Source organism: Aotus nancymaae, unplaced genomic scaffold (genome assembly GCF_030222135.1).
Source record: "Aotus nancymaae isolate 86718 unplaced genomic scaffold, 86718_ANA_hifiasm-v0.15.2.pri h1tg000041l, whole genome shotgun sequence".
NCBI classification, from domain to species: domain Eukaryota; kingdom Metazoa; phylum Chordata; class Mammalia; order Primates; family Aotidae; genus Aotus; species Aotus nancymaae.
This window is the reverse complement of record NW_026988455.1, coordinates 17568306-17712104: the sequence shown is the minus strand read 5'-3', so window position 1 is coordinate 17712104 and position 143799 is coordinate 17568306. Positions and strand designations below refer to the sequence as shown.

The 143799-nt window shown below is 47.0% G+C and overlaps 1 protein-coding gene and 1 pseudogene across 2 annotated transcripts; both read left to right on the top strand.

Annotated features, from left to right (window-relative positions):
- Positions 1-64290: 64290 nt before the first annotated feature.
- Positions 64291-131926, top strand: PTCH1 (patched 1). Of its 2 annotated transcripts, XM_012461940.3 has the most exons (24): positions 72968-73177; positions 74726-74918; positions 93701-93890; positions 97120-97189; positions 97283-97374; positions 98767-98965; positions 99267-99388; positions 100207-100354; positions 101164-101295; positions 101651-101806; positions 102481-102579; positions 103173-103298; positions 109046-109164; positions 109820-110222; positions 111234-111543; positions 116622-116764; positions 118815-118998; positions 120315-120595; positions 122179-122316; positions 124947-125089; positions 128308-128407; positions 128920-129174; positions 130805-131354; positions 131842-131926. In XM_012461940.3, exons 1-23 carry the CDS (start codon positions 72968-72970, stop codon positions 131351-131353), a joined length of 4362 nt encoding a protein of 1453 aa, XP_012317363.3. In that variant the 3' UTR covers position 131354; positions 131842-131926. The 2 variants fall into 2 exon arrangements, with proteins under 2 accessions (XP_064217601.1, XP_012317363.3); XM_064361531.1 differs by lacking the exons at positions 72968-73177; positions 98767-98965; positions 99267-99388; ... (15 more) ...; positions 130805-131354; positions 131842-131926 and adding an exon at positions 64291-64799 and having other exon boundaries at positions 97283-97378.
- Positions 131927-135368: 3442 nt separating this feature from the next.
- Positions 135369-139326, top strand: LOC105723735 (torsin-2A-like; annotated as a pseudogene).
- Positions 139327-143799: the final 4473 nt, after the last annotated feature.

Genomic DNA, 143799 nt, shown 5'->3' with positions numbered 1-143799 from the left:
TGCAGTCGTCTGTGGGGCGCGGAGGACGGCCTGGGGGCGGTGCAGTCGTCTGTGGGGGGCGGTGCAGTCGTCTGTGGGGCGCGGAGGACGGCCTGGGGGCGGTGCCGTCTGCGGGGGCGCGGAGAACAGTCTGGGGCGGTGCACTCAACTGTGGGGTGCGGAGAACGGCCTGGGGGAGGTACGGTTGTCTGTGGGGCGCAGAGCACAGCCTGGGGGCAGTGCCCTAAAATGCGGGGCGCGGAGGACGGCCTGGGGGCAGTGCCCTAAAATGCGGGGCGCGGAGGACAGCCTGGGGGGCTGTGCACTCAACTGTGGGGCGCGGCGGACGGCCTGGGCGGGTACCGTCCCGTCGTCTGTGGGGCGCCGAGGAGAGTCTGGGGGCGGTGCCCTAAAATGCGGGGTGCGGAGGACGGCCTGGGGGCAGTGCCGTCTGCGGGGCTAGGAGGACGGCCTGGGGGCGGTGCCGTGGTCTGCGGGGCGCGGAGGACGGCCTGGGGGCGGTGCCGTCGTCTGTGGGGCGCGGAAGACATCCTGGGGACTGTGCAGTCGTCTGTGGGGCGCGGAGAACGACCTGGGGGCGGTGCCCTCAAATGCGGGGCGCGGAGGACAGCCTGGGGACAGTGTACTCAACTGTGTGGCGCGGAGGACGGCCTGGAGGCGGTGCTGTCGTCCGCGGGGCGCGGAGAATGGCTTGGGGCGGTGCCGTCGTCCGCGGGGCGCGCAGGACTGCCTAGGGCGGTGCCGCGGTCTGCGGGGCGCTGAGGGCAGCCTGGGGGCGGCGCCGTGGTCTGCGATGTGCGGAGGACAGCCTGGGGACGGTGCCCTTAACTGTGGGGCGCGGAGGCAGCCTGGGGGCGATGCCGTCGTCTGCGGGGCGCGGAGGACGGCCTGGGGGCGGTGCCGTCGTCTGCGGGGCGCAGAGGCCGGCCTGCGGGTGGTGCCGTGGTCTGTGGTGTGCGGAGTACAGCGTGGGGGCAGTGTCCTCAACTGTGGGGCACGGAGGCAGCCTAGGGGCGGTGCCGTGGCTTTTGGGGCGCGGAGGACGGCGTGGGGGCGGTGCCGTTGTCTGGGGGGATGAGAAGAGATAGAACCTGAGGGCAGGAGATGGACAGAGAAAGAGAAGCGGAAAGGTATCAAAACCCAGCTTCCCTACATGAGAATCTGGTTACAGCAGGTCTCTCCACTCCTTCCTTCCTTGAGAGAGATGAAGAAATCATGGTTAACTTTGGAGTGAGGCACAACGTCAGAACTAGGCAGTAAAGAATTATGTGGGACTCCACCAGTGCTTTGAGCCTGCATTAGGTATTTCTATGAGGAAATCTTCAAAGTCTCTGAAAACAGAGACATTACTCCTCAAAACAGGAAAACACCCATTTGGAAATGTTTGCGGGAAGCAGCTGGGTTGGAAAAGTTCAATGACTTATCCAAATAAAACCAGAAAAATCTGACCCTTTTAGACTGGGTTCAGAGTAGAGTATGCAGATAATTTCTCATTTCAACCTGGACACTTGAGAGTGAGATGGGTGCTGGGGTGTTCCGGCTTTGGCCAGGATGTCCCTGGCAGCGATGTAGGAGTTCAGGAGCCCGGGGTCACTCTGCTTCCCCTGCGGGAAGGTGTGTCTGGCTGGCAAATGGAGGTCTGACAGCTGAACCTAAACAACACTGGGAATTGTCACATTCCTCCTTGGTAGATGTGGAATAACGGGAAATGCCCTAGGCTCAGAACTTCAAGATCTGGATGGAGTCCAGCCCTACCCCTTCCTGACTGAGAGACCTTGAGCAGATCTCACCTCAATCCGCCCATTTCCTCTTCTGTAAAATGTGGGTGATTCACCCCATTCACGAGTTGTCTGTGTGAAAGAACCTTGTAGACTCTTGTTCAACAAATGCACAGTTATCGTTATTATTTGTCCATTCAGTGGGAAATTCGGACAATCTCAATGCATAAAAAGCTTAGACCCAATACAGGAGTTCTTAAAAAGCTCTGAAAAGAATTGCACCTGTTTGCATTCTGGCCTCAGCATGCATAGATTCTGTGTCTTTCTTCTGGAAGCAGGTCCTAGGACAGCCCTCTGGGCCCTTGAGTTTTCAGCTCCTTTCTCATTGGAGAGGAAGAGCAGCTCAACCTCTAAGGGAAGAGGCGTGTATACCCCCAACTGCCTGACATCAGGCAGTGTCACCAAAACAGACCAGACAGCAGGAGCAGCTTGCGTCCAGCACCGGGATGCCTCTGTGGCCAGCTTGTGGGTAACATGGAAAAGCTTACGGGATGTGAGAAGAAGACAGGGGTTTTCCTCTGTAAGGGAAGACCACACACATGGTCCCATGAGGACTGTGCCCTGGACTGTCTTCAAAAACATGGAAGCCGCGTTCTCTCCAGCCATGCGTAGGCCTGGTTTAATTAAATGTAGGCCACAAACGGGCTGGCAAAAGGCGACGCTGAGACGCTGTCCGTGTCTGTGTGAGAAATATCCCACAGCTCCGGGTCCCTGATAAGACGGTCCATGTGGAGAACAACCTGAACGCCCAGCAGATGGTTCCATCTGTTTTTCCATCATTTTGAATTTAGCAGGAAACCCCCAAGATGTGTTTTGACACAAGGGTGCTGTTTTCCTTCCCCACGTTTGGAAATGGCCGTGTTTGGAGTCTAATTAAATCCAGATGCTTGTGATTCATTTACACTTAACTCATCACAATGTTTTGTAATCGCCATTTGAAGTCCAAGGCGCCTCTCTTGAGCCCTTTTTTCTGAAAACCAGGAAGCTTTGCTTTGGCAGCCAACAGCAGTGTTCATGTAGCAAAAGGTTCAAATGTGGTTCAAGACAAGATCCTAGACCAAAGAGACTGTCACGGCTGGAAGCAGCCTAAAGCATCACTGTCGAATGTGGGGTGTGACCAGGGGCGGTGTCTCACGCCTGTAATCCCAGCACTTTGGGAGGCTGAGGCAGGCGGATCACTTGAGGTCAGGAGTTCAAGACCAACCTGGCCAACATGGTGAAACGCCATCTCTACTAAAAATACAGAAATTAGCCGGGCATGGTGGCACATGCCTGTAATCCCAGCTACTCAGGAGGCTGAGGCAGGAGAATCGCTTGAACCGGGGAGGCAGAGGTTGCAGTGAGCCAAGATGGCACCATTGCACTCCAGCCTGGGCACAGAGCGTGACTCCATCCGCCACACAAAAAAAAAGTGGAGTGTGACTGAATCTTCTGTTACTATCCAAAGACATTCACTGTTCAGAATGGCAGGAAACATATAGAAATATATAAGAGAAAAAAGTAAGCCAAGATCTCTGGGTCCAACAGGAAAATTTGGTTTAGAAAACACGTGATTGGGTAAATCTTCCATTTTTAGAGAAGAGTTCTCATGAGGCATAACCAGGATTTCTAACTTCACGCCAACCCACCCAGAACACAGCGGTCTCGATGCCACCTATTTTTGCTATCAGTTCTTATTTATGCTTTAAAAAAAGTATCCCTCCTTCTCTCCCTTCCTTTTTTTTTTTAAAAAAATAGTCTTACTTTAATATAATGCTGTTATCTTAAGAAATGAAAGTTATCCATAAGTTGGCCTTAAAACAAAATTCTTTCAATGTCTTGCTAGAGCATTGCCTGAGAAACCCACCTGAGAGTCACCTGACTCTCCGGAGTTATAATCTTTGTTTGACCTACTATTTACTACTTCTTATGGCCTCAACTTCATAAAATATTAAATGGTAGAAGCTGAAATGATTTTTATCCACTAGAAAAGTGAATTATTTCTATCCCGGAGAAAAGATAACTCTGAAGGTTTAGTTTTGTTGCGCTGTTGGACGTTCACCAGTTTTGTGTCTAACTTAGCAGGATTATTTCAGCATTCTTTCTTTAACTGTGTATACCGATCTCTCCGGTCCTCCTTAAATTAGCTTTACTGTCTCTTTAGTTCCGTTGTCAGCACATTAAATGAATCCTTATAAACTAATACGCTCTATAAGTATGTGTTTGAGAATCTTTCTTAAAGACTTTTTGACAATTACACTTTGAAATTACACAAGCCTCAAGCCTGGTTTACCCAATGTATCTCTCCTCCTACTGCTGCCCATTTCTGTTTTCTTGTTTGTTTGTTTGTTTGTTTGTTTGTTTGTTTAGACAAGGCCTCTGTCCCCCAGGCTGGAGTGCGGTGGTGCCGTCATAGCTCACTGCAACCTCAACCTCCCGGACTCAAGCAATCCTCCCACCTCAGCCTCCTGAGTAGCTGGGACTACAGACACACACCACCATGCCTAATTTTTTATTTTTGGTAGAGACGGGGTCTCACCATGTTGCCCAGGCTGGTCTCAAACTCCTGGACTCAAGAGATCTTCCCACCTCCTAAAGTGCTGGGACTGCAGGCGTGAGCCACCATGCCCTGTCTTTGTGGGCCACCATTTGGGTTTTTAACTATGTAAAGTAAAAATTAAAAGACCTAAAAATAAAGTAGATGTAGCACTAGAAAAGGCCTAAAAATTCAGCCAAGGAAAGCGAAAAGGGAAGGTTTTGAGAGCTGAATGAGTTTACTTACTTGACCGCCTTTCATCCACATCAGCTCTGGGAGAGAGACACCACCCCACTCCCCAGGTGAGAAGAGTGAGCTGGGAGTGTTTCTCTAACTGCCCAGAGTCACAGCTTGGAAGTGCAGATCCTCGATTTGGACAGGGAGCTGTCAATTCACACTTTCTTCTCACCTTACCACCCCACCACTGTACAGTTAAAAGCTTCCAGGGATGAGGCGGAGAAAACCATATATATGAAGAGAAAATGACCCAGCAGGGCCAGGGTGGTGAGTGAGACAGGCGGGTCTGGCATCCCAGAGGAGAAAGCCAACTCCTGCTCACACCGACGTGTACTGTGCAGAAACTTCCCCGTAACAGAGCAGCGGCTCAGCACAAATGCTTTAAAAGTGTCTTATATCCCAGCACTTTGGGAGGCCGAGGCAGGTGCATCACGAATGAGGTCAGAGATCAGGACCATCCCAGCCAACATGGTGAAACCCCATCTCTACTAAAAATACAAAACTTAGTTGGGTGTGGTGGTGCATGCCTGTAGTCCCAGCTACTCAGGAGGCTGAGGCAGGAGAATCACTTGAACCTGGGAGGCGGAGGTTGCCACTGCACTCCAGCCTGGCAACAGAGTGAGACTCCATCTCAAAAATAAATAAATAAATAAATAGGTCTTATAAACTTCAACGCCAACCTAAATTACTTTCATTGTATTATGTAAATAAATATAGTCATGTGTTGCTTAACGACAGTGAAAGTTTCTGAGAAATGTGTTGTTAGGCAATTTGGTTACTGCGGGACATCACGGAATGTACTCACACTAGCCAGGATGGTGTAGCCTGTGCGACACACCCATGCAGTCTGCGACTGTACTCCACACTGCAGGCAATGGGAACAAAATGCTAATAGAAAATGTACAATAAAAAATCTGGTGTAAAAGATGTTTTACTTTGGGCAGATCACGAGGTCAGGAGTTCTAGGCAAGCCTGGCCAACACGGTGAAACCCCGTTTCTACTGAAAATACAAAAATTAGCTGGGTGTGGTGGCGGGCACCTGTAAGCACAGCTACATGGGAGGCTGAGGCAAAAGAATCCTTTGAACCCAGGAGACGGAGGTTGCAGTGAGCCGAGATCACACCACGGAACTCCAGTCTGGGCGACAGTGTGAGACTCCGTCTCAAAAAAAAGAAAAGAAAAAAGATTTGTAAATAATACACCTATCTAGGACACTTACCATGAATGGAGCTTACAGAACCAGAAGTTTCTCTGGTGAGTCAGAAAGAGTGGTAAGTGAATGTGAAGGCCTGGGACGTTGCTGTCCACTTCTGTAGACCGTATCAACACTAGACACTCAAGCTACACTAAATTTATAAAAAGTATTTTTTTTAACTTTTGGACTCTTGAAATAACACAACCTAAAACATAAACACATATACAACTGTAAAAACTGGTTTTTTTCTTCATATTCTTATTCTGTAAGCTTTTTTCTATTCAATTTTTGTTTTTTTACTTTTTAAACTTTTTCATTAAAAACTGAGACCCAGACACACACATTAGGTCAGATCACCAATGTCGCCTTCTAACGCCTCCACATCTGGTCCCACTAGAAGGTCTTCAGGGCGATAACGCGCATGGAGCGGTCATCTCCTGTGATAACCACGCCCTCTTCTAAACGACCTGTGTGAGGCTGTTTACAGTTCACTTTTTTTTTTTTGTAAGTAGAAGGAGTACGCTCTAAGAGAACAATAAAAAACACAGTATTTGCAAATACATACGCCAGTAACAGTAGTTTCTTCTCATCATCAAGTGTTACGTACTGTACGTAATTGTACATGCTATGCTTGCGTAGGGCTGGCAGCGCGGCAGGTGTGTTTACACCCACATCCCCACAAACATGTGAGTCATGCATTGTGCTACCATGTCACTCTGCGATAGGAATTTTTCAGCTCGATTATAATCTTATGGGGCCACTGTGGTATAGCGGTCGGCCGCTGAGGAAATTCATCATGCAGTGCACCATCGCACAAGCAGAAAACCAGGAGTTGGGAGGGGAACGCATTCTTCTTCTCTCCCCATGATTCCACATGGGGAGAGTGGTGGGGGTGGCGGCTTTTGCGGCCTGGTCCTCCCCCAGCCCCCCTGCGCCCCCTCCCCCCCGCAAGGAGAAGCACTTATCTGGTTGGAGGGCTGGGAGGGTGGAACTGGGCCTGCGCCGTTCAGCCACTCTGCTGACCCAGGTAGTCCCCGGAGGCCTGCGTGGTGCTCTGCTCTCTGCCCTGGAGATCTGAAGCTGTCCAGCTCCGTCTGAAGCCAGGGGGCCAAGTTTAATTCTGGGGTGACCCATAACACAGCCAAGCCTTGACCTCCAATCTACCTTTTCTCAGTTACAGAGCTGACATTTCTATCTTCACCTGTGTGATTCGTGCATCTCTGCCAATGGTTCCAAACTCAGCCACAGAAGAGAGGTGTGATTTATTAGCACCACTCTAATAAATATAAGGAAGTATAAAGAAACTCTAACAAGTATAAAGAAGCTTTATGCTATAGAAGGCCAACGCAAATTAACAGATTAGATTATGTGTAAACAAAACTGCAAAAGTAATGGAATTCGAGGAAACAACCCTCGTGATCGTGATGTGACAGACGGATTCTGCTGTTTCCTGAAACTGACTCATCGGCGCTGTTGTGATGGGACCCCAGCAGGCCTCACATCCCCGTTCCCACTGCCCCGTCCTGCTCTTGCACACTGACTGAGCATCTTCACAAGGCGTACCTTGCTGCCATGTCACCTTCACTCAGTATAAGTTCAGCATCACTTACTTCTTCCTCTATTAACTCAAGACAATTAAAATGTTTCCACTTGGCGCTAATATGATTCTAAACACAAATGCAGACCCAGGCTTATACACATGTATAGTTGTTGCGTTCTATGATGTACATCTAGATCAGCGCGTCTCCTCTTTTTCATTATTATCCACTTAAAGAGCGATATTTAGACTTTTGTTCCCTAATCCCTCCTACCAGGAAATTTTAATACCATAGATATACTGCATATCTCTTTATATACTGTATGTGTATTTGTTCTTTATATATAAAAGATTACAATTTTTGTCCCTTAAGGAGCAATATAGTCCCTTTTGAGAATATGTGATTATATCAATGCTGTCCAGTAAAACGTAATGTGAGCCATATATACAATTTTAAATTATGCAGCATGTCACATCGGACACCTTAAATGTAGATCATTTTTATTTGTCAATTGCACCTCAGTAAAGCTGGGGGAAGATTTCTAGCAGCCACATTAACAAGGTAAAAAGAGACAGGTGAAATTAATTTTAATAATAGATTTTATTTAACCTAATATATCTGAAATACCATTTCAGCAGGTAATGTGTATAAAAATTACAAAAGAGACAGTTTATATATTTTTTTCTTACTAAGTCTTTAAAACTCAGTGCGTATTTTACACTTGAAGCATACCTCAGTTTCTGCTGGTCACATTTTGGGTTCTTAATCGCCACAAGTGGCCAGCGGCTACAGTATTGGACAGTGTAACTGTAAATGATCCGGAAAGTGACGATCTGCATCATTTTAGCTCACCTGAAAGCCAAGTGTGTTCTCAGAAAACACCAACTGCAGAAAAAAATGTCTGTGGGCCTCCAGAGATCGATAGACTCCAGCTGGAGAAGTACTGACGGGTATTTCACACGTAATCAGATCTCTTCCTCTGCTGGGCATTGGCTGCGAGGGTAAGTGGGGAAGGAAGGAAGAGCAGGAACCAGTTCAGCAAACCTCACTGAGACACAGAGGCCCATTCCTCACCTGTCAGCCTTCACAGCAGCTTCGGAGTCAAGGGGCCGCTCCTAGCTGCTCAAGCCAGGAGTCTTAAGCTCCTGGGTCCTGGCTTCCGTGGCCACTCCCCACCCCCTGTATCCACACCTCAGGGCTTCTGCTGTCTCTCCGTTTCCACCTCGAAATAAGAGAAATTCCAACAGGGTGGCTCCCGTGGCTTCATATGCTGTGCGTGGCACCCTCCCTCCACGTGTGGATGCACCAAGCTCTGTGTTTAGGGTAACACCGTAAGCAGCAGCTGCAATCCTTTAGGCCAGTGGTTTTCAACCTGAAGTGGTTTGCACCGCCTGCTCAGGGACATTTACAACCTCTGGAGACTGCTGGTTGTCAAAGCTGGGGCTAAGCCAGGTATCTAGTAGAGTCAGGCATGCCGCCAGGTACCCTATGACACAGGGACAGTCTCCTCACATGCAACGAGGATTATCCAGCCGCAAATGTCAATGGCACAGAGGTCAAGAAGACCTGAGCTTCAGGGAAAGGCTTTTCATGGTGGCAGGAGGGGGAGGCCTGAAGGCAGGAGGGAGAGTGTGCAAAGATGAGCAGTCTCGGGGCATGTTGGCAGTGGGAGAAAGCAGCCTGCTCCTGAAAACATCATCTGCACGTGCAGGCTGCAGAGGGCTTCTTTTTTGATATTGCCATGGAGTAAGCCACAGATTGCCTTGATGGCATTAAGAGGGAGTAAAATTGCAGCCTCTGAATGTCTGTGTGGCAAACCCAGACCGGCATCCATGACATGTTAAAAGATGAAAGCCTGACTGGGTGCGGTGGTTCCCACCTGTAATCCCAGCACTTTGGGAGGCTGAGGCAGGCAGATCACCTGAGGTCAGCAGTTCAAGACCAGCCTGGCCAACATGGTGAAACCCCATCTCTACTAAAAATACAGAAAATTAGTTGGGCCTGGTCACAGGCGCCTGTAATCCCAGCTACTCGGGAGCCTGAGGCAGGAGAATTGCTTGAACCCGGGAGGCGGAGTTTGCAGTAAGCTGAGATCGCCCCACAGCACTCCAGCCTGGTCAACAAGAGTGAAACTCCAGCCCAAAAAAAAAAAAGCGAAACTCCAGCTCAAAAAAAAAGATGAAAGCTTGTCCAAAATGCTCTGATGTGCTACTGAAGAAAAGTAAAAAATATTGGGGCTAAGGGGCAGCAGGGCATAAAATAATAAAATAGCCTTTGTCAAATTTCTGAAGCAGTCACCCATGAAAACCTCCTCCCCAATTCCCTGTCTTCCTCCTCGCCCCTCCTTCTCTTCTTACCTCTCCTCCTCCTCCCCCTGTTCTCCTCCTCCTCCCTCTCCCTCTCTTCCCTCTCCTCCCTCTCATCCTCCCTCTCCTCCCTCTCCTCCTCCCTCTCCTCCCTCTCCTCCTCCCTCTCCTCCCTCTCCTCCCCCTCCTCCCACCTCTCCTCCCTCTCCTCCTTCCCTCTCTTCCTCCCTCTCCTCCCTCTCCTCCTCCCTCTCCCCCTCCTCCTGGGATGGATTTACACAAAGTGCGCCTGCAGACCTTGCGGAGCACACTAATTCCGGGCGGTTCCCCATTTGTTCTTCTGTGAACCAGGCCCCGTTTTAAGCCCTTTGCAGAACACGATTCCGAAGGCATGACTGTCTTCTCATTTGCAGGCGGGAAATCTAAGGCACAGAGAGGTTAAGTAGCCCGAGGCTTCCCAGCATGGGGGGTTGTAGAGGCCACTTGGAAACCAGGCCGTTGGTCTGATTGGAACTGGAGAAGCTCCCCGCTTGACCATTAGGCCGCGACGCTGCTGGGCATGGAGACCTGGGTGGGCAGAGGCAGGCACCGCAGCTTGTGGAAGCCAAGACACGCAGATGTTCCACCCACTAAGCCTCTCCCGCAGCCGCAGCGTCGACCCTTCCTTGGCCGGGAAAGCCCGTAGGCTGGCTCCTTCGCTCCTTCCTTGTCCTCTCTTGGTCGGGTGAGTGGTTTGGAAAACCCTGCACCACACTTTACTAGAGCGTGGCAACGAGAGCGCCACGAGGCAGCTCGTTCCCAGGACTTCGAGGAGCAGCTGAGAACGCGCAGGTGATCCCAGCATCTTCGAAACGCTCTTCCAGGAGGGAGGTGAGCTCAGTTCCTGAGGAAGTGGCTGCAGGGGTGTCTGCAGGGTCCGCTAGGCCTGGCTTGAAAGCATCTGAAACGGCCCTCGGGGTGATGGGCCACGAGTGGGGGTCAAACACGCGATGCGCATGGTCCACGTGGTTCTCAGTTACTCAGGTGCCGGTCTTTAGCCTGGGAACTGCCGTGGGGCTTTCGGCCCTTGGATGCCGCGAAAACCAGTTGCTTTGAAATATCTGGTGGCCAAAGAGAACTCCAAGTCATTAAGGAAAATTATAACCAAAATGACAGCAAAATTCTCTCATCTGGAAGAGCTTTGAGTCCAGGTCGTCAGTCAGACATTGCCCCTATTCCTTGGGCTTTTATGAGACAGTGGAAGGCGAATGTGGGCGGTTCCAGAGCATTCTAGCAATTATCGCTTTAACAAACAGGGCTCTCTTCTAATATTCACATTCCTTTCGCATGGCCTCACGAAAACACAAACATTCACTCCATGCGCAAAAAATGCAGGCGCTCTGGGAGGAAAGAGCCCGCCACTCAGCCCCCTCGCGGGGCTGCGGCCACGGGAGACTGAACCTGCTCCCGCTTTCCCGTGCGGACTGTGTCTGGCTCTGCTGAGAAAAGATACCACACCCCTGGGTGGGCCCTGGCACGGCCAGGCCGAGAGGTCCGGAGGGCTGGGGACCCTGGCGCAGAAGGCCGGGCTACGGTGGTCAGGGTCGCCCCTCAGATGGGGCCTTTCCCCCCAACATCTTCATTTTGCAGAGGAAGGAGAGGGCTCCCTGCGCCCTGTTTTGAGGACTAAACTGACACAGGTCTTTCATTTCATCCGATTTCTTGGGTCTGATCTCACTGTTACCAACCTCAAAGGGAAACAGAGTAAGATTTTGGGCTCAACCGCTGAAATTAGCCTCAGAACCTACCCACACCCTGGGAACCCCCGACGTGTTATGAATGTATATGTTAAACATGGATTCACCTCTACGGGGCCATTTTAGCAGGGGGGAGTGTCAGGTAAAATCAGTTGGTAATGTATATTGATGAGCTATTTTCAAACATTATTATCTGAGAAAAATGAAAGTCAGATCTAAGAACAATATGCTAGTCTCTGAAAGCAACAGCAGGGATTTTCACTTTCTATAGTAGGGGTTTCTACAATCTTCCTAAAACAATCAGGTGAATCATTTATGTGATTTTAACATGTTTTTAAAGAAGGGGAAAAAGCAATACCTAAAACTGTGAGAGACACTCTCCCCACAAGGAGAGTGCTGTGCAGAGTTGCTGGGTGCTCCCAGTCCTTGCTGCAGTGCTCTGCACCGAGGGGAAACCGCGTTCACTCAGCTCGCTGTGCACGCTCAACTCACAACCACTGCTCCAGGAGCAGGGAGACTCAGTGAGTCCAGGAGGAATGTCTCTCACCGTCACACTCCCGGGGTGGCCTCCCCATTCCCAAGAGAGGGCCAGTGCCAGGAGCAGTGATATCCACACACACCCCACACCACACCACACACACCCAACACAACACCACACAGCACCACATGCCCCCCACACCACATAGACCACACATACTACACACCACACACCCTGCACTCACTGCACATACACACACCACACAACAGACACGCACCAAACAACACACACCACCACATGCCCCCACCACACCTCATAGACCACACATACTACACACATCACACACCAGACACACTACACATACAATACACACATATCACATAGACCACACATACTACACACATTGGACACACACCACCCAACAGCCCACACACACTTCATATCACACTTATACACATACCACCACACACCAAACCACACATATACACCACACACTATCCCGTACCATGTGCATACCACATATATCACACATACACATACACCGCACATACACATCACCCACCACCCTATACACAGCACATATACCACACGTACACAACATACCATGTATGCACATTGCACACACTACACATACACACTACACACATTACACACACAGCACCCAACACACCATACAAACGCACCACGCATACACATAACACACCCACACCATACATACACACTACACACACACCCATAGATGCTACACACACACCACACAAATGCACAAACACACCTGTGAGCACCGACTTCCCAGGTAGCGAGCCCACCGTGCTGATCTGTGGTCGATATCTGAAGGGCTTAGCCAGCACCGGGCCTGATTTCAGAGGCCATGATGCAACTGTGTAACCAAGTGTAACAGCATCCTGCGCTGCTGCCAAGAGCACAATGGACGGGCCCCCTCTGAGGCGGGGGGACCAGGAGGTGGGCAGACACTGTGAGGTACTAATTTTACCAAAACAAAGTGGAGGCATTCCATATTCTAGAAAGTGTGATCGGCGCCGATTGTGTGAGTGTGAAAAGGAGCGTACGCCTCAGCACTAAATAAACGCTCTTATCGTTTGGGGCATTTTTTAAAGCAAGTAATTTTTTTTTTAAATTAAACTGTGATTTATAATTTTTCTGAGAACAACCCACATTTCTATTACTAAGGAAAGTATTAAAGAGTGGTGTATACTAGAAAGCTCTTAAGTAGGATGAGGCTGATCTGTGATTTGGCCATGGAAACAATCACTACGATGTTGGGTCCAGTGGGGAGAAAGACTGTGTCCCAAAACAATGCACAGAGCATGTCATTTACGTGAAAGAGAACGTTATTCCATGGCTATAAACACGTGTGTGAATGCAGAGAAGAAAGACTCAGGGATCCACGCCAAACCTGAGGATGTTGTCCATCTCCTGGGAAGAAAGAATGTCCTTCAGAGAGAAGCCAGCCGCAAAGAGGCTTTCCCATTCCACTCTGTGTGCTTCCAATTTGTTTCAGTCTCTGAAAATGGAAAATACATTTGGGTATTAATTGTGTAACTTTAAAAAGCAACAACAACAAAAAAAAAACAGAAAGGGATGTGCTGGCTTTGGCAGCACATATACTAAAAAACAAACAAAAACCAGAAAGGTGGGAAGGAAGTTGGATTCATACCCATGAATAAGAAAGATAATTTGTTTAAAAAGCCGGGCACGGCGACTCACACCTATAATTTCAGCACTTTGGGAGGCCGAGGTGGGCAGATCACTTGAGGTCAGGAGTTTGAGACCATCCTGGCCAACATGGTGAAACTCCATCCTACTAAAAATACAAAAATTAGCAGGGCATGGTGGTGGCCACCTGTAATCCCAGCTACTTAGGAGGCTGAGACAGGAGAATCACTGGAACCTGGGAGGCAGAGGTTGCAGTGAGTCAAGATTGTGCCATTGCACTTCAGCAAGAACCTGTCTCAAAAAAAACAAAGTATAATTTGTTTAAATGCATGCCTCAATTGGCAAGACACCCTGGGTTTGGTGGCTATTTTTAAGCTGAAGACACTTGCAAGATTACTAGTAGACACAAAGCGACTCATAAAACACCAAAGAGGCTTATAAAACATCTTCAGTGTGCCGTGGGCCCTTAACCCATGCAGAGCTGAGGAGCCCTAGGGACTTGCAGGCAGCAGGTGTCACCACAGGCAGAGAGGTCACCAGTGTGAGTTTGGGACCAAAGAGTCCAGTTTCCAACTCTGCATCGGCCACGGCCATGCTGTATGGTCTGGGCCATTCACTTCACCTCTTTAATGGAATTAAAAATACCTACCTCATTCATTGAAGAGTGACTGAAGCTGGGCGCAGAGGCTCACCCCTGTAATACCAGCACTGTGGGAGGGAGGCAGATCACTGGAGCCTACAAGTTCAAGAACAGCCTGGGCAGCATAGTGAGACCTCATATCTACAAAATAATAAAAATAATAATACAAAAATTAGCGTGGTGTGGTGGCATGCACCCATAGTCCCAACTACTCACGAGGCTGAGATGAGAGGATCACTTGAGCCCAGGGGGTTGAGTGTGCAGTGAGCTGAGATCACTCCACTGCACTCCAGCCTGGGTAACAGAGCCGGACCCTATCTCAAAAAAAAAAAAAAAAAAAAAAAACTGAGATAAAAACATGGATGTGCTTAAGCACTTCATGGGGCAGTTTCTAATTGTTCTAATAATATTGGCTATTATTACTTAAGTAACCCTAGGGATTCCCACCAGAATGCTTAGCATCGCCCCAAATCCAGAATGCAGGAGAAGCTTCCACTAGCCAGAGTCAGGTTTCAAGGCCCTACACTCTGCACCGGGCGAGTATTTGTTAAGAACTGTCACTGTGTCCGCCTTGGAGGGCGCTTCAGAAGAGTGGAGCCGGAGCCTCTCCAGGACCCTCACTCAGGGACATCAGCAGTCAGAAACAAAAAGAGCTAAGGACGCACCGCCCAGGCCCAGCATTGGCTGCCCTGGACGCACATGGATGTGGGGTGCAGGGCGTATGGATGTGGGGTGTAGGGTACATGGATGTGGGGTGCAAGGTGTATGGATGTGGGGTGCAAGGTGTATGGATGTGGGGTGCAGGGCGTATGGATGTGGGGTGCAGGCCGTGTGGATGTGGGGTGCAGGGCGTATGGATGTGGGGTATAGGGCACATGGATGTGGGGTGCAGGGCGTATGGATGTGGGGTGCAGGGTGTATGGATGTGGGGTGCAGGGTGTATGGATGTGGGGTGTAGGGCACATGGATGTGGGGTGCAATGTGTATGGATGTGGGGTGCAAGGCATATGGATGTGAGGTGCAAGGCATATGGATGTGGGGTGCAGGCCGTGTGGATGTGGGGTGCAGGGCGTATGGATGTGGGGTGCAGGCCGTGTGGATGTGGGGTGCAGGGTGTATGGATGTGGGGTGCAGGGCATCCAGTCCCGTCCCGGGGAGAGGGCAATCAGGTCAAGCTTCTCAGTAGAAGCAACATCTAAGAAGGCAAGAGGAGTGAGAATGTGTCCCAGATGGACCTCTGGAGCAAAAGCTTGGCGGTGAGAGGGACAGTGGTGCTCATCCAGCCACGCAGGAGCTGCAGGTGGACGTGGAGATAGGAGTGTGGGCAGACAGGCCCACAAGATGACAAATAAAAGACGGTTCACACCTAATAAATTCTCTGGCACATCACACACCCTGTAATAGCAGAGCTCCCTGCTGGGCTGAACATGGGGCCTGGATAGCTGCACCCTCAATGGAAAAAGTATGCACAAACTCTGGGAGTCTTTCCCAGCGTCAGCAAAAGGGCGCTCCTGGGCTGGGAGACACCGAGGAAAGTCCATGCCCACAAACCCCGGGAAAATCCCCTCAACAGCTAATCAGCCTTGTTGCACAATCGTCAGACAAGCGAGAGGTAACTAAAACCTCAGTGATGTAGAGCTCCCATCAGGCACTGGCAGCTCAAGGTTTCCCAAAGCCTGACCTCAGGGTCCTTCTCATGCAGTGTCCTTAGCTGTCTGCTGCAATGGGAGAGCTGGTGACGTAAAGCAGGGGACAGGCCCCAGTTCCTTTCAACAGTGAATTCGCACGGCACAGCCCAGGTAGCTCATCGAGGGGGAGGAAATAGACCTGAATGTCCAGCGTGGCTGGGTGAGCACAGGGAGGGTGAATTCCTGCCCTTGAATAAAACCCAGTGAAGTAGAGAGGCTGGCTCCCAGATAGAACTCATCCCCAACTCTCTTGGAAGAAAGAATAAGACAAGCAAGACTTATACCTGACCACTTGTTTCCTGTTCGGCCATGTGGGCAAATCATTGCTCACTGTCCCAGTTTTCCTTTCTGTCCATGGTTTGTTCTGGATTCACCTCAAAAGAAACACTAGCCTGAGGAATCCCAGAGCCCAGCTCCCCACCGGCCCCGCTGTCTTCGAAGACCCAGCAGCCATGTGTCATCACAGGACCCCAACCCACCTCTGCCCAGGGGACTAGATCTAGTGTGGCCAAAAGGAGCTGGGCCAGTGGACTTCCCAGCTGGGGATTTTACTCAAGAAAAGAGAGACTCGCACTGTGGGAACCCAAGCTGATAGGAAGAGTCGAGCTGAAAAGCCGCATCCTGCAGAAGGAGCCAATGGGTGCAGGAGGGAAAGGAGCCCCCTAATAATAAAAAGAGAAGACACAGACACAGAGGCAGAGGCTGAGAGAGCAGACACACTGGGCCCGGAGTGGAACACTCCAGGGAAGGTGCCAGTGCTCCAAGGAACTGTGCTGTGTCAGCGAGGGAGCCCCAGGGAGGCCCAGGTCCTGCTCCCCAGGGATGCGGTGGCCTCATGATTCGCCTCCCCACAGCCCACCTGCGAGCGTGTCTGTTCCTTGGGATCCAAGTCTCCTGGAGGATTCAGATGAAAGACCGTGAGATGCCTGGTGAAAAAATGTAGCCCCTGGGGGCTGGAAGAACGTGGCTGTTGTTTTTCACCAAATCTCCACTACTGATTTTTGAAGAACTGTGAATCACAGGAGGGGTACAAAATATATGTACATGGGAACATTTTGTCCAGATTGTGTAAAGATGAGCAGGTGGTAGACACCACGACCTGTGAACGCTCACTCTAGATTGTGCAGGGACTATGAAGGAAAAATCAGAGCAAAGGAGGCGACCCGGAGACCCAGGAGCGTTTTGGGAAGAATCATTTATGGCGGATGAAGCTCATTGACTTTTAAAAAGCGGCATGGAAAGTCAGAGTTCCTAGTAAATATTTTTAAGAGAGTTGACTTTCTTTACCTTTGCCCCAGTGTGAAAGCCATTCTTTAAAATACAGACTTCAAAATCAAACATGTCATAAAAGGTGGCGAATTGGGCACTATGAAATCAACCTTCTCCTCAGCTTTTGAGCCTTCCCTCCTTGGAGCTTAACTTTCAGGACCGGGACTACCAAGAGAGGCCTCTCTTTCTGTCTTAGGAGCTTGAGTCTTCACGGGCTTCCTTTCTGCAAGACCACACCCTTCTCAATTAGACCCAGGACGTCCCCCGCCAGCCACAGGTCCAGTCCTAGAGCCATGAGATGAGCCAATACAAACTAAAGCATATTCCTGGTCCGCAAAGACTTGAAGTGATTAATTAGACATCCTTCCTTCTTCCCACCTACCTCAGTGAAATGCAATTTCTGGTGCGGTGTTGTGGTACGTGGGGAGACGTCAAGCTAGACGTCAGACACATTCCCGAAGAAGCCACGAAGTACTCGCTTTACTTGGGTGCCTCTGTTCACAGCGATGTTTAGTTTCACTGAACTGAAAGAGGAAGTGCTCAAGGAAAGCACTTGGTAAATGTTTCTCCTGAACGGAATCGGTGCTGGGAGCAGAACGGTGATTTGGGAAGATCACGTCTTTTGGTGGTTTTGTTCTCTGTCTGTGGCAGATTATGCAAATTACTTCTAACATTGCCTCCAGCATTCACATACACAGTCTATTTCCCTGCTCTGTGGACAGTAGGAAGGGAAAAGCCATGCCTCCCAGACTCCCTTACAGCTGGCACGTGTTGAACTTGGGCTGGAACTGATCGTGGTCTGTGCTGTGGGAGTAGGCAGGAGTTCTGGGTTATACCAAACAGATGCAGCCACGAGGATGGAAGGTGGCACGAGAGGGGGAAATGGGCTCTTCTGGCAAGCATAGAGAAGGTGTTCGTTCTGTGGCAGCCATGGCCAAAGCCCTTTCCTTCTGGTCCCAGCAGCATACAATCTGAGTGCTAGTCGGTGGTGGGGGCAGTGAGGTTTTTGCTAGAAATATCTCACTGTGCGGTTGCTGTTTCTTCTGGTTGCTTATTCCCGACTATGTAGTATCCAAGCTTCATTCTCTGGTCTTCCTGAAATTCTGTACGAACTGCTTAAACTAGCAGGGTGGATTCTGTGGTCTGCAACTAAGGAAGACTGCCTCTTTATGATTTCCAGGAGATGGAGTGGCATCCGGACAGCTACACCACCACCTCACAGCTTTCTTCTCCAGCGCTCCCAGATGATCAGGGGAGACTCCAGGGCAATGAAAAATGACTCTGGTGGGTCAGCTAGGAGACCTAAAACTAATGTTTTAATGCATTACATTGAGCGATCTGAAAGGCTAGGAATTTCCTCACAAACTTTGTGCTGAAAATACTTCTGGTATCTTCATGTTTGAAGGAATATATTTAGAAGAAATGGATCACATTTTATGTTTTTATACAATAAGTCCACTCCAAATGGCATCAAAACAGTTTAAATTGGCTGGGCACAGTGGCTGACGCCTGTAACCCCAGCAATTTAGGAGGCTGAGGCAGGAGGATCACTTGAGGCCAGAAGTTGAAGACCAGCCAGGGCAACATACACCTTGTCTCTACGAAAAATAAAAACTTAGCTGGTCATGGTGGTGCACGCCTGTAGCCCCAGGGACTCGAGAGGCTGAGGTGGGAGGATCTCCCGAGCCGAGGAAGTCGAGGTTGCAGTGAGCCAGCCTGTGTTCTTGCCACTGCACTCCAGCTTGGGCAAAAGAGCAAGACATTACCTCAAGAAAAAAAAATAAGAATAGTTAAAATTATTTTAAGAAAAATTTGAAAGGAAAATATTATATAATCCAGTTCATTAGTGAAAATAAATAGCTGAAGTAGGTTTTTACTTCCTGTCACTTCCTTTACATTTCTGAATTCAGAATTCTTAGTAGGTTTTTTTTTTTTCTTTTTTTTGAGACGGAGTTTCGCTCTTGTTACCCAGGCTGGAGTGCAATGGCGCAATCTCAGCTCACCGCAACCTCCGCCTCCTGGGTTCAGGTAATTCTCCTGCCTCAGCCTCCTGAGTAGCTGGGATTACAGGCACACGGCACTGTGCCCAGCTAATTTTTTGTATTTTTAGTAGAGACGGGGTTTCACCATGTTGACCAGGATGGTCTCGATCTCATGACCTCGTGATCCACCTGCTTCGGCCTCCCAAAGTGCTGGGATTACAGGCGTGAGCCACCGCGCCTGGCCTCTTAGTAGGTTTTGACTTAATATTTCAATGTTTCAAACTGTTCTCCTCGAAAGATCATTTTATAGCAATTGCATTTGATCTGAGAGCCACATCATCTGCTAGCTGGATCTGTAGGTTTACAGAGTAACAAGAACTTTCACTAATTTACACATTAAAACTATGACCCAGATGCTCTTATTAAAACTATAAGCCTACAGATGGTCACTCAGTGAATAAGTAATAACGGTGGAAGAGGGCACAAGAAAGTTTGTTAACAAAAACCAGGAAGTGACTTTTATTTTGAGGTTGACTGTAGAGAGATACTGGGACCACCGGAGAATGAGGTAGAGTAGACTTCAAGTGCTGTAAGAGGGATCCGGCATCCAGAGAAGAGGTTTCCCGTCTTTGTCAGTGACAACTCCCTTCACCCAGTTACTCAAGCCAGAAGCCTGGGAGCACTCTTCACACCTGTCCCTCCCTCACGCCTCATATCTGATCCACAGCCAGGTTTGTCTGTTCCAGCTCCAACATGTTCATTCTCCGAATCCATCTCTGTCCTTCCAAGTCTACGGGCAGCATCCAGTCCCGCTGAACACAGTCTCCTGCCTGAGGACTGCAGCGGCTTCTCATCAGCCCCTGTTTCCTCACTTGGCCTCGTACAACTCTTCCTGCTTACAGCAGCCAGAGCTATCCTTCAGCCCTGTGCAGCAAACCACACCCACCACTCCATGGCCTCCCCACGGCCAACCAGACCCCATGCCAGGTCCCACTTGCCTTGCCGGCCTCACCTCCCCCATGCTCCTCCCAGTTCACCCATGTACCCAGCTCCTCTGTACCTTGGAGGCTCAACAAGAGAATATCTAGCTGCCAGGAACATCCTTCGCCCAGCTCCTCACAGGAGGCACTCAGGTCTGAGCTTAGCTGTCACTTTTCAAACTAGGCTTTCTTCCACTGCCACCACATCTTTGGATCTAAACGGTGCCATCTCTCTCCACAGCCCCTCGTCCTCTTTTCCTACACAGAACGTCTCACCATTTATAATTACATATTTGGTCTTGTTTATGTGCCTGTCTCCCACCAGACTGAAAGCGTCACACAGGCCAAGCTCTTCCCCGTCTTGTTGGCTGTTGTGTTGCCAGCACCTCGCACTGGGCCTGGCACGTAGTGGCTTCCTAGGCATATCCATTTTATTTTCTGGACAGATCAAGAGAAACTGTTGCCCAGTTAGCAGCCTGGGCAACATAGGGAGACCCTGTCTTGACAAAAAAATTAAATATTAGCCAAGCATGGTGACACGTGCCTGTAGTTCTCTCTACACAGGAGGCTGAGGCAAGAGGATCGCTTGAGTCTGGGAGTTTGAGGCTGCAGTGAGCTATGATCGCTCCACTGCACTCCAGTCTGGGTGACAGAGCAAGACTCTGTCTCAAAAAACAAAAAAAAGAGTCACTGAGGATATTAATTCAGGAGGATTTAGCAATAACCAACAAAGCGGGGATTAAATTGATCAACAGAACTCCAGGTGAAAACAAATCTGGCCAGTAACTTCCAAATTAGGGGGGATGGGGGATGACACGAATTACATATACAGCTGATGGTTTGTTTCCACCTACCAGTCTGCAGAGATGTAGACAAAGATCCTTAAAATTGTACTTCCAGTGGTCAGTTTGTAAAGCAGTTTGCATTCTCTACAGACGTTGAAGAGAAGCTCACCCAGCAGTCTCACCCTTAGGTGTGACCAAGAGAAATGTGATCTGAAGAAATGTCAAGGGCAGCATCATTCACAACAGCCCCAAATGGAAAGGAGAACCCAACGTCCATCAACGAAATAGACCAATAAACTGTGGCTTACTCATACGATGTAATACAACTACAACTACAGGAAGAAACATGAATGGATTTCACAAACCTAACGGTAAGGAAGCAAAAAAACGCAACAAAAGCCCAATGCCAAGCTTCATGCTGCATAACTCAATTTATATAGAACTCAAAAAAGCAGACAAAACCCTACTATGATGTCGAGGGATACATGTTTAAATGAATCACTAAATTTTAACACATCCCCTCTCAGGAAAGGCATTGAAGCAACTATGCAAACTCAAGATGATAGTTACCCTTGGGGAGGCCGGGCACGAAGGGATCTCTGCCATTGATAAAGTTCTGTTTCTTGACAAGGGTCATAGCTACATGCATGTTCATTTTCTGGTAAATAGCTGTTTTTAATAAACTGAATATGTATAAGAGTCACATGTTGAAAATACCAGTTCTTAGGCCCATGCCCAGGATAGTCTGATCCAATGGGCCTAGGAAGCTACCCTTTAACAATGAACTTGAGAGCTTCAGATGGAGTGGGTGAGGCTTGCAGAAATAAAAACTGACAACCTCATGGCTGGAAAGAGTTTTAAGGGACAGCCAAAACGTTTGCCCTCATTTGGAATTTATTGCCCTGGACTGATCAGCTCAGACCGTTTGATCCAGGCAAGGCCCCCATTGATAGAAGCAGATGCAAAGAGCGGCAAGATGTTAGGACCATCTCACAACCCAGCAGGGGTTTAAATCAACTCTCAGACAAAGCGAGGGTGAAGCTGGGAATTGCACCACAGTGTCTCTAAGGTCAGAGCTGTGTGTCTCATAGGAAAACTGACCCTGGCGTATTTTCACAACTCCATTCGATCACTTTCCTTAGCTTTGGAAAGAGCAGCTGTATGTCCACCATTGGGTTCATTGTCGGTAATATGTCATGTGCCAAAGGCCGTTATTTTGCAATATAGAAAACCAAGCCTCGTCCTGATGTGGGCATTCAATCTGTGAGCACTCATGTCCAGCACAACTGAGCTGCTGCTGAACAGGCTCCGGTTTTCTGGGGTAATATATCTTCAAAATGCAAGAGAATGGGACACACAGACCCAACAGTTCCTTGCATTTCCGACAGTCTATTTTGCTGAGCTTTTTCTCTGGACAGCTCCTGAGCTCCAAACTTCAAGGAGCCCTTCCCCCATGGGGCTCTGGGCTTGGCTGACCGGGACTAATGCAGCTGCGACGCCAGGAACTACAGCTCAGCTCCGCAGCACTCCAGGCTGAAGTTGCCATTGAAAACCGCTCGGCCAGAACTAGCCAAATACACCCATTCATCAGAAGGCCTTTCCTCCTAAAGACAGGCCCTAATCCCTAACTACTAGCCAGAGAAGCCTGGGTTGTGTTACACTATGTGGTGTTGTGTGGTTGTGTTGTGCTGTGTGATGTTGTGTGATTGTGTTGTGTTGCATTGTGTTGTGTTTAACACCCCTTGGAGACCTCTGAGATTTGCATACAGCAGAGTTTTCTCTTTGATTCCAGTCTGTGCTCCTCCTCAGATGTTCTGGATTTTTGAGAACCTATGCTAAGGATTTCTACAATATTGACTAAAACCAGACATGTTTCAGGAACATCTGGAATCCCTGTGTTTTTCTTTTCCTGGACCCAACAGGCAGCTTTCCCTGAAAACCCCCTAGTCTGATGATCCCACCTGCCACCTGGTATTCCCCACGCGCCAATCCCCGGCCCCACACTTCCCAAGTCCTATTGTTTCCAACAAGCGCCTTCTGTGTTTTGACATCCACCTCCCGCCAGCAGCCCTCCAGCACAGGCAGGCCGAGCAGGGAGCAGGCTGGCACAGGCGTGCTCCTAATCCCTAGCATTAAATCCAGGGTGAGCTCGGAGGAAAGCGATGAGGGGGACTTTGCTTCCATCAGCTTATTGAATGTGGAAAGTCTGTGGGGGAAAAAAAATTACACATATGCAGACATAACCTCTTAACACACTTTCCAAGGATCTCAAATGAAAAAGTTCAATACACAAAGTGGGAAGAACTGCAGCGTTGTGGGTGGTATCATGGAAAAAGCTGGGAGGAGAGAGAAAAAGATTTTCATCCCATTGTCTCTGCCAATAAGTAGTTGTGGGCCTTAGGCAATGTGCTTGGTCTTCAGTTTTCATTTCTGTAAGGAAGTATTTGGATGTACCAACAATTTCTTTCAGCTCAAAAATTCTGTAAGCCTATGGATGCATGTTCTTATCCATACTACCTTTTACATAAGACTACATGAGCAAAAACTTGACCTCAGCACTTGACTGAACTACGTGTACTCAACCATCTTTTTAAAATCTGTCCCAGGCAATGTTAAATTTCCAACTGTGCCTACTGGGTCAAAAGTCCTAGCAGCTTGTCCCAGAAATATAGGCAATCAAGGACTGTTGCCTTCTCCATCCAATCTGAAGAGCTCCTAAGCTCTGCAAATGAGCAGCATTGCCTTAGGTTTTCATACACATGCCTTGCCCTCATCCCGGCTGCCTTAATCCATTTGGGCTGCTGTAACAAAATGCCACACACTCCGTGATTTATAAAGAACAAAAATGTATTGCTCACAGTCTGGAGGCTGGAAGTCCAAGATGAAGGCACCAGCAGAGCAGGTGTCTGTGACGGCAGTTCCTGCCTCCAAGATGGTGCCTTGTTACTGGGTCCTCCTACAACAGGAGACAGAAGAACAAAAGACCTTGCTAGCTCCCTGCAGCCCTGTCACAAGGCACTAACCCCAACCCTGAGGGCAGCCCTCATGGCCTGACCACCTCCTAAAGACTCCACCTCTTAATACTGTTGCTTTGGGCATTGTTTCAACATGAATTTTGGAGATGACATGAACATTCAAACCATAGCATTGACCTTGGTTGCCAAGGCCAGAGCCCCAGGAGGGCTAAGATAGTGATTTTCAACTTGTCTTTGTTCCTTGTAGCTTGTGGGTTTCTTGGAGAGATTGTAGGAGGAATCGTCAGCGGGTTCCAAGCATTCCACCCATGGCTGCTTCAACAAGCCCAGTTCTGTTTCCACCTGTGTCAGAGCTTACGTTTCTTGTATGTCTGAGTCCATCGTCACTTGGAAATCATCCTCCTAGAGAAAGGATTAGAAGGATGTTCACCAGAGTGTCGGTCATCAGCAGTTACCATGGGCATAGGAAGTGGGATGGAAGAAGCAGGGGGTGAAGGCAGAGCTTATTCTTCTAGATTGTTTAAATTACCTACAAGTCATTGTGCAAGGCATACATTTTGCTCGTTTTTAAAAAATGATAGGAAAAAATTAAAACCTGCAAAATTATTTTTCAACTCTAGGATGTGAGCCTTCTGAGGTGTTTTTGTTGGGTGCTGTTGAGTCTGGATAGAGAAGAGAAGGCTGGAAGGGAGGGGAAAAGAGGGAGGCTTTGCTCTAGAGGATGGCTCCAAATGCTCTAAATATAAGAAGAAAAGGCTAGCTTTGGTGACTTCCTTAAGTGAATCCAAAGGAATTGTGTTGCACTGAATGGCTTTCAGCCCTAGATACAACCAAGCAGAAAACAGCAGATTGACAGGGTGTCTCTACTAGTTTCCTACGGCGCCACAACCAATGACCACAGACCACCAGTGACCACAGACCACCAATGACCACAGACCAGAGGGACTAAACAACAGAAATGGACCCTCTCACAGCTCGGGAGGCTGGAAGTCCAAGATCAAGGTGTCAGCAGGGCCACACTTCCCCAGAAGGCTCTAGAAGAGAACCCCTCCTGACCACCCCCCACACCCCCCACCCCGCCCAGCTGTGGGTAGCTCCGGGCATTGCTTGGAATTTCTGCCTGCCTCTCTGCACATGGCCTTCTCCTCTCCACGCCCCCGGTACCCCGCCCCCGTGTCTCTTACAGAGATACTTGTCATTGGATCTAGGGCTCAGCCTTAGCTCTCCTCTCGAATGATCTCCTCTCAAAAACCTTTACCTAATTTAATCCTCAAAACCCCTCTTTACAAATCAGGTTCCGGGACATGGACGTGTCTTTTGGAGAGCCGCCGCTCAACCCACTACAGCCCCCCAAATGACACCTCCAGAGACCGTCACTGCCCGCGATAGGCGGTGGGGGGTGGGGAGGCCGCGGGGAAGCATGGCCGGAGCCCGGAGATCACCCGGGAACTTTAAACCATCTACGTTCGCCCTCAGCCCCTCCTCAGATGCTGGTTTCACGGCGCTGGGTTGGTGCCAGGGCATTCGCAGTATTTCAAAGGCCCCAGGGGTTCTGATGCGCAGCGAAGGCAGAGAAACCCTGGCAGCTGCAAGAGGGGTGCGGGCAGGACTCAGAGGCTCCCGCAGGGCAAGGACATTCCCATCTGCGGGGAGGGCAGGCGTGAGGTCAGACGGGAGAGCCGAGGCTTCCTGCGGCGCGTGGACACCGCCCTGGTGGCTCCGCTCTGCCGGGGCCGTGGGGAGCCGTCCGCGGAGGTGCGCCGCTCCAGCCCTGCGGGCCATCGGGTTCCACCCGGCCCCAGCGCGCTGTGCCCGCAGCTCGGCCGTGCAGAGTCGTTCACATCCTTACAAGGTCTTAACAATGTGAGCAAGTCGTCTTGGGTCCTCCGCAGAGCCCCGGATCCATTTGATGTTCATCTGGGAGGAGATTTTCATCCTTTCAGGGCAGTCCCCAAATATCGGCCACAGTTACGCTAAGAATCCCCGACTCTGTCAACAGCTGGGTGCGATGGTTCTCTATTTTATCCGTCTGCTCCAAACGCTCTTCTCTGGGGCCTGAACTCTGCAGCAGTGAGCGAAACTCATTCTCTTCTAGTTTTCTGAAAGAAAGACACACACTCAACAGGGCTTATTGTGTTGCAATAGTTACCCAGACATGGGCCTCGGGTTTTATTACGTACCTAAATGTGTTCTGAATGGGTGACTGTGTAATACATTGAGATACTAAGTTGCGTGCATTTTTTTTTTTTTTTTTGAGACGGAGTTTTGCTCTTGTTACCCAGGCTGGAGTGCAATGGCGCGATCTCGGCTCACCGCAACCTCCGCCTCCTAGGTTCAGGCAATTCTCCTGCCTCAGCCTCCTGAGTAGCTGGGATTACAGGCACGCGCCACCATGCCCAGCTAATTTTTTTGTATTTTTAGTAGAGACGGGGTTTCACCATGTTGACCAGGATGGTCTGGATCTCTTGACCTCGTGATCCACCCGCCTCGGCCTCCCAAAGTGCTGGGATTACAGGCGTGAGCCACCGTGCCCGGTCCTGCGTGCATTTTTAATCCTCTATTTTACCCTTTTCTTTCCCCCACCCCATTCAAGCAGGAAGCCTCTTCAGTGCCCATTTGCAGGAGCTTGCCCGGGTGTGCTCGTGGGCAAGGAATGGACAGAGCATGGGAGCTGTGGAACCAGAGCCCTTGACCAAGAGCAGCCTTGTGTGGGGCTCCGGGGAGGGCAGCTCAGGCAGGGCACAGCCTCCAGGGTGCCTGGTGCCCTGCAGAAAGCAAGCACAGCCTCCCCTTCTCCTGGGGACCCTCCAGCTTGGCTGAGGAGGTCTTCTGTTGAGAAGTGACCCTGCCTCCTTGAGTAAACACTCTAACCACCAAACCTTCAGTAGAACTACTGAGTTACTTCGAAAATTAGGTAAATAATCTGTTGGGGATGGAGAACAGACTGAAGACAAAAAACGAAGAATAAATGAACTATTCTTGCGATAGAGAAGTGGTAAAGGCAGGGATTTCCTGAGACTAAATTGGCCTAAGTTTGGGGAGGCGTTTTAAAAAATATTCTGACCACCTACAGTGAATGCTCCAGGTTTAAAAATGATGCTAAATGCTTTGAGGGAATGCAAACTACAGAGACATAAGACAAACTAATTTCATAAGTTACCATGATGTGCAGGTAAGCATTGAACTAAGAATTGGGATGCCCGGCTTTCAGGGCTGACCTCAGCATTACCTAGTTATACAGCCTGGGAGAAGACACTAACATTTCCAGAGCCCAAGTTTTCTCACCTTCAAGCGAAGAAGCCGGTTTACAAGGTTACTAGGATGCCTTTCGACAAAAATCATCACTTATATCCATGGGAGTGAGCTGGAAATTAGAAAGGAACTATAGTATGTATTCCTGGCATTGAGCTGGGTGTTAAATGAGATATGTTACAGCAATAAAATTTTACAACATAGAATGACACATAGGAAATTCCTCCACTCCCTCTACTCTGTCTACAGTTGAGAAAACTGTCTTCTCAATAATTTTGCCCAGTCACACAGCTAGTAAAAGGTGCACTCACCTACGTTTATTTGACTCCACAATTTATTAAAACATGATTCCTCTGTTTGAAATTGTACTGATGAATTTTCATCAGCAGTTGGAACTTGGCACAATTCATGAAAATAACTGGATGCTCAAAACATGCTTTTTTTGGATGAGTCAGTGTTGAATCTAAACTGTACTATCTAAGGTAACTCTATGAGATGATATGATGGTAATTTGCCTAACTGTAGTAATCACTTCACTGTGTATATGTGTAATAAGTATATCAAAATATCATGTACACCTTAAATACATACAATTTTTTAAAATACAATTTATTAAAATAAAATTTATTATCAAACCAGATCACAAATCCACAGCACCTAGAATACACTCTGGCACACAGTAGGTGCACAACAAGTGTTTGTCATAGCAGACTACTCCCTGAACCTATTAGTCCAGCATGCTGTTACAGCTAAGAGGACCAGAGACAAAGGTTTTATTGGCAAGGATATTGGGAACCAAAGCATAGATAGCAAATTCCTGTCCTAGCAGGAGTCTGTGTGCTGCTCACCATGATATGTGGCTGCCTCTTCAAAGCTCTCCTTGCCTCTGCTCTCTGTACCTACACCAAGAGGTGAAGAAGCTGGAGACAATTCCAAGGGGGAAGGATTTTGGCGTGTGAATAATCTCCAATGCTCTTCTGTCACCAGCACTCTGCTCTCAGTCCCCATCTTCTTAGGCGTTCAGCAGAGTGGATGGCCCCCCTCAATCCACGGCCTCCTGCTCAGAAGGTGACCAGATGATCTCCAAGGCAATGTTTGTCTTCAAACATGCCAAAAATCTAATACGAGTAAGACAATTGTACTTGACATGACACTTAAACTCATTCAAAAATACACTGAATTACTTCAACACAATCTAATTTTAGAGCATTTTCAATGTCCCCCAAAGCAACCCTCTGCATGCCTGGGCAAGGTAGTCAGATCTTGTCTCTAAAAAAATGTTTTTAATTAGCTGGATGTGGTAGCATGCACCTGGGAGGCTGAGGTGGGAGGATCTCCAGAGTTAGAGGCTACAGTAAGCCATGATCATGCCACTACACTCCAGCCTGGGCGACAGAGCAAGACCCTGTCTCTATTGAAAAAGGTGGTGGGAAGTGGGGAAGAAACCCTGTGCTATAGCAGTCTTCCTGATTCCTGCTTACCCATCTCCTACTCCATCTTCGGACAACCTCTATGGATTGGCCTATTCTGACATTTCACATAAGTCATCTGTTGCTTAATGACAGAGTCGCATTCTGAGAAATGTGTCATTAGGCAATTTTCATCATGTGTACACATCAAAGAGTGTCCTTACACAAACCCAAATGGGACAACCTACTGCCCACCTGGGCTGTGTGGTAGAACCTATTGGTCCGAGGCTACACACCTGTACAGACGTGACTGTACTCAACACTGTAAGAGACTGGAAGACAATGGTAAGTATTTACGCATCTAAACTTACCTAAATACAGAAAAGGTATGATAAGAAAATGGCGTAAAAGATAGAAAATATTATAACTGTATAGGACACGTACCATGAATAGAGCTTGCAGGACTGGAAGTTGCTCTGGGTGAGCAGTGAGTGAGGGGAGAGTGAATGGGAAGGCCTAAGGCATGACTGGGCAGCCCTGTAGACTTTATGAACACTGTACACTTAGGCTATGCTCTTTATGGAATTTTCTTTCTGAAATGATAAATTAACCTGAACTTACTGTAACCTTTTTACTTTATAATCTTCTTAATTTTTGTTGACTTTTGGACTCCTTTGTAATAATGGTTAGCTTAAAACACAAACACATTGTACAACTGTACAAAAATATTCTTTCCCTGTATCCTTATTGTACAATTTTCTATTTTTAATTTTTTTTTATTTTGTGAACATTTTTGCTAAAAAATAAGACACAGGGCTGGGCATGGTGGTTCATGCTTATAACCCCAGCACTTTGGGAGGTCGAGACAGGTGGATCACTTGAGGTCAGGAGTTCAAGACCACCCTGGCCAACATGGAGAAACCCCATCTCTACTAAAAATACAAAATTAGCCGGGTATGGTGGTGCATGCCTGTAATCCCAGCTTCTCAGGAGGCTGAGGCAGGAGAATCACTTGAATTTGGGAGGCAGAGGTTGTGGCCGAGATCGCACCACTGCACTCCAGCCTGGGCAACAAGAACAAGACTACGTCTCAAAAATTTAAAAAAGACACAAACATGACATTAGCCTGTGTCTACACAGAGTCAGGGTCATCAATGTCGCCATCTTCTACCTCCATCTTGTCCCACTGAAAGGTCTTCAGGGGCTGTAACACACATGGAGCTGACATCTCCTGTGACAGCAATGCCTTCTTCTGAAGGACCTGCTGGAGACTGTCTTACAGTTACATTTTTATAGTAAGTAGAAGTATACTCTAAAATAAGAGTAAAAAGTATAGTATAGTACATACATAAACCGTAACACAGTCATTTCTTATCATTAGCAAGCATTATATACTATACATAATTGTATGTGCTCAACTTTTATATGACTGCCAGCACACTAGGCTTGTTTATCCCAGCATCACCACAAACTCGTGAGTAATGTGTTGTGTTATGACATTACCAGGGCTCCCTTGTCGGAAATACGATTTGCAAATATCTTCTCCCATTTTGTGGGTTGTCTTTCTTCCTTTACTGGTGGTATTCTCTGATGAACAAATGTTTTAATTTTAATGAAATCCAATTTAACTCTTTTTTTCTTTTCTTGCCTATGCTTTTGGAGTCATTTTTAAGAAGGTATCTTCTCAGATCGGGTGCGGTGGCTCACGCCTGTAATCCCAGCACTTTGGGAGGCCAAGGCGGGTGGATCATGAGGTCAAGAGATTGAGACTATCCTGGTCAACATGGTGAAACCCCGTCTCTACTAAAAATACAAAAAATTAGCTGGGCATGGTGGCGCGTGCCTGTAATCTCAGCTACTCAGGAGGCTGAGGCAGGAGAATTGCCTGAACCCAGGAGGCGGAGGTTGTGGTGAGCCGAGATCGCGCCATTGCACTCCAGCCTGAGTAACAAGAGCAAAACTCCATCTCAAAATAAAAATTAAAAAAAAAAGATATCTTCTCACCCAAAGTCACAAACTCATATTTTCTTTGATGAGTTTTATAGTCCTAGACCTTATGTTGAGGACTATGATTCTGATATCACTAGGCAATAGGAATTTTCAGTTCCATTATAATATTTTTTTCTTTTCTTTCTTTTTTTTTTTTGGAAACCGAGTCTGGCTTTGTCACCCAGGCTGGAGTGCAGTGGCACGAACTCCGCTCACTTCAGCCTGCACCTCCCAGATCCAAGCGATTCTCCTGCCTCAGCCTCCCGAGCAGCTGGGACTACAGGCGTGCACCACCATGTCCGGCTAATTTTTGTATTTTTAGTAGAGACGGGGTTTCACCATGTTGGCCATGCTGGTCTTGAACTCCTGACCTCAAGTGATCCACCCACCTCAGCCTCCCAAAGTGCTGGGATTGCAGGTGTGAAATCCTTTTCCAGTAGGTTGTCTTTTTATTACCAAGTTGTGTTTTCTAGATATCCTGAATTTAAATCCCTTGTCAGAAATGATGTGCAAATATCTTCTCCTGTTTTGAGCGTTGTCTTTCTCCCTTTACTGGTGGTATCCTCTGATGAACAAATGTGTTAATTTTAATGAAATCCAAGTTAACTTTTTTCTTTTCTTGTTTATGCTTTTGGTGTCATTTTTAAGAAAATATCTTCTCACCCAAAGTCACAAACTCCTATTTTCTATGATGAGTTTTATAGTCCTAGCCGTTATGTTGAGGACTACGATTTGTTTGTGTTTTATTTTTATGGATGGTATAACAGCAGGTCCAAATTATTCAGATGTCCTTGGGTTCCGGTACTATCTATTGAAAAGACCAGTTGTAGTGGTTAATATTACGGGTCGATTTGACCCATCCAGCAGGTGCTCAGGTATTTGGTTAAACATTAATCTGGGTGTATCTGTGAGGCTGTTTCTGAATGAAACAACATTTGTATTATAAACTGAGTAAAGCAAACTGCCCCCCACTATGTGAGCTAGCCTCATCCAGTCTGTTGGAGAACTGGTTGAAACAAAAGGCAGAGTAAGGGGAAATTCGCTGTCTCTGCTTGTTTTCAAACCCGAACACTGATTTTCTCCTGCCCTTGGATTAGGAATCGGACTGGAGCTTACCCCATTGGCTGTCCTGGTTTTGGGCCAGAGACTCCGCCTGGAACTACACACCGACTCCCCAGGGCCTCCATCTTGCTGACAGCAGACTGTGGTACTTCTCAGCCTCCACCATCATGGGAGCCAGTCCTTATTTCATAAATATCCATCCTATCAGTGCTGTTGGTTCTGTTTCTCTGAAGAGTCCTGACTCACACAGCAGTCTTTCCCCTGGACTTATTCATCGTTGAATTCCTATGTCTCAGGTTGGATTGCCTGGAGAGCCGCTGGGTGTTTGAGCACGTGGGTGAGGGTGTCTGGGGAGTGCTCACAGCAGCAGAACCCAAGGGAACGAGGCAGAGAAAGGAGGGTTGCGGGGAGTCCCGGAGCGGGGATGGCCCTTCAGAGTAGCCCCAACTTCCCACTCACAGTGGGCCCTGGCGAGGGCATGCCTGTGTCAGGTGGTTTCCACAGCTGAGGGCAGTTCTCCAGGAGGGCCTCAGCTAAGCTTCCAGCAGCCAACGCTCCTGGCAGCCCGGAGCTGCGGTGCCCGGCGTCACTTTGGGACCTGGGCCCCACTCTGCAGCATCCACTCCAGTGTTTACCCAAATCAACGGGAAATTGGGGGGATTTTAACTAAACCAATCAAGAGACAAAAATCATCCTTTCTGGTGTGTGGGAGGTCTTCCTTAACTGTTTAAGAGCTTTAGCAGGAAAAGCTGCAAAAGAAACAAAAAAGAAAAATCGCCCTCACTAAGTGATGAAAGAATTTTACAGCCGTTGGCAAGAACACTGAGAAGCGAGTGTTTAGATACAAAAACAAAACCTCCAAGGCGCTTCCACAAAACACCGGCATTCACAACGGAGCCCCTCACACACGTGGGCAGGCAGGTTGACAGACGGCCGGGAAGACCAGCGGCTCTCAGGGCTCACAGCTTTGGTTACAGCAGCCGGGGCTTATTTATCCTCTCCATTAGATGCTGCATTCAAAGGACCTGCATGGGGCTCACTGAAGATCAAAGCACATTTTTTCAAAGTAGAAAAGAAAAAAAGAAAGAAAGAACTCTTCCAAATATACATATGTTCTGAGTTGTGAATATTTTCCATCCTTTATTGTAGGAAAATAAGTGGAAAAAACTGGGAGACAGAATACATTGTGTACCTGTCATTGTCAAGACGGAGATGCCCAGTTCAACACCATGTTAGTCCGTCCATGAGACCAAATTTTAGAATTTAAAATCATCAGCGACCACCTTGCTTAGGATATTTTTTTGCTGTGATTACATTTGAGATATTTGTAAAAGATGATTTCCTTTAAAGAGTTTTCCAACATATTGAATTGACTTCGAGATACCAAAGTATTTTCATAGTGAGTCTCACATCTCATATATCATAATTTTTTTCCTGCAGATAATAGCCTCTCTCCACAGAAAGCCATATGTAAAGAAAAATTACCCACTACGTTAGTAAAATGTCCCCAACAGAAAAGTATTTCTAAATAGTACACATTCAGCATACGTCCTAAACACGTATTAACGCCTGCCTTCTTTGTGCCAGATATTAGCATTAAGGATACACATAACTAAGTCACAGTTCCTACATTCTTTTTTTTTTTCTTTCAAGAGAGAAGGTCTGGCTCTGTTGCCCAGGCTGGAGTACAAGTGGTTTGATCACAGCACACTGCAGCTTTGACCTCCCAGGAGATCCTCCTACCTCAGCCTCCCAAGTAGCTGGGACTGCATTCACGTGCCACCACACCCAGCTTTTTTTTTTTCTTTTTCTTTTTTTTTTTTTTTTGTAAAGTTAGGTTTTTGACTCTGTTGCAGGGCTTGTCTCAAACTCTTGGGTTCAAGCAACCCTCTCACCTTGGCCTCCCAGAGTGCTGGGATTATAAGCGTGAGCCACTGCACCCTGGAAGACAGGCAATTCCAACGTTAAGGAGGAAATTCAAAGGCAGCATGTAAAAAGGATGATGCTTTGGAAACCACCTGCTTACTCCTGCGGGAGGAGGTGGAGGATGAGGAAACGTTTCGTGGAACAAACGGCACATGAACATAGTCTTATAGGATAAGCGGGAGTTGGATGGGGGAAGAGTCCCAGGAAGGACAATCCAGTCTTGAGGAATGGTAACTATAGGACACTCTCTTGCTGTGTATGAAAGGAAGCGCAGTGGGGAGGAGAAGAACGGGACAGGTAGGTAGAAAACAATCTCGGGAGCTCTGAATGGCATGCTAAGGAGCTTGGGGTCACTGAAGAGTCACATGACCGGATACGCATTTTAGAACGGCTGTTTAGCAACCCCATAGAGGAGGGATTTAAAGTAGACAGTATAGACCTGGGTTTCAATAAAGGTAGTTCTTAGAGCAGTCCAGGTGGGAAACAGTGAGGGCCAACCTCATTCTGCAGGGCATGTGGGACCTAGATGAGGGGACAAATGTGAGAACTGTTTCAGAAGCAGTAAGAAACTGGGTACTGCTCAGATTCAGGAGTGAGGGGAGAGGGAGAAACTACGTAACGTTCCAGGGTCTCTAGATTGGACAACTGGCTGGATGCATGACTGGGCAGACAGAGACTCCAGTGGAGCAGGTCTAGAACGAAAAGGTAAGGAGTTTGATGTTAGATATCTGGAGTTGGAGGAAGCCGAGGAAGAAGTGAATGTGGGTGTGTGAATCTCTGAAGAGAGGCCTGAGCTGAGCATGGACTTGGGTGTCATTTTCATGCTCAAGCATGAGAAATGCATGGATTTGCATTTGTTTGTATGTGTTTTATGCACTACTCTAGACCCTGCACTTAGAACTCTCCCCTGCCTTCTCTGTGCCCAGCAGCACTTTGGATCCTCAGGCGTGTTGTACTGCTGTTCCCTCCACCTGGAACCGTTTTCTCCTCGGCCTCCCCAGTCCAGCACAACCCATTTGTCTTAGATAGCTCCACTCATCCTTCACCTCTCAGCTCAAACAGCCCTTCCTCAGCCTCAGTTCGATTCCACCAGTGGGTGATTTCATGAAATTCCACTGCTATCTCTCAGAGCGCATGATCTCACTTTATAGTTACACCCGTTCTTCACTGTATAATCATACATTCTTATGTGTAATCAAACAATATCTGTTTGCTTTCCATTGAACCCTAGCCCCCTGATTTTTGATCACTGTGGTATCCCAGCACCCAGCTCTGTGCCAGGCACATGTATAATAGGTATTCAGTAACGAATTGTTGGAGTGATGAGTAAATACGTGTGGGCATGTCTCACTATCATGTCCATTTCCAAAGATTATTAACCAAAAAAATCTCCCCAAATAGAAGTACTGCATGGTTGTTTTTGCTCCTATCTCTCAGTTATTACACAAGATTAAACAGCATGTGCCCGTACATGCTCCTTGACAAAGTGTCTGGCTATTGCAGATTCAACTGACTTAACTTTTCAAGTTGAACTAAGAAAACTAGAGCCCCCCTGGGCACAGTGGCTCATGCCTGTAATCCCAGCACTTTGGGAGGCCAAGGCAAGTGTATCACTTGAGGCCAGGAGTTCGAGACCATCCTGGCCAACATGGTGAAACCCTGTCTCTACTAAAATGCAAAAACTAGCCAGGAGTGGTGGTGGGCACCTGTAGTCCCAGCTACTTGGGAGGCTGAGGCAGGAGAATCGCTTGAACCCAGGAGGTGGAGGTTGCAGTGAGCTGAGATCAAACCATTGCACTCTAGTCTGTGTAACAGAGTGAGACTCCCTTTCAAAAAACAAAAACTTGAGCAATACGATTTCACTGAGTCTCTTTCCTTAGATGTACCTCCATTACAAACAAGAAATCAAATAGAAATGGCAAATCAAATGCTATTTTATTCTACCCTTTACCATAACATATAATATGAACTCTTTCTATTTTTTAAAATTATTTTTATTTTTATGTTTTTGGAGATGGAGTTTTGCTCTTGTTGCCCAGGCTGGAGTACAATGGCTGGATCTCCACTCACCATAACCTCCATCTCTGGGGTTCAAGCGATTCTCCTGCCTCAGCCTCCCGAGTAGCTGGGATGACAGGCTTGCGCCACCATGCCCAGCTAATTTTGTATTTTCAGTAGAGACGGCATTTTTCCATGTTGGTGACGCTGGTCTCAAACTCCTGACCTCAGGTGATCTGCCCTCCTCAGCTTCCCAAAATTCTGGGATTACAGGCATGAGCCACCCCACCTGGCCTGTTTGTTTGTTTGTTTATTTATTGAGATGTCACCCAGGCTGTAGGGCAGTGGTGCAATCTCGGCTCACTGCAACCTCTGTCTCCCAGGTTCAAGCAATGATCCTGCCTCAGCCTCCGAGTAGCTGGGGTTACAGGCATGTACCACCATGCCCAACTAATTTATATATAGATATACATAGATAAATAGATATTTATAGATATTTTATATATATATAAATTTATATATATATATAGAAACAGAGTCTTGCTCTATCACCAGGCTGGAGTGCAGTGGTGTAATCTCAGCTCACTGCAACCTCCACCTCCCAGGTTCACGCTATTCTCCTGCCTCAACCTCCCGAGCGCTGGAACTACAGGTGCACACCATTACGCCCAGCTAATTTTTGTAATTTTTAGTAGAGACAGGTTTTCACCATGTTGGCCAGGATGGTCTCTATCTCTTGACCACGTGATCTGCCTGCCTCAACCTCCCAAAGTGCTGGGAGCCACCACGTCCAGGCTTAATAGAAATGGTTTAAAACATTACTGTAAGCAATCCATATATTATGGAAATTCAATCAGGATATTGCAGATTAAATATTATAGAATTTCAAAAAGGCAAAAAAGGTTTTGTAAATACATTTTAAATAATTCACAACTGTATTTAGTTAGTGTTTCCCATGGCTGTTTCCTCAATCATATAGAGAGAGGAGGTCTTACTGATTTTTTTATTTCCAAGGGCTAGGCTCACATGTTTCTACCCAGTAGCAACAAGTGTTCCTTGAATAAATAATTGCCAGCCTCAAAACCTTCACCAAATTTTCCTTTTTTCTAAAATAAATAGGAGATCAGATGTGATAGCTTGCACCTGTAATCCCAGCACTTTGGGAGGCTGAGGCAGGAGGATCACTTGAGGCCAAGAGTGTGAGAGCAGCTTGGGCAACATAGCAAGTCCCTGTCTATAAACAAAAATTCAAAAGTTAGCTGGGATGGTGGTGCGTGCCTGTAGTCCCAGCTACTCAAGGGGTTGAGGCAGGAGGATCGCTAGAACCCAGGAGTTTGAGATTGCAGTGAGCTATGATTGCACCACTGCATTCCAGGCTAGGCAACAGAAAACAGTAAGTAGGAGGCATTCGGTTTAAGACAATATCCACAGCCAGATGGGGTGGCCCACAACCGTAATCGCAGCATTTGGGAGGCCAAGGTGGGCAGATCGCTTGAGCCCAGGAGTTTGAGACCAGCCTGGGAAACATGGTGAAACCCTGTCTCTACAAAAAATACAAAAATTTGCTGGGTGTGGTGGTGCAACTGTGGTCCCAGCTACTTGGGAGGCTGAGCGGTGGGAGGACCACCTGGGCCTGGGGAGGTCAAGGCTGCAGTGAGTCATGATCATGGCACTGCACTCCAGCAAGGGCAACAGTAAGACCAGGCCTAAAAAAACCTAAAACCCAGAGATTGAATCTCCAATGTTTATAGATATTCTTGTTCCTTTTTTTGCCTCAAAAGAAGATTTATGTTTAAAGAGAGAGTATTGCACATGTTTTTGCACAACCTTCTAAGACAGGACAACAGAATCCTCTGTTGAAAGGTTAGAAAAATATGGCAAATAGAACATCAGGAATCACTGCAGCAAAAAAAAAAACCAACCTATGAAAAAGATGTTTAATGTGTTTATTGTAGCAGCTCCCAGATAGTTGGTGTTGGGTCCACTGTAATCATTAAATAAAAACTTTTTATGACTCAGTTGATGACAAGGCCTCATATCTTGCTTGCAAGAAGCTTCCTTGTAGAAGTTTTGGGAACAGGATTCATGTAAATGGGAATGACTGAGTCCATCATTCATAATGGAAATTCTTCCTCATGTTCCAGGTGATTGTCTTAAGGTGGGTGGCCCTGAGGAAGGACATGAGTGCTGGTTTCTTTGGGAGTGGCAAGTGGAAAAACGCATCAGGGAAGTGGGGAAGGGAGAAGCAGAAGGGAAGACAGTCGCTAACGCTGCGTTATCACAAATGCCACCTCTGTGGATAGCTGGGGAACTCATAGAACCAGGGTAAAGCCCGCGAGTCAGTTATTCCAGTCAAGTGGCAGGGGAGCTGGGGTATTTATACACCAGTGGATTCTTGTTTGAAGGTGGTCTCCAGAGCTGTTAATTCCCTAGCTCTTCCAACCTAGTTGTGTGAGAGCCACAGAAAGCCCTTGGGCAAAGAAGGGCAGATGCCAGCAGCTGGAAGTCGAGCCTGTGATTTCTGAAGTGGTAGGAAAGGGCGACACATGGGCACCCATAGCATCTGCCACAGTGACAAATTGTTCAGTTAATTCCCACTTATTTCGTGCTTGCTCTGTGCATAGGCCCTTACATGTCTTATTTCATTTTCCAACTCATAACAACCCTCTAAGGTAGGCATAGTTATTAGGATTTTACAAGTAAAAAGCAAAGGTAGCTAGCTTTTCCAAGGCTGCACACCAGAGTGCACCAGAATATATTCGGCTGCAGTCTTTTCTGAACCACTACCCTGTATTGGCAGGACTAACTCTGCCCTTCCGCAAATACATACAGACCCCCCTTCCATACGCAGTGGCATTGATGTAAGATCAGCATGTCCCTGGTATCAGGCACTGTACTCTGCCTTTCCTGATTCTTTCACATTGGCATGACAGCAGTGCCAATTATTCAACAGTCAGTTGACCAAATACAGGACAACTTTGTGCGGGGTAGCAAGCTCTATGGGCCTTTGACTGAAACTTTCAAATGAACATTCCATGAGGCCAAGGGCTCAGTGAGAAAGAAGGTTTAATGAATCTCCATGGTGTAAGAGTAAAGGCAGTGCCTGAACCACCGGAGCTTGAAGACAATTATAAGGGGGTCGTCCCAGTGCTTTGGGGCACAAAGTAACTGTTATCTGAAGTCGGGAGGGAATTTCCTGAAATAGCTGGTAATTGTACGATTAAGCACATCATAAAAGCTTGCTGCCCCCCGGTCCCTGGTCTCGAAGACAAAATTGGACCAGTTAGGGTGTGGATTTAGACCATGAAATTATTTTCAGAGACTTTTCCTCCAATGGAGAAAAAAAATCCACCTCCCTAAAATAGCCTCGCTTTAATAGACCGTTGCAGTTAATAAAAGGCTTTATTTTATGGAATCTGCTGTGTATTCAGAATGAATTTGGACCAACCAAATTCCCATCCTTCTGTGTAAGTACAGTAATGACCTGTTATATATTCATGCATATAAGTCACAGCATTTTTAATTTTGTCTTGAGAAAACTTGAACTCTTTAAAAGTTAAGTGCTAACTTGTCAGCGTCCTCATTTTTTCTTCTATGATTATTCAAAGAATCTCTGTAGGCTCTTTGTTTCCATGGAAAGCCTACAGCTAAGAAAAAAAAAAAATCATTTGCCCTGTAATCCTTTTCTAAGACTAGACAACTATAAAAGGATGTTCAGGAGACAATCACACCAAATGCAGGATCAAATATTTAGGAGAAGCAGCCAGGAGCTCCGCCGCCACTAATCCTCCAGTGTCGGCCTGAAGCTGGTTAATTATCTCTATCGTGCAATTTGTCCACCGTGGTTCACATTCTCTTGAGACCAAAAAAAAAAAAAAAAAAAGGTGTGAGCATACTCTACTCTCTGCAACAATTAATTCAAAGGAATATTGCTGCAGACAGGCATCTGGAACAATTTGGAACTCAAATTAGAGTGTGAAATGTTAGGGTCTTCTGTATTCCAGCAGATAGAGTCTCTTGACATCAGCTTTTCTTTTTTTTTTATTCTGTCAAAAGTGTCAAATTTAATCACTAAAATGATCTACAGTATTATGGAAAAATGTATAAGCATATAAAATACACAAACCAATTTTTTTAAAAAGTGAGATACTTTAAGAAGTTTCTTTAGCATACCAACAAAAAGTGAAGGTAGCATTGCATTTTACTATAGATGTGCAAATATTCAAAGTCCACCATTGTCCTACATAGCGCTCAACAGTAATGTTTAAGAATATACTGGGTGGGCATGGTGGCTCGTGCCTGTAATCCCAGCACTTTGGGAGGCCGAGGTGGTCAGGTCACTTGAGGTCAGGAGTTTGAGACCAGCCTGGCCAGCATGGTAAAACCCCATCTCTACAAACATTAGCCTGTAATCCAAGCTACTTGGGAGGCTGAGGTGGGAGAATCACTTGAACCTGGAAGGCGGAGGTTGCAGTGAGTCCAGATTGTGCCACTGCACTCCAGCCTGGGCGCTAGCAAGACTCAAAACAAAATGTGTAAAAATACAAAATTTGCTGGGTGCGGTGGTGCGTGCCTGTAATCCCAGCTACTTGGGAACCTGAGGCAGCAGAATGATCCCAAGAGGCAGAGGGTGCAGTGAGCTGAGATCGCACCACTGTACTTCAGCCTGGGAAACAAGAGTTGAGCCTTAAAAAAAAAAGAAAGACTCAGATCTCATAAAATACAAAAAAAAAGACTATACTGTAAAATAACAATGGTAACCATCTTTAGAGTTAAGTCTTATCTTTGTTGAGTCTATGAACCATGATTAAGGTATTGCACTTTGGTATTAACACTGTCAAGTTACAGACCACAGCTCGTTCATAGAAAAACTCCTTTAAATAATTAAATTGAATTCCATAAAAAATTTCTACAGGATCAACTCAACTATAAGGCAGAGACACAAAACTGTCAGGTAATATTCTTATAGATGGTTGGGGCCATCTCAAAATTCACCTTTGCTACCACTATGAAAAACATAACCAAAAAAAGCAAATTCTATTCTGTAGATACTAAAGGTAACATATCCAAATATATCTCATCTACTTGAAAAGCTTCACTGATTCTTTCAAGCACCAGACCTTAAGTTCATCAGCATTTTGAAACTCCACCACGCCCAGTCACACGCCACAGCCGAAAAGCGACATCAGCTTTTCTACAGGGAGTTTGGTTTCTTGTGCCTTTAGCACAGATGTTGTAAAAGCATCAGTTGATTGTAGGATGAAAGTACATTTAAAGTACCACTGAGAAGAAACCACCAAAAAGAGGGGCCCTGGGACTGATGGGTTTGGAAACCCAGCAATGGAGACTTCTGAGGTTCCACATTGCCCTTGCCCATTTAAACAACCAACCGCCTCCTTTTCTTCGGCTAAAAGTGAAGAAATGCTTAAAGATGAGCTTTTCTGAAAACCAACTCAAATATCTGTGGTTGGTGCTCATTTTTAAAGGATGCCCTTTCTCTTCCAAAACGTTTGCATTGATAAAGCAAAGAGCAGCTATCACTGTGAGACACCTAGATGGAGTTTCTATGAAATAATAATGCCTGACCTGTGAAGACTCCAGCAGAGTAAATGAGTGTGTGTGAAGGGTTTGTGCCCTGAGGAAACACTGAAAAACTGCCCCCACCATCATCAGGACAATCTTGGGTAGGCATTGTGCCTCCCAAATAGCATCACTTGCTCTGACCAGTACAGATTGGGGGACCACAGCACTGGGCTGTGCTAAAAAATACTAAGAAATTAAGAAGTTTATTTTTTTAAAAGCGGGGGATGGAGAATAAAGAATGGTTTATCTTAGACCTCAAAAAAAGGTATTTCTGGCCAGGCTCACACCTGTAATCCCAGAACTTTGAGAGGCCGAGGTGGGCGGATCACTTGAGGTCAGGAGTTTCAGATCAGTCTGTCCAACATGGTAAAACCCCATCTCTGCTAAAAATATGAAAATTAGCTAATTTTCATATTAGCTAAGCTTAGCTAATTTTCGTATTTTTAGTAGAGATGGGGTGGTGCACACCCATAATCCTAGCTACTCGGGAGGCTGAGGCAGAGAAATCATTTGACCCAAGAAGACAGAGGTTACAGTGAGCCAGATTGCACCACTACACTCCTGCCTGGCTGACAGAGTGAGACTCCATCTCAAAAAAAAAAAAAAATTTTGAAAAGGTATTTCCTATCTTCAGTCTGAGCAGTTAAGGATAACGAAAAAAATAGAAAAAACCTATAGTGATATGGAAAGGCATATTTAAAATTTTTTTAAAACTGAAGGTAGGCCAGGTGCAGTGGCTCACACCTGTAATCCCAGCACTTTGGGAGGCCAAGTTGGGTGGATCACCTGAGGCCAGGAGTTCAAGACCAGCTTGGACAAGGTGGTGAAATCCTCTCTCTACTAAAAATGCAAAAATTAGCTGGGTGTGGTGGTGGGCACCTGTAATCCCACCTACTTGGAAGGTTGAGGTGGGAGAATTGCTGGAACTCAGGAGATGGAGGTTGCAGTGAGCCGGGATTGCACCACTGCACTCCAACCTAGGCGGCAGAGTGAGACTGCATCTCAAAAAAAAAAAACAGAAGATAGATTACTAGTTTGCTATGCCATCTTTGTATAAAGAAAGAGACATATACACATATACACCTAATTATATACAAAATAATCTTAAGAGATACACAAAATCTCAAAGTGATGGCTGCCTCTGGAGAAGGTAATGAAGGATTTCTTTTTTGTTTTTAACTTTTATTTTAGGTTCAGGGGTACATGTGCAGGTTTGTTATACAGGTAAACTTGTGTCATGGGGGTTTATCGTACAGATCATTTTTTCACCCTGGTACTAAGTCTAGAAACTAATATTTTTTGTTTGTTTGTTTTTTAAGACGAAATCACAATTTGTGGCCCAGGCTGGAGTGCAGTGGCGCGATCTCAGCTCACTGCAACCTCCACCCCCCGGGTTCAAGTGATTCTCATTCCTCAGCCTCCAGAGTACCTGAGATTACAGGCATGCACCACCACGCCTGGCTAATGTTTTTGTATTTTCAGTAGAGATGGGGTTTCACGATGTTGGCTGGGCTGGTCTTGAACTCCCGACCTCAGGTGATCCACCTGCTTCAACCTCCCAAAGTGCTGGGATAATGGGCGTGAGCCACCGCGCCCGGCCCCATTAGCTGTTTTTTCCAATCTTCTCCCTCCTCCTACTCTTCACCCTTAAATAGGCCCCAGTGATTGTTGTTCCCCTCTTTGTGTCTATGTGTTCTCATCATTTAGCTCCCACTTATGAGAGAGAACATGCGGTATTTGGTTTTCTCTTCCTGCATAGCTCCATCCATGTTCCCGCAAAGGACATGATCTCATTCTATTTTATAACTTCATAGTATTCCATGGTGTATATATACCGTATCTTCCTTATCCAGTCTACCATTGACGGGCATTTAGGTTGATTTGACAACTTTGCTATTGTGAATAGTGTTACATAAACATATGCCTGTGTGTGTCTTTATAGTAGAACTATAATTTATATTCCTTTGGGTATATAGCCAGAAAAGGGATTGCTGGGTCGAATAGTAGTGCTGTTTTTAGCTCTTTGAGGAATTACCAAACTGATTTCCACAATGGTTGAACTAATTTACACTCCATGAGCAGTGTTTTAGTGTTCCCTTTTCTCCATAATCTCACCAGCATCTGTCAGTTTTTTACTTTTTAATAATGGCCATTCTGACTGGTGTGAGATAATATCTCACCATGGTTTTGATTTCCCTTTCTCTAATGATCAGTGATATTGAGCTTCTTTTCATATGCTTGTTGGCTCCGTGTATGTCTTCTTTTGAAAAGTGTTCATTTCCTCCACCTACTTTTTAATGGGGTGGTTTGTTTTTTTCTTACAAATTTGTTTAATTTCCTTATAGATACTGGATATTAGGCCTTTGTCTAATATGCATAGTTTGAACGTATTCTCTCCCATTCTGTAGGTTGTCTATTTACTCTGTTGATATTTTTGTGCTGTACAAAAACTCTATAATTTAATTAGATCGCATTTGTCAGTTTTTGCTTTCATTGCAATTGCTTTCGGTGACTTCTTCATGTTATCTTTGCCAGTTCCTGTGTCCAGGATGGTATTGCCTAGGTTGTCTTCCAGGGTTATAGTTTTGGGTTTTACATCTAAGTCTTTAGTCCATCTTGAGTTGATTTTTGTAAATGGTGTAAGGAAGGGGTCCAGTTTCAATCTTCTGCATATGGCTAGCCAGCTATACTGGCACCATTCATTGAATAGGAATCCTTCCCATTGTTTGTTTTTTGTCAGCTTTGTCGAAGATTAGAGGTTGTAGGTGTGTGGTCTTATTTCTGGGCTCTGTGTTCTGTTCCACTGGTCTACGTGTCTATTTTTGTACCAGTATCATGCTGTTTTGGTTACAATAGCTCTGCAGTATAGTTTGAAATTGGGTAACATGTTGCCTCCAGCTTTGTTCTTGTTTATGATTGCCTTGGCTATCTGGGGTCTTTTTTAGTGTCATGTGGATTTTAAAACAGTTTCTAGTTCTGTGAATAATGTCATTGGTAATTTGACAGGAATAACATTGAATCTGTAAATTGCTTTGGGCAGTATGGCTATTTTAATGATATTAATTCTTCCTATCCAGGAGTATGGATTGTTTTTCCGTTTGTTTGCGTCATCTCTGATTTCTTTGAATGATGTTTTTTAGTTCTCATTGTAGAGATCTTTCACCTACTGGGGGATTTGAAGCCAAAGATGGAACAAGGACACTCACTCTTCGTTCTGTACCTTTTGCAGTCTTTGACTTTTTGCCTTGGATGTGTGTTTCTTCCTTTTAAGTACTAAATATTCAGAAATGTACAGCCTTTAGAAAGCAGGAGCAGAGGAACACAGAATTCGGAATGTGTTATGCATCAGTAGCACCTCTGGACATTGATGGGAGGCTGAGGCTTAAACCTGCAGGGAGACTCTAGGCAACAGCACAAGTCATAAGCCTTGGAATTATGCCAACCAAGACTGGGGGGTCCAGTGGGTGTATTTATGCACCAACTTCTGAAGGTCCACCACCTGCTACAATTAGACTCCACTGAGAGCCACTGGGCAGGAAGAGGTTATTGATTGCCCTGGAAAGGCGAAGAGTCCTCAGGCCCAGAGAGAAAGATCTGGGCAGCTGGAAACTTGCATAGCACCCATGGCATCTCTGCAGGCCTCATCCTTTAGGTGCCAGGAGAGAGTGGCCTACTGACCACCACTGGGTGCTCCTGCAGATACCCTTGGAATACTCACAGGTCTTGAGTCAGACCAGGTAGAGCTTTGCATGTGCTTTTAGGAGATGTTACAGGGGCTGTGTGGAAAATAACAAAGCACTGAAAAGGACTGAGTGATCACGAACAGTGAGCCTTGAACAGAAGCAGCAGCTCCGTGTGCCGTCACCACACCAGGGGCGGACACCACTGCTCAGTCATGCCACTCTCTGCTTTGACCTCACCTGGCTTGGAATCCTCTTCAATACCAGCCCCTTTCAGCTCATCAAAATCAGCCATTGAAATGTCAACTACTTGTCATGTCTTTCCTAGAGGATGCAAACAGTTCAGCCAGACTAGGGACCATTAATGACATTTTTCTCTTTTTTTAATTGATAAATAATAAGTATACATATTTATGGGGTACAGGTGGTATTTTGATACATGCATACCATGTGTAATGATCAAGTCAGGGTAATTAGGACATCTATCACCTCAAACAATGATCATTTCTTTTTATTGGGAACATTTCAAATATTTTCTTCTGGGTGTTTTGAAATACACAGTACTGTGTCGGTAACTGCAGTCACCCTACTGAGCTGTTGAACACTACGTCTTAGTCCTTCTATCTAATTGTATGTTTGTATCCATTAACCAACATCCCCCGCTGTTCCTGATTCCCAGTCTCTGGTAGCTATCACTCTACCTCCATGAAAACCACTTTTTTAGTGTCCATATCTGAATGATGACATACAATATTTGTCTTTTTGTTCCTGGCTTATTCACTTAACACGATGACCTCCAGTTCCATCCATGTTGCTGCAAATGATGGGATCTCATTCTCTTTTACGACTGAATCGTACTGCATTGTGTAAATGAACCACATTTTCTTTATGCATTCATCTCTTGACTGTTGTGAATAGTGCTGCAGTAAACATGGGGGTGCAGGTATCCCTTTAATATATTGATTTCCTTTCCTTTGGATATATACCTAGGAGTAGGGTTGCTGGATCATACGGAAGTTCTATTTTTAGTTTTTTGAGAAACCTCCATACTGTTTTCCAGAAGGGCTGTACTAATTTAAATTTCCACTACTGGTGTTTAAGAGTTCCCATTTCTCCACATTCTCACCAGCATTTGTTATTTTTTGTCTTTTTGATAACAGCCATTGTAACTGAGGTAAGATGATATCTCACTGTGGTTTGGATTTGTATTTCCCTGATGATTGGTGATACTGAGCATTTTTTATATACCTGTGGGTCATTTGTATGTCTTTTTTTGAGAAATGTCCATTCAGATCTATTGCCCACTTTTTAATGGGATTATTTGTTTTTTGCCATTGAGTCATATGAGTTCCTTGTAAATTCTGGATACTAGTCCATCGTCAGATGAGCAGTTTGCAAATATTTTCTCCCATTCTAGATTGTCTCTTTATTCTGTTGGTGGTTTCCTTTGCTGTGCAGAAGTGTTTTACTGTAACATAGTCCCATTTGTCTGTTTTCGCTTCTGCTGACTGTACTTTTGAGGTTTTAGCCATAATATTTTTGTCGAATGTCCTGAAGTCTTTCCCCTATGTTTTCTTCTAGTAGTTTTGCAGTGGCAGATCTTATGTTTAAACATATTTAAAGTAAGTTTCCTTTCTAAGCTTTGGTGCATGGCCTCAGGCAACAGAGGGCAGGTGGGTAAGGAAGGGAGAGAGAGTACCTGCATGAGTCTCCTATGCTGCTGTCACAATGACCACACACTTGTGGCTTACAGCAGCATGAATGTATTCTCTTAGCGTTCTGAAGTTCAGAGTCCAACACACGGCCAGTGAACTGAAATCAAGGTGTCAGCAGGCTGCATTTCTCTCTGTAGACTCCAGGGAGAATCCATTTCCTTGCTTCCTTCAGTGTCTAGAGGCTGCCTGCACTCCTTGGTGGCCTCCTCCTTCATCTTCAAAGGCAGCAACAATAGGGCAAGTCCCTTTCACATCACATCACTCTGAGCTGCTTTTACACCTCCCTTCACTGTTAAGGACCCTCCTGAGTTCACTGGCCCCACCCAGATAACCCAGGATCTCAGAGTTCCTAGCTGTTCACTGCCTTGGCAAAGCCCCTTGCCAGGTAAGAACATGGATATCTTTGGGGGACCCTTATTTCTAACTACCACGACTCCTTAACAATACTATTTTATCAATGTCTCAATTTTTCATAAAATAGGGCCTAATTTTATGACATCTCATTTATTCTTTTTGATCTGTGTAATTTTTGGAACTCTAACAAAGCTATCTATGACCCTTAGCTCATTTGTTCACATAGGGTTTTACCAGATGTATTCCTCTAACTCTAACTTTGATAATTTTTTAAAAGTATGATTGTGGCAATCTACAGAGATTGACACAGCCAAAATCCTGCCCCAAGTTGTTGGTAACTGAGATAAAGTTTTAGAGCTAATCCAATACTTCCATTTAATAAATGAGGAAGCAAAAGCTGAGAGATGCTACCCATGGTCACACAGCTGGTCAGTGGCAGGCCAAAGATTGGATTCTGAGTTTTCAGAGCTCTTTCTATGGCATTGTCTCTGGACAGCTATTCATCCCAGAAAGCAACAATGCTTTAGTGCTTGCATTACTATTACTATTACTATTACTGTTATTTTACCTAACTCAATAAATAGTCATACCCCATATCCTGACTGTACCTCTTCTTTCATGCTTCAGAGCCAACAATTTACTAGAAATAGATGTATCCAACTAAATACTCAATTTCCCAGGCTCCCTTGGAGATAAGTGTGGCTTTGTGAACAATTCTAGCCAATGAGGTGTAAGCAGAAGGCCACTATGAGTGACTTCTGGGAAGAAGATTGTTTTCTTATAAAAAGAATCAAACTGAAAGTCAGCAGGTGTGTTTTGCATTTCCTCCTGCCCACCGCATGTGCATGACGCCTGGGGTGCTGCTATCTTTGAAGTGTGAGAAAGTCACGTGCTAAGGGTGGCAGAGTGAAAAGCTACAGAGAGGACTGTGCCTGTGACATCCCAGGACCACCTATCTCCAGCCTTCTTGGGACATGAGAAAAAGAAACCCTTACTTGTTTTAGCCATTCCGGTCAGAGTTGTGTCAATGCTGCCAAAAGCAATCCTAACAGATGCAGATGGCATCAACAGATGCTGAGGTTCAGGGAAGAGTCTCATTATATGTTTTCAATCTCATGAGGAAAGGGTAGAATCACAGCTTGAATTATCTCTGTCATTCTCATTCATTATCTTTACTGAGTAGTAACTCAGCTTTCTAATTCCCAGATTGCATGTAAATTTTCTTTAAGATTTTGAGTTTGTATACTCTTGTTTTAAATTTTTCAACTTGATTTTCTATTTTGTTCCAAATTATGTAGCTCTTAACTAATTTGTTGTTGTTGAAATAGGGTTTTCCTCTGTCGCCCAGGCTGGAGTGCAGTGGTGTGATCTCAGCTCACTGCAGCTTCCACTTCCTGGGCTCAGGTGATTCTCCCACCTCAGCCTCCCAAGTAGCTGGGACTACAGGGGCGTACCACCACACCCAACTATTTTTTTTTTTTGGATAGAGATGGAGTCTCCCTATCTTACCCGGGGGTCTCAAACTCCTGTGCTCTAGTGATCCACCTGCCTTGGCCTCCCAAAATTCTGAGATGACAGGCATGAGCCACCACACTCGGCCTAACTGCTTTTAAAGTACATACATCATTGTAGATTCTAGACCAAAAAGCAATATTTTCCCAGCAAGATTTCAATTTAATCATGTTTGATAAAAATTGACTTGGTACATTAACATTTCTTTAGCTCCAAATTCACCCATGTGCAAGTTCCACATTCACAGAAATATTGTGGAAATACTATAAGAATTTCAATAAATATTTGGATGCTGCTGATACATTATTTCACATTTTTTTTAAATTTTTGTTTTGTTAAAAGATAAAATGTCTAAAGGTATTTATGACGCTCATAAAGACATCAAATAAACACCTGTCAAATGTTTTATTGAACTTGTGATTAATGAGGGATCTGAAGTACCATACTGATGGTCTGATAAGGAAGTATTGCAATGAATTTACAATTGGAGGCAAAAACTGGCAAAACTGCTCACTGCACACCACATGATCACTTCTGTTTCACTAGAATATTTTTTGCATTTCTATAGACAAGAATCTTTTGTGTTACCCTCCATTTTCTATGACTTGCAGTTATAAAGTAGCTCAAAGAAATGAAAGTCTGAATGAATTTAATTCCCATTGAATTAAATTATCTCCTTTGTCAGATATTATGTTCCTGTATTTACTAGGATCTGTTTCTGTATTCTCTGTTCCATTGACTCAACTATTTGACTTTCCTTATGGCTAGGAATAGCCAGACAAAGCTCTAAAAGTAAGCTAGAGGATAAGCATGAATCCAGGCTGTCTAGAGAATCTGTCTCGAGGTCCTCAGAGGAATATAAACAGAATGAAGGAGGATTGAATACGTGTGAATAGTTTGGGGTGAAGAAATACAGCCAGTTTCAGTGACATGGAATTTTGAATTTTGGGGCAGTAGCTGCATGTTGCTGGCTGTTGAATGAGAAGTCAGGCTAGGCAGTGGATCTAAAGATCACTCATTTGAAAGGAGAAAAGACCTGGCAGTGAGATGAGAAAAACAAACGCAAGGTCTGGCCATCAACGCCAACTTCCCGATACTGAGACCATTCTATCCCATTTGGAGAGCATCTGATGGTCTTCCTGATGGGAAAGGACCTGTCTCAGGCTACGTGTGAGTCAGGTGAGTGACTGCAGTGGGAAGAGACAAGGGCTTGGCCAAGGGAAGCCCCCTCCGCTAACTACAGTGGCTGCATTCACAGTGCAGTTGCATCTCCCATTTCTCCTCATGCTGGGTCTAGACTAGTGGTTCTCAAATTGGAGCAGGCACCAGAATCACCTGGTGAGCTCACACAGATTGCTGAGGAGAGATTCTGACTCAATAGGTCTTGGCAAGGGGGAGGTGTGAACCACTTCTCTGGACTTTTAACGCCAAAATGACTACTAATACTTGAGAGATTTAAATGCGATAAGAGAAAGCCTCATTTGTAAAGTTCCCTCTGACCCTCTCTTGTAGAGTTGATGTCACTCCCCAGCCCCTACTTGCACTGATGAAGTGGCATTTGAGCTGCATCTTAAAGGATGTGTGGGCCGGGTACGGTGGCTGACACCTGTAATCCCAGCACTTTGGGAGGCCAAGGCAGGCAGATAACGAGGTCAGGAGATCAAGACCATCCTGGCTAACACAGTAAAACCCCATCTCTACTAAAAATACAAACAATTATCTGGGCGTGGTGGCACGTGCCTGTAGTCCCAGCTACTCAGGAGGCTGAGGCAAGAGAATCACTTGAACCCAGGAGGCGAAGGTTGCAGTGAGCCCAGATCATGCCATTGCTGCACTCCAGCCTGAGTGACAGAGCGAGACCCCACCTCAAAAAAAAAAAAAAAAGGATGTGTGTAAGGTAGAAGATGCAGGAAGTAGGTGAAGGGAAGGACACTAAACAGGTGTGGGAGATTGAGAACGTCGGAAAACTGCAAATAATTCTGTTTCTTCCCTAAGGAAGAGTGGCAGGGTGTGGAGATACACTGGAGAGGAACGCAACCAACAAACTCACCAGGGCCTCTGCAAGACGCCCCTGAGAATATGGATGTGGTGCCTGAGAAACTCCTTCCGGTAACAGAGTGGGAGCCACCAACGGTGCTGCAGAATTGCTGGCTGCATATCTTGTGATGGGAAGAACCATTAACTGAGTCAGAAGAGCAGGTGTCGGGTGTGAGGACTTGATCCTGAATTCAGCTGGAGACAGAGCAGGGATGTGTCAGATCTCCCAATAGATCTGAAGCTCGGGGTAGACAGCTGGGAGGAGACATGGGTACAAGTGGGCTTATTATCCAGCCTCAAAAGTAAAGAATATATCGGCAGAAGGAAATGAGGCAGCCCTGGGACCCCCAGGACCACCCAACTTGCAGAAGTAGGTGGAAGAACAGGAACCAGTGGAGAGACTGGAAGGAAGATCAGAGAAATAGAACAGAGGCCAAGAGAAGTTTGTCACCAGGAGCTGCAGGATGCGAGCACTCCATGGATGAACGTCGGGGCAGTCCTGCTGGTGAGGTAGCTGGAGTCTTCCAGGCAGCATCTCCAGCCACCTCAAAAGAGCAGCTTTCCCCAAAACTCCCTGAGTGCAGGAGCTCAGACCACTGAGGTTCACAGGCATGGGGCCTGAGAGTTCCTTGGATTCCCACACTTGCTGGTCCATGACGTGGAAGCCACGGGCATGCCCTGGCTCCTGAGGCAGCTGGGAAAGTCAGGTTCGGGTGCTCTGAGTGGCTTGTTGCTGTTGTGGGCTGGGAGGCAGAGAACAGCCTACAGCAATCCCAAATTTCTGTCTTCACAAACATTGAATGTGTCTCTCTTTGCAACTGGTGCACTATTTTAATGGTATCCCAGTTGACTCAGGGTGGCTCTAATTATTCATGAATATTCTGCAAATTAGAACCTCACTGTTATTTTGAAATGCTTGTTTTGAAAAAGTTCCGTGGTGTTATGGGTTCACTTGCATCCACCAAAAAAGACATGTTGAAGTCCTAAGCCTCTGCACCTCAGGATGCGACCTTAGGTTGTGGCAGATGTAATCAGTTAAGGTGAGGTCACGCTAGAGTAGGTGTGTTCCTAATCCAGTAAGAGTGATCCCCTAAGGTGAACAGACAGAAGAGCTCCATGTGCAGACGGAGCTGGAGACTGGAGAACATCGACAAGCTGGGGAGCACCAAGCGTCGCCAGCGGTCTCACCACATGTTAGGAGAACGGCCTGGAATAGACTCCCCGCTCAGAACCCTCAGAAGAAGCCAACTCTGGCAACACCTTGATTTCAGATTCTTGCCTCCAGAACTGTGAGAGAATGAATACATTTGTTTTAAGCCACTAGTGTATGGTTCTTGATTATGGAAGTCCTAGGAAACAAATATACACGGAAAAGTAGAAATCCATTTGTTGTTAAAGCCATACTCAGAGGCTGCATGCAGCCATTTTAGGCATTAAAAAATTGATATTTGGCCGGGCATGGTGGCTCATGCCTGTAATCCCAGCACTTTGGGAGTCCTAGGCGGGTGGATCACGAGGCCAAGAGATCGAGACCATCCTGGTCAACATGGTGAAACCCCGTCTCTTCCAAAAATACAAAAATTAGCTGGGCATGGTGGCACATGCCTGTAGTCCCAGCTATTCGGGAGGCGGAGGCAGGAGAATTGCCTGAACCCAGGAGGCGGAGGCTGCGGTGAGCCGAGATCGCACCATTGCACTCCAGCCTGGGTAACAAGAGCGAAACTCCGTCTCAAAAAAAAAAAAATTGATATTCATAGAAGGAAGTTTAGGGTTCTCAATCAAAGACTTGAAAAGCCTTGATTTGGAATTTTTATATGAATTTCATATTTAATATTTTTTTCTAATGCTTTGCATCTTTAAAAACTTTATAATATAAGAAGACATGAATTTTCTCCTAAATCCCTCCATGGATAAGTGCTTTAAACCTCTTCCAGTTTATTCCAGTGTGCGTAGCAGTATTATTATTGCTTCTGTGTGTACCATGACATAAAAAGTTAGAAAGCACTAGAAACTCTAGAAGAGAGGATGTTGAGAAGAGGTTAGTGGAGCCAAATAGAATTGTATGTCTGCAGAAGTAGGGCTGGGAAGGCACGCGTGTCTGCATGGTCAGAAGGGGTCATAGTAATGAGTGGGCCAATCCGTGAGGGTGGGTGGGTGGCTGGCTGTTTCAAATCACATTTCTGCTTTAACAGAAGTGTTCACCTGTATAAGCAAATAATGAGCTGCAGTGTGTAGCCACCTTCTTCTTTGCTTCCTCCCCACCAATGCCATCTGTAACTGAATATTTCTGAAGGAGTCTGTCTGTCACTTTACGTGACTTCATCATAAAACTTCCTATCAATGTGCAAATTGACAAGTGAGTTAAGGTCACTATTTTATGGATTTTCACTACCATATACACCTATAACTCCCTCTAGCATTTGTAGTAAATAAATAACATCAACTTATACACAAGGCACCACTGCAATGTCATTATAAAATGACCCCATTAAAGAGTTGACTTATAAAAGCGGATTTTTAAAAACCCACATTGGGGCTCACAAAGTAACATTGCACTTGCACATTTCCTAACATTAAGCTTTGTACGGGTTACATTTCTATAGCAATGGGCTTTGCTCATTCTCTTGGAGGAGACTGCCTGGGTTTCTAGGCTATACCAAGGATGATGAGTTAATACGGAGTAAGCATGAAGTCAGTTACTCCCGAGGCCAGGGCCTGGGGCCTGAGGCAGGCTGTGCTCTGGATGCTCCCCGCTCTCACCCTCTGTCCCAGAGGAAAGCCCTTGTCTCTTCCTTTGACTTGGTCGGGAGCCCTCCCCCTCTTCCCCAACAAGCCCCTCCCCGCTCCAGGCTGTCTCAGGAGTCAGGACCCAGGCACACTCCACCTGAGCTTCCACGTGTTCTCCAGGTGCAGCGGACTCACATTCCTCAAACTAGTTTCATGTTCTCCTTCACTCCCCACTGGACTCTGCATTGATCCAGGATGAGGATGGCATCTTTAAAATAAAAACATATGAAATAGAGCATACAATAAAAAGTGTTATGGCCTGTATGTACATTTTGAAGAACAACAATAAAATGAATACTTTATGGAGCTTCTCATCCCTTCACCTTCTGCACCCCCAGAGGTAACTGCTTCCCTGAATGGGTTTTTCATTCCCTTTTAAAAACAAGTATTACCTCTATACAAATGGAATTTATGAATGCATTCTCTCTTTTTTTTTTTTTTTTTTTTTTTTGAGACAGAGTCTCGCTCCGTTGCCAGGTGCCAGGCCTGAGTGCAGTGGCGCGATCTAGGCTCACTGCAACCTCCGCCTCCCAGTTTTCAAGCAATTCTCCTGCCTCAGCCTCCTGAGTAGCTGGGACTACAGGCATGTGCCACCACGCCAAGCTAATTTTTGTATTTTTTTTTTTTTGGAAGAAAGAGAGAGAGAAAGAAAGAAAAAAGAATGAAGAAGAGGAAGAAAAAGGAAGAGAAAGAGGGAGAGAGAATGGGAGTATTGCTTTATTGCCCAGGCTAGAATGCAGTCTAAAAATGGGAATTGAAAACCTCTTTTATGCCAATAATTGTGCTTAACAATGGAGACAGGAAGGAATAAGGGAAGAAAATAACAAACAAGCAGCCAACCAATATTTCATTTAAACCTATGAAATGCTATGCAATTATTGAGGAGTGATTTACTTCCAATTATGTAGTCACTTTTGGAATAGGTGTGATATGGTACTGATAAGAATGTGTGTTTTGTGTATTTGAAGTGGAGAGTTCTATAAATGTTTATTAAGTTTACTTGTTCCGGGTCTACGTCCAAGTCCTGGATGTCCTTGTTAATTTTCTATCTCGTTGATCAGTCTAATATTGACAATGTGATGTTACAGTCTCCCACTATTATTGTGTGGGAGGCTAAGTCTCTTTTTAAGTCATTAGAACTTGTCTTATGTATCTAGGTGCTCCTGTATTGGGTGCGTGTGTATTTAGGATCGTTAGCTCTTCTTGTTGCATTGATCCTTTTACCATTATGTAATGTCCTTCTTTGCCTCTTTTGATCTTTGTTGCTTTAAAGTCTATTTCATCAGAGGTGAGAATTGCAACTCCTGCTTTTTATTTATTTATTTTTGCTCTCCATTTGGTTGGTAAATCTTCCTCTGTCCCTTTGTTTTGAGTCTTTGTGTATCGTTGCATGTGAGATGGGTCTGGATACAGCATACCGATGGGTTTTGGCTTTTTATCTAGTTAATAATATATATGAGTTTAATACTGCCATTTGATGCTAGCTGACTGTTTTGCCCATTAGTTAATGTAAGTTCTTCATTATGTTAATGCTGTTTACTTTTTGGTATATTTTTGGAAAGGCTGATACTGGTTGTTCCTTTATATGTGTAGTGCTTCTTTCAGAAGCTCTTGTAAAGCAGGCCTGGTGATGGTGAAATCTCTAAGTACTTGCTTGTTCGCAAAAGATTTTATTTTTCCTTCACTTGTGAAGCTTAGTTTGGCTGGATATGAAATTCTGGGTTGAAAGTTCTTTTCTTTAAGGATGTTGAATATTGGCCCCCACTCTTTTCTGGCTTGTAGGGTTTCTGCTGAGAGATCTGCTGTAAGTCTGATAGGCTTCCCTTTGTGGGTAACCTGACCTTTCTCTCTGGCTGCTCTTAGTATTTTCTCCTTCATTTCAACCCTAATGAATCTGACAATTATGTACCTAGGAGTTGGTCTTCTTGAGGAATATCTTTGTGGTGTTCTCTGTATTACCTGAAGTTGAATATTGTCCTGCCTTACTAGGTTGGGAAAGTTTTCCTGAATAATGTCCTGAAGAGTATTTTCCAACTTGGATTCATTCTCTTCGTCACATTCAGGTACACCTATCAAACGTAGATTAGGTCTTCTCACATGGTCCCATATTTCTTGGAGACTTTGCTCATTCTTTTTTATCCTTTTTTCTCTAATCTTGACTTCTCGTTTTATTTCATTAAGTTGGTCTTTGACCTCTGATATCCTTTCTTCTGCTTGATCAATTCGACTGTTAAAACTTGTGCATACTTTGTGAAGTTCTCATGTTGTGTTTTTCAGCTCCATCAATTCACTTATATGCCTCTCTAAATTGTACATTCTCGTTAGGATTTCGTCAAACCTTTTTTCAAATTTCTTAGTTTCTTTGCATTGGGTTAGAACAAGTTCTTTTAATTCACAGAAGTTTCTTATCATCCACCTTCTGAAGTCTACTTCTGTTAATGGAACACACTCGTTCTCCATCAGGCCTTGTTCCATTGCTGATGAGGAACTGTGATCCCCTGTAGAGGGAGAGGCATTCTGATTTTGGGTATTCTCAGCCTTTTTATGCTGGTTTCTTCCCATCATTGTAAATTTATCCACCTGTCATCTTTATGATTACCGACTTTCAAATTAGGTCTCTGAGTGGATGTCCAACTCGCTGATTCCCAACGCCAAAATCTGAGCAATCCACTGCACCGGCCAAAACAGCGGTGTTAAGATTGATGGTGCTTTTCTGCCCGGGAATCTCCAGTCTAGCTCCCTTCTTGAGTCCGTCCTTCAATCAGCTGAATAGGTGACTCTGTCTTCCCAGAGCTCCAAACAACATTGGCCAAAAGGGGACCCAGTCCCGTTCACTCGGCACCAAGAACTGCAGCACTGAGGCGCCGGCAAAACCAAGTCACGCTGGTGACCTGTGGGGCTCCTCCACTGGGAATCTCCTGGTCCGTGAGCAACAAAAATTCATCTGAAAGTGTGGCATCCTCTCGTTCTCTGCACTTTCACTGAGAGCTACCATCCCGAGCTGCTAGTGATCAGCCATCTTGGATCTCTCTCCTAATTTTTGTATTTTTAGAAGAGACCGGGTTTCACCATGTTGGCCAGGATGGTCCCAATCTCTTGACCTCGTGATCCACCACCTCTGCCTCCCAAAATGTTGGGATTACAGGCATGAGCCACTGTACCCGGCCTATGAATGCATTCTTATGAGACTTGCTTCATCAGAAGGTAGGTATTTCACCCAAGATTATGTTCGTGTGGTTCATCTGTGTTGCTGTAAGGTGGCTGTGGCTTGTTGCTTTTCACATCTTTGTAGAATTGCATTGCGGAAATTCTCCACTGTTGATCTTTTCCATGTTAATGTGCACATTGTGGTCATATGCAGTCTAATGCTTCTACAAGCAGTGGTGCTGTGGACATTCTGGTGTGCATCTCCTGAGCCCCAGGGATAACAGTTTGTCTTGAAGAGACCCCTAGGAGGGCAATTCAACCTTTCTAGAGAATCCCAGGTTGCTTTCCAGAAGTGGGTATACCCATCTACGCTTAAGCAAACCATGCCCAAAAGTTTCCATTGTTTCACAATCTTGCTTGTCTATGCTGCAGTCAGACTTCTCGATTTTGACAATCTGATGGGGATAAAATGGTATTTCACAGTATTTTAGAGGAAGATAGCTTTTTTGTTTCCAAATTCCCACCACCTAGCAAAGGACTATGCACCTAAAAGCTCACAAACCTTGTATTTGCTGAATGAACAGTGGTGATATAATGTGACAAATGCTGTAACAGAGGACAGCATCAAGAATATATTCACCAAATAACCAAGTGTCCTTTAGGTCCTCAAATCTAGTTGCACAGCAGAATAATTTGGGTATCCTTTTATTTTCCTTTTGACATTTCATTATGAAAAATTTCAAACATACAGCAAAGGTGGAAGAATTTTATATGGTGAACACCATATACCCACACCAGGATCCTACCATTAGCATTTTACTGTACTCGCTGTATTAGTCATAACGGAAAGAGGATTAATTGACTCACAGTTCCACATGGCTGGGGAGGCCTCACAATCATGGCAGAAGGCAAATGGGAAGCAAAGTCATGTCTTACGTGGTAGCAGGCAAGAGTGTGTGCAGGGGAACTCCCCTTTATAAACCCATCAGATCCGGTGAGATTTATTGACTATCATGAGAACAGCATAGGAAAGACTTGCCCACATGATTAAATTGTCTCCCACGGGGTTGTGGGGATTATGGGAGCTACAATTCAAGATGAGATTTGGGTGGGGACACAGCCAAACCATATCACTTGCTTTAGGGGGATTATTTTTTTAAATACTGATTCCTCAGGGCCGGGATGCTGATTCTATAGTGTTGGGGTCCGTGAGATCGGCACGTCTGCCAGGGATCTCTTGACCAGCAAGAGGGTCCTAATACCTGGAAGAGAGAGTGCGCGGAAGAAAAGAGAGATAGAGAAAGAAATGGGTCTGGAGGTCTGATAAAAGCTATGCTCAGATCAGCGATTTATTCTTTGTGCACAGTTGCTTATATATGTTTTTTCATACAGTGTCTGACGTAGGTCCCATTACAAAAGTTTTATCAGGAGGGAACAGAAAATTACAAAGTAAGTATGGGAGGGGGTAGCATACAGGTTAAGCTAAAGATCACTAAACCCAAAACAAACAAAAGATTCTAATCCTATTAAGATTCTTATCCTCTTATCAATGACTACAGTTACAGTAAATAACATCAAGGCGAGCAATAATTTGAGGGGTAGCATTTTTCTAGTAACGTGAGCGATCAGGGGATTTAGTGAATGCAGGTAGACAGAGTCATAAAACCAGCCCAGAATGGGAACTTCAAGAGACAATAGTCTCATAGATAATCACGCAGGCCTCACCCAGACATGCCATTAGCTCAGTGGATCAAGAATAGGCTTCTGCAAACTCAGGCCTCTATCACTTCCTTCTTTTTTCCTCAGCTCGACTGCCCTCAGCGTGGGGAGAATATGTCCGGGCTCTAACTCCGTCAGGGCGGAGACACGGAGGGGTCTTTACGCTGGTGGAGCGATCTCCATACTATAGTTCTAGGACCGGGTCAAAGAACCTACTTTTGTTTCTTTGTTTTTGTTTTTAAATTCCCCAGGTGATTCTGATGAACAGCAGCCTTGGAAACGACTGCCTTAGGGAATTTGCTGCAATGAAGAAAGAAGACACATTTGTAATTAGCCTAGCTGTGTTCATTCTTTGTGGGGTGGGGGGAAGTTCTGCTGGGTGCCTAAAGCCATTTTCTTAGACCACCAGCATTCTTAGAAAATGCATCAGCCAGTGTCTGCTTTGTGGAGGTGTAGACAGGTCCCTGAGAGGTGGGTCAGGTCCTCTCAGCACTGGGTGCCAGGAAGGACCTAGCTCCAGTCTGCCCTGACTCCCCCTCCAAACACAGAGCTGAGAAATGAACTTGCCCTTCAGATCCAAGCCAGATCTTTTCAACCTTTGGTTACTGTTGTGGGCCGAACTGTGTCCCACCCTAGAATCCCTCTGTTGAAGTCTTAACCGCTAGTGCCTCAGAATGTGACTGTCTTTGGAGATTGGTCTTTAAAGAGGTAATTGAGCTAACACGAGATCATTAGGATGGGTCCTAATCCAATATGGCCAGCGTCCTTGTAAGAAGAGGACATGTGAGGGCTGCGTCTGGGGGCTCATGCCGGTAATTCAGAACTTTGGGAGGCCAAGGTAAGAAGATCGCTTAAGGCTAGGAGTTGAGATCAGCCTGGGCACCATGGCCAGACCTCGTCGATATGAAAAATTTTAACAATTAGCCGAGTATGGTGTCACATGCCTGTAGTCCCAGCTACTCACGAGGCTGAGGCAGGAGGATCACTTAAGCCCAAGAGTTCAAGGCTTCAGTGAGCTATGATCCTGCCATTGCACTCCAGCCTGGGAGACCAAGTGAGACCCTGACTCGAAAAAAAAGGAAATTTCAACACAGCCACCCATAGAAGATCATGCAAGGACAGAAGAAGAGTCTCAGGAGAACTCAACCCTGCTGACACCTTGATCTTGGACTTTCAGCCTCCAGAACTGTGAGGAAAATTCAGTATCTGTGTGTAAGCATCCCAGTCTGTGGGACTTTGCTATGGCAGCCCCAGAAAACTCACACAGGTGGAGAAGAAGACACTGAGCCTGGGATATGGATGGCAGGGCAGGGCCAGCCCAGACCCAAACTCCCACCTCCCGCACTGCACGAAACCAGCCACAGTCAACAGCTGGTAACACATCCTTTCCACCTCACAAAAACAAGGAAAGGCACTGTCTGGATATATGTGGGAAGGGTCTTCAGAGCCACCAACAGATGCCACAGATGGCTGGCCGGGTGCCCCCCAGGGCACAGCCTAATGAAAGGACTCTCGGAGGCTTGGCTCCTCCCACATGGCTCAAACTTGCTCCCTTTTTAGGAGTCTGCTTTACACGACCTCTTTCACAAATAGAGTGGATATAAATTTTGACTCACCCCTCCAATGTTTCAGTCATGTAGCGTAAGTAAATGAGCTTCCGTTCTGCACCTTCTCCCACCAATCTCAATGGAAACAAGTGATGAATGCGGAGTTGCAACAATGCCGAGTGTGTAAGCAGCACCTTTCACCAGATGGAGGCTGTCATTCACATTCACAATATTTAATCTCTTTATTCAGGCCTCTTCCGTCCAGGCGGAACCTCGTGATAATTTGGGAACCTGCTTGATTGCAGTGGGCTATGTCTCTGGCACTGACCCGTCACCCTCACCACTGGCCACCCTGGCCACGCCTGCCTCCCACGGTTGACCAGGCCCCTTGGCATTTGTTTTCTCAGCACATTCTTCAATTATAAGGCTGCCCCTCCAGGTCTTGTATACATGAGAAGGTCATCGCTGAATGGATGGGAGTCAGTTCATAGGTGTACCTCTGTTGCAGGAAAAGCAACTTGGGTGAGTGTCATTTTTGGAGGTGAGAGTTCCACAGGTATCTCTCTGTCTGTTTCTTCTTGTCCTGAAATTATCATCTGATTTTTTTTTTTTTTTTTGTATTTTTAAAACCAGAACATTTATTGCGTGACTAATCGTTGAAATTCCTAAGATGAACTGGATGCTGCAACAGCTGCCCTCTCGGGTGTGGATGTTGTTCCTTCACGGAATCCATGCCTCAGTCTGCGGCACACAGTCTTTAGGTGCCTCATTTGACCAGTCCCGGTGGTATTTCATCTGTTAGCCTCGGCACTCCAGTTACACTTTCTCTTGCTCTTGGCGAGGCAGCCACATTTGCCACAGGTGAACGTCTGAAGGTGGTAGGCCTTAGAGCCACAGTGTGCGTCTTATTCGGGGCTTTCCAAATGATGGCCTTCCTTTCGTCATCTTGCTTCTGCGGCCGAGACCAGAGAGCTCATCTGATTTTTTTAACACTACAAACATCTCTATCTGCCTTCCTACTCCTCAGTAATGGGGTCCCTGTGTTCCACGATACTCCAGGTTTCACTCCACCCGCTCTGTTTTTAAGCTGTATATTCTGTTGTTTCTATTTATACCACATCATCGCCTTTTCTGTTTTACAATCCTGTTTTCCTTCTTTTTGCTTTTTGTGTTTAAACAATTCCTTTGTTTCAACTCAAGGAATCTTGCCACTGGAATTCAGTTGTTCATTGGGTCTAATTCTATGTTGTAACAAGCAAACACTTTTAAATATTTCTTACCTCTCCAGTCCTCAAAGCCCCAATTCTGAGAGTTTATTTGGCTTGTTAATATCCTCCCACAGGGAAGAGGCCAGGGTAGAGAGGGAGGGGGTAGTCATTTTAGAATTGAAATCCACACATTGAGCAAGAGAACTTTTATAAAAGCCTGTGAGGATCTGTCTGATCCAGAATCAAAGACTGACCACGCCTAAGGTGTGGCCAGTGTGGTATGGCCACTGACCATGTAAAGAGTGGCATTCATCTTGAGGTGGAGAGCTCCTTAAATGTGGGCAAGTGCTTCTTCTGAACCCTCAATTACTCATTTGAAAGGCTTCCGATTGTTGGAGGTTACCATGAGGGAGGAGATGAATGGAAATGCTTAAGCACCCATTTTTATTGGGAGCCAGAGAAGATGGGAGCTTAAAACGAAGAATGTGTGAACACGTGTGTGCATGTGAAGTGTGTGTAACAGTGTGCGTGTGTGGAAGTTACAAGAGTAACACCATATCTCCAACAGGAACAGTATTCAGAAAGACAACAGAGCCAGGGATGACCTCGCCTACAAACAGATTTGTGCATACTCATTGTGGTCTGTTTCAAAAGTCCTATTGTCTCATCTTCCAATGCCCCCTAAATCTCCATCTGGTCCTGCCCTGAAATCTTCAACTTTGGAATTATTCCTCTGTGTATGGCTCTAAAAGTCCAAGTTAACCAGTGAAAGTATTGTCTAGTAGCCTCATCAGCCATTAACACCTTGATGCCAACTGGCTTATCAGACTGGGAAGATTTGGAGCTGAGCTGTGTTGTCTGGTAGCCTTGTGTGCAGTTGGCTTAAATTGAGAACCACTGGATCTGGTTCTCAGAAAGAGGGGAGACATAAGCAACTTCAGAAGTGTGGAAGCAGCTGTTTGATGAGAGAGCCCCCCCTAATGGGAGTCTCAGAGAACCACCAGAAGGTAACACATGAGGGTACTGGGTCCCTGACCCCCCACCAGAACCCAAATATATCACTGACTTGATTTAATGCTTCTAGCATCTGAGAGTGGAGAGAAGAGAGGCACAGCACTGACATAACCTGAGAAGATTGATTTCAAAGGAAGGAAAAGAAGGACAGGTTGCTTTTGGGACAGAACATTTACAGGGGGTTCCCTCCTTCCTGAATTTCTCCATTTTAGCACCAAAGATTTTTTTCTCCCTGCCTCATTATGCCACTCTTGCCCAACTCTAAGTACTTACATTCTTGTGCACAGCAAACTCATCTTTGCTCCCATTTGTAAAGCCTTGGGCTGAGATAAGACTCATATGGGGGCCGGGCGCGGTGGCTCACGCCTGTAATCCTAGCACTTTGGGAGGCCGAGGCGGGTGGATCACGAGGTAAAGAGATCGAGACCATCCCGGTCAACATGGTGAAACCCTGTCTCTACTAAAAATACAAAAAATCAGCTGGACATGGTGGCGCGTGCCTGTAATCCCAGCTACGCAGGAGGCTGAGGCAGGAGAATTGCCTGAACCCGGGAGGCGGAGGCTGCGGTGAGCCAAGATTGCGCCATTGCACTCCAGCCTGGGTAACAAGAGCAAAACTCTGTCTCAAAAAAAAAAAGATATGACTCATACGAACACATTCAGTCCTAGCTAAGGGATAGGGTAGACCAGCAGGACCACAAAGACTGGGTAGTTCCTCCGTCCTCCTGTCTGCACACTCAAGAGAGGCAATTTGCTGGAAGCCCAGGTAGCTTCAGGGCTCCTCTCTGACCAGGCCACTTCCAAGGTCCTGTACCTAAGTTTGTTTTTGCAATTTTGAGTTGCTAAAGAAGCTCCCCACTCCTCCTGCGATCTGCAAGCTGCCTAAGTCCCAGGCCACACAAAACTAATGTCAACTCTTGAGTATCAGTCTTGGCCACAACTCAACAGGAGCATGTAGCTAAATATGCTTCCATGAGGGTCTTCATTTCAACTAGGAAAAGCAAACTTCACAAGTTCTGCTGGAATTTTCCTAGCAACTGTATATTGTGGGCCATTTAAATGCTGTTTGTCGGCGGTTTCTCTTTTTTTTCTTATCCTCTTTCTCCTTCATATTCTAGACCTTTCTATTTGGAGATTATTTATACCTTCCTCTTTATAACCCACCCACATTTATAGATAAACAGGGCCCTTTGATATGACACCAAAAGACAGGGGGAAGTGTTTCAAAGGGAAATATTCGTGTTGGGTTTTGTTTTGTTGTTTTTGTTGTTACAAAGATTGTGATTCTTAGGATCGATGCTCAGCCAATATGCATTTGAGTCCATTTTTGACTGAAGTAACTGGTATGAAATGACGTTCTGGACCAGCCAAATTCACAGGACTGCCCAGTTCTAATGCTTAATTACTTAATGTGTCTCAAATACATACAGTCTGGAAACTCAAATGACTCTGCTAAAGAATGATTATACCATCTTTGTGGGAGGGAGACCCTAAAACTCCTAAGATGATGATCATTATTTGATAATACATGGGATACCCCCCTCCCAACACACACACACACACACACACACACACACACACACACACACCCCTAATCACGCTGTCAGCCCAGAATGAAGTGAGAAGAGTCTGGCTTTATTTCAAGACCAGTTAGTTAGCTCTTCAGAGTTTCAGTAAGTGTTCTCACTCCCTCCATCCTGCCGTTGTATCTGTAATTCATCTTTATTCATAATGTGGCCCATTTAAAGCCGCGGTGTATGAAACACCATCTAGCAGCTGTGGGCTTGAGCAGATAAAATGTTAGGCATTGTAGCGTGGGCTCTCCCGAATAGGATGCTTCGGTCTTGGGGGAGAACAGGGTTCTCTCTCTGGAGCGACCCCCCAGCACCTAGGTGTAGCCAGTCACCCAAGGCCGCCTGGCACAGGAAGGCAGAGTGGGTGGGAGCCCTTGGGTGGCATGCCCCAGAAACCACAGGAATCGGAAAGGAAAGGGCGCAAATGTCAATTCGTGATTACTTTGGACGAGCTACCAATCTTGGTTTCCAAGGGACGCCACCTCGATCTCTTCAGAATGAGCGGCTTCCCAGGCACGAATCCGCACACATCTTGTGCTGAAATTTCCCCGGGAAGGCGCTGCGATCAGCCGGGCGCTCCGGCTCTCCGCCTCCCTGGCGGCCTGTGGGCCTGTCATCTAGAGGGCTCCCAGCTTTTCTGCGCTTCCGTGGGAATGAGAGCAGGAAGGGCTTTGAGAACGCAGGCCATGAAAGGTGGTGTTCTTCTTCAGCCCTCTGGGCGCCCCCCACTTCCCGGAGCGCTGGGGATGCTAAAAGGAGCTTCCTTGCTTCCCCACACCTCCCCCCACCGGCGTTCTGGCAAGATGGCCAAAAGTTAGCAAATAATGTGTGGGGGGTGGGGGAGCCCAGCACAAGGTGGAGAAGCCGCGGGAGCGCGCGGAGACCCCCCGCCCGGCGGCCCCCAGCAGACAGGGCCGCGGGGGGCGGGGAGGGGGCGGCGGGGCTCGCGGGAGCTCGCCGGGCCGGGCGCCTCCCAGGAAGGCGGGGAGGGGAGCGCCTGTTTACCCAGGAGGGCTGTGCTGATAGCACGTTCCTCGAGTTTACTTTGCTTTCCTTGAGTTTATTGTAAAGGGGTAAAGTTTTCGGATCCGTCGCGTGACCCTGACAGGTCCTGCCTATGGCGCGGCAGACCACCCACGCCGAGGGCCATGGAACTGCTTAATAGAAACAGGCTTGTAATTGTGAGTCCGCGCTGCACTCCGCCGAAAGCCTCCGGCGGCCCAGCGCGCCGGGGTTTTTACACTTTCCGTTCCTTTTGTAAAGACCGAGGAGGAGGAGGAGGAGAAGACGACGAAGACGGAGGAGAAGAAAAAGACGACGATAGGGGAGACAAAGAGACCCGCAGCGACAAGGCAAGGGGGAGACGAGGGAAGACGGGGAGAAGACAGAGGAGCGGAGGACGAGGAAAGGGGGGCCAGGAAAAAAAAAGGAATTGATGTGAAATCCAAGCCCAGCGTCCGCGCCATCGGCACCCGCGCTCCGGGCAGGGGTTGACGGCCGGCTATGGTGAGTGCAGCCGGCGCGGCGGCCGCCGACGCCACCTCGCTCTCGCCCTTCGTGCGCCCCGGGCGGCGCGGGGACACGGGGACGCGGGACGCCCCGCGCCGCGGACGGAGGAGCGAGCCCAGAGCGCCGGGTGGGAGGGGCGGGCCGCTCGCCGGGGCTGTGGGGCCGGGTGGGCTGCGCCGCCCGGGCGCGGGAGCGCGGGTCCCGCGCCTCCACGCTTGCTCGCACGCCGGGGCCCCCGCCCCCGAGGGCAGCCCCGAGGGGCGGAGAGGGGGCTGGCCGCGGCGGACCCGGGCCGAAGAACGGCTCCGGGGGGAATTCTCACGGAGGGGGTCGCCAGGGCTCCCATTTTCACGCCTGAAAGGGTCGCCACCTTGCCTTCCGCTCATCAGCCTGGTGGTGGCTACCGACTCGCCTGCGGAGGCAGAGCTGGTGATGGAAGGGCTGGTGCGGAGAGTGACAGCGCCGAGGGGAGGGGGCTCGGAGCGCGCGCGCGGAAGCCGCTGCCGCCCGCTCGGGGGAGCAGCAGCAGGGACGGGCGCACGCTCGCGACCCGCAGCCCGGCTCTCCCGCCCGCACGCAAGCCTGGGCGAGCGGGACACCGGGACTAAGAGAGAGGCACCTTACCCACCTCCCCTTCCTCGCTGCGGGAAAAGGGTCGGAGGGGCTTTTGGGGTTCAGGAAGTGGCGGTGGGTAGGAGCGGTGGTATATGCGACTCTCGTGCCCACCGATTCAGGCGCTCGGGTGCCTGCCACCCTTACAGAGGTGGGCGACCGGCCCTGTGCTGAGTGCAGAGTGAGGCCCCAGGGGAGCCCGGGAGCGGGCCGGGCCGATCTGCACCTTACCGACCCGACCCCAGCGCTGAACCCCAAGACCCCCAGAGACTGTGCCTCTGGGTGACGTGCGCTGTGTCTCCACGTATTTATATTCATGTTTTAAATGATGGTAGCGTATGGATGAGCACACTCTCATGGAAACTGGTATGTTTCCATCACCTAAGAAGAACCATATGGGTGGTGGGTGGCTTGTGTGGAAGACACCCACAGACCTGTTTTCCTGCACCTGGGAGAGAACACCGTCTTCCTCCCTTTTTTCCTTTCTTTCTCCCTGGGGAGGAGAAATACAAAAGAACTATACATAAAAAATAAAGAGCCACATGGGTGGCTCTAAATATTGATAATTGGATCACTGAGGTATTGAACTACCACAATAGGCCTTTTTCAGCATTCTGTGTGTATTCATTTCTTTTCGGTTTTTATTTATTTCTGTATTTATTGGCAGAGTAGTTCAGCATGCAATTAATTGCTTCCACAAAGAAAGACAGTGCTTTATAGTGTCATCCTTTGTTACTGCAACTTACAATTTCTGGGTGGTACTTAGGATAAATTGTTGCCTCAGGTGCATGGAGTGCCCAAGTTGTAAAACAAGGGGCTTTCAATTTTGAGTTTGTGTGTGTTCCAGTTGTCACCCAGCTTCCTTCCACAAGGCTGTAAAATGCCTTTGAGTCCATGATCTGTTTCAATTAAAATGCTGAATCAAGATGGATATCAATAGGCCCCACCATTCTCAATTTAGGGTATTAGCTTCATTTCAGACTCGCTGTGAGAGGTTTATCTAATTTCTGGTTATAATCTAGTCATAATCTGACAAGCTATTTGAACAAAAGTTAGAACCAATTGGAATTATTTTGTGAAAAGAAAAAGGCTATTTTACAAATTATCTTCAGCTTTCTACAGATAAACTGATGAGGTTAATCAAGGTGGATTAAAATGTCTACCGTTTTTATCCTCATTCCTCCCTCTCTCTCTCTGTCTCTCGCTCTCTCTCTCTCTCTCTCTCTCACACACACACACACACACACACACACACCTTTTATTTTCTCCAGCCTCTGCCACAGTGTATAATGCCCTATTGAGACATGTAGGCGTGATGTGTAAACCGGATTAGCAGTATGAAAGAAAGACACACAATAAGCTGGAATTGTTTTACTTCCCTTTCATTTCTCATGCCTATATTTCTAATAAATTTGTTGCTCCAGCAGTGGGTCAAAGGGATCATGTTGCTCAGCTTCTTTTTCAGGCAGGACCCAATGGCAGAGATCACTGAAATGAATGGTGTGCCTCCTAGCAAACGCAAAGCTTGATAGAGATATATTAGACAGGGAGATAGAGGCGAGGCGAGGGACGGATGCAAAGCATGTTCAAAGTCTGGGTGTTTCAGGAATACATCTCTATCCATTAGAGGAAAGCAATGTGGGTAAGAATATATTTAGAGAAAGGGGGATCAATACAGGGGTCAATGCTCTGTTTTCTTTCAAGTTCATAGTAGGCTCTGAACATTCTCTCAGCAGTTGGTGGCATGCTTAGCAAGAGAATACCAATAGCTTTTGGCAATGCATAAAGTCTAATTCCCCTTTCAAGCTAGTATTTAAACCTGGAGTAATCAATGTGATTTCTGGGACCTTCTCAGGACACTCCCCTCTGCGGCTTTCCCCACCCCCAGCTCACTGTAAGCTCAAAAAATGCCAGTGCTCCCGGGTTTGTGCTGTAGACCCCTCATTTACTCCTTTGTGGAGTTAGGAGCAGCTTCCCATTAAAGGAGATCAGGGGTAATTAGCAGCATTATTTTGACAAGTTGGCTAGAGCTGTTCCCTTTCCTCCAGCCTGGGGAGGGGGTAAATAAGGGGAGGAAACAGAAGGTGGAAAGGAGTAGGGGAGGGGAGTCAAGCCCAGTAGTTTTACATTTTGTGGCTGCTGAATCTCCCCACCACTTCCCTGAAACCTTTCAGACACATTTTCTCCCATCACCTTTTAAGAATATACAAAAGCTGCCAATGAGAAAATAAAAAGGCATTCTTAGGGAGCCAAGAAAATGTAGTGGATGGTGGCACACTGGCTTGAGTTGAGTCAAGACTCAACTCTTATTCAAGGTACCCACTTGGATGCTCAAGCCCTGCCTTGACCATCATTCACATCCTGTATCCCAGGCTCCCCATGCACTAAAAGAAAATTGCATCAAATCCCCAATTCCTCTCTCTGTCCCACCCTCTCAACAAGAATACTGTAGGATTTAAAATCATGTTTGCAATTCCCTGCATTTCTGGAAGAGAGTATTAAACTTAGTGTACAAAATTATAAATGGCCCCAGGGTCAAATTACTGGAATACATTAACCCCTTTATTCATTTATACTCTGCAGAAGTTAGCCAAATTACATTGGATTTTAAAGATCCATTTGGTTTGATCTAAGAAACCAGTGAAAAGTTAAATTTCACTGTGGTTTTTCCTAACTCCACCAGGTCTGGCTCCCACAATTGCTTACCATTGGAACATCCCAACACAAAGGGCAGATGTTTTATTTCATTGTCATCATTTGGATAATCTGATATCATTTTTGAAATGTGTGTGGCGTGGCCATGGATATTTGTAGTATTGGAACAGAGAGGGAGGAGATGTGAGGGAATCCAGGGAGCTTAAGGCATCTGCTTTGAAACTACAGACTCCAATGAGAAGACTTGGATCATGACTGGGAGATCAAAATGACAATTTATGATTGAGATGAACTTTACTTGGAAAGTGGAAATGGAACACTCAGCTCTTGCCTCATAGAGGCTGGCAACTCCTGCTGGCTGATAAGGTCCCAAGTTCTCACTTATTTGGTAACTCTCACAAAGGGTGCCAAGAGGCAGAAGGGCCATTTAAAGGAACTGTCTTCCGGAGGGCAGCTTAGCTGGTCTGGCTGCCGCAGTCAGCCTCATCTCAGGTCTGTGGAATCCTTGTGGTTAGTTGAAGCTAACAAACCCGGTGTGGCACAGCGGTGTGGCATGCATATTAAAGCCGACAATGCTTACAAATGTAAATAAGGGCAGATTGATTAGGAACAACATTATCGCTGGGAATGTCGCACTCGCATGCATCAGCAATGAGGCAAATTGGGGGCAGCCTCAGCCCTGACCACCCAAGTCGAGCAGGCTTTTACACTGGCTCCTCTTCCCTTCCTTAAAACGTTACAGAAACAAGGCCAATTAGATCCTCAAAGTAATTCATCTCTGAGTATGAAAAAAGCAGACCACAGGGGAAGCGGCGGATGAGGGGTGGGGGGTGGGGAGATTAAGATAGCGCTCATTAGAGCCCAGGCTCCGGAGTGCGTCCTGGAACCCACGGCTAGAATTTACAGGCCGGGACCATTGTGTAAGATGCTGAAAAGTTAACCTATCAAACAGCGGGCGAGGGGATGAAGGGCACTGAAAACCCCGGGGATCAATGTTCAAAACGTTTAAGAATTAAGTCAAACTAAGGGATATGAGGCCGAGTGGAAGAGGCTTTGCCACTGAAATGAAGTGCATGTGGCAGCGGCCGGAACCGGAGGACATGCAGCCGCGTGCGGAGAGTGAGGCGGATCCATTACGGGTACACAGCTTACCGTTTCTTCCAGAATTCCATCATCCAGGCAGCTATACCGAAATCCCTCTAGTAAAAGATTGGGACGAAAAACTAATAGTTTTGGTTCAAAACGTGGTGAAGAAGTTTGGAAAGACAGCCACGTGTCTGTGGCTACTTGGTTCCTTGCCCTCCGGCAAGCTTGAAATATAAAAAACGCTGACTTGTAAAACTAGGGGTACTATCCCCCTCCCCCAGTTTTTAAAAAGCAATTTCCCAAAGCAAGCACACATGGTTCGACTTGAAGTGTCTGCACAACCATTCAGTAAGAAAAGCGAGAACAGTAAATCTCTTTTCCTGTTTTGTGCTATTTATCAGACCTAATAAACATCAGGATTATACTCAAAAGATGAAACTGGCAATGTGTGGAGCCGTCCGTCTGCGCTCTTTATCAACGCAGCGTTATTTTCCTCGCGCGATGCCCGCCTGCCTTCCGAGTTTCCGCAGCCCTTCCCTGAGCCACTCACAAAATCACGTGCTCCTTAAGCGGTCTGCGTTTTGAATTTCCGCGCTGGCCCGGTACTCAGGTCCCCCTCCGGATCCTGCGAACGCCCCCAAACACCTCCACCCCATCTCCCTCTCTGTCTCGGGACACCCTGCTCTGCCCCGGGCACCGCACATGGTTTGCGGGTTCGGGGGTCCGGGGCAGGCCCTCCCCTTGAAGCTGGGGAGGTGGAGAGGCTGGAGGAAAGGTGGCCAGGCTGGCGGGGGATGGGGAATGGAGGAGACTGCGGGGCGAGGGAAGAAGAAGGCGCAGGCCGAAAGAAGGAAACGGGGAGGGGAAACCGCCGGGGAGGAAGGAAGGGGGCGGGGAGAGCCAGTGGACGGGCCCCCTACGGGAGCCGCGTGGACCGCCCCGGTGGCCGGCGCGCCCCGCCGCAGTCACTAGCGCGCCCGGGCCGCCAGCGCGGGGCCACTGAATGGGCAGGGACTCGTGAGCGCGACCATTGGCCGGCTGCAGGGAGGCGGCGCGGGCATTGGGCAGCGTAAGGGGGCCGGTCCGCCTTCAGGAATGTACTACGGCGCGTCCGGCACGTCCGTCCGCGCAACGTTGGGCGCGCGCCTTGCCTAGGCTCCCAGGAGGCCGTGCTGGAGGCCAGGAGCCCGCCCAGCGCACCCGCCTCCCTACCTGCTCTGCCCCGACCGCGCGGGCGCGTGGAGTCCCGGAGCCGGACGCGCGCGCGCGCACCCGGCCCCACGCGCGCGCGTGCGCGCAGGCCTCCCGGCGCGGGGGTCACGTGGCCGCCGGAGCTCCGCCTTCTCCCTACTCCTCCCCCTTTCCCTCCATCTGGGTTTCTTTCTTTCCTTTCCTTTCCTTTCTTCTTTTTTTTTCAATGAACACACACCGTGTGCATCTTAAAGCCACACCGCCCCATTTCAAGACTTCACTGGGCATCTTGCTACTGTGGTCCCTCTGCAGTTCAACCCTGTTTAAAAAAACAGAAATAAATACTAAAGTGAAACAAATGAAGGGTTTGCGAGTCGGGCTCCTACCGCAGGGAGGAACGTTGTAACTTGCAAACGTAAGAAAAACATATTCCATTTTTCAAAAACAATTTTTAAAAATAAAAAATAAAAAGCCTAGTTGTGTAGACGTGTCTCGCTTCAGGATCCACCTCAAAGGGTCGGGTGTTTTCCTCCTCCGCGGGAAGCGAATCCCCAGGATGTCTTAGTGACACTGGACGCGGTGTCAGGACAAATCCTCGCGATCCGCGCACTATTTGTTTCGAATATATCCAACATCGGAGCGCTTGTAATCTCCTACGTCATACTATTATTAAATATAACATGCATGCCGGGTTTTGTTTAAAAAAAAAAGCTGACTATATAAACATCTGGTTAGTAAAAAAGGGGGTTACAAATGAACCCAAAATAATCAGGAAAACTTCACTCTCTCAAGGAAACAATTCCGTTTCTCTGAGTTGTAAAAAGGATTCTGTTGTTTCTCTTTTACTTTTGTCACATTGAAGATTCAAATAAAAACGCCTCTGCCTCCCCAAGACTGCTTCGGTGTCTGGAATCCACATTTACAGAACACTGACTCCTTCAAACTAGGACTGTGCTGTCGTGGGTTTTTTTGTTTGTTTTTTTTTTTAAGTGGGGGGAGAAAGCAGGGGGCGGCGGGGGCAGACAGATTTTAAGAAAGGGTGGCTTTTCCCAACGCTTGCTTCCCTCTTTAACTTTCCATTCTGTTTATCTTAATGAGAGACGTTGTTCCCTGCAAGAGCCTAAGTCTTCCCTTTAGTTAGAAAAGAGGAGGAAAAAAAATCTGGCACACACTGGCGCACTATCCAGCACGCTGTCATTATTGGTGCAGGCCTGGGAATGCGAGCCGGACCTCCCAGTATTTGCTGCAGCTTGAGGCCAAGGTGCCTCTGAAAGGCTTCTCTTTGAGGAATTTCAGAAATTGTTTAAGCGCTTAAAAAAATATTACTTTTCCCCCCCGTGTCTACCGCGAGGCAAATATTCGTGTGTGTTCGTGTGCGCGCGTGTGTGCGCGCAAAGGGCATCCCACAAAAAGAAGACACTGTTGAAAAGAAAAGGAATAAGAGAAAGGAGGGGGAGCATTCCTTAATGAAAGTATTGCATGCGAGAAGGTTGGCGCTCTCAGAGGCTGCCCCGAAGCCGGGGATGCACACACTGGGTTGCCTACCTGGGTGGTCTCTCTACTTTGGTGAGCTGTTGCTAAGCAGCTAATAATAGTCATGTTTGCTGAGTAATTTCTGCCCTCCGCGAGCCAATCGCGTAGCAGAAACCCAAGCCATCTGACAGCCCCGGGGGCGGGAGCTCCAGCCTTTTTCTCTTTCGCTCGCTCTCTCCCCCTCCACCCCCTCCCCTCCTCCTCTTCTTTCTCCAAATGGAGAGAGTTCTTTTTTTATTTCTTCCATCTCATCTATTGAATCAAGGAGCTGCTGCGGCCGCTGCCCGCTGCACACACACAGAGCGGAGTCCCCAGGTCCCGGGAGCGAGAGAGGCGCGCTGCACAGGGACAGAATGGTCCAGCGAGTTGGCGAGGAGCACAAGAAAGCAGAGTCCGGGACTGAGCAGCCACCGCGAACCCAGCAGCCAGAGCCAGAGCAGCAGCTCCTGGAGCCGCCACCGCCAGCAGCAGCCACCGCGGGAGAAGCGGCAGCGGCGGCTGCCCCGGCCCGGCAGCGCTGAGACCCTCCGGGCACCCTCGGACCCCGCGGCGGCGGCGGCCGCTCTGCGCTTATCCTCCGCGGCCGCTCGGGCGACCCGGGAGTCGCCGAGAGAGCCAGCGCGGCCGGCGGGAGCGGCGGGGATTCGCTGGCTCTTTCTGCAGTGAAGGGGTCGCGGCGCAGGGCGAGGGGCGGGTAGGGGGAGTTGGGGACCGCAAGGAGCGCCGCGGAAGCGCCCGAAGGACAGGCTCGCGCGGCGCGCCGGCTCTCGCCCTCCCGCGAACTGGATGTGGGCAGCGGCGGCCGCAGAGACCTCGGGACCCCCGCGCAATGTGGCAATGGAAGGCGCAGGGTCTGACTCCCCGGCAGCGGCCGCGGCCGCAGCGGCAGCAGCGCCCGCCGTGTGAGCAGCAGCAGCGGCTGGTCTGTCAACCGGAGTCCGAGCCCGAGCAGCCTGCGGCCAGCAGCGTCCTCGCGAGCCGAGCGCCCAGGCGCGCCAGGAGCCCGCAGCGGCGGCAGCAGCGCGCCGGGCCGCCTGGGAAGCCTCCGTCCCCGCGGCGGCGGCGGCGGCGGCGGCGGCGGCGGCAACATGGCCTCGGCTGGTAACGCCGCCGAGCCCCAGGACCGCGGCGGCGGCGGCGGCGGCGGCGGCGGCTGTATCGGTGCCCCGGGCCGGCCGGCTGGAGGCGGGAGGCGCAGACGGATCGGGGGACTGCGCCGCGCCGCCGCGCCGGACCGGGACTATCTGCACCGGCCCAGCTACTGCGACGCCGCCTTCGCTCTGGAGCAGATTTCCAAGGTGCATTTCAGACTCTCTCCTCCCCTCCCACTTTCTCTTCCCTCCTCTCTTTGGGATCGCCCCCGCTACACACCCCACACACACTCCTCCAGGAAAAGCAACAGACAAGTGGGGATTGAAAAATTCAAACCCTCCCTCTGGTCCTGGGAGGAAAGGGCTGTCTGAGGTCCGCAGGGGGTGGAGGTGTGCGTGCTTGCGTGTGTGTGTGTGTGTGTGTGTACACACACGCCCTCTCCGGCGTGCCTTTTCCGGAGCACTGGAAAGCCATCCACTGCGGGCCACCTCCAAGGCGGCCGCGGCATTGCCCCCGGCCCCGTGCCCCCTGCCCTGGAACTCCCTCCTCCTGCGCCCCTGCCCCTATTTGCAGCCTAAACCCCGGTAATGCTGCCACATTTCTTAACATCTTGCAGGGGGAGGCGGAGTGGAGAGGCGGAGAGAGGAAGGGGGGAGGGAGCCGAAATAAAGGTGGTTTCCTTTTTTGGCAGCCGGTTTTGCTTTTGTTAAGCATGAAATCTCTGCTCCCTTAAAAAATTATTCTCGGAAAAAGACATCCCCCGTTTCCCAGGTTTAGAGCTTCCTCTCCTCAGGGCCTGGTCGGGGGAGGGAACGTTGTAAACAAATTGCCACCTTAAATTCGCGGTGCGGGTCTGCGGAGCGGCCCGGTTCATTGTGTTTACGAGGCTCGCTGAAATGTGTGGAATCCAGGGAAGGCGAGTACCCAGACGGGGGCCCGCCGGGGCCGCGGTCAGCACCGGGAAAACGCCGCGCCGGGGAACAGCCTGCGCTGGCCTGGGCCCTTTCCCTGTGTACTCGGCTGTTTTTTACGTTTAACCAGAAAGGAAGGGAGAGGAGGGAAAGATCCTTGTGGCTGCCCTCTTCCGATCACAAATATTGTCGTAAGTTGCAGATGGCTGCCCCATTTCCTAATTCAGCTCACACAGCGACTCCCAACGCTATGGAAATTCGCCGGGAGTGAACTCCCGCGGCCGCGCTCACCACGTGGATCCCCACTTACTAGCACTCTAGGCGGGGGTCCAGTTGGGGGAACCCGCAATGTGTTGTTCCCAAAGCGCGCTCGCCCCTAGCGCCCATCCCCGAGGGTGATGGACGGAGCAGGACTTCAGGGACAGGGGACCCGGTTTGCGGGCTCCTGAACTTTGGGCTCCGTCGCTGGGATTACGCGGCCCCTCCCTTCTCAGGTCTGGGGTGAATACTGTCTGTGTCCAGTGGTCTTTCTCCTCTCTACCCGGGCTTCCTCTTCTCCTGAATTGCAGCCCCAGCAAATCGTACTCGGGGATCCGGCGGGTGGGGGCGCCCTGATATCCCCGAGGTGCAGCTCCCACGCTGCGGCCCGGTCTTTGATTTCTGACCGAGCCCCCCACGACGTTCGGGTCCGCCGGGGCTGCAGCCTCGAGGGTGAGTCCCTGTGCTGCGGCAGCGTGCACCCCCAGGCTGTTGGGGGCTCACCCGGCGGGTGCGCGAGAGCGGGCGTGGGTTCGCGGGCCGCGACTTCCCGGCGCTCACTCCTCCCTTCTGCTTCGTCCCCAGGGGAAGGCTACTGGCCGGAAAGCGCCGCTGTGGCTGAGAGCGAAGTTTCAGAGACTCTTATTTAAACTGGGTTGTTACATTCAAAAAAACTGCGGCAAGTTCTTGGTTGTGGGCCTCCTCATATTTGGGGCCTTCGCGGTGGGATTAAAGGCAGCGAACCTCGAGACCAACGTGGAGGAGCTGTGGGTGGAAGGTAAGAGCGCCCGCCGCGGCGCCCGCGCCCCCGGCCCGGTCCCTGCTCGCGGCTGATAGAGATATTCGCCAGCGCACACCTAGAGCCCGGCCGCGGCCGGCGAAACCCCCTGCCCGCACCCGCGGGATTGTTTATTGTTTGGGCGCCTGGCCGGGAGCCAGGCCCTCCCGACAAAGGCCGTGCTGTAATCTACTCTGGGCGCTGCGCGGCGAGGTGTGGTGGGAGAGAGCGGCGGGGGCGGGCCGGGGGCGCGGGGCCCCTCCGGGACGGACCACTCCGCGCGCCGGGGGCTCCGGGGCTCGCCGTCGCCGCCGCCGCCCGCCTCGGCTGCACCCCGAGACGCGCCCTAGGGCTGGCCTCTCCCTGCTTGGCTCCCCAGCCCTGCTTCCTTCTCTCCCCCACCCCCACCCACCGCGTCCAAAGAAAAAGGAGTCGGGGGGAGCCAGAGGCCACCCCTCCGGCTGGCGGGAGTGTGCGCGCCCCCGGCGGCCGCGCACTGGGGAGGGCCAGGGGCGGGCGCAGCGGAGGCGGCGGCGTGTGTGGTCCTGTTTTTGGACGGCTTTCAACTCTTGGGGAAAAAAACATTTGTCTCAAGGTACAAAAAAAGCGGGGTAGGGGTGGAAGGAGTGGAAGAAAAAAAGTAAGGCACAGACTGGAACGCATGTTTGCAAAGTAGATTAATGTTTCCTCGCGGGTGGGGGCTTTTTACATGGAATTATTCTGGGGAAAGGCTGCATTTTGCAGGCAAAGAAAAGAAATGTTTTAGGAACGTGGGGTTGAAGGGACCTCTCAGAGGAGTTCTGCCAGTCTTTTATCTACGTTCCTCAGTTTTGGGGTTCTTGAGACCTTAAACAAGGCAGTTGCAGATTTAAAATAGATACATGTTTTTTCGAAGATAAATATTTTTACATTATTTTGGTGACACCGGTTTAAATTTTTTTCTCCTCGCTGATTGTTTCTTAATTATCTTCTTGGCAAGTTCCAAATGCAGCTATTTAGAAAAATTTTAACCCTAAACACCACCTTGGGCATCTCTTATCTTACAAGAGGGAGGTAGGGGAGGGTTGAGGTGACTGTAGATATTTCAAACTAAAATACCTGGAGCGTTTCTCTGGACGCTGAAGAGTTACGGGCATCATCGCTTCAGTGATCCCTTTCAGGATGCTGTTGAAGATGAACCCTGGAGAATATTTCCTTAATCTCCTTGTTTGTGAAGATTCAGCTTGCAGAGTTTTGCAAGCCTGTAGTGGAGTTGGAGCATTTAGTTGAGAAGTGACAATTAAAAAATAGTCCTCGTAATTAAGACAAAACATTCCTGCCTTAAATAGTTTGGTAATTAATACAGAAGTGTTCTTTGAATTGAATCCAAGGAGTAATTTACCTCAGTTCAGCGATTCAGTATCATTGGTAGATAAAAGAAGGGTTTTATCGAGCAGCTATTATGCTCGTAGCAACAAGTTTCCTGAGCGCCTGTGACATCCCTAGCAGTGTGTTACGCACTGTAAGACACTCAGGTGTGTTTGACACTGCACGATTTCATGCGCTTAAAGCTATTAGAATTCAACACATTTGGACTACATTTGGGTTCAAAGTTGAAATGGGCTATGAAAGTTACAAATAAAAAGCTTCCCTGAAGGTGGTGAGGCAGGCTGGCGGTGGGGGCGGTGGTTGAAGGGGAGACAACGGGAGAGAGTGGGGGAAGGAGGGCATCTTAGGCAGGGGGCACAATTCCAACAGGGGCAGCCGCTGCGGAGTTTGGAAGTGGTGTGATTGGCTAGACTGTAGGGGCACTGCCATAGATTCTAGGACAGAACAGGGCATGAGCACAGGGGAAGGCCGACTCATCCATATGTTCACTTTCTGCCACTTGGCCCAACCTGTATTTGTTGCCATACGATGAGGATGACACAACATGATTTTGTGGTGTTCTGAGCGAGAGTTTTTAGTAGACCTTTAAGCATGTTGAAGGAGAGAGAATGTGATTTATTTTCTTAGCGTTGCGTATTTCTGGAAATAAGTTGGTTTCTGCATAACACGACCCATTTCCAGTCCTGGAAGGAGAAGCAGTGTGCTTCCTGGCAGTTTTATGGGCGCTGCCAGTTGTGTAGTGAGAGGGAGTAGAGTTTTCTTTTCAATGGACTGGATGAGGACACCTGTGAGGGGAACACTGTTTGCTTACTTTTGGCAGTTTCAACATGGCTCACTGGTTCTTGGGCCAAATGTTATTTACTCAGTACAAATACTATCACTTGTTGAGCAACTGCCATGCACCAGGCATTTATTATATATTATCATATGCCTTACAACTCAATAAAATAGCTATCATTATTATCCTTATTTTATTTGTATAACATGATAGTGGACGTACTGTCTTTATGTATGATGAGGATCGTCCCATTTTACAGATAGGAAATACAGGTTCTCTGTGTGTCTCCCTATTTACTTTGCCTACTAATGACATGAGTCATTTGTTCTCCTGTTGTCTTGTCTTTTATCTTTTATTCATTCATTTATTCAGTGCTAAATTCTTCCCCTAGAGAAGAACCAACAGTTTCATAAGTGCAGATAAATCCAGCCAGGGAGGTGACCATACTGTTATATAAATTTAATTTCATTTCAAAGCAGAAGTAGCTGTGTAGAGATCATGTTTGTGACGCAGTGAGCTGAGTGTTCATATCAGTAGTAAGTAGTGTGAGCATTTGCGTTCAGGAGTAAGAATTCCCTGCTGTTCTGGACGTCAGTAGACATCCATGAATTGAAGTGAGTAACAGCTCCAAATTTAAGTTCATTTTATGTGTCAGTCTCATAGATAAATTCCTCATCTCTATCAACAAAGAAGTCTGTCAGATGGGGTTTTCTTGGTGGGTTGTTCTGAAGGTTTTGGGCTTGAATTTTTACATGAACTGAGTGCTTGCTATGCAAATAAACGAAATAGATAGAGGTAGCATATTTTCCTAGTTAGAAAACAACAGAAGAGAGCAAAGTGTGAGATTTTAAGGGATGAGGGATGCTGAGGGATAGTTTGTAAGAAGCTGTTTCTCCTGCAGTTTAAAAATCACAGGAGCATGTGTGTGTGTGTCTGTGTGTGTGTGTGTATAGCACATTTTCTTCCTCTGCATATCCTCCTGTCTGCCAAAGTCATGTTAATGTTATCTTTTTACTACAGCTAGCAAATTAGAGGGATCCACTCGATAGGCTGTATCTTCTAATTGACTTTCATGCTTTGTTTAACATGCTGGGGAAATGTGGCTTTATAAAGAGTTGGAATACATCAGCCACAATGTACAGACCAATATATGCTAGATAAGGAAGAGAATGTGTGTGTGTGTGTGTGTGTGTGTGTGTGTGTGTTAGTAGGTATTGGTAATAAGAATTATTGTATTCTGTTGTTAAATTGTTCATATAATGATTGCCTTTTAAGAAGCTGTCAATTATGTATTAAGATACCAGCTTGGGTTTTAGGGTTATACTGTTTGCAAATCAAAATTGTCAAATCAATTTCACTTGTGTGTGGAATAATGAGGTTTGATACAGAATATGTCTACTGATACAGTGGACATCTGCTGTTGCAGAAACACATAACCATGGCAGCAAGGTGGGGGAGAAACTAATTGTCATTGAAAAACAGAAGCATGACCGGGCATGGTGGCTCACGCCTGTAATCCCAGCACTTTGGGAGGCCAAGGTGGGCAGATCACAAGGAGAGTTTGAGACCAGCCTGACCCACATGGTGAAACCCCATCTCTACTAAAAATACAAAAATTAGCCAGGCGTGGTGGCACAAGCCTGTAATCCCAGCTACTCAGGAGGATGAGGCAGGAGAATCGCTTGAACCCAGGAGAATCACTTGAACCTGGAAGGCAGAGGTTGCAGTGAGCCGAGATTGCACCACTGCACTCCAGCCCGGGCAATAGAGCGAGACTCCATCTCAAAAAAAAAAAAGAAAAATAGAAGCATTCATTCTGCACATGTTCTCAGTGCGTATTCCGCACCACCATTGCAGAAAGCTCTCCAGAGAGATGGTGAAAAGCCACAGTCTCTGCCCTCAGGGGAGATTTATACAAACATCCAGCAGACATACAGACCAGTGTGTGGGTGTTTAACATGAAGGACAGCAGTGCCAAGATGGCAGGAAAATTGGGGACATCTTCCAGGCTGGCCTCAAGGGAGGAGGCCTGAGCCAGGCACAGGGGCTGGAAGGGGAAGGTAGAGGGCATTCCAGGCGGAAGGAACAGCATGGGCAAAGGCTCCGAGAACAGGAATGTGGCTCCCGGGAGGGCAGCCTTTGTGGGGTCTTCGAGATAAGGTGGGAGCCTGTAAGCTGGGCCGGTCCCTCAGGGCCATTTCACAGAAGTCTCCCTGCTTGGCTGGGGGCTGCCAGTGCTTCCTGCTAGCCATCCCTGTCTCATGAGTGTGCTCACATGTTAGCCTCTAGTGTCCTCCCTGGAGCCATGAATGCTTTACCCAGATCTCGCCCTTCTGGGGACAGACTGGTGTTATTTTTAATCTTACCTATTTCTTTGTTGGTATTTCCTTATTGTTCAGCAGTTTTAGCCCATCTCCCTCAGTATCTATTTCCCTTCATATCAACCCCCCACTCCAGCCCTCCCTCAGACACAAGTTTCTTGTCAGGCTTTTTCAGTGTTAGAACATTCATTTATCTCTTTGAGCTTTTTGTTTTTTTCTAAAAGCTTGCTCAGCTCCTGGCCTCCTTTTCTGCAGTGGGCAACTGACTTGAAATGACTCCATATTGCCTTCGTGTTTGGATGTTAATATTGCTGCAGGCCAGTGTCAAGGGAGGAGAAGGCAAGTTGTGAGTTTGACTTTTTTAAAGAAAAATAGAAGGAATTGTCTTTTAAAATACGTTAAAATATGTGCTTGATATGTCTAAGTGCTTTCGAGTTTGTACCTTGCCAGTGTTATACTTTCGGTGTTCTTGAACTCAGACAATTAGTTGTAGGAGATAACCACTCCTTCAGTTTGGAGCAAGGTCCCTCAACCTCAGTACTGTTGACATTGGGGCTGGATCATATGCTGTCGGTAGCTGCTCTGTACACTATAGGATGTTTATCAGCATCCTGGCCTCTACCCACTAGATGCCAGTTGCACCCTCCCAGTTGTGACATCCAAAATGTTTCCAGTCATTGCCAGATGTCTCTAAGGGAGACGGTAAAAATCACCCCAGTTGAGACCCACTGGTTTAGATGATAAAAAGATTTTGATTGGAAGACCCATGCTGTGCAGAATGAAGATGTTTATTATGACGGAGTTGTGGCTGCAATGCATTGCATAAATGCAAGAGTATTAGTCTTCTTTAAAATAACACCCCCATCCCATTCCTGTATTTACTCACCCAGATAACTAATTCTTTTTCTTAGAATGACGTTAAATATCAAAGAAAAACACCATGATGGGTCAAAAGAGGAAAGAGGCCATGGAAGAAAGAAGTACTTTATATTTGGGTACCTGTTGGGATGGGGGATTATCTAATTTGCTGAAAGACTGAGCCTACTGCTCAACCCCAGTAGGCTGAAGATTTGTAGCATGAAAGTGACTTTCTGAAAAGCTTTAATAGAAGATACCACTGCCTTTGTTCATATTGAAATAACAGCTCCTTCAGAAGCCCGTCTAGTGTATTAACTCTTTGGTGATCTCATTCTCTTCCAGATGTGTTTTTATCACAAACCACTCCCACTTGTCCCTCCAGGAGACCTTATGGAGCAGAAGCAAGGGACAGCAAGGGACCAAGGCAGTCCAGCTGGAAGGGCAGAATGGGCTCTGCTGTCACTGCCCTTCCACAGTGGTCATCTGGTTTCTGTTCTCTGGGGCTACCATTGGGAGCATTTCACAGGGACAGGAAGAAAAATGCAGCTCCTTTCTGGTCCTTGGACCCCCATACATAGTTTAAAAGGAAGAATATGTTTAGATAGGTATTTGTTAGTTTCCACTACTGGGTACGCACATTTAGGTGGAAGCAGTTGTGGTATTTCTTTCGTATTTGGTGAAAAACAATTGGAAATGAGAAGCTACCAATGATTGTTTAAAAAAATAACAAATAGCCCTCAGGTGCCTTCTACACAGGGCAGTTGACTCTGCAAATCCTCCCTATCTCTTTGCTGTCTGCCATTCTTGACCCTTCAACAAGTTGAGAGAACAGGTTAGGTAATGGGGTGTTTCTGATGCATAGGACACTGCCCGGAGGTTCCAGAAGATGACAGCTTCCAGATGTATGAACAGACTGATCCGTGTGTTTAGATTACGCGCCACAGCTGATGCGGAGATTAATGCTGGCTGGACAAGCCATGGGAGATTTGTCTGGTTTCCACAATGCCATGTTTATGTTTCATTTGGGTTTCTCCTTCAAAGCTGACCTGCCTGTGACCCCGGGCTCTGTCCACTTGGGGCAAGCTGGAACTCGTCCGCCCCGCTCTCCTGCTTGTATTGGGGTGGGGAGAGTCACAATTCAGCAGAGAAAGGGGGCGCTCCGGTGGCTGCCTCCTCCTCACCATGTCAGCTGTCTGCCCAGATTTAGCCCCTGATGAGTGTTCAGTTCTACTCAGGATGTGTTTCACTGTAAAAGGTTTTTTGGCTTTTGAAACAAATACGGAAATATTATGAAATACTTTAAAGGCAACCAGATTTAATAGAAGCCACTTTGCATAAATGTAGTATTTTAACTTCTGGTATTTTTTGACACTATTTGGGGGAGAAAAAGTTGACGGAATTCCAGCTGTGTCAGACACCCCCACATACTAACCATAGCTGTATCATTCTATTACAATACTATTAATATTTCCTTTGCCCCTCCCTGGCTCCCAGAACTTCTGCTGCGTCCTCCCCTCTCCCCTTCCCTCCTGTGCTTTCTGCCACCCACCCACCCCTAAACCGCCCATGTCATTTCCTTCCAAGTGGATCTCTGCAGTTACTAGTGTGAACTCTGAAATGGTGGTAAGTCTGGCTAATCACAGACTGAGAGAAGGGAATTAGAACATTTATTATTTCAAGCCAGCTGCGGGAGATACTAGATACAGAGCTGCCATTTGCATCCCTTGGCATTCTTATTTTGGTTAGGGTTGGTTCCAAGACCACACTCTTTGATGGGCTCTTGGCAGAAGATGTGATTCCCCTGTTGAAGAACCATGACTTTTTTTAATGGGCTTCTGAGGCAACTTTAGAATCCATTGACAAGCTTCTTCAATCCATACCGCGCCACCAGAGAGTGGGAAATAAGTCCTGGTCCCCTGTGCTTACTGTGACACATGAACAGTGGAAGAACTGGGTTCCGTAGCATTTCTGGGACTGTGAGTGGAGCACAAACCATGGCTTTCCCTCCCAGGTGCCCCCTTCAGGTTTTCCCTGCTTAGAACTCCCACCAAAGCCACTCGGCGGCACATGGAGCTTGGCTAGATTGAAGAGGATGGAATTCTTTATCCAGATTTTGGCCGACTCTGAAGCTTTATATGGTCCATCCTCACAAGAGGTCTTGGTTGACATCCAGAGAGCAGAGGGCTTTGCTGGTGTGGGCACTTCTGCCTGCAGGAGGAGAAAGCTCTGCAGGATTCTCTCAGTGGGAACATTCCTTGAATACACAGATATAATCAGGGTCATCAAAATATAAACACTTCTGTTACTTTCTCTTCTAATCTTTGAATTTGGGTGCTTGCGATACTACTTACTGGATTTTTTTTCTCTTAAACTGGATTTAGGGTGCTTTTTTTCCTTTACAGTGCAATATCTATTGCCTTCCATAACCGCAGAATACTGCCATTGAGAAACTGCTGGGCTGCTCTGGAGGATTTTAGGAGTCTGGTGTACAGGAAGATGCACCCCATCCTTAGTCCCTCCAGGAAAGAATATGACTGTTTCATTTGGGGTTTACAGCATGGCTGGAGAAACAGCTGTCATGTGTTAGGGAAGCTGTGTTGTTGGTGGGCAGTCAGATACCTGCTAATGAATGGCAAGTTTGTTGTTGGAGAGATTTATAATGTGGGGGCAGGACCTTATTTCTAATCCAGAAACCCAGGTGTGAGTTGACCCAAATAGTCCGCTCTGCGTGTGGGTCCCATAATGCCACTGCTATGAGAGCGAGGCTAGTGAGAAGCAAGTCCCCAGACCGCAGTGCAAGCTTTATTTGTTATTGTTAGGATAAATGAAAAGAAGCAGTAGACTTACCCAATTTAGCAACCAAGATAGTTTTCAGTTATTAATGAAACATGCACAAAAGTAAGCAAAAGGAATTGGAAATGGGCTTTGTTAAGTCAATGTGCATGATTTTTTTTTCCCCTTAAATCATTGCTTAAGGGCTTCTGGCCCCTAGCTCAGGAATCCTGCCCAAAAATGCCAGATGTATTACACAGTCAAGTATTGCAATGTAAACACCGCTCCGTGCCACGAGGCAGGGTGGTCCATCTCCTATTTAAGAAGAGTGAGAGATTGAGAGGATGCGGGGTGGGGGGCAAATCCTCCGCTCTGCAGTGAGCACAGTAGTGCTTGTGTCATTTGTGTTTTTGGCTGCACAGTCAACATTTGAAATTACCAAACCCAGATAAACACATTGGAATGGCAAAGAATAGCAACTTGAATTGGGATGCCAAAGAAATCAAGATGTGGCTTGGAATAGTGTTGCTTCATTGGGTCAGATAACTTTATAAACTGTGGGACAGAATGGAGGGTGGGGAGATACAGGAAGAGGGTTCTTGTCACAGCAGCATCTTGAAGCTGCGTCGAATATCCTAGTTTTCATTTACTGGTGGCTAAATGGAAAGGTGAGCGTAAGCAAGGCTGAGAGATCCCAAGCCTCCAGGGTGACCTCCTCCATGGGAGGAAGCCCGCCGGGTGGGTGCACCTTCCAAGTGTGGAAAGCTGATGGGTCGCAAAGCCCTTCTGGTGTTCTGCAGCACTGAGGATGTGGCCCACGATATGTTCTGATTTTCTCCTGCTTTCTGCATTTCTGAACTAAGGAGTCTGCTAATGATGATTGTTTGGAGGTGAGACGGTCACTGGCACTTTGGGCCACCCTCCGGTAAAACGTGTCATTCCATGCTGCCGGCAATGACAGGAAATTGGAGTGGCCAAACATTACCTGTCCATCCAGATAACCCCATAAGAAGCAGCCTCAGAGTGACTATGTTCAGGATTTCTAAAAATTATGAACATGTTTTGTGAGTTAGGAAGTAATAGGATTTCAGTTTGAATTTGGGGAATTGTTGAAATACCTGCACTAATAATCTCCTTATTAAGAAATTTATTCTACAGACTGATCTGAGAAAACTAAGAAATGGTGATGATAAAAACAGGAATTTTGAGATGAAGGAAGTGTAGGCTTCTTGACTCCCTCTTTCTCCTCCCACCACCGTTTTTTTTTCTTTTGTGAATTCTTCCACATTCCCACCCCCACTCCCTGATTTCCTCTGCGCCTTTAGTGGGAAACCAGCAACCTTCACAAAATAGACTCAAACATCACACAGCCTCTTTCTAAATGGAGGCTTTCTAAGAGAAAATAACAAAAGAATTTTTCGTAGCTGCCTAAGAAATTATTTCTTTTTTCTCATTGTATTTTCCTCATGAGTTTTACACATTGTTGTAATAAGTAAAAAATGATAATATGATACCATCATTTTGGTCTACACATGATCCAGAAAAAAAAATTGCACACGTTTAATACCTTGCTTAATTGCAAACAAAGCTTGCAATTTGAGAGAATTGGGATTAGGGCTAAATATCTATTAAGTGCTCTTTCTAGAGATTTGGGGAATAGGATGACCCTTTTTTTTTTCTTTTTTTTTTTTAATAGGCTACAGTTTCACATGGCTCCCAAAAGAAATCTCTCTCGCTTTTTGTTTCCCACACCAATTGATTTATCATTTTGCTTGCAAGCAGATCCAGAATGTTAGGGCAAGAACACACTCACTTTTTTCTCGTAACTTTTTTGTTGCGGACCGAAACCAGTTGACTTGAATAAATTTTTCTGAGGCCTGAATGTAGCCAGCAACGTGGAAAAATCTTGCCATTCAGGGCCGTCTGAATGTACATTTCAGCCACACAGTAAGCTGCATTGGGAGGCGCTGGACTGCTAAATGCAACCATTTTTCGCAGCAGCGAGTTAGACAGGTGATTAGCATAATTAGCACCGAGCAGCTATACATATGGTAATGCTGAGTGTGTAAATGCCAGCTGCGGTGTAAAATTTATGTCAGGGGTCGGCAGGGCTGTGCGAAAGTATTGTGTTCCAGCTGCAGGTCAGGGCCGCCAAAGCTCACCTCCTTTTCTCTTGTTGGTGAATACGCCAAACAGGAGAGAAAGACAGAAATATAACAGATACGGCTTTGATGGGACAGCCCAGTTCTGTGCAAAAGGGACTGCTCTATAAAACACACACACTTGCAGAAATCCCATCACTGTCTCTAGAAATTGTGTGTTTACTTCACCCATGGTCCAGATGAGTGGGGCCAGGATGCAGGTAGGTAAAGGATTTCCTAGGAGGAAAAAATTTCAGTCATTGAACGAGTTAGAAGGTCTGTTTTGTTTTTCTCCCCATCCTCCATTCCCTCCACCACCCTCCTGCACACATTGTCTTATTTCACATTAGATGGGGTGATATCCTTGCTGGATGGGATAGCATTGGTCCTTTAGAAGAGGAGGAACTAACCATCCTGGAGGTGTTAACCGTGAACAAAATACGAGGTTTCAGCAGTGCAACTCTCTTCCCAAACTGCTTACTACTGTTAGAAAAGGGCTAGAAGCTTTTTTGTGGGCTTTTTGTTCTTCCTGTGGGTAGCTATACTTGCTTGCCTTTTCACCTCCCTCCACTGTCAGACCCACCAAATTCTTTATAGAAAAAAAAAGAATCATGTGGGAGAACGATAGTCTTGAATGGCTCTCACATACTTTGAAGTGCATGATGCGGGAATTTATTGCTATGATGAGTTTATACATTTTACACTCGAGGCATTTTTCTCTGCCACGCCCCCACCTCCACCCTCCCCCCTTTTTTGGTTGGTGGCTATAAGGAGTGGTGGTGTTGACAGAATATAGTTCACACCACGCTGACCCGGTGATGAAACTTCCTCACGGCACCAGGGGGTCCTTATGTACAGGCCCCTAATCCAGCTAATCCTGATGGCAACAAAATCATGAAAGTGGCCCCCAGTGACGTGCGTCTCCCTGCACAGATGCAGAGGGAAGGAACAGTGCGGGAGATAACTGAGGCCAGCCTGGTGTTCCCCAGAGGCCAGGGAGCCTGCGTGTGAAGGTGGAGACTTGCATTGTCTTCTCCCTCGTGTGGGCTCAAGTCGGAGGCCAATGAAGGGAGGCCCAGGCTGGATAATGACAAGAAGACTGTTGACAGCTGAGAGGTGATGTCAGCCCCACAGAAGCTGGGAGACGGGAACTGGGGTTAATGTTATTCAATGCCTGAATGCTGTGATGGAGAGCCTGCCGTGGAAGCACTTGGGTTTTGTCGTTGTTGTTGGGTTGTTTTCTGTTTCTGTTTTTTTAATGAAGACTTTAGGCGGTTTCAGCTAAGCTTGATGAAAACACCCGTGTTGGTTCCTGGGTTCTGCTGCCTGGTCGAGTGTGGCCTCTGAACCAGCGGCACACCTCCGGGCACGCCCAGGTCCTGCAGAGCGAGGGGACCTGGTTGTGCATCTGCCTGCCTGTTGCGCTTGAGCAGCCTGGCTGCACCTGAGGTTGTGGTAGAACCGGGGACAGTTCCCAGCTTGGAAAGTCGGCTATTCCGGATGTAAGACATTTCCGCCTGTGTCCTGCATGAAGTCAGCAACGTTCTTGGGCCTGGCTCAGGTGGCGCCGTGCACAGCCTCATTTGCCAGTGCAGCAAGTGACCAGTGAAGAAGGGGCCTCCTGGCAGATGCAGTGTGGTCTTGGGAAGTCATGGCTCCTTGGGAGCTGAAAGGATATTCACACATACGCATAATGCGACAGGCAGCAGGTCCAGTGTAGGCAGAGTGCTGGGCTGACCTGATTGCATCCGACAGGGCGAGCAGGTCTCAGTCAGGGAAAATCATTCAGAGGGAACAGCCTGGGCAAGGCTGATAACAGATGGCACTGCCAGCAGCTGGTGGGGGCGGGGGAGCTTGCTGCCGGCGCCTGCGCACTACCTGCGCCCAGCCCGCCATGTGCCCGGTGAGGCCTCTTGCTGTCCCGTGTGGTCCCGTGTGGCCCCGTGGGCAGGTGGGGGGTATCCTGTTCTCGTTGTGTTTTGGTGGTTGCCCTCTCACTGGGCTCACTTCATGAAGGCACATTCTCTTTGGGCTGATTGTGGCATTTTTCCCATAGCAACACACAGGGGCACAATCTCACCAGGAGAAAAACGACCCAGAAACTTGGGCAGTGGTTCTCTCCTCCTGAATAAAAGAGATGAGTGGGAGAGGACTAAAATTCACAGCCCGTGAGTTTTCAGCCAATTGCCCACATTACTTAATCTTTTTTTGTTTCTTCGATTTCAGAAAAGGGGCAGTGCTAATAATTTCGCATTTACACCCGCTTAGAGATTTCCACTTTTTCGGCCTCACAATAACGAAATGCAACATTGAAAAGAGGACCTGAAGCAACTAAAAGAAAAAGAAAATCTCTCTAGAGGCTGTTAGATAATTCATGGGATTAATCAAATGCAAATGCAACGCTTGCATATACACAGACCCCATTTTCCTAATTGGACTCTGAGTGGGTACTTTTCAGACTGAAAGGGTCATTTGTTTTGACTGATTGACTTTTTGAGGCTTTGGGAGGAATTAATAACTTATACAGATGACTGCCTGTTCCCAAGGATCTGTATTGAGACCGCGCATTCATTTATTCATTCAGCACACTTGGTGTGCTGTGGCCCTGGTGCTCCTCCGTGTCCCTCACATATGGAGGTGCGTGGGCAGGACTTGAATTTTGTGGAAAATAACTTCGTTTGGTCCCTCAGATCATCTTTATGTGGATCACAATAAGCTTTTGCTAAAAGGTTTTTGTGTGAATGCCACAGACGTTTCTTAAGCCCTGTGCAGAAGGCTGTGCTGAGGAGGGGCCGCAGCAGGGAAGCGTGATGAGGGAAACATCTCTTGTCTACAATGGATTGGAATCATATTGGCCTAGAAGTATGGGCCTCTGGGTTAGCTGGTATCCCACCTGTGCTAGCCTTTCTTCACTTTGGAAAGTTAAGCCTGGCTTGATTTGGGGATGAGAGGATCAGCAGAGTTTGATCAAAAACTTACAGAAGTGATGCTGCTTTTGCCTTTCAAATAAATGATTTGAGCGTTGGATTTCTGGAGAATAAGGTGGCAGAATTGGCAGGTAAAGAGGCTTAGGGCTGCTGTTTTCTGTATACCTTCATCTGACCCCTCTAAAACGGGCCCCTCTGGGGACCAGAAGGAAAATGAGACCTGTCCACTGCAGCCTGGGGAGCCCCACTGAAAAAAACTGCATCTCCTCAGTGGCTGAGAAAAATCTTTGAGGCAACGTGGTTGTACTTTAAATAAAAATACAGATTATTGTCATGTTTCATGCATTCTAAAATTCTATCTGTGAGTGTAATACAAGTTGACTATCCCTTATATAAAATGTTTGGGGCCAGAGTGTTTGGGATTTTGGATTTTTCTTAGGCGGGAGGGATATTCACACATATACATAATGAGATAACTTGAGGATGGGACTCAAGTCTAAACATGAAATTTGTTTATGTTTCAATGACGCTTTATGCACCTAGCGTGAAGGGAATTTTATACGATATTTTAAAATAATTTTGTGCCTGAAGCAGTGTTGGTGTACATTGAACTATCTGAAAGCAAAGATGTCACTGTTCCAGCCACCCATGTGGACAATCTGCTTGCGTGGTGTTCCCATCCTTCCTCTGAATTCATATGCTACCGATGAGCAATCATTTTCCTAAACTTACGCATACATACTTACCAGTAAAAAAAATACAACATTCCATTAATGCAGTGAAAAAATACTGTGTTCAGGGCATTGAAGCAGCACAGTAGCATCATCAGATACCTGCATCAGCGGCCAAAGGACGGCAGCTTCCGGTCTCCACCTATGGTGCTGCGTTTCCACGGAGAGGTTACTGTACACCATGTTTTTTTTTTTTTAAGTGAGAAGAAACATCAGAAGCAGTTGAAGGGTCAAGAAGTGGGTCCTGTAGGGGTGAGGTGGCATCTGCTAGATGGCGTTTCAGAATGTTTCCTCCAGCATCATCTGCCTCATTAACAACAGTTTCTGCCTTAGACTCCTCTCTTTGATTTTATGAACTGACATGATTTCCTGTTGGTTGTGGATGCATACTGCTCTAGTTTTCAATGAGCCCGTCACACATTTTCACCAGGTCCACTATAGGTGCTTTGTCTGCAGTGGTGACAATGTCATCTTCATGTTTGTGAGCCCGTTTTGACTGTGACTGACACATGAGGTCAGGTGTGGAATTTTCCACTTATAGCAGCTTTTTGGCTTTGGAGCATTTGATACTTTCAGATTAGGGATGCTCAACCTGTAGAGTGTGCTGTATGGAACTGGGTGCTCCTAGGCTACCTCCTCCTGCTGTACTCAGGTTCTCAGCTGGTGCTCAGAAGCCATGAGGCTCTCAGGGCAGTTGGACTTGGGGTTAAAGGGTCAGTTCTGCCTCTTATTAATAAGGTGGGTAACCTTGGGCAAGCCACCCAAACTCAGCAGCTATGCGTTCTCCCCTGTAGTGTCAGGGCCATGAAATGCTTTGTGACAAACACGTGGGTGAACAGACACTTGCTCAGCTCTTGGGTAAGGGTCTGGGAAATTTCACACACATTGTCAGCTAAGGCTCACACAGTCCTGTGAGGTTCATCAGAGCATTTGTTATCCCTGTTATCCTCAGCAACCGGAAGAGGTGGTTGAGGCGCAGCTGTGTCAGGGACTTGTCCCAGATCTCTCTGCCACTAGTGGTGGTGCTAGGGTCTTCTGGGCCCCATTCTCACTGCCTGTCTGGTACAGCTGGCCCCAGCTTGATGGAGGAGCTGCCATGATCAAAATATTTCCAAAGACATAAAGAATATGGGTTAAAAGGGCTTTGCAAATGGAAAGCACCACACAAGTGTAAAAGGTTATTTCGTGTCTCAGGATCCTGAGATAATGATTTTTCTTGAGGCTTGTTCAGAAGGGTTGTTATTTTATTGTTAATATAAGAGGACTGCAGGATATGATGAAGATGCATATTATTATTTTTTGTAGTTTATTACCATTACTGATACATAATACTTTATATATTTATGGTGTGCATGTGATGTTTTGACATAATTGTGTGATGTGTAATGATCAGATAAGGGTAATTGGGATGTCCATCACCTCAAACACATTGATCATTCTTTTGTGTTGAGAACATTCTAAATCTTCTAGCTATTTTGAAGTATACAATATATTGTTGTTAACTGTAGTCTCCCTACTATGCTATGGGCCACTAGAATGTATTCTTTCTACTTAACTGTATGATGGTACCCATTAACCAACCTCTCTTCATTTCCCCTCTTACTCTTCCCAGCCTTGGATAACTCTCATTCTACTCTCTATCTCCATCAGATTTTTTTTTTAGCTCTCACATATGAGTGAGAACAGAGATGCATATTAATTTTTTGCATTGAGCTTATTTTAAATTCATATCTCTACCAAGTAGTTCTCATAACTATTTTTCTTCTTCTTTTTTTTTTTTTTTGGTCACATAGAAGGTTTTGTTTTTCTGGTTTTGGTTTTGTTTTATTTTGCAGTAGGGTCTCATTCTGTTGCCGAGGCTGGAGTGTGGTGACACAATCACAGTGCACTGCACCCCCAACTCCTGGGCTCAAGCCATCCACCCACTTTAGCCTCTGAAGTAGCTAGAACTAAAGGCAGCCTCCACCACTCCCAGCTTTTTTTTTTTTTCTTTCCACTTTTTATTTGTAGAGATGGAGTCTTGCTATGTTGCTCAGGCTGGTCTTGAATCCTGGCCTTAAGTGATCCTCCCACCTTGGCCTCCCGAAGTGCTGGGATTACAGGTGTGAGCCACCATGTCCAATCATAGAAGTTTTTTATTATACTCGTTCATTGTAGAAAAATTAAGAAATAGAAATAAACTCAAAAAAAGCAAAGCGGGTAAATATTAGCCATAGACCACCACACAGCAAAAATGGCTTCTGCATAACAGATACTGGAATTATTAGTTATTTCTGCACTAGCTCATGAACATTAGCTTATTTAAAAATATATTAGGACTTTGATCCTGAAAATGGAAAAGAGTCATGCCTGGAATCCCAGAATTGGGAGGCCAAGGCAGGAGGATTACTTGAGCCCAGGAGTTTGAGACCAGCTTGGGAAACTTAGTAAGGCCCCTGGCTCTACCAAAAAAAAAAAAAAAAATTAAAAATTAGCTGGGCATGGTGGTATGTGCTGTAGTTGCAGCTATTTGGGGGGTTGAGGCAGGAGGATCACTTAATCCCAGGAGGTTGAGGCTGCAGTGAGCTGTGATTGCACCACTGCACTGCAGCCTGGGTGACAGGGCAAGATCTTGTCTTTAAATAAGGAAAAGAAAAAGAAGGGAGAAACCTATTTCTCCAAGACCATGACCTTCATCTCAGTCATCTGAAATGGGTTCTGTGGGACTTCCTGAGCTCAAAGCTTCACACTTAGGGATGTTAAGGAAGATAGCAAGGTAATGAACAGCTTTCAGCTATCATTCAGCAGTGATTTAGGATAGGCATTTGCCAGGGTAGCAGATGTCAGGTGAGTCTGTAAAAGTGGGTTTTCTGTTTCTGGCAGCTTGTTCCTGAGTGCCTTGGGTGAATACTGATATCAGAGTATATGAGTATCATGCACTTTATGACACAGTTATACCCGAGAAGTCTACCAGTGCACATGGTGAATGACACAAGACTTAATTATGGTCTCACCAATCTCTGCCACACTTGAAAAACCATGCACATGCTGATGTTTGAGGAGGCAGGTAAAAATGGAAATGATTTCTAGGTTTATGGCATTAGATGTGATATCACCAGGAAAAAAGAAGAGGTGAGCAAAGGCCGCATTGAGCTCCTTGATGGGCAGCTCTGCAGCTGTGACCTCTGGACTAATAATTGGCTTTTTAACCTCATACAGCTTCTGCACTTCTAGAGGATGTGGGCCGGGTCAAATTCAGTTAATTGGTTGGAAGTCCACGTGGTGTTGAATACTGTGATTTCTGCTAGAGCGAGCAAGCCCCTGCCTTCAGGCGGCTTTCCCAGGGCCTGCAGAAAAGGCCAGCGGCAGTAGGTTAATGCTTCTCTGAGCAAGTTGTTTCCCAGTATTTTCCTGTGGTTTTTCCTTCACTTCACATTGATTGCAAGGCCCTTGGCAATTCCCCTGGCATTTTTTAAAATTTTCTGCACACAGAAGTCTTATTCCTTTTTGTTAATTAACTGATACATTCCTCCCTCCTTCCCCGACCCCACACGCAGTATGTTAAACCTCACCTCACGGAGCTCCTGGCCTTGGCATCCATGTGGACCTGCACAGAGGGTCCTGCCAGGCAGTGAATTTGTACTGGTTTTCCTAATGAGGGCATTACTTGCTTTTTAGCCTGCCCCCTTGTTTATAAAATATGCCAAGAGAACTAAACAACCCGCTGTTCCCAGTCCTTATTTACTTGTCCAAACCAAATGTTTATGTCCTTGAATACTAAACTTGAAGAAAAAGGATTCCTCCTCGTGGGAAAGCTATGATCACTGAGTTCTTTCTAAACTGTAGCTGCAGGCCTGCATTTTAGTAAACATGCAGCTTATCAGTTACTTCAGGAACAGTTCAGACCGCTTCCTTTGCACTAAAGTGTTGGGTAGGGGAGCTCCAGGTTCCTGGGTCTGTAACTATTAATACCTGAGACACTTCCTGGCCCAGGTGCAGCATTCAGAGCTTGGCTTGGCCCAGAACTGTAATTGAACATAACCTTGTGCCTAAGGATATAAAAAGGAGAGGAAGAGAAAAGGCAGTTGGCATAACAGTGTTGATAGTTTTCTTTGGTCACCTGTGCCTGCACTGGCTTTGGGCATGTCCCGTGCTGGCCAGCTTGCTGGAAAGCCGGCTTCATATGAGCCTGGGCAGTAGGTTCAGGATCGCCTGGGTCACTTCCAGCACAGAGGGTGCTTGCCCCCAGCTGACTCAGAACCAGGCACCAGTGTTTTCTGGATGCTGACCAGGTGAGTCTGATCGATCCAGATTCCAGGGACTGCCCATGATGACTGTGGCTGATAGATTTTCTTCCTCTCAAGCAAGATTTCCCCATGTGCTTCTGACTTGAATCACTTTATTTGTCTTCTCCTGGCAAGTTTTGTGCTGAACACACACTTGTCACCTTTCCTGTTTCTTTTTCCATGGAGGAGAAACATTTCCTCGTTACCTTTGCCAGATTACTTAGGAGAATAGTGTAAATTGAAGCCATTTATCTTGAAATGTACTGCAAGGGCACATTGTTTATACAAGTGAAAGAAATTGTAACAGGGTTATTTGGTCTGGTCTGCAAGGAAAAGGTGTCTCAGGTTTTCCTTTCTGCACATGGTATGTTAGTTAGAATTAGGTTTGCGTCTGTGACAAGCGGGCCAGCCATTAACGAGCTTAGTGAGTATTTTTTATGTTTACTATTGGTAAAGTTAACATTACCATTAATAATAAAGTGAATGTTACTTCTCACACATCAGCCAGTCTCATGACCAGAGTTCATTTATTATCTATCCTATGGCAGGCAGTGAGATAACAGATAAAACATGAGTTTGTGGTAATTTTGCTATTCTGATTAAACTGTACATGTTTGTCAGTTGGAGGACGAGTAAGTCGTGAATTAAATTATACTCGCCAGAAGATTGGAGAAGAGGCTATGTTTAATCCTCAACTCATGATACAGACCCCTAAAGAGGAAGATGCTAATGTCCTGACCACAGAAGCGCTCTTACAACACCTGGACTCGGCCCTCCAGGCCAGCCGCGTCCACGTATACATGTACAACAGGTAAGGCCCACCTCGTCCACCTACTAATGAGCAGCAGGTAAGGTGGTGGGAGGTGGCTGCTGGTTTAGGGCTTGTTTTTTTAGTAAATGAAGTTGTCCTGAAAATGCACCTGGAGTATTAGTTCAAATAGTTTTACAATGAAAGGATTTTTTTTTAATCTTGATTTGTTTCTCAAGTTTGGTAACAAAGCAAATGCATTACTTTATAATGTATTGTCAGTATCTTGGCACTGTCCCCAAATGAGGAGGACCCTGAGCCACTTGGGCACTATACACCCAGGCTATAAGAGGTTTCATTGCTTAAGGGATTTTTGGAGCAGTGACATTTTGAATTGCCCTTAGTCAGCTTACAAACAGTGCGAAAAAGAAGAGCTGCTTCTTGTGACTTTGTACTCATTGTTGTTTTGTGTCACACAGCCCGTTGGGGGCTGAGCCACCGTGGGAATTGTTGCTGACACCTTTTTATTGATTTTTTTGAGACAGAGTCTCACTCTGTTGCCCAGGCTGAAGTGCAGTGATGTGATCTCTGCTCACTGCAACCTCCGTCTCCTGGGTTCATGCGATTCTCGTGCCTCAGCCTCCCCAGTAGCTGGGGTTACAGGTGCACACCCCCATGCCAGGCTAATTTTGTATTTTTAGTAGAGATGGTATTTCACCATGTTAACCAGGCTGGTCTCAAACTTCTGACCTCAAGTGATCTGCCCACCTCAGCCTCCCAAAGTGCTGGGATCAGAAGTGTGAGCCGCTGCACCTGGCCCACTGTCACCTTTTTAAGAAGTCATCTTTTAGTATCATGTTGCTAATTTCACAATGCTGTGAGTAAAGGATTAGGAAGAGTTCAAAACTCTGTCCTTTTTCTTATATATCTAGACTGTCACTTACTACAGGGCAGGGGCCATCTCTTGTCTGTTTTCACCCCAGCATTGAGAACAGAGCGGGCATTCAGTTTGTTGATTGCTGTTGAGGTTGGCATCACTACAGCCCATTTCCAGGGGACCTCTTAGTTGGCGTCCCCCAACCGCATTCTCTCCCCTAGAGTTTCAGCACCTCTTCACTGAGGCCTTCACTCATACCCTTTATTTTTCCCAGAAGAGGTGAGAAAGTAGCAGTGTAGGCGTATTCAGCAGCCAGGGAGAACCAAAGAAGAGAATAAAAGTAAGGTTTTTACCTGTCCCTGCTCTAACCTCTGCTTACATTCCAGCTTGACAGGATTCTAGGAACAAGCCCAGCCAGGGGCGAGTCACTTATCTTTGGCACACTCTTGTTGGCTCATCTGTAACCTGGGCTTATGGTCACGTGTGCTCATGTCCTCCGTGGTTCCCAGAACAAGATCAGATATGTGAATGCAGCAAGTCCCTTAGAAAACGTAAAATCACATTTCTGTCAGGCAGACTTGCCCTGCTGGTCTGTAGCAAGCACTGCAGGGATGCAACTGCCCAGTGCAGTTCTGCAGAATTTGCAAGTGACGTCCCTGTGGTGAGCCTGGAAATGGGTGTCCTAGGGCCACTGCAAGCATGGCCAATACGTTCTTAGTGTTTGTCACCTACACCCTTCAGGAGAAGATGTGAGGGTCTGTGCAATTAAATGACGCTCTTCTTAGGCTGAGATGGAATGCAGAGTAATTTTATGCATTGGAATGGACTTTAATAACATGTAGTTCAACCCATCCCATGTTTTAGGTGAGAAAACTGGAAATTAGACTAATAAGAGCATTTGTCCAAGTTCATGCAGTAACTTAGGCACTGCTGTCAAAGAGAGGAAAGACATGAGTACAGATAGATGTGAACCAATCAAATGTGGGCGGTCCCCCGTGACAGCTGCGCCAGGCAGAAGATCTGGCCAGCCAGGGCTCTAGAGTTCAGGAGAAATGTCACTGTTTCTCAGTGACATTTCAACAGGGCACTGAGAGGCAGATAGGAAGGCACAGGGAAGAGGACACAGTAAGCTCCTTGGGTGAAGGCAGGCCTCCCTTAGGAGGCCAATAACAGAGCAGTTGGGAGGGAGGTTTTTACTTTGTTTTTGGTATTTTTTTCCATCCCTTAGACTTTTTCATCCCTACCCCTTCCAAATTTCTTTCTTTCTTTCTTTCTTTTTTTGTTAGTCTGATCTCCCTAACACACTTGGAAAGATACGGACACTCTTCTGGAGACAAAACTCCAGATTAATTCCTTTTGTGTGTGTGTGTGTGTGTGAGAGATGGGGCCTTGCTCATCTAGGCTGGAGTGCAGCGGTGCAAGCATAGCTTACTGCAGCCTCAAACTCCTGGGCTCAAGTGATCCCTGCTACTGCCTCCCGAGTAGCTGGGACTTCATACATGTGGCGCCACACCAGGCAACTTTTTTTTTGTAGAGACAGGGTCACTGTTGCCTAGGCTAGAGTGAGGTGGCACAATCACAGCTCACTGCCTCAACCTTCCAGGCTTAAGTGATTTTCCAGTCTCAGCCTCCCCAGTAGCTGGGACAACAGGCATGCACCACTGTGTCCAGCTAATTTTTAAAGATATTTATTTATTTATTTATTTTTAGTAGAGATAGGGTCTCCCTTTGTTGCCCAGGCTGGTTTCAAACTCCTGGCTTAGTGCTGTCCTCCCGCCTCCACCTCCCAAAGTGCTGAGATTACAGGCGTGAGCCGCTGCGCCCGGCCCCAAATTAATTCTTGATCTGTGTATTTTATTCTCATTTCTGTAAGATAGGAATAGAAGAGACTGTGAAGTTAGAATTTGACCTGCCTGACAAATGTTGTTTATAATATTAATGGTTAAGAGCAGGAGAGTTCATTTTGAACACTACCTATTAAGGACATGATCTGCCAATAAAACATCTCTGCACCTGAATATGTGTCAATACAGTACCAACCTAATTTAGTCCCCACCTATTCTGAATTTGTGATAATTCAGCTGGGCTGCCCTGAAGTTGTTTAATGTATGTAGAAAAGCAGATTAATGGTGTAAACAAGATTATTGGGAGAACACTTAAGAAAACAAGACTTTTCAAGTACTTTGGTAGCATTCATTTACATAAACACCCTACATGTTAATTACGATTGAGTATTATCTATTCATTAAAGCAAGCTTGCTGGGTCTCTACTTGGCAAAAGCTCTGCTCGTTTTGACAGATGCTTAAAAGTGATCGAAATTGCAGTTCTTTTTATATGTTCTATCATTCCAAATTTACACCAATTTTCTTAATTTATTAGTGAGAAATTTTTATCTCTGCTTTTCCTTTTATTAGGCAGTGGAAATTGGAACATTTGTGTTACAAATCAGGAGAGCTTATCACAGAAACAGGTTACATGGATCAGGTATGTTTTCTTTTTGTTGGCAAAAATTTCTCAGGAACACCCCGGTAGTATGCCGTAGCCTAATGCATGACCTCTTCTTTTTAACTTTGACAGATAATAGAATATCTTTACCCTTGTTTGATTATTACACCTTTGGACTGCTTCTGGGAAGGGGCGAAATTACAGTCTGGGACAGCATACCTCCTGTAAGTGTGTGATCACGCTTTCTGATATCTGTGACTTCTCTAGGACTTAGTGTTTCTGATGTTGCTTATCATTGTTTGTTCCATTTCAGTTTTGAGCAAGAAATAAAAACATTGAAATTCCATGTGCATTTTTTGAGTGAATAGTGGGGGGAGAGGGGATTTCAGCAGAATGTTTTTCTCTTTTCAAAAAACAGTTCTGTAGGCATCATTAAATTTCATTCACTTTTACCAACCTATTTATATGCAAATAAAATGCAAATTATTGCAGAGTACGTGTGATTTTTAACTCTTTAAAATGTTTTGAAGACTAGGCATTTAGTTAGGTTTGAAGACTAGGCATTTAGACACTTATTTTTTAAGGAGAGACTTTATTAGTGGATACACATCAGAACGAAATATTTTGAGTTTAAGTTCGAGATCTTCCTGTGAAGTAAAATGCTAACCTTTCTTTAGATCACACTAATGGCATTTAGGGGGAAATCCACTATCTGTGAAGGCCGCAGTAGGGAATGCTTCACAGTTTAGCAGTTGGATATTATATATACCGCATCATTTAAAGAATAATTGTTAATCAACATAGACATTTTCAGTTAATTATGCAAGAGTTAGAGCTTGGGTTATTGTTTCTGTCCTGGCTTACACATATCTGCAAAAGCAATTTGCAGTGGCCATCCCCTGACCTTCAGTGTACAGTGTTAGATGGGAAATAAGGGGTTTTGTGTTTTCTGGTTGGGAGATTCCGAATAATGACTTCAGCCTGGTTAAGCAGCTACAGTGTGGTTTGAACCACATAACAGGCAGCCAAAAGCCTTTCTGGTCTGTCAACAGCACAAATTCAAAAGTGAGTGTGGGGGGAAGTGGCTGTGATGGTGGTGATGGCAGAGGCCGCTGGGGGCTTGCCCATTCCATTGCCAGGCTGTCAGAGAGAGCTCATAAGTATGGGATTGTTAAAGGTAGCAGAGATCAAATATTTTGGTTGATGACATTTACAAAGCATTTATTAGGCTGGCAAGTGCTAATTTGACGTCATGATGCCCTCTTTTTAAAAAAAAAATTTTTTTAATTTTGGAACTGTCTTCTGTCTACATGCACCCATTGGCTAATTTTATATGTAGATATTACATACACAATATCAGCAACTAAAGGTTATTCAGTGCCCTCATTAATGTATGAATCCTCTCTCTGCTTAGCATCTTCAGTCATGAATTATTTTCCTGACCTAAGTTTGCACGCAGATATGCTGGAAAGGAGCATTTGTTTTGATGCCAGAGTCCAGAATTGCAGCATTGCCAGATGCCTCCTACAAGGCGGATGCAGTGGATGCAGCCTTGTTACTTTATGATGGGTTTAGAAGGCTTCTTTCATGGCCTTGTCTCCTGATTTCTTTCCCAGAGGTAAACCTCCTTTGCGGTGGACAAACTTCGATCCTTTGGAATTCCTAGAAGAGTTAAAGAAAATAAACTATCAAGTGGACAGCTGGGAGGAAATGCTGAATAAGGCTGAGGTTGGTCATGGCTACATGGACCGTCCCTGCCTCAATCCGGCCGATCCAGACTGCCCCGCCACAGCCCCCAACAAAAATTCAACCAAAGTGAGTTACCCGCAGTGAGCGCTCTCAGAAGGGGTGGAGAGCATGACGCGTTTTTGTGTCCGTTCATCTTTCACTTTATTATTTTCATTTTTAACATTTCATTCTCCACGATCGTCTTTGTCTGTGGAACTAAGTTTGTTTATAGAGCTAAATTTTGCTGTAAGATTTGCCATACGCCTCTCATTAGCCTTGCTATTAATGTTCTCTCTGAAACACACAGGCTCTTAACGCACTGGATTTTAACAAGGCATGTGACCTGCCTACTAATTCCTGTAATTATGTGGCTGTCTTTTTATTTTAGCCTCTTGATACAGCCCTTGTTTTGAATGGTGGATGTCATGGCTTATCCAGAAAGTATATGCACTGGCAGGAGGAGTTGATTGTGGGTGGCACAGTCAAGAACAGCACTGGAAAACTCATCAGGTAAGCCAGCTCCTGAGGACAACGGACGCCACCTAGCCTTCCTCCTCTCCTCAAAAGTCACTTCCCTCCTGTCATCGGCAAGTGATATTTGTACTAATACTTAAACCATTATCCTAGCTAGCTGGGTGTTGTCATAGAATATTAAGAAATACTAGCAGACTGCAACAGCTTGAAAAAGCACCTTGTGGGGAACTTTTCAAGAGTGGATTTGTAGTTTTCATCAAGACCGTAGTTCCTGACTGTAAGGTTTTAGGAGATCTGCCTGTTACGTAGAGAATGGGGGCAGGTGTAAAGTAGGCCAGGACACACTGATCAGAGTTCGTGATGTGAGCTGCAGTGTCACAGACTGTTACAGGGAAAGACGAAGAGCCAGCGGCTCAATAAGAATTATCCTTTGTGCATTTGTGGACTCTGGTCAGTCAAGTGTCAGGAGTTTTGTCTAAGATTTCTCCCTTGGGAACGCCTTGGTCTGGGATTTCTGCACAGCGAGTATGCGTCGCTGAGCCCAGCATATCTGCTCAAGCTATCTGCTCCTCTCCCCTTCCTGTTTCATGGAATGGAAACTGTGAAAGGAAATTGCCTATTAATTTAATTTGGGGGTATATCTGTAAAAGGTTTGTAAGGTTACACCTTTAATATGGTACATCAATCTATTAAATAAAATAACCATCCTGGTCCCATTTTAATGGAAACATGTGCTCACGGAGAAGGAAAAGAATTGCAGCTGGTGAGTTGGGGGAACTGGCTGGGGATTTGAGGCGGGAGAAACTGCTTCCTGGGAATGCTGGTGATGTGCCTGCCCTTGGACTCTGCCACAGCGCCCACGCCCTGCAGACCATGTTCCAGTTAATGACTCCCAAGCAAATGTACGAGCACTTCAAGGGGTACGAATATGTCTCTCACATCAACTGGAACGAGGACAAGGCAGCAGCCATCCTGGAGGCCTGGCAGAGGACTTATGTGGAGGTAAACCCACCTTCAAGTCAGGGCGCAGACTCGCTGGTTACGCTAGTCTTCGTCGTCACCATCATTTAAAACATTGCTTTCCATTAGCTTTACTTTCAAAACATTGTAATTCTGGAAACTTGATGGGATGAAAACTCTTTTCCTTTTCTTTGATATTGAAAATTCTAGAATACTATCTAAGAGACTGGTTCTAACTGGGGTGCCCTGAAGCGTGTTTAGTAACCAGTTGTGAACTCCAGAGCTCAGGCATGTAACAGTGTTTAAAAAAACACTCGGTGAGCAAAGGTGCCTGGAAAACATTAGCCAGGCATAGAATCTGTTCACAGCTGCAGGCCCCTTGCTCAGGTCATGTGACAGGAGCTGGCCTTTGTTTCCCAGCAGTGACCTCTGCTGAGCTGCATGTGACCTTTTAAAAGTGGCCAGCAAATGAACAGGGGGAGGAGTGCCGTAAGAATGGGTTGTTTTGGATTAGGGGGAGCTGATGGGACCGCAAGTCAATTGTGAAGTTACGGAGAACAGAGAGCAGTCTCAGCCCTGGAGTAAATACAGCGCTGGGAGTCAACTCTAGCAAACTCCAGCGACCCCGGCCCTCAGCAGCACCCACTGTCACTGATTCGCCATGGCCATTGCCCTAAAACAGGGTTGTTTAATGTTAGCCCAAGTTCAGCCTCGCTCCCTGCACTGGAATCACATAGAAAAATGCATCAGAAAAAAAGAAGGGCTGGGCTGTGTGACCTGAGGTCTGTGCTGTAGACGCTTATGGAAGCATTCATTCTGTTTGTGCATTTCGCCTTCTGTTGTGACCACAGGTGGTTCATCAGAGTGTCGCACAGAACTCCACTCAGAAGGTGCTTTCCTTCACCACCACAACCCTGGACGACATCCTGAAATCATTCTCTGACGTCAGTGTCATCCGTGTGGCCAGTGGCTACCTACTCATGGTAACGCTGGATTCCAGGCTTCTGGGGGCCCGAGTTTGGTTTGGTTTTTTTAGTCTACTTTTCTATGACCGCTCTTGCTTCTGAACTGCTCTTAACATCCACATGCATCCAAGACACAGAGAGCGTGGCTTCACAGTGGTTTAAAAGTGGTCGTGTGAAGTGTTTTTTCCCATTTGCCATTTACCTACCTTTGACTCATGTCCTTTTATGTGAAGTCCTTGATGGAAAGTTTTGTTGTTGTTGGATTTGATAAGTTCTGCCCTTTGATTTGGGGTGATGGGTGGGGGATGCATTAGAACCACGACACATTCTAATGTTCGGCTTTTGTTCTGTGCCCCCATTGTTCTGCTTGCAGCTCGCCTATGCCTGTCTAACCATGCTGCGCTGGGACTGCTCCAAGTCCCAGGGTGCCGTGGGGCTGGCTGGCGTCCTGCTGGTTGCACTGTCAGTGGCTGCAGGACTGGGCCTGTGCTCATTGATCGGAATTTCCTTTAACGCTGCAACAACTCAGGTACTAAAGGAGCCATTCATCCGCTGTCCCAAATGCTACCCCACCCCCCCGGCCCCAGGCTTGGCCAAGCCAGCCTCCTGTGTGTCCTTCTCACCGGAAGGGTCTTACAGCGTTTTCCACTAGGATGCCACCGGCCTCAGGGGGATGCTGTCTCTTGATGGACCCCTCCAGGCAGTGGTAGAAAGTCTGATGGGCTTACTGGTTACTAGAGACACTTCGCTGATAGGAATGTATGTCACTGACCAGGGTTGTGGCTCTCCGGCTCTGGTGGGCATTCAAGTTGCTTGCAGGGTTTGTGAAAGCTCAAATTGCCAGGCCCCACCGCCAGAGTTTCTCAGTCAGTAAGTCTGAGGCCAGGGCTGCAAATGTACACTTCTGGGCAGGTCCCAGCGATGCTGGTCCATGGGCCACACTCTGCTTAAATGAATTAGATTCCTTCTCATTTAGTAGGTTAGAAAAATGGTAGTACACAAACCTTCCGAGAGAAACATGCACGATCTCCTGTGAGCTGACACTGCTAGGCTTTGGGGAGCTCAAGTGAATTCTTCACCGTGAGGTCCCAGAGGCTCTCCTTCGGGAGCTGCGAGGCGCTGGTGGCAGTGTCCTGAACCAGCTGTAGAGTCATCTTACTTGGATCTCTCATGTCTAATGCCCATCCTCTGGTTTTGCCGCAGGTTTTGCCATTTCTCGCTCTTGGTGTTGGCGTGGATGATGTATTTCTTCTGGCCCACGCCTTCAGTGAAACCGGACAGAATAAAAGGATCCCTTTCGAGGTAATGGAAAAGCAAAAGAAGAGAGCTCTGGGGGCATCTGCAGCTTCCTCTGTTCCTGTTTGTCCTTTAATTTTTCTCCGACTGGCCCAGTAAAGATTTCAGTCCCGTATCAGAGGATGTGTCACTGGCTGCCAGTCCAGAAATAAGCTGGAAGACTCTCAGGACATGTATTTGCTATGGGAAGTCCCAAGAGCTGCATCTGGGGTACCTTTGGGAATATGGGTGTTTATTTTAGTGTGACACTTTAGCCCTAATTGCCATACCTTTCCAGAGACCACATTTGCTTCTCTGGAGAGTTCTGCCACTGGGCCATCACCTCACTCCACTCCCTTTTAAAATTATATTTTAAGCTTAAGTCATTATCTTACAGCTTTCTGCTCTGGATGGTAATAACCGTGAAGAATTCATGACTCTATAGGTAGTACTGAACAATGCTGGTGTTAGGGGGTAACGCAGGTGGCTCTTTCTCACTCCCTAATGCCAGCATGATAAGCTACAGTTGTGTTACTCTGCCACGTATCTGCTCACACAGTCTGTGCTCCAAGGGGACCCTATGCAGTACAGCTCTCAGCGCTGTGGTTTCTAATTCCCAGGACAGGACCGGGGAGTGCCTGAAGCGCACAGGAGCCAGCGTGGCCCTCACCTCCATCAGCAACGTCACAGCCTTCTTCATGGCCGCGTTAATCCCGATTCCCGCTCTGCGTGCGTTCTCCCTCCAGGTGAGCTTCTGGTGATGAACGCTGCGGTGATCCCGAGCGGGGCACTGACTTCCAGCATCCCACATCTGCCGTCTCTGCTGACGCACTTCAGTTACTCCTGGCGTGAAGTAGAAATGCCTGTGTTTGAGGCCCTGTTTAACTGGGTGGATGCTTCTTTAAGCTTAGAACCCTGACACTCCCTCTAAAAAACTAAACAGTTCTGGAGTTTTTCCTTCCTTCCTAGCCCTATGAAGCCCAGGTGGCTGTTGCCTTATAAAATGTCCCCGTCCTTTATACATGGCTTTGGGGGCTGCTTCACATTGCCCTCTGGGGTCACCGGTGCTGCAGCCAGCTTCTGGGCCATCCTCTGCTTCCAAACACCACTCCCAGTGCCTGCCCTCAGCCCCTCTTCCGCTGCCCACCTCATCCCAAACACGCCACCCTCTCTTTCGCTTTTGCCAAAGCAGCCCCAACCCAAGGCACTATTAAGCTGAGGTCACGTGTCAGACAGCACTACCGGACCACAGACTGGCCAGTCTGCCATGGAGAATTTCCCGCAGGCTGCTCCTCAGCGGGCCCTTGCTTTCCACCTCCCTTTCCTAAGTTGGCCACCACAATCTTTCCTGTCCCCTCTTCTCTTTCCTTTTGGTCCCCTGCTCCCATCTCAGGCTGCCCAAGCAGACTCACAATCCCTCTAACCCTCCCAGGCAGAGCATGTGGGCCCCTCATGACTTGTCCTCTCCTTCCAGACCAGGCCCTGTCACCCCCAGAGGCCATCAGGGTATTTTCTACTCAGAGACTCAGCTTCTGTGAATTGTAAGCACAGACAGTTCGCTGGGATGGAGATACAGCTGTAGTCTGTTCTGCGCCTGGAGTAAATTACTGACATTGCCCTTAAGCTACTTGAAACTCATAGGAATCCTAAAATTAGTTACTGCCATTGATAAAGCAGAGACTTCACCAGTTTGTGCCATGGTCTTCCTGAGCCCAAAGTCTCATGGAGTTTTGACATCTCAAGATGTTATTGGGGTTTTGTGAATTAATTTCAAATTTTAAAACCTCATTTGTTTCCCCTTTCTTTTTTGTGATGATATGATGTATAATTCTCAAGCTGGTCAGGTGTCTAAAGCAAACTACTTCTGTGTCACTTTTGAACCTGTTGTTATGATGCCCCACGCACTCACACAGCTTTCCGCTGCTCACCAAGAGCTCCTGCAGATGTGAGCAGGAAGCGAAATTGGCCAGTCATGCATCTCATTTCTGCTCATATTTTGTCAATATGTTTAGCTCTTTTCTAGTCTTTACATTTGTCATGTAAGAGGAACGAATCAATCACGTATTTGAATGTCATTTCAGTAGTTACCAGGAGGCCTGAGCAACTACTGATCCTACAGGGTGGGATTCAAGATCTCCTTAGTATTTCATGTGAGCCACAGCTGGAGAAAAGATTCTATGCCAATTGCCGTAACCACCAGCCCCAAAAGAAACACAAAAAGAAAAGAGGGTTTATTTGTATTACAAACCTACGTAGAAGTAGAAACAGTGAATCAGTGAGTAACGTTCAGATCTGACTCTGTAACCAAAGCACAGGACAAGGAGACTCTCTGATTGCCCAGTGGTGTGAAAGGTGAGCCAGACCCGCAGCGCAGCTGAAGTTTTAGAATGCCTTTGTGCACAGGCGTGCATCTGCTCAGCACCCTGTGGTACTGCAGGCTTGTTTCACATGGAACAGGTGCTGGTATTGAGAGACTGTTCTAGAGTCTTTCAGTCATGGGACCCTGTCTCCCTGTTCTCTCTCCTCTCCCCTTCTTTTCTGCTTGCCTTTTTGCTCACTGTCTTTCTGTATCTGCTCACACTCCTTCTTTTCTTCTTTTCTCTCTCATTCTCTCCTCTCCTCTCTCAGTACATACTGATGGCTCATCGAGGCCGACTCTCCTTTAATGATCCCCTGTGGTGTGGTGGTCTGAAAAGCTACATGAGGTTTCCTTATGAGGAGTAGCCTTGTAGAAAATCCAGTGCACTAAGTTCTCCCAAGGTAAGCACCTTACAGAGACAAAAATGAGTACTGCTGGTTTTTGTGTTCTCTTTCAAACCTCGTCAGCATCACTTTAGAAAATCACAATTGGCCAGGTGCGGTAGCTCACACCTGTAATCCCAGCACTTTGGGAAGCCGGGGGCAGGCGGATCACAAGGTCAAGAGATCGAGACCATCCAGGCCAACATGGTGAAACTCCATCTCTACTAAAAAATAAAAAAAATTAGCTGTGCGTGGTGGCACGTGCTGTAGTTCCAGCTACTCGGGAGGCTGAGGCAGGAGGATTGCTTGAACCCGGGAGGCGGAGGTTGCAGTGAGCTGAGATCGTGCCACTGCACTCCACCCTGGCGCCTGGTGACAGACACTGGTTCATTCTCTGTCAAAAAAAAAAAGGAAAGAAAATTCAAGGAAAAGAGAGGATGCAGTGATTTTTGCGGTGGGCATCAGAAAAGTTTCCCTGGTTTCATTTTAAGTATTGACCCTCAAAGTTGGCCATTACGTAGCTTCTCTTTCCATTGGTGAACAGTAACAAGTTTGACTCTGGGTGTTCAGTTGTGTTTATATTTACAAGATGCTACAAATTAAACATCAAAAGGGAGTGATCAAGGTGGTTCTGTCCAATAGTAAACCTGCATTACCTTCAGAATTTTCCATATAAAACTCCTCCAATTTTGTAGTGTGACCAAATAATTAGATATTTTTTTCTACAAAGAAACTGTCTTAAACCTCATCAGCCTTTATCAATCTGCCTAAATGCCACCTCTACACCAGAAAGCACTGACACCAGCTCTAATTCTTTGTTATCAACTAGGGCTTGCTGGTTTGTTTATTTGTTTATTCATTTGTTTATTCTTCAATGAGAACTCCCAGAACAGAACCCCTTGTTGTTCTAACTGGTAGGGAGGTTTGACTGGGACTTCCTCTGCACATGTCCCAGCATTAGCCACTTTGAGGGGATGGGGCATTTCCTATGAGCACAGTAACTAGAATTGATTCACAGTTGAAATATCATCCCATCATCTTCTCTGGTTTACTTCACTCTCTTCCCTTTGCGATGACCCTTTTCTCTTTCTGAGAAGCCCTTGCTGGTTGTTTTACTATTTTGGTGTACATTGGGGAGCCTGGCATTGAGAAAATGTTCCCCCATACATGTAATAGATTATGAGAAAGTCAGTTAGACGGGACGCCTCTTGGGGTTCTTCTCTCATCCCTTCATTTCCATCACAGGAGACAAGCAAGATGCCCAGCAGGCTTCTCTGACCAATGAGGCCTGGTAGCTGAGAAGCTCCCCCACCTCTGTGGCGGTCAGTGTGGCTGACTGGTGCCCATGCGTGTGCCTGTGGGACTTTCTGCGTCACGGAGCTCTGCCCTCCTCATCTTCATGAACGCCTATCCAAAGCAGAATGCCCAGGGTCTCTTCTACATTCTGCTGCTCGATTCTAAACATGACTGTAATTTTAAAAGCTGAAGGGATCCAGCCCCTAGGATTACATGCTCCTGGAAAATATCCGTTAGAACCCTACCTGTTCTTCCTGGCATCCCCTGCTGTCTCACGGTCAGGTATCCTAATCCCGTCCGCAGATGCCCTCTCAGTAAGGGACCAGCTCTCACAAAACTCCCGGTTCTCAGCTGGGCTGGGGGCTTTGCATCAAGTCTGTTGGATGTGACTTACTAGATAACGTCAGGCAGGTGACTTGACTCTGCTTTTGGGGACTTTATCGGGTAATACTGTCAACCTCAGGGAGAACCTCCTGCTTGTCATGAATCAGGTATAAACAAACTAATCTTCATAGCTTCTCCTTTCTCTTCCCCCAAGTGAATTTCAGACCCCAGCAGCACAGAGGAGCTTGAGCCGGGTCTCCTCTTGCACACTCTGCATTTTCTTCACAGGAAGCACCTGCTGTTCCCCTGCTCCTGCCTGACCTCTTTTTCTTTTCTTTTTTCTTTTTTTTTTTGAGATGGAGGATCACTCTGATTGCCCAAGCTGGAGTGCAATGGTGTGATCTTGGCTTACTGCAACCTCCACCTCCTGGGTTCAAGTGATTCCCCTGCCTCAGCCTCCCAAGTAGCTGGGATTACAGGCATGTGCCACCATGTCTGGCTAATTTTGTATTTTTATTAGAGACCTGGTTTCTCCATGTTGGGCAGGCTGGTCTCGAACTCCCGACCTTAGGTGATCCACCTGCCTCAACCTCCCAAAGTGCTGGGATGACAGGGTGTGAGCCACCACACCCGGCCCTCTTTTTCATCTTCTAAACCCTGCGGAAGCCTCTCTCAGGAAGCCTGCCTTGACTTACCACCCCTGCACCCCACTGAGCTGCTGTGTGGCCTGGCACCTGCCTTTATGATGCCATGCATCAGTTGGGATTGTCATTTGCTTATAGGTCTGGCTCTATGAGAATTGAGAGCAGGATTGTGTCTTACTTATCTCTGTGTCTCCGGCACCCAGCATAGTACTAGACTTTTCTCTTTAAAGGATCTCTGTCGGGTAAATTCTTTCGTCACAGTGGTGATGAGCTTACTTGTGTAGGCCTATTAGACAGGTCTTATATACATTAGACTGGTAAGTTAGCATGCTTTGTATTTTTCAATTGATGAAGGATTTTCAGGATAGACCAAGAAGAAAGAGGTTAGGTAGTCTGTAGAAGAAGACTCTTGACAGGGAATTAATTATTGAAAGACATCTCCAGAACTCGGGCTTGCTGGTTCACCTTGAGCATAAACTCACAATTCCCATCCAAAGCCCTTTGTGAGGTTCTCCCTCGATTGTGTTAGGTGCCAGTTATAGCCAGGTTTTCTTTCCTCACCCTGGGACATTTACCAGTTTGAGAGTTTTGTACTAAGCAGTTCTTTGAGAAGCCTGCCTCATTTTTTTTTTATTTTCAAAGCCATGTCTGGCTATTTCCTGGCTCCTTAGCACTGCCAGCACCTTTCTCTGTGGTGCCCCTTCTGCCATGCCCTTCCCAGCTGGGTCGACTTTCCACCGGCCTCTGGTGGCTTCCCCTATTAACAGCCCAATTTTGCAATTTTTACTAGGTCAGCAGGAGATTTGCCAACGCACTGCAGAATCTAGCCCCGTGTTTATTCTAGGTTACAGAGTGACTTTTGAATCTGTACTTACTTATTCCGCGTACTTTAATCACACACAGGAATTTCTTTCTGCTTAACTCTCCTTGACCTTTTATGTTTCTTGCTCTCACACCCCACAGGCTACTCCAGAGGCTATTTGGAATGTGCCTATTAAAACCTCAGGGGACACGTGTGAAATTGTATTTCACGTTTTAAAGGAGACATTTTGATATACTCGATCCACTTTATATAAAAATGTTTAAGTGTAAAATCAGGGTCGCGTGACCTCGCGGAAGTATCCTGGAAGGGAAATGCTTCTGTTTGTTTTAAATTGGATCTTGAATGTGCTGTGCTCTGCCTTTGTGGATTTGGTTCGGTTGGGTTACTAGCAACGCATTAGTAGTTTAGTTCCTGGGTGTGTACCTTATGGGTTTATGGAATTATTAGAAATAGGCCTAGAAGTAGTCAAGACTTTCTGTCAAATAGTCTCTTGATGATGTTGATGATGTAGCAAAAGAAACTCTTAACATCCGTCACAGCTTCAAACACTGCAAGAGGAAAGTGAAAGAAAAATATTGTTTTAAACGCATCTTTATTTTCACAGCAGTCCTCTGATTGGACAGAGGCATATTGGTGACCTCCAAATTTTTTTTTCTGCCCCCAGGCGGCGGTAGTAGTGGTGTTCAATTTTGCCATGGTTCTGCTCATTTTTCCTGCAATTCTCAGCATGGATTTATATCGACGTGAGGACAGGAGACTGGATATTTTCTGCTGTTTTACCAGGTACATTTCAGACTGCTGTGGCCTTTTGGTTGGGTGCAGAGTGGTACTGTGAGAGAACTCTTTCAGCCTGTGAACTTATAAAGGAATGTGGGCAAAAGGGTTTCTGCTGGTGTGGTGGACGTAGAGGAGATACTGGACAGAGGCTGCTTCCCTAGGGGGACATCAGAGGCCCCAGGCACCTTCTCCCCTGCCCCAGCTGAACGTCTCACAGCCCTCAAGATGCTGATACTGATGACCCCTTTTTCCATCATGAACTGATGCTGCTCATTGTAGGAATGTTTCACATGCCTCTGTTAGAGCAGAACAAGATTGAAAACCACCCATCTAGAAAATACATAGTTTTTGGTGGTGGTTTTGTTTTGTTTGGAATTATGCTTTGAAGGATTCATCATCATGTTACTTGCTTTTGGAAGCCAAATTTAGGATCAGTCCTCCATGTGTCCTCCTCAGACTGACTTTTGTCTAGTTCACCAGGAGCTGAACCAGGTGACGTTATCAACCAGGCAGTGTTTCTAGAGTTAAGCAATGTGATGTTTCTCTCCCAAGTCAGAGCTGTGTAAGAGGGGTATTCTCAGTACACAGTGAAAATTGGAAGAATGAAAGCACCATTTTCCTGATTCAGCATAACATTGCAACGTGTTTCCCCTCCTTTCAGCCCCTGCGTCAGCAGAGTGATTCAGGTTGAACCTCAGGCCTACACCGACACGCACGACAGTACCTGCTACAGCCCCCCACCCCCCTACAGCAGCCACAGCTTTGCCCATGAAACGCAGATTACCATGCAGTCCACTGTCCAGCTGCGCACAGAGTACGACCCCCACACTCACGTGTACTACACCACAGCCGAGCCGCGCTCCGAGATCTCCGTGCAGCCCGTCACCGTAACGCAGGACACCCTCAGCTGCCAGAGCCCAGAGAGCACCAGCTCCACAAGGGACCTGCTCTCCCAGTTCTCCGACTCCAGCCTCCACTGCCTCGAGCCCCCCTGTACCAAGTGGACACTCTCATCTTTTGCTGAGAAGCACTATGCTCCTTTCCTCTTGAAACCAAAAGCCAAGGTAATCTGCCACAACTTAAGACTCTTCCTGTCTTCAAAAAATAACAGAACAGGCTTCTTTGGAGTTCATCAAATTGCTTCTAGTTTTCTTCTTTTTCCTTAAAAAAAAATTGTATGAGTATGATATAGTTCAGTCCTCCAAAAGTCAATGTTTTGAGAGCATAGGGCCATTTTAATGAGGTCGTATTCCATGGGAGTGAATCTGTATGCAGCATGTCTTTTTATGAATGAGGTTGTTTAAAAAATGTGGTTATTGCCAGGAGCGGTGGCTCATGCCTGTTATCCCAGCACTTTGAGAGGCTGAGATGGAAGGATTGCTTGAGCCAGGAGTTTGAGAACAGCCTAGGCAACAAAGGATGACCCTGTCTCTACAAAATATTTTAAAAATTAGCCAGGGACAGGTGTGGCAGCTCACGCCTATAATCCCAGCACTCTGGGAGGCCAAGGCCAGCGGATTGCTTGACCCCAGAAGTTTGAGACCAGCCTAGGGAACATGGTGAAATTCCAGCTCTACAAAAAATTACCTGGGTCTGGTGATGTGCCTATAGTCCCGGCTGCTTAGGAGGCTGAGGCAGGAAGATCACTGAGCCCAGGAAGGTTGAGGCTACAGTAAGCCATGATTGCACCACTTCATTCCAGCCTGAGTGACAGAGTGAGACCCTGTCTCAAAAGAAAAAAGCATAGTGCTGTGTACCTGTAGTCCTAGCTACTTGGGCGGCTGAGGCAGGAGGATCACTTGAGCCCAGGAGTTGAAGGCAACAGTGAGCTCTGATCATGCCATTGCCCTCCGTCCTGGGAGACAGAGTGAGATCCCAACTCAGATAAATAACAAAACAAAATAAAAATGCGACTACTATGATTTTATCCTTTTTCCTATGCGAGAACAACCCCTACAGGCTAAATCAGGTCAAGTGTGGTGGTGAAAACAAAGTATTAGCTAGACAGCTTCTCTTTGTGAAGAAAGAGTCGGTGGTGCTCCCTGGGGTCTGACCTTGTGCCTCTTCTGTTCCAGGTAGTGGTGATCTTCCTTTTTCTGGGCTTGCTGGGGGTCAGCCTTTACGGGACCACCCGAGTGAAAGACGGGCTGGACCTTACGGACATTGTACCTCGGGAAACCAGAGAATATGACTTTATTGCTGCACAATTCAAATACTTTTCTTTCTACAACATGTATATAGTCACCCAGAAAGCAGACTACCCGAACATCCAGCACTTACTTTACGACCTTCACAGGAGCTTCAGTAACGTGAAGTATGTCATGTTGGAAGAAAACAAACAGCTTCCCAAAATGTGGCTGCACTACTTCAGAGACTGGCTGCAAGGTGAGATGCCGTGGGAGGGCTTTCGTCCTTTCGGCCTTTTGCGTGTTCAGCTTCAACAGGTCTCCTTTGCCCTGGTTATGAAAGCATTAGATTCTAATGTAACACATGTTTCATGGACTTTTAAGTTGCTCAAGATTCTTACATGGACTGTTTCTGCAGCAGCCTCCCAAGTCTGGCTTTTACCTGTAAAAGGATGCAAATAATTTCAGTGAGTAACTGGGGACTTCTGTGAGAATGAACAGATGCACATTAGGAAAATAGTACTGTGTAGTAGCGGGTGGACCCGAGGCTTCTGTTACTCTTTCCTCTTGGCTAGATGGTGGCTAGTGTGGTGACCACATGAAATCAAAGTGCGGAAGGGATTTCCAGACCGATTGCCAAATTATAGTTTACTGCATCAGGAAATGCTGAATAAGCAGTGGACATAGTCTGAAATTCCATATTTTGACCATCCTTTAAAAAACTATTTCTCTATTTCAAATTGACTTTGTTTTTAGAGCAGTTTTAGGTTCCTAGGAAAATTAAGCAGAAGGTGCAAAGATGGCCTATATCCCCCTTCCTCACACACACACAGCCCCGCAACTAAAGACATCCCCCACCAGAGGGATGCGTTTGTTACAGCTGAGGAACCTGCACATCATTACCCAGGCGCCATAGTTTACAGTTGACCATTTTGACCATTTTTTGACTTTGTACATGAAGTAAAGTTATAAATGCTTAATCACATTTCACATTATTTTAGAAATAATTAAATTCTGCTTCAAAATGCCTTTCTTGGCAGGGCAAGGTGGCTCACGCCTGTAATCCCAGCACTTTGGGAGGCCAAGGCAGGCAGGTCACCTGAGGTCAGGAGTTTGAGACCAGCCTGACCAACATGGTAAAACCCCATCTTTACTAAAAATACAAAAATTAGCCGGGCATGGTGGTGGGTGCCTGTAATCCCAGCCATTCGGGAGGCTGAGGCAGGAGAATCGGTTGAACCTGGGAGGCGGAAGTTTCTGTAAGCCTAGATCGCGCCATTGCACTCCAGCCTGGACAACAAGAGCGAGACTCTGTCTCAAAAAATAAAAAATAAATAAATAAAATGCCTTTCTTGGCTTCTTCACTCTTAGAAATGTTTCTAGGAAATATTAGTCAACTGGAGGGAAAAAAAAAGTCTAAATTTTCTGCTGACCAACTGCATATAAATGTATGCAGTGATTCCAAGAACATCTGTTCATTTGTTCTGTGTTGACACGTGCAAAGCCAAGTGGAGAATCAGGATCGTTATCCACCCAATTCAAGCAAAAATGCTTTTACTGGAGTACCGAATCATTACGGCCCCCAACATCTTTTGGCTTAAATTATCCAAATGATTGTCTTAATTTCCCACTTAATTAGGCTTGTTTAAACACAGATGTAAGTGCTTTTTTTTGGTCTGAAGTCAATACACTTGTATGTAAAGTCTCAGCAGCCAGTTTCCCTGAGAGTTTGCAGGAAATGGTAAACGACTTGAGGCTGGTGGAGGATGGTTCCAAACAGCTCTGGCCTTGACTTGTGTTTACCAGAATTTTGTGCCTACATGTACACCAAATTTGACTTTCCTTTCGGAGGAGCGTAAAGAGAACATGACATGATTATTATTTTCTGACACCCTCCTGAGATGAACATGAATTTATTCCAAATATTATTTTTTACATTTAGTTTAGAAAGCAGTGGTTTTCGGGATAATGAGTTAAAAGAGAGACAGTGGAGACAGTCCCTGCTTTTCATTTTCCCCCACTGACCAAAGACATGCAAATAACTTGCCGCAAATGACAAAGAGATCCGCTGTGCCCTGCCAGTCTCTGAGCGGAGAAGGGTCATTGTAGAGTGTGTTTCAGTGTTTTTGGCCATTGCTCTGGAGGCTCAATGTGGCGTGTTAGGCCGGGATTGGGAAGCGGTAAAAGGGATTGTCTCGAGGCAGTGCGGAGGGCTAACCTTTTTACAGAGCATTGTAGACCATCTCTATGCATTGCTTCCTTATAGATGTAAAGCAGCTGGACTTGAGATTTTTTTTAAGGTACATTTGAATCATGTTGTGATCGATATGTGGACAGCTTACACCTTGACCAAGTGAGATCCATTTGTACTAAGCAGTCAGGGTTCCAGGCAGCCTTGGGACTCCACATCTGACTCTTAAAGGGTCCACTAGAGCACTCCACACAGAATGACCAGAAACTGGAGCCCTTTGCTGCCTAGATGTTTTTCAGGCCTGTTGAATGGCTGATGTGGTCTTTGAACATTTTTTCCAAGAAAACAATTATCCTTGAGTCAGCTTTCCTTGCTAATATTTTTGTGTGGTTTTTAAATGGTGGGAGCCTCATTGGTTTAAATGGAATTGCTATTAAAGCTATGTCATATCATTGATCTTTATCAACCTTCCAATAGTTTGTCTGATTTTATTTTTTTACCCCTAAAACTATATAATGGTTAATTTCAAAACTATCCCACATGTCACATCTTAAAACATACATGCAAATAAGGCAAAGTCAGATAAAAGCCATGCCTTGAATCATGTGCAAATGTTTTCATTTTATTTCACACTGGATTACGCAAATAAAATTTTGATTAACATTTTATTTGCAGGGTCCCATATCTGAAGGAAAATGGGCAATTGGGGTTTTTCCTTTAGCCCAGAACTTTACACTAGAAAATAATTATTGGCACAAAATATTCATAAGGGGAGAACTTCCGGCTGAGCTGTTAAGGTTTGCTGTAAAATAAATGTCACCCTTTTCTAGAGTGTGCGTGCGTTGGAATAGGAGATGCTGGCGAAGGGGCAGTGGAGACCCGTCTTATCCCTTGTTTTGTGTCCAGGGTTGTACTTGTGCATGTGCTTAGACCAGCCCATTGTTACTTGAGCTTTTTGGTGATTAGTAAGAAAATACTGTACTAATGGGGAAAGGACTTAACTGTTCCATAAAGTCGATGACTGTTTCTAGTTCATCTTTGAGCCCCCGGTAGAGTGAATGGCACCTCAGGGACTGGCAGTGTGGATTCTGACAAGGCTGACCTCCCCAAATAGGATCTTTCTTCCTTTGTTTCACCCTAGGGTGTCCCAAATGTCTTTGTGTGCAGATATCGTAAAATCACCCTCGGATTTTGCAGGAAAATCCTGGGGACCCCTGTTTGCCACCAGACGTTGTTGATGCTAGAGTTGATGCTGCTCATCTTTCTCCTGCCTTTGACACATCCTTTGGTACCACGGTGTGTCCCGGCACAGTAGGCCAGCGAGTGAGTGGCTCCAGCTGCCTCTGTTGACTTGCTGCCTGGGTTTGAGCTCTGTCCAGCACTCTCCTGCTGGGCAGCCTTTTCCAGTCTCCCCCTTTCCAAGCCTCAGTTCCTCATCTGTGAAGCCAGAGTGATTAACGGGGCTGTCCCTCGGTTGCCGTGGGATGCCCAGCGCAGCCCCGCGCTCACCAAGCGTGAGCCTCTCTTCAGGATTAGCTGGTTAAGGGAGAGGGGCTTCAAGCCCAGGACACGTCATGACGTCAAGAAAATTGTTATGGCGAGAAAACAGACGAGGTCTCCCTTTTTGTGGGGGAAGGGGGGAGCAGTAATTTTTCTTCTTTTTTTTTTTTCAAAAACAGGAAGAAAGGGCTTTCAGTAATAAAATAACATCTGCTCAGTACTGTGTGTGTGCACGCCTCCCTGTGAAAACCCGTCAGTCTGAGAGGTGCACGGCCCACCCAGTGGTCTCCTGTCCCGCCTCCCCTCCACACTTGCCCCCACACGGCCTCCTTTCACCAGCCAGCCCACCTCATCCCCAAACTGTTCCTCTAACCAGCAGTGTGGGAAGGAGGGTTTCACTTCTTAGAGAGAGAAAGGGGCCTGTGCTCCACCTCCTTCCCCCTACTTCAGACCCCAAGAGCTTAAGCATTCTGAGCACTAACGCAACCAGATTTTTTTTTGTCTTTGAAGTCATCCAAGGCATGTCCTGAAATGAAATAAACCCTTCTCCCTTCTTACTAGCCGTGTCCAACCCATACATGTACAGCTTGTTCAAAAGCTGTGGTTTCCTGAGCTGCTGGGGCTTGGGAGTTCTACTTGGGAGGTGGCTGGGACGGGGGAGTGAGGGGGTGGGGGTGTCCCGGAGAGTGTGCGCGCCAGCCAGCGCTCAAGACCCTAAGGCCGGGTCACCAGGGCCCTGTTTTCTCTTCCAACACGCTTATCTCTTTACAGCTGCAGCCAAACCATCAGGTCTGTAATGATGGTTTTGATTACCGAGGCCAAGCGCAGCTGTGTGTGGTGGGCTGGCGGGCTCGCCCATCCCCCAGGCCCAGAAAGCTCTTTCCTCCCCCTCCCCGGCTTGTGGTTTGTCATCTGCTCTCACAGAGCCTCCTTGTATTGGCCTGTGGCTTCCTGTTCTCAATCCGATCCAAATTTACCCTGTGAGGTATTTCCCTGAGCTCACGGGAGTGCCTTCCCCTCCTTCTCCCCCGCCTGCTCTCCCGAGGAAGGGTGGCAGAGAGGAAGAGCGCAGTGGAGAGTGAATAGGTGTTGGCTGTGATCTTTACACAACCTGGCAGCGGATCCCACAGCTTGTGTTCGCTCCACAAGTCGAACAGATGGAACAAATTGACAGAATCGTGTTCGCTCACCCTGGGCTCCAGAAGCAGCTGAGCTGCCGTTTGAAGTTGGGAGTTTGAATGTGCTTTTTCCCCTCCACGTAGAATTTCTGGTTGCATTGAAGAACCCATGACTTAGCACCCCGAGTGGCACGAAACGGTTAATGACCCTGGTGTGTGTCTTTCCCTCACATTCTTGCCTTCTTTTGTAATTGTCAGGGGGAGAAAGGAGGAGAGTGGTCTTTCTTAAGATAACATATGAGTATTTGTTTCATAGAAACAGATCATCGCCTTCCCCCTTTTGAGAAGTGGCCACAGCAGCTGCAGTTCATTCATGAAAGGTCCAGTGCTTTCCATCACAGTGGGTGTGTGTTTCTGATGGACGTCTAAGAGTCCCCTGTCTTGCTCACTCTCCTCGGCCCACCCCACTAGGACCAGGGTCCTTCTGGCTGCGAGTTACAATGTGCTACAATCATTTGCCTTTTCTAGGACTTCAGGATGCATTTGACAGTGACTGGGAAACCGGGAAAATCATGCCAAACAATTACAAGAATGGATCAGACGATGGAGTCCTTGCCTACAAACTCCTGGTGCAGACCGGCAGCCGCGATAAGCCTATCGACATCAGCCAGGTACTCCAGCTGCTAGGCACCCGAGGGCGCCTCCAGGCTGTGAGGCTGCTGCCCTGGTGGAGGCTGCTTGATAGCATGCGACCCTGCCCTGTGCTCTCTGGAGACCTGAGGCACTGGGAGCTGGTAGAAGGAATATGGGGTCACTCTAATTCACCTCCTCCCACCAGCTAATTGCGTGACCTCAGGCAAGCCAGTGCGCCTCACTTTCCTCATCTGTGAAATGGGGACAGGCGTATTGGCTACTACTGCCAGAGCAATCGTCAGAATAAAGTGCAGCTAAAACAGTGCAGGCTCTTTCCAGTGTTAAAAATGCAGCATTACATGATTATTTCAATTCTAGGACTTGGTACCATGTTGGTCTTGATTGTATTCAAGCTTGGAAAGACAGATTTCTTGGGTAGCAGTTGTTTGGATGAGCAGAATTTGGGGTAGGTGAGTGGGTTAGGAGATTGGAGAGGTAATAGAAGGATGGGAGGAGTTGTTACATTTGAGATCTTTGGGTCTTCCTGGCCCCAGGAGTAGGCAGATCGCTCTGTGATGAGTGAAGCAAACAGAAATGCACACCCTTGGAATCGGAGTATCTGCACCCTTCTGCTCACTCCTGCGGTCATAACTGTTTCTGTTTGGGAATCATACTCTCCACCTGCGTTTGCATCGTCTTCCTGCCATTTGGATTCCAGCATGCCCCTCTGGGTTCCGCAGGCGTGTTCGGGAGTGTGTTTGGACTTTTCCAATTGCACGGGGCCCGGGGCTACTTTGGCTTCCTCGCTCTTTGTAACTTGCCTGCTTCACCTTCAGGCAGAAAACCGTCATGCTAATGATCTCAGCAGCTCTGTTTATTGTCTCCCCTTTTTTGCTGGCATTCAAGGTGACAGATTTACAAAGTACATTGTTCAGAGTTGTTATGGAGTGTGAAACTCCGCACACAGCAGCAGGCAGCAGGCTGTCACGTTTCCCAAGGATGCGGGCAGAGGAGCCTGCCTCAGAGACACCAGGGAGGTGCCCAGGCAGCGGGGCTGGGCGAGAGACCAGGGGCACTGTGGGACAAATGGGACTGGGCCAGGTCCCAGATAGCACTTCCTCCTCCTGAGACGGAGAGAGGCATGCTGCACACACGGAGGCCACGGGCTGCGCTGTGCGATTCCGGGGATAGTTGAGGACATACAGTTGTTACATATCCTGTGGATTAATTGAATCCAGATCCCCGAAATCCAGTTCTCACTCTCCTCCCTGCTCCTTCCTTCACTCCTTCTCTATGAGCCACTGTCACTGGCGTTTTTCATTTTGTTTAAAAAAGACCTAAAGCGAGGAATGAGGCCTGAATCTAAAATAAACAGGAAACAAAACTTTTCTATGTATATAAAATATACATCCACACACTCAGTCCCACAGAGCTCCCCACCTCAGCAGAGCCCACAAGCCCTCCTGCAGAGGGAGCACGTTTGGCCACGCAGAGGACACAGAGTGCCCAGCATGACGACCTCCGGGAATAAGATCACCTGGCGAGGCTGAGGGTGTGCACTCGTCCCTTGCACTTTCTGGCACTGGGCATTTTTTGAATCCACAGGTCATAGGAGGCTAGTGTTAGCAAAATTTATACAGATGTTGTTTTATTTTTATAGCTCTCCTCCATTTACTGGGTGGCATTTCCTTCAGTGTTAACAACAGAGGTTAACTGCACACAGACGTGCATGGGGATTCTTGCCAGGTTTTTTCCCCTTCCCCTCCTATAAATATGTTTCTCCAGATTGCTCATTCTCTGCCTTGGCTGCAGACGGTCTTTTAGCATTCAGATTTAATTGGTTCAGCCAATTCCTGGGCCATCTGCAGAACTGTGTTTGTTATAAACACACCAATGATTGCATCCTCCAATAAGTGCACTTTGAAAGAAATCAAAGGTGTTCTGATGGGATTTTCGACACTTTCAACAGTGGGCATTCTATTCTTTGTTGTAATGCTGGGGCAAAGCGCAGTTTCTGTGCTCTCAAGGCAGTAGTGTGTTTACCCCCAACCTCATTCTCAAAGGCCTCTGTTCTTCCCATTTTTGTAGTTGACTAAACAGCGTCTGGTGGATGCAGATGGCATCATTAATCCCAGCGCTTTCTACATCTACCTGACGGCTTGGGTCAGCAACGACCCCGTCGCGTATGCTGCCTCCCAGGCCAACATCCGGCCTCACCGACCAGAATGGGTCCATGACAAAGCCGACTACATGCCCGAAACCAGGCTGAGAAGTAAGTAGCGCTCCATGGTCGTGCCAGGAGAGGGGCTCTGGGAGGTTACAGAGGTACCTCCCCTGTTCTCCAAACTCAGCAACAGCCTTCGTCCGTTGACGCTACCCAGGGTTCAAAAGTGTAAACAGAACAATCTATTTCTTCTCGTTTAAAACTCTGGGAGACAGACGAGGATGTGTAATGGAATACAACCCCGCACTCTATCACGTTGGGAAATAAGTGTCTCGTCTCCATTCGTAGCTTCGGTGCTAAGACGTTCATTAGGCGTTGCTCTCGCATGCCAGCTGTTCCCTGTGAATGCCGAGGACGCCTCCAGGTTGAGTGTTATTTTACTATTGCAGAGTTTTATCGCTGGGGATTATATGTTTATCTTAACTTTGTCAACTCTGGTGTTGAACGGATTTTTGGCACATTGGGTCATTCCTATAAGCGACCAAGCACCTGCACCCTGTCAAAGCTGTTTAAACCAGAGCAGAAAAGTCTGTATACAACAGTGTCCTCTTCCTTTCACCTCTCAGCCCGGAGTTTGAAAGGTGGTTCTGTGTGGATTTCATTTGCATTTCTGGTGGCAATACTAGTAGTGTATGCTTTGGATATTGGGCCAAGGGAGGATGTGAGAAAGAAGACGGATCCCCTTGCAAACATGGCTGGAGACTCGGCGAGTTGTGCTTCCCCGGATCTAAACCCCAGAGCCGTGTGGCAGGCAGCCAAGGCTTGTCTTAATGAAAATTTATAGTTGAGATTATAATAGGGCAAATCATGTTTAGCAAGTCAACTGAATGACCCCAGAGGGTCTGGAACACACAACGGCAGTAACTAAACGCTTGTTGTGTAAGGATTTCTTCCCCTGTTGCTGAAGACTTAGCATTGCATTAGAAAAGAAGCATACAAGGTTTAAGTTTGTTCAGTCACTAAAAGGATAAGTTAAGCATTTTTCTCAGGAAAGCATGACTCTGGAGTTATTTTGCTCTTGTAAGTGATTGGATAAAACTGTGTGAACTTGGTATTTTTGTGTGTGTCAAGGGAACAAAAAATGTTCCCGAAATTTAAGCCTGGAGTTTTTAGAACACTCACAAAGAATGACTGCTGGAAGATTTAAATCAAACGTTAAAAAATACACAGATCACAGATTTAAACATTTTTAAACCAAATCGGAAGATCGTAAAGGCCTGGAGGCCATGATCAGCACTGTTTCTCCTTCATATCCCGTATAAGAAGAAAAACCAGTGGGCTTTCATGCAGAGTTCTCTTTCCATTGAAACGGTGGCGTTCCCCTCCCCCAGGCCTGCTCCTAACCTGTGCCCTTCTCTGTGCAGTCCCGGCAGCAGAGCCCATCGAGTATGCCCAGTTCCCTTTCTACCTCAACGGCTTGAGAGACACCTCAGACTTTGTGGAGGCGATTGAAAAAGTAAGGACGATCTGCAGCAACTACACGAGCCTGGGGCTGTCGAGTTACCCCAACGGCTACCCCTTCCTCTTCTGGGAGCAGTACATCGGCCTCCGCCACTGGCTACTGCTGTTCATCAGCGTGGTGTTGGCCTGCACGTTCCTCGTGTGCGCCGTCTTCCTTCTGAACCCCTGGACGGCCGGGATCATTGTGAGTGTATTACAAGGGTCTTTGTGGAAGTCAAATTCCTTTCAGCATAGCTCTTTCTGCAGCCGGGAAGTGTTGTTTATGTCTGGGCCTCTGGAGGAGGGTATAGCTTGCATCATCCATAATATATTTATTCTACTCGAGGTGGTGAGGTCCATGGCTAAGGTAGACCCTCTAATGGCCTTATTCTTAGGCCATCTCTCCCATAGCCTGAGGATTTTTGCAGAAAGATAGGGGACTTTTTAAAGCACACTTTCCATCACGGCTCTGAGCATTTATTAAATCAAAACACTCAAAGAGTAGCTAATTTTTTCTTTAATTGAAAAATGCCATTTTGTGACCTCATCCCAGGCCTAATAATAACATAGCCGGTTCTTCTACATTGAACATGAGGGGACAATCAGAGAAGTCAGGACAGTGATATATGGAGAAAATGATTTTAGAAGTGGGTTTGTGTGTTTTAAGTCCTAGGGGATAATGATAAACTAATATTATGAACCTGTTTTTTGGCCTCCTTTCTCCAAAATACTCTCAGATTTGACGTAAGTTTCATGTAGAGTCCAATAAAACCGTGGCAGTGTTTAAATTCTGTGAACTATAGTATAGCCTTTAAAATGCCAAAATTATAAAAACAGAGACCAGGTTTTGTGTCTGCACCATGAGTCTGTGCAGCAGGTACGTTAAAAGGTAAATGTTTAGTCTGTGAGAGTTTTCGTGGCACTTAGCGATTGATGTCCATCTTTCATCACTCCTTCTCCTCCCTCCACCTCTGCCCACCTCCCACCCCCGGAAAAGAAGGATCATTTTTCTCCTTCTCTTCCATCTGGGTACCTTGTTTATTTGTGTCTTCTCCCCTTTGGACCAAGAAACTCCAAAGCTAACTCACAGATTTTATTTCCATTTCCCCACAAATTTTTACAAGGAAGATGAAAGGCAAGACGCTTTTCCTTGGATTTAACAGTTTGCTCAGTCCACCGCAGCTGTCCCCATCTCTTCAGGGGTCCTGTAACCTGACACACGTCAGACGACCTCCCTGCTTACCTGGACCCCAGATCATCTTCGCTTAGCCTGCAGGTTCACCCACAAAAGCAAAACTACTTCCACGCACAAGAACTTTTTCTCACCCCATCCTATCAGCTTTCTTTAGAATGGAGAGTGAGGCAACCAAAAACTTAATGATGGGTTCCCGGATAGTCTCTGATGGTTAAAACCCAAGCAGAAGGAGCAATTGATCTTGTTGTAAACTATGTGAAATTTGTAGCTAAGTGATGCATCCAGGCTCATGTGATTCCTCGTGGATTGCTCTCTATGGTTTTTGCTCTCTGGAGAAGGTATATTGGAAAACAGTTTGCATTAGAACGCTCCCCTTTGCCTTCTATAGCTTTACACATGAGCTGTCCCACACAGTCTCCCTCCGCAGTGGGAAGACGAATTAGGAAGGGAAGGCGGTGTCCAGAGTCAAAGCAAGTCAGTCCATTCATTGTTTTGATCTGAACCAAGGACATCTTAGCCCTCTGGTGGCCTCCCTTGTGGGCAGCCCTGGAGGGTGACGGGCCCGCCCCCTGACCACTGTGTCCCTCCTCAAGGTGATGGTCCTGGCGCTGATGACGGTCGAGCTCTTCGGCATGATGGGCCTCATTGGAATCAAGCTCAGCGCTGTGCCTGTGGTCATCCTGATCGCCTCTGTTGGCATAGGAGTGGAGTTCACCGTTCACGTTGCTTTGGTATGGGAGACGTTTGAAGCAAAAAGTTTGTGAAAAACAACCCGTTTCCTCTGGCTCTGTTTGTCTCTAAGTGGGAACCTTGGCATTCTCCCTGTGCGTGGTAGTGAAAAGGTCTCAGGGCACAGGGGTCCCCTAGGAGAGCCTGCAAGGTTTCTGGATTCCTTTCCCTCGAGGGGTGTGGAAGGTGCATGGTGGCGGGCCCTGTCAGCCGTAGTAGTGCAGGGTTGGTGTGCTGGAGGGGCCGGAAGGACCGTGCTCACCTGATGTTGACTGTCATTATCACCCCCACGATTCCTGACGTTGTCACATAAGACGAGTTATGTGGTGAGTATGTGGGTGGGCATACATAGAGTTTTAAAAGCAACAGGAACAGTAGGGATAAAATGAGACCACACTCATAGGCTTGGGGATGGCATCATTGAGAGTGAGGTGAGCTGGCAGCCGAGGAAGTACTCGCGGGCTTAGGAGTGGAGGGAGGCGCCAGTGTTCAGCCCCAGGGAACTGGCACTTCCACCTAAGCCCTCCCAGCTCCTCAGACCTCCCAGCCTCTACATTCATGACAGCAGAAAGTAAGAGAACCAGTGAGGCTTTCAACAGACATTTTTTTTCCTCTCTTTTTTTATGCCTTGCCCTGTGAATGCTTTGTTGGAGGTAATTAAACTTCAGAAGGAATCTTTAATCCAAGAGATAAATCTGTTGTATACATTTATCAAAGAATTGTCTAAAACCTCACAACTGTGTAAATTATGTTCCATCTGCAGATTACAGCCTAAGAACTTGGGGTTATCAGTAGGCATTCAATAAATAAATGTGTTAACTGAATCATTACCGACCCGTAGAATACCTTAGCTAGGAAGCCTAGCATCGGGCTGGGACCTGTCACTTCCGGGGTTGCTTTTGCAGTCTCCAGCGTGGATTCTCTCTGGGCTCAGCACATGGCACATGCGTGTCTCCACACATGCTGCAGCCTTGTGCCTTCTGCAGTCTTTCCAGGGCTATTGTTACACAGTTGAGAGATTGTAAACTTTCTTTGTTTTGGAAGGAATGCTTTGTGGAAGTTATCCCATTTTTTCACAGTGTATAATAAAAAGCCAATAATATAGAAACAGTATTCTCTAAATTTTGAGCCTGCTCAAATTATTTTTTTCCTTTGAGCTGGGTGGAGGGACTATTTTTTTTAAAAAAGAACAATATGCCAACCTAGAGTTTAGGGAACCCATAATTCCAATACAGTTCTTCAAAAGGGAGATAAATTTGCATGTGAGTTAAGAATCCACAAGTTACTTTATTCTGATGCAAATGGAAACCACCGTTTTTGGAAACTAGCATGGCAAACAGGGGTATCCCAGAGCAGACTTTTACCACGGAAATGCTAACTACAGTCTCTGAACTCTAGGACCTCTATCTAGTCCAAGTCATTTGCAGTATTCTGATCCTGTATGTGAAATTGCATTTAGAGGAGGCGGTCACTGCTCTTTCACGGTTTGTAAAATGGTAGACTAAGGCTGTGAAGAAGACTCTGCTTTCATGAACAACTTTAGGAAATCAGTGGGTTCCCAGTCATTTGCTGCCTCGGTAACATAGAAGCAGCGTGCAACAGGATAGTCGCAACTTGGCCCTTACGGCCTCATGGCCCAAATATGACGCAAGGCAGCATGGCTGAAAACCCCCTAGTGCCTTCCTCCCAAGAGCAAAAGGCAGCCATATTGAGTTGTCTTTACCAACTCTGAAAGAGTAGAACCTATTTCAGAGAAAAGTATGAAAACTCTTAGCACACCTTTGTATACTTGTAATTTTTTCGTCTGTGAAGGAGAATGACCATTCCCATCCTTCCACAGGTAGGTAAGGGATAGGAACACATCCTGCCAAAGACACCCAGCCCTCTCCTCTCGGCCTATCCCAGAGCAGCCTGAACTTCTGAGAGAGAACTCATGCCAGGTTCAACACTCCCTGCAGGGGTCACACGTTCAGGCCAACAGTCAGATCTTCCAGAATTTACTCTGCAAAGTTCCCACTTAGTATCGACTGCATTCCTGGCCTAGGAGAGCTTCAGGACTGCAGGAGAGGCAGGGATGTGTTCACACAGAGTTAGAAAGGGCTTGATTCAAATGCACAGCCCTGTGTGTTTCTTGCAGTACTTTCATAGTGCTTAGATGTACTGCAAACACAGCCTGAAACCATGACAGAAGGTCTCACCTCTGCGTGATCATGAAGAAGTGTGTTAGCACCTGATCGGTTGGGATACTGAACAAAGTTCTTGGGCATCCAGTGCGTTAGCCAGAGTACTGTTGCTGTGGGAGTTAGAGGTCTCACGTATGAGTGACGTGAGATCATTTAAGGGAGGAAACTTGAGGGCAAGTAACAGTGAAAAGAAGGGGACATTTCTGTCCATTTTTAGATAGTTTTGGTTTTACTGTTCTCAAGATTTATGTCAACACCAAATATGACGCAGTGCCGTGAAGAGGTCATCTAAGTCTAGGTGTAGCTAGTTGAGCTACTCTGATTACACGTTCTAGCAGCTAAAATAGTAGGATGTGAGCAGTTTGAGAGCTTGTAGCATTTAGGAAGGAGCTGAGCATTTACCCTGTGAAGTCCAGGAACCTGATCTTGTGAACATCCTCATTGCACAGGCCTTTCTGACGGCCATCGGCGACAAGAACCGCAGGGCTGTGCTTGCCCTGGAGCACATGTTTGCACCCGTCCTGGATGGCGCCGTGTCCACTCTGCTGGGAGTGCTCATGCTTGCGGGATCTGAGTTTGACTTCATTGTCAGGTAAGCAGTCGTGTGCAAGGAGACATGTGTTAAAAATCGTTGTTAGCTCAGGTGATCTTTGTTGCTTATTTCCTTCTGTGTCTGGTAGATTGCAGCATCTCTTCATTGTGACCCTGCTTTCTTTTGAACTTGTTAACTTAGAGATACTCAGAGGTATAAAGACAAGCTCTCTTCTCGAGCTGTCTTGGGGAATATCTTCAAAACAGAAGATAGAGGGGTTTGGGGCTGGCAGCAAGGACAGCTCCTCAGCTTGAAGCCACAGGATCACCCAATAGGTGGCCCATTATTGGTGTCTTGAATTAGAAACATTGGCAGAAGGAGATGCCAGATTTGACCTATATTTCATCTCCTTCGAACTGTAGAAAGGAAAACTTAAAAATACCTGAAATTGTCACTGGATGTTATTCTGTTAAGAAGTGAAAATGATGTGCCCAGATTTCATGTTCAAGTCCCCACAATTAGGAAGTATTTAGCATTGGACTTTGGTGTCAGCTTTTGGGAATCTAAGCCTAGTTTGGATCTCAAGGCAAGTAATTTTCGGTTGATTTAATTAAGAATATGACTTAGTGAAATATAAAAGAACAGCGAGTTTTCCTTTTGAAAAGAAATTGAGAACTGGAGAGAAAGAAACCCCTTGCTTCGTTGAGCAGCCTTCATGGCTTTGTGAGGTAGCTGTTCTTGGATGGAACTCTGCTACTTTATGGAGAGCTAAGGCCAGAATCACCAGTAAGTAAAAGATAGTCCAGGATTAGAACCAGATGTGAGAAATGATTGGTTTGTTTGGCACGCTTCAGTACTGAGAGGGGTGTGTGTGTGTGTGTGTGTGTGTGCACATGCAAGAGAAAGATAGGCTTCTTGTCTTCAAGTAGAAAGAAGAGGGTTTCAGCTAAATTTTAACCAAAGTTTTATTATGGGGAAAAGATGAGTCCATTGGTTGGTCTGTGGCATAGCTCACTGGGCAACTTGGCATCGTGGAGGCCGCCTTCCTAGAATGAGTGCCAAGTTTGCTTGTTGTAGTTTTTGCATAGAGTGAATGGGGAAGTGGAATCGCTATAGACCAGGGCTTCTCACACTGATGGGCTTAGGAATCACCTGAGGCTCTTTCAGTGCAGGGCAGATTTCTGGGGGCAGGTGGTGGGAGGGGGCTGAGTCTGCATCTCCAGCCACCTCCCTGCAGCATCCATGGAGCTGGACTTCTCAACACAGACTACTACTAAGCCAATAAGCCAGGTCCTAAATTCCTGTTTGCCAATGCCAAATAGATAGTTGCCCAGCTTAGTTAAATGTTTTGGTCTGTGTTTTATTTTAGTTCTCAGTTTGATTTTAGCTTTTCCTTTGTTCTTGGTATACACTTTTTCAAGCACTAGCACGTTATCCCTATAATACGAAAGCCCGATATCAAGTAAGAGTTTCTTTTGCATATTTACTTTCTCGTTTAATGCGAATATAACAAGCACCCTGTCAGTGCCATTTGCTCAACAGCAAATAATGGGGAGCCCCATCTCCGTCTGTGTAGCTTAAGGTCTTTTAGGGGGAGAGACAAGTTCACAGGCAAAACCAGGGCAAATGCAGGGTGTGCTGGGATCTCGTGAGAGGAGAGTCTCGCTCAGCCTTGTGGGGCTGAGACTTGTGAGGAAACCTAGCCTGAATTAGAGCCCCCAGCTGGGAACCTGGTGGCCAGAATCCCAGCGCGCTTCTCTCACCGGGGTTGTTCCCGTCCAGAAGTATCAGGGTTCCTCTTTCAAGCACTTAAAAGGGCTTCCCGTTTCCTAGAACAGGATGGATTAACCTGATAAAGGCCTCACTGAGGTCAAATAAATGAGCGGACACTGTATATGCTAAGCCGTCAGAAATCTAATTGGTCTGTTTACACTTCAGCTAGATGGATGGGATGCAAATGTCTTAATGCTGCTGCTGATACTCGCCCCAGCCGAAAGTTCCAGCAGTTTACATTAGAGCAAGACATTGGCTGCTTGGTTTTTACTAATGCAGCTCAGAAGTTTCTAGTGTTTACAATAGCTGCGAGGTATTTGTATTTTTATAGGGATTCTCTCTTCTTTCATCTGATGTCAAAACATATATAGACATGGCAGCATTGGCTGCCTGTTCCATTTTATGAACCAGAGGGCCATTAACCAGATATCTTGCTCTCCCTCTTCCCAGAACATCCTGAGCCTCTCCCCCACTGCAGCCCACTTCCATCAAAGTTGCCCTAGAAATCATTAGTTCCACAGACCCATCCCTGCGTGGAGTCCGTGCCCTCCAGCCATGCAGAGTGTCCGCCAGAGGCTGTCCCTGGCTGACAGGTTTACCTTGGTATTCATGAAGGATTCCAGACCTTAGCCCTCAATGGTGGGAAAGCAGAACTACTTGTGCACTCTCCTCCTCTGCCATGGTGCTGCGGCCTTTATGTTTGAATTGGCTGACGCAAAACAAGAGTATTCAGAGATGCTAAATTGTTCAACAAAAGATTGGCCCGCAGAGCAGCCCCGCCATTGTGGAGCGCCCTCACCCAGCACAATGCCCCAGCTCCCACAGAATGGGCAGCATTTTCTTTGCAGAAAGCTGGTTCCTGTGTTCTAAAAAGGTTGCAATTGGAGCTATTTGGTAAAACTGGAACTCACAGAATTCTAGGCAGAAAGTTGTGATTAATGAAAGCCCAGGGAAAGCCTTACCTGATACGCTAGAGACTTAATTAGAGATTCTGCCGTAAGATGCAGAAGCATTTCACAGTGGATTAGCAGCCTGCAGAAGTGGGCTGCTTTTCCTCCTGGGCTAAATTGTTTAAATTCTACACCCTTCACTTCATTTGTTTGCTTCTGCTGGGTTTTCCTGAACGGGGCCCCTCGGCATTGTGTTTGTGCTTTCAGTCTGCCCCGCCATTCAGCTCACATTCCATATTTTTGTGTTTGTGTAACACACTCATAAATAACATTACATGCCATCAGAGTTCAGCAAATTAACAGACTAATTTTTTTTTCTTCCCTTCACGAACTAACACTTTGGGTTGTGGAATGTAGTCCTCAGAGTCATAAGGTAAAGAAACAAAAACAAAAACGCACCTTGTGTTGAGTGTGAACTGCAGTTGGATAACAGCCTTTTCAGTGGGGTGGGTTTTGTTCATTTCTGGCGTTGCTGTGCTGCCGTGCTTGGCACACGGAGGGTGGCGCGATCTACCCTGCCACAGCGCGTGTTCCTGTTTCCTCTTGATCCTGCAGGTATTTCTTCGCTGTGCTGGCGATCCTCACCATCCTCGGCGTTCTCAATGGGCTGGTTTTGCTTCCCGTGCTTTTGTCTTTCTTTGGACCATATCCTGAGGTCAGTAATGACACGGGGATGTCCCACGTGTAGGCCAGCTGAATGCCGTGTTTCCTGTGCCAGTCTTCATTTAGACACTTAGGTGCATTCCCACCTGCTGATTGTTGTTCAGTAAACATCTCAAAGTGATGGCTTTTTTCCTCTTCATGGCACTAGCTTTGAGGGATATATGGCTGGCTTGGTTTTGTTTCTCTGAATCAACTGATTGGCAGCCTGAGTCTCACAGATTTATATACAGTAAAAGAAGACTTTCCCCTTGAGATGTACAATTGGACTTCACAAGGGTAAAAAGTACACATCTCTCCTTTCCAGTGTGGAGCAGAGGGCAGTTCTTCTGCTCCAGCTGCGGGACCTGAGGGTCCCAGGTGGTAGAGAAAGGTAGGTTAATGCGGCACAGTGCGCAGGGCCGCAGGGCAGGTGACAGGCCCCTGAATAATACCGTGCTTTGAACTTTGAGTGTGGCCAGCGGTAAATGAACAAGAACACTTTTAACATGGAATCCCCTCAAATAGGTGTCTCCAGCCAACGGCTTGAACCGCCTGCCCACACCCTCCCCTGAGCCACCCCCCAGCGTGGTCCGGTTCGCCGTGCCCCCCGGTCCCATGCACAGCGGGTCTGATTCCTCCGACTCGGAGTATAGCTCCCAGACGACAGTGTCAGGCCTCAGTGAGGAGCTTCGGCACTACGAGGCCCAGCAGGGCGTGGGAGGCCCTGCCCACCAAGTGATCGTGGAAGCCACAGAAAACCCCGTCTTTGCCCACTCTACTGTAAGTGACCCTGGGGAACAGGGGGAGGGATCTTCCCACCCATGGTAGTGGGCCTGGTGGTCCAGTGGGGTTCCTGCCTGCTCTAAGCAGCATGTCACACAGGCAGATGGATACAGAGATAAAGTACAGGCTAGGTCAAATCATAGGAAATTGCCAATATTTCACTCTTTTTCAGCTCTAAAAATGCTGTCTTCCTGTGGTTTGATGTCATAAGAGATGGAAAAAAAAGGGGTAGGGGCAGGGGCCGGTAATGTCACTGTACAAAGCAATAGCATCTGTCTTGTCCAGAGTGAGAACAGTTTGGGCTTGAAAGGCCAGAGATAAAGCATTCCTTGCCTTTTTTTTTTTTCTTAAGGCACATGTCATTTTAGAGTGACATTTTCTAAAACTGTAGTGGTATTTTTATTGCCAACAGAGGCAAGATTTTTTTCTTCTCTCATTCCTGTTAGGTTTCATGGCCCTTGATACATTAATTATTATCGTCTAAATACTTTACCATAGCTTTTGTGGCTCCAAGCTCATGTTCCAGGTGGCAGGAAGGAGCAGAGAGGCTGAGACCCACCCCTGATTTCTTAGCCTTCGGTGATTCACAAGGTCACCAGGAGCCTGGGAGCCCCTCCTCGGAGGCTCCAGGGGCCTGGGTCCTTTCCTCCGCCCTGTGCTCCGGGGATGGGCTCAGCCCCCCAGGCCAGGAGCTCAGCACCAAAAACTCAAGGAAGGCTCTGAGGCTCATGTTGCTCCACTGAGGGCCCCCTGCCGTCCCTCCAGGAAATGGGTATTCCAGTCCCAGGCCAGAGCAGCCCTTCCGTGAAAGAGAGAAAGGCCAACCAAATAACCTAAATTGTCCTCCTCCTGCCCCCCGTGACGACGCCCGCTGAGCTGCAGTGTGAATCTGGTTTTGTTCAGCAGGAGCCTAAAAATAGGTACAAGCTGAACGACTTTGAAGTTGGTCACGGTCCTTTTGATTGATGTGGCCACTGTGTTGCTCTGTGCTTTGTATAGAGACGCAGAGACCAGATTCCTAACAATCAGATGGAGCAGGCTGCCCACCACAGCCCTCCGCAGTGATGAAAATGCCCTCTCGGCTCTCCAGGACGGGAGCCACCGGCCACACGTGGCTGTGGAGCACTTGAAATGTGGCTGGGGCTACCAAGGAGCCAGATTTTGAATTTTAGTTCATTTAAACATAAGCAGCCACATGTCTACTGTTTGCCAGAGTAGGCAGAGACAGTCCTGCTAGCATCCTGCACTCAGGCCAGCCAGGGCCGCACACTTGGCAGCTTCGGGAGAAGAGCAGTTCGGGACCTGCAGGACTGAGCAGGGTGGGGAGTAGGTCGTTGGGGGCAGCAGCTTGGATGCTCTGACCACAGCCCACATTCATGGACAGCAGCAGTAGTGTCCGGCCAGCTGCATCGGAGAAAGCCTGGAACCAGGATTCAAACAAGGCGCTCCTCTGCCAGGTCCTGGAGGCTGTTAGAAGGGCGGGCTTTTCTTCTGTGGATGGAAGGCCCCCCTCTGGTTCCCCAGGGTTGACTGAGACTTTGGAGGGAGGTGTGGGAGCTGCAGGGGCCCATGCCCAGCCTAAGGCAGCACCCTGCCCACCCTTCTAACCCACCCTCACCCTCTGCAGGTGGTCCCTCCCGAATCCAGGCATCACCAACCCTCGAACCCACGACAGCAACCCCACCTGGACTCAGGGTCCCTGCCTCCCGGACGGCAAGGCCAACAGCCCCGCAGGAACCCCCCCAGAGAAGGCTTGTGGCCACCCCCCTATAGACCGCGCAGAGACGCTTTTGAAATTTCTACTGAAGGGCATTCTGGCCCTAGCAATAGGGACCGCTGGGGCCCCCGCGGGACCCGTTCTCACAACCCTCGGAACCCAGCATCCACTGCCATGGGCAGCTCCATGCCCGGCTACTGCCAGCCCATCACCACTGTGACGGCTTCTGCCTCCGTGACTGTCGCCGTGCACCCACCGCCTGTCCCTGCGCCTGGGCGGAACCCCCGAGGGGGACTCTGCCCGGGCTACGAAGGCTACCCTGAGACTGACCACGGCCTGTTCGAGGACCCCCACGTGCCTTTCCACGTCCGGCGTGAGAGGAGGGATTCAAAGGTGGAAGTCATTGAGCTGCAGGACGTGGAGTGTGAGGAGAGGCCCCGGGGAAGCAGCTCCAACTGAGGTGCGTGCCACCGGTGTGGGCAGCTGAGGGACCCAGAGCCAGGCGGAGAGGAGGCAAGGCTCTCCTGGGGTTCTCGGCATCCCTGAGGGGCCCCGGCGCTCAGGCCCATCCTGTGCTGGACCCCAGTGACCTTTTATCCCAGAGCAGAGCTGATGTGTTCAAGCTTTGTCATCCTTGGGGAACCAGTCCAGCCCCACACTGGGTCTCTCTTCCCCTACTGCTGACCTGCGGAGGGTCGGTGCAGCACAAGGATAGAGCAGCACCACCCTTTACCTATTTGCCAATCTTTATTGGTCCCATGGGAATGCGTCTGTGTAAGCAGCCCCCAGATGAAGGGAGAGGTCACAAGCAGCCCCCCAGGATCCTCAGGCCCGCACCCCACTCTCCTGATTGCTAACGCCAAGATCACTGCTGCCTGGTTTTCTACTTTATTAATATGGATCCGCACACCTCTTAGTTCAGCTTCCTTTTTTGTTTCTTTTTAAAGGGTGATTCTGAAGCAAAGAGGCCAAAGATTGGAAACCCCCCGCCCCCACCTCTTTCCAGTACTGCTTGAAGAGAACTGCTTGGAGTTATGGAAGATGCCCTGCGCCAGGATAGCAGTTCATTGTTACTGTAACTGATTGTATTATTTTGTGAAATATTTCTATAAATATTTAAGAGGTGTACACATGTGTAATATAGGAAGGAAGGGTGTGAAGTAGTATGATCTGGGGCTTCTCCACTCCTGCCCCAGAGTGCAGAGGCCGCAGTGGGAACTCTCCGTATTTGTGCGTTGGGCTCTGTGCCGCAACCAAGCTTCGTCAGTCTTAAATTTCAGCATATGTTGCTGCTGCTTAAATATTGTATAATTTACTTGTATAATTCTATGCAAATATTGCTTATGTAATAGGATTATTTTGTAAAGGTTTTTGTTTAAAATATTTTAAATTTGCGTATCACAACCCTGTGGTAGTATGAAATGTTACTGTTAACTTTCAAACACGCTATGCGTGATAATTTTTTGTTTAATGAGCAGATATGAAGAAAGCACGTTAATCCTGGTGGCTTCTCTAGGTGTAGTTGAGTGCGGTCCTCGTTTGGCTGTGTGTGTGAACACGTGTGTGATTTCACCATGTACTGTACTGTGATTTTTTTTATTGTCTTGTTTTGTTTCTCTGTACTGTCTGTAACCCTTAGTAGGCTCTGACCTAGTCAGGCTGGATGCATCAGGATATCTTTGTATTAGCTTGTGCTGGTGAGGGCTGGCCCTAAACATCTGCCCAGTCCTTTCCAGTCTGCCCAGCAAAAGCAAGACTCTCCTCATGTCCACAGGGTCTCTTACAATCATTGGCTGCCATCCAGGACCCCAATTTGTGCTTCAGGAGAATAAGCTCCTTCTCATGGATCATTGTGATGGATGCTGGAACCTCAGGGTATGGGGCTCACATCAGTTCATCATCGTGGGTGTTAGAGAATTGGGTGACATGCCTAGTGGAGAGCCTTGGCTGGGCCATGAGAATATACTCTAAAAAGCATGCAGCGTTGAGTCCCTCTCACAACCAACACACACATGACCCGTCCCCCAACACCCCCAAATTCAAGAGTGGACGTGGCCCTGTCACAGGTAGAGAAACTTGTTCGGTTAATTCTTGGGCCACAGTCAACCCAGAAATGATGTTTGGAGCCCCTGTAGTTTAAACTCCCTCTCTTAAATGGAGCCACTGGTTGAGGCTTTCTGGATCTGTTTGTATCTTTCTTTAAAAATAAACGGTGAACCTGCATTGTGGTGGTACGGGGGCAGGTGTTATGTAGGATATGACCTCCGGAGGGATTCTTCATGCACCAGTGTGTAGGGTGCACACTTCCTAAATAGATCCGAACATTGCCTCCATCCTCCCGTCATTAGTGCCCTTTCAGTGTGTTGTGGGAGAGCGAGAGGATGGACACACCCGCTGAAGGATGTTGGCAGGGGCAGGTCTTGCAACCAGGCACAGTTTTTAAAAGTTGCTTCTGTACTGGTTCTCTTCTGCTCTGAGGTATGGGCTCCCTCACCTCTTAGCCAGAGACCAGCAAATGTCAGGGAAGCACCCAGTGTCAGCTCCCCATCCAAATCAACACCAGCGCCTTGTTACAGACAAGAAGTCAGAGGAAAGGGCAGCGTTCCTGCAGGGCTGAAGCCTAAGCTACTGTGAGGGGCGCACAAGTGGCAGCTCCTGTTATTCCCTCTTAAATTATATGGGAAACCTTAACGGAAGGGCATGGGCCCCCAGGAACACCCACAGTGTAGTGACCTCAGACCCTGATACTCACCACGAAACTCTAAGATGCTGATTGGGAGCTGCTTGTGGCTGCCAGGTGTATGTGTGTGTGACTCTGCCGGGGACCCTGGCCACCTCCCTGCTGCTGTCGTGGTGCCTCTCTGTCGCCCACAACGGTCTGCCAACCTAACACCGAGCTCTGCTCAGAAAACTTGTCCTGCGTGGAAGAGGGATGATGCAAAATTCTGAAGTCAACTTCCTTCTGGCTCCCGGCATGCCCTTGCTTCCTGAGCCCAGCTCGTGGTGCACCGGAGCCTGTGTGGCCCCTGATTTCTGCACGGTGTAGAACTTTCTCTGATAGTCACATTGGCAAAGGGAGAACAGGAGGGCTGGCAGGGAATTAGGATTTCTCTCTCTCTCTCTTTTAATAGTTTTATTTTGTCTGTCCTGTTTGTTCATTTGGATGTTTTAATTTTTTTAAAAAAAAGAATTTTGCTGATATTTATAATTTTGTATCATAAGAATGTTTTCCTCTACAGTATTTGTCATGCCAGTTTATAACAAAAAAATTGCAGGGATTTTATTTCTTTTGGAAACATTACAGCTATGTTTTACTTTTGGACAGAATTTTTATTTGTATAGAGTGCTTACTAATGTTAAATAGTTCAGAGTATATAACATTTACATTAAAGACTCATGGTAGGTTTTAGGATAAGGAGTTTAAAGGAAATAAATATTCAAACTGGGTCTCATTGCCAATTTTGGTGGAAATGAGTTTGTGTCATTTCAATTACAAAGATAAAAGTATGCCATATAATTTATTTATATGAAGATTTATTTTTGTAGTGTACATAGTAGTTATCAAGTCTTTTGACAGAAGTATATTTTTAAAGAATTTATATGTGATGAATCCATAATGTCTGGAACTTTGCTGAGACATGAGTGGGGCACAGTTTTCATTGTAAATTACAGCAAGGAAAGGAAATGTTTAACAGTGTTAAGAGAGTGGTGAGAGCAGAGTGGATATTCATGCGATTGTGAAGTGTTTATTAGTTACCACTGGTGACCTAGCATACTTCTCATTTCAAACCTTGGAAGGTGAAAATGTACAAACTCTCTAAATATTAATGTTCAAACACTGATAGAAATTCTAACATGAATAAAAAATAATATAACTTGTTGGTTATATCTTTGTTTGTAGAATGCTTTTTTCTTTAAAATACTTGGGAAAGGCGGTTACTGCTTGGAGCCATCATAAACTGTGGTGTCATCTTGCTGACCTTGTGATGCTTCTTTTTTGTTCTGTCTGATAGAGACAGTTTTAGGTGTTTCTCCTTTTTGTTTTGTATAAATAGTAGGTACAAGCGTCGTTCTGTTACATGGGTATATCACCCAAACAGTGTGCATTGTACCCATTAAGTAATTTCTTATCACTCCACCCTATTTTCGCTTTCTCAACCAAGAAACTTCCTAAAGTAACCTTCAAAATTAGTCCTGTCATCTCTCTTAGCATACTAATTTCCCTTATGTGGTGCCTAATAATGAGGGAGCATAAATAAAGCCAGATTCAAAGATGATTCTCATCAGTGCAGCTGTCATACTTCTAAACAGTATCAGTCATCATACGGAACTGATTGGACCTGATACAGAACCTGGTAAGCAATGATTTCGTCATAGACTTGGAGAAAAATATGACCAGGAATATCGCGCCCATGTTACACCTGTGTAAGCAAGGAGTGGTGGGGCTGAACTCAAGGCCCACATTGCCGTGCGCATGGGCGAGCTGCAGAGGGGTCAGCGAACCACAGCCGGCCGGCCACGTCCTGTTGCACAGGTTTATGAAGGAATAGCCGAGGTGATTGCCACACGTACTGTTGATGGCTGCTCTTCTGCTGCTGGCAGAGTTCAGTAGCTGCAACACAGACTCTGGTCTGCAGAGACTAAGATATTTGCTATCTGTCCCTAAGACACCTGCCAGTCCATCTTCAGACAAGGTGACATAGGCCAGTGCTACTCAAGTGTGGTCTGTGAATCAGCCGGCCTTGGAAGCTTGCTAAGAAAACCGAATCCAACACCACCCCAGACCTACTAAATCAGAATCTCGGAGTGAGGCCCAGGAATCTGTGCTTTAACGAGCTGTCCTGGTGGCTGTGTTGCACCAGCAGAGGCCATCCCGAAATTCCTTCCAGCTGAGTGTGGCTAGGTTCTATAATTTGGCTTCAGCTCCTGGGCCAGTGTGGGCCGCATCTGGAAACGGCACAGAGATACCAACTCCGCTGTGTGGTCCCTCCACAAAATACCGACTCCGCTGTGGGTTCCTCCGTGGGTGAGCCCAGGCCAGGAGCTTGGCTCTTACGTCTGGGAGTCCAGAGTCAGGAATTCCCTTTTTAGACCTGGAGAATGCGGGCTCCATTCCTAGAGGAGAGCGAGAGCCACGCCAGGCCAGACCCCACTTCCACCCTTCCTGGGAGAGGGCTTCCCATCACCCACTTGACTGGCTTGGCAAGTCGCTTGAAACCCCAGAGCCTGTGTGTCCTCATCTGTAAATTAAAGACATAAATTTCCCTTGAAAACTTCTGAAGGGTGACAGCAGTAATGCTGATGACAAGGTCTGGACCTCAGTGGCTGGCAGGAGTCATCTGAGTGAGAATCGGACAGCCCCGTCATGAGGACCGCACTCCGAACCCCAGTTCAGTCACTGACTCTGCCTCAGTGTTCCCATCTTGAAGATGACAAGGACTCCCCATACAGAAACAATGGGCGCTGCTATGGGAATAGATCATGTTTACTGGGCCCCTCTTGGGAGGCATTTGAGATAGCACGGTAAACTCTGGCCAAGGAACAAGATGTTCAGGTAATACAACGTCCTCCTTAATACTACACATAACAGCTAATTTGGTTCATTTAAGCCACAGAGAATATGTTCTCCCTGAATCTGAGTATGGAAAATAGTAATTGCATTAACTGGAATTCAGATAGGGACAGGCTTTCCCCAAGACATGTTTAATACCACCAAATGACCGTTTGCTACTATCTAATTTTTATTCTTTATAAATGACACATAGTTAACTAGCTAACTTAGTTTTTTTTTAATCATGTTGGCCTAGGGAGAAGTTTTTAATCAGAGTTGTGTCCCGAAATCCACCCTATTTATTCAGGACTTAGGTAAACATAGAGCCCCATTTTTTTTGGCACTACAGATGTATTTAACAGCTTTGTGAAAGCTGCATCCTGCTACATTTCGGCAGCAGCACGTTGATGTAAAGGCAGGTGTTTCATTTTTGGTAACTGGTAACTGACCTCCCAAAAAGAGAAGTGAAAATGGTCTATTAATCATCTGAAAAGAATATCTGCCAAGTTCTAATTACTTTTAGTGAAGGCTGCACATAATGAGAACATGCCTTGAACATGAATCTGTTTAATCCTTTGCACTGTCTCGACGGAGGAGGCATGCCGGGTTCCCTGCCAGGAAATTCCAACCACTGCCCAGAATAATTCCATATTCTGGCCTGTTAGCGACACGGTGGGCCTTAGGAAGGGTGAATTGTAGAGATGACCCAAATCGAACTTGGTGCACGTGGGAAGCACATACAGAAAGCGTGCAGCTTGTACACCACGAGGTGGTGTGAGTATCATGGGTTCCTGCCCACTCTAGGGGAGTTCCCTTTTCAGGGGATAAAAGGAACAGGGCCTTTCAGGTGAGAGGCTGTAGAGAGAAGCAATTTTGTCGAGATGGTGTTTGCCCTGAGAATAAGTCAAACCGCACCCCCCCACCGCCCCGCAAAGAGCGCCACACTGCAGAGACAGCGCCAGCCACGGTGCTGGCCCCATCATGTGAGCTCGTCTCACAGGTGACCCTGGAACAGCATGGGCTTGAAGTACATGGGTCCATCTATACATGCATTTTCTTCCCCCTCTGCCAACCCTGAGACAGCAAGACCAACTCCTCCCCACTCCCCTGTTCCCTCCTCCCCTCCCCCTCCCTTTTTCTCCCCCTCTCACCTTCCTCCTCCTTTTCCCCCTTCTCTTCCTCCTCCCCGCATCCTTCTCCTCCACACCTACTCAACGTGGAGACCACAAGGTTGAAGACCTTTATGATGCTCCAGTTCCACCTAATGAAGAGTAAATATGTTTTATCTCTTCCTTAGGAGTTTCTTCGTAACATTTTCTTTCATCTAGCTTTAAGTATGTAGGCGGAGCGAGGTGGCTTATGCCTGTAATCACAGCACTTTGGGAGACCAAGGCAGGCAGATCACCTGAGGTCGGGAGTTCAAGACCAGCCTAACCAACATGGAGAAACCTTGTCTCTACTAAAAATACAAAATTAGCTGGGCGTGGTGGTGCACACCTGTAATCCCAGCTACTCAGGAGGCTGAGACAGGAGAATCGCTTAAACCCAGGAGGCTGCAGTTTTGGTGAGCCAGGATCCCACTATTGCACTCCAGACTGGGCAACACAAGCAAAACTCCAACTCGGAAAAAAAAAAAAGTATGTAATACACGTAATATAGAAAGCATGTGTTAGTTGTATTATGGGTAAAGCTTCTGGTTTGCAGTAGGCTACTGCAGTTACGTTTTTGAGTCAGAAGTCACACAAGAATTTTCAACTGCTGGGAGATCAGCGCCTCTAATTCTCACACTATTCAAGAGTCCACGGTGGATCCCATGTTCCTGGAGAGTGTTGTCTTAGTTCATATGCTTCCCATCCACAGGGCTTGAGGCTGAGGATATAGGAATGTGAGGTAAGCTACCAATAAGGTAAATAATAAAGTCAAAGCACAGAAATACCTACGTCCACAGCACCACCTCTCAGGACAAACACTATCCTGACAAAACTGGTTTTCACTCTACAGCCTCTCACCCGAAGGGCCCTGTTCCTTTTGCCCCCGCAAAAGGGAATTCCCACAGAGTAGGCAGAAATCAGTGATAATAACACCACTTCGCGATGTAGAAACGGACAACAGCTTGTACTGCTATGGAAAGGGGGGTGGTAGATAATAACCGGTTTTATTTTTATAAAGAAAAAATCCCGGCGAGGCGGTCGGCTGCCCCACGCCGAGCTGCTGGCCCTGGGGCTCGCTCCTCGGGCTGCTCGGGCCGGTCTCCCGTGGCCGCCGCCTGGGACGACCTGGCCTCTCTGCGCTGCAGCTTGGGCGCCTTTTGTGAAAGGATCTTAAGAGCTGGAGGTCCAAGGGACCCTCACTGCCTGTGGCCGCTCCCTCTTCCTCTTCAGTGAGATGGACAGATGCCTCCAGGCCTGATGGAAGTCCTGCGGCCTTTCCTGGGCTCCTCCAGGGTTGTATACGGGACCGCTATCGCAAAGCCATCTTCATCTTCATCAGCAACACGGGTGGCCCTGGAGGCGTGGCACAGCCGCCCGGACCGCGAGGACATCCTCCTGCAGGAGCTGGAGCCGGTCAGCACCCGCGCGGTGCTGGACAACCCGCTCCGTGGCTTCTCATGCGCGGGCATCATGCAAGAGCGCCTCCTAGACGCAGTGGTGGCCGCCCGCTCCAGCGGCACCGTGTCTGGCACTGTGTGCTCAATGAGCCGGCCCAGCTGGGCCTGGAGCCAAGGGATGAAGTTGTCCAGGCTGTGCTGGACACCACCTTCTCCCCTGAGGATGAGCAGCTCTTCTCCTCCAACGGCTGCAAGACAGTGGCCTCCTGAATCGCCTCTCCTCTGACTCCCCAGCTGGTGTCCTTGTCCTCCCCTAATGGCCAGGCCATGTAGGAAAGGCCTGGGGCCTCTGTCACAGGGACCCAGAGCACCAAATGAGATGAAGAGAGTGTCGGCTAGGCCACGGGACTGACGGCTGGGAAGGGCCCTGGCCTCTAAACTGGCTCGAGAGCATCTTGGCCACTGCCACCCACCCCAGGGAAACCCCTGGTCACCCCAGAATCTCACTGAGCCTTGACCTCCCCCAACAACCTGAGCCTTCTTACTGTGAATTATAGCTCAGGGACTGTGGCTTATGGCGGTGCTCCCTCCTCCGTCTGCCTCCTTGGTCAGGCACCATAACCCCTCCCCTCCGCCCCGCACCCTGTGTCTGTATCATCAGGCCAGGTGGAGACCTCTCCGTTTCCAGAAATGGAGGGACTCAAGCTACCACTTGGGCCTGGTTTTAGAAATTTTTAATTTTATAAAAGAAGAGAACAAGTATAATAAACTCGGTTGTGGGACCAGAAAAAAAAAATCCTGTAGTTGGAGAGGGATTGAGGAGCAAGTTCTAACTGGTGAGTTATTATGTAATAATGAGGAGCGCAGCATGAAGCCCGAGTCAAGACGCCAAAGAACCCTCTTGGTAATTACCGACCTCCGGCAGCAGCAGCGGTCAGTGGACTTGTGCTGAGAGCCTGTTTCGCAGCAAGGGGAGAGGAGAAGCAAGACAAGGCAGAAATAGAGAACACCAGTGGGCTCTCGGCTGTGGATTAAGGGCCAGAGCAAAACTATCCGTCGGTGGGGACAGGGTCAGCCATCCAGAAAGTGAGGCCCACACTGCGGAAAAGACCAAAGTACCACCAAAACCAGGAAAAGGCCATTGAAAATAGGGAAAAGGTATGAAAAAAAGATAAAATGGAAGAGTGCCAAGAGGCAGTCAAAGACCTTCTCCTTCAAAAAAATCCATGGACTGCAAGAGCAGTGGCCAGTCCCTAATACTTGTATTGTGACCGTGCCAGCGTGTCCACAGGCATACTTGGCCCTTCTGTTAATAGATGCTTCTGCTATTCCCACAGAGCTTCCACTTACAAGGCGGCATGTAGATGCCCATGAATCATGGAAGCTCATCATGAATCATGGAAGCTCGTCATAAGGTGTAAGAGACCTTTGCCGTCTTGTATCCAGGAAGACTGGAGAAGTGATATCACATGTCCAGTGTTAGACAACAGCCCAGCCATTGGGTCAGATTGAGAACCTGGATCTCTGGGGTCCAGACCGATGCTTTTTTTCTCTCTTAGTATCCTCATTTTTCTCCCCGCTTTTTTCATGTTGCTAAGTCCAACAGTATGGTGACTGCTGTGTATGCAACGACTCTCAGAAGAGTTTCCAAGCCTCTCAGCCATCCGTGTTTGCATGCAGCATCACGTGCAGATGGTATGTTTGCTCTAAAGGCAAACAGCTGCAGTGGAGGAAGCAATTAGCAAATTTCTGAATTATCCTTCTGATTCCACTTAAATTCCAAAAGCTAATTGGCCAAAATGTTCCTCCTTAATTAGAAGCAATTAATATGTGAAACTAGGTTTGCGTTTCACAGGAGAGTTTGCATTTCACAATTGAAATCGCATAGTTCGTTTACTAATGGTCTCTAATGGCCAGTAATCATAAGGCACACACAATTAAGGTGGGATTTTCAAAGTGTAAGTATGGAAGCCTGAATGTATGAATTATTCTTCTGCTGCTGACAACATAGCCAGTATCCACTTTGGGCTGTAAAGCACACATCATGCATGCACACGCTTGCCCAAACACATCCACATGTATAGGCAGTCCTGACCTGTCAACTCTGACCCCTTCTGAATTCCCTCCTCGCTACTCTCACTTCCCTTCCCTGGGAAGGCTTGGCCTCTCTCCCTGACTCCACCAAGACACTCACCCTCAGCACTAATGCCAATGGAAACCTATCCATGATGAAAACGTTGATAGTTAGACCCCATCCTGGGTAGCAGTAATAACAGTACCCAAAGCCACCGTTTCCTGCTCAATACGTGCCATGCTGTAGCTTATCTCACTAGACGAACCCAATCAATAAGATGTTGGCAGAGACTAGGAATGATCAGAAAAGACTGCGAACATGCAGGAGGAAATACAAAAGATGAGAAAGACGTGGGGCAGGGTGGTGAGGATGAGAAATAAGGCATTAGGGAGGTGAATTAAGGACAGACGAAAGGGCCGCACTTGAGTTTTAGAAGAAATCAGCAGAGTTGAGGCGAGGACAGACATTTCTCTACACACCCAAGTGATTTTTCTGAGAAAGGCAGTGTTCTAAAGTGAAAGTAGAAAGATGGCTCATGAAAAAGCAGTGTCTTTATTTTATGTATTAGTGTTTTCCACTATTTTCTTTTCATTGTCCAAAATCAAAACATGATAGATGTGTTTAGGGGAGGGTCCACAAACTATGGCCCACAGGCCGAATCTGTACCCAGCTTGTTTTGGTAAATAAAGCTTACGCAACACGGCTATGCCTATTTATCTATGTCTCATCTAGGGCTGCCTTTGTGCTTTAACGGCAGAGTTAAGTGGTTGCAACAGAAACCAAATGGTCTCTAAAGCCTAAAACACTTACTATCATGTCCCTCAAAGTACGAGTTTGCCATCCCTGATCTGGAGCATAGTATCTCCACACCAAACCAAGTAGCCGCCTTTAGCCCCTGTACAGACAGGTGGTGCTATTTCTTGCTATTCCTCAAGCACACCAGGCACTGTTCTGCCTCAGGCCATTTGCACTCTTTCCTGCACCTAATATTAGTCTCCCAGACAGACACGTGGCTCATTCTCTCATGAAATTCAAGTCTTTGTAGAAATACCACCTTCTCACTGGGACCCTGATCACCCAGTTTAAAGTTGCAAATCCAATCCCCACCCCACCCGACATATCCCCTCTCGCTTTACTACTTAATTTTCTCCACAGCATTTATTATTATGTAACTTTTTTTTTTCTGAGACAGAGTCTGCTCCATTGCCCAGGCTGGAGTGCAGTAGCGCGATCTCAGCTCACCAAAACCTCCACCTCCCAGGTTCAAGCGATTCTCCAGCCTCAGCCTCCTGAGTAGCAGGGATTACAGGCACCTGCCACTACACCCAGCTAATTTTTTCTTTCGTATTTTTAGTAGAGATGGTGTTTCACCATGTTGGTCAGGCTGATCTTGAACTCCTGACCTTGTGATCCGCCCACTTCGGCCTCCCAAAGTGCTGGGATTACAAGAGTAAGCCACCGTGCCCAGCTCTAACATCTTTTATATTTTTTCCAATGTATTTGTTTATCTTTCTTACGCTACTAAAATAATGTCAGCTCTTGGAAGATAGGGATTTTTTAATATTGTATCCACTACTTATCGGCGCCTAGAACATAGTACTATCAGTTTAGTAAAGATTTGTTTTTTAAAATATGCATCTACAATGCATCTACAGTATTATTCCTATTCACAGATGAGAAATCTAAACCCTATGAGGTTAAATGACTTCCTAGAGATTGGAGTGCTAGTAAGGGGAAAGGCAGCCATGGGTTCCAGAGCTTGCAGGCTAAAGGATCGCCGATGGGAACGGATCGGTGCTACTGGTTTCTTCCCCTGCTTCCTCAGGCTGAAGCTAGCTCAGAGCATTGCACCTGCCTAGACCCAGGCACCATGCTAGGTTCTGTGCAGGATACAAAGATGATAATGACAGTTCCTCACAAAAAGAGCCTTAAAATCTACCTCTTTCTAGCTCTATAAATATACATCATGTATAAAACATAAAGACACATATGTGCATTCTTATTTTGTTTGCTTTATTTTTAATTATGAAAAAAAAAATTTTTTTGAGACAGAGTCTTGCTCTGTCACCCAGGATGGAGCGCAGTGGCACGATCTCTACTCATAACCTCCACCTCCCGGGTTCAAGCGATTCTCCTGTCTCGGCCTCCCGAGTAGTTGGGACTACAGGTGTCCACCACCACGCCCAGCTAATTTTTTTGTATTTTTAGTAGAGACGGGGTTTCACTGTGTTAGCCAGCATGGTCTCGATCTCCTGACCTCATGATCTGCCAGCCTCAGCCTCCAAAAGTGCTGGGATTACAGGCGTGAGCCACTGCACCTGGCCTATTATGAAAAAATCTTAAACACACAAGCAGCATAGAATAATGAAGCCCCTGTATCTGCCACCCAGTTCTGATGGTTAGTAATAATAATACTGTTTTATTGGTCTCCCTTGAATTTTTGGTTATTTGCTGGAGTATTTTAATGCAAATCCCAGACAGCACCACTTCACCTGCAGCAATTTCAGTATGTATCCCAAACAGAGAAGGACTTTTTAAAAACTTGATCTCCCACTATTATTACTGCAAACATAATTAACAATAATTCCTTCACATCATGTAATATCCAGTTCATACTCAAATCTCGCCCAATTGTCCCAAAGATGTCCTTGTGTGTGAATTATTTTCTCCTGTTTCTTGATGTGATTAATTCTTTTTTTTTTTTTTTTTTTTTTGAGATAGAGTCTCTCTCT

Coding starts and splice junctions, on each gene's coding strand:
- PTCH1 (XM_012461940.3), top strand. CDS start 72,968: ATGGCCTCGGCTGGTAACGCCGCCGAGCCCCAGGACCGCGGCGGCGGC. Junction 98,966..99,266: donor CCAACAAAAATTCAACCAAA/GTGAGTTACCCG, acceptor TTTTTATTTTAG/CCTCTTGATACAGCCCTTGT. Junction 103,299..109,045: donor TGCGTGCGTTCTCCCTCCAG/GTGAGCTTCTGG, acceptor TTCTGCCCCCAG/GCGGCGGTAGTAGTGGTGTT.